Genomic DNA, 144179 nt, shown 5'->3' with positions numbered 1-144179 from the left:
CTGCCCTCAACATATACTCATAAAACTGAGAAGCAGTTTCATCTGAAATTCGTAACCCCTTTTCTGAGAGCATATGCCTCAGAATGGACAGGAACATACGCTTGCCCTTTGAGCCAGAAATCCCCATGATATTCTTGATTCCCTGCCCTTAACCACAAGCTTATCTGTGGCGGGTCTGCAGCACCCTGCGGCAGGATCCGATCCTTCCCTGATTGCCTTTTTGTGCTTACCTGTCTTTAAGTCCCTGTTCGGGCGCCACCTGCCACCGACCGGCCCGGGAGGTCAGAGCAAAGTCCGACTCAGGGTCCTTGGAAGATCTCAGGAGGGAAGGATTTGGCACGACAGACAACACAGACTCAGTGAGTTCTTATGCTGCTGCAAAACTTTACTGTTTCAGTAGTCAATTTATACAGTCAGAAAAAACCATTAAGAGGAATTTGTAAGAGTGCCAAGATAGGTGGCCACGTAGTACAGATAGTCATCAAACATAACTTCTAAGAAAAGACCATAAAAAGGTCAAAGGTTCAACTAAAAAAGGCTGATATTATCATAACAAGCGTGATCAATTAACCTTGCTTAACCCCTGATCAAGACCATAGCGGGACAAGTTCCAGATCGTTAGGCTCAGTATAGACATTTTTATGCTAATCTTGCCTTTGATTTTAAACGTTCTCAAAATGTTTTTTTCAGGCTTTATAACTTTTACAGACATCTGCCTCTGCTTTCCATTCCCTGTTCCTTTTACGCCATGTACTATCATAAGGTTCACTAACTGCATCAGCTACTTGGAACAGAATACGTTCCTATCCTGGGAAGATAAAGTAAAGCTAAATTTAGTGGTAAACTAGAATTATTTTGTAACTGATTACTTGAAAATATTATCAGAATTGTTACATATAGCATTTCTAAGAGTTGATTTAAGCCCAGTCTCAATGAATTGAATTTCCTCTATTGAGACATAATTTTTGGGAAAGCAGGGCTTTCAAAGATGCCCCCATTTCTTTTCAAGAAGTGTGTGCAATCGCTATGAGACAAAGCAGAAATTCAAAAGTGAAACCAAGCCATCCGAGTTACCCCAGCCATTTCCTCATCCCAGGAGGCCCGAGTCTTCGCCTAAACAAATGTCCAGGCTTCAGAGCCTTATCCATCCCCTTGGAGAACTTCATGCTCCTACAGGTTTCACCAAGCTTGTCACAGGGCTGTTGCAGCCTGCGCAGATGGCGAGACGGACGTGGCATATAACAACTTCCAGGCCAGCCAAGGCTACACTGTGAGATCCTGTTTCAGAAACAAACAAAAGATTCTCATTTTCAATTATCCTCAAGGATATTATAATGCAGTGCTGACATCTTCCAAACCTATTTGATTCAAGGTTTACTTTGTGGAGATGAGGGAGGGAGGGAGGGACTGGGAGGGAATGAGGGATCGGGACACGGCTGGGATACACAGTTAATAAAATGTAACTGATAAAAAAAATAAAAAAAAAAAAAAAACGGAAAACTTAGATTGACCATAAAAAAAAAAGAAATCTATAGAGCTAGGTATGTAATACTTCTTTATTTCTCACATTATTCCTCATATTTCTGTGTTACCTTAAAAAAATCTCAGAAATATATATGCATTTCTCTGTCCCTTCCCACTCTCCATGTTACATTCTTTAAAGCAACAGATTCCTAAAACAATTGGCATTTTTTCCTTGTACACTTGAATCTATCTTTCAATCAATGTGTGGTCTTAAATTAAAATGAGTCAGGCACTTCCTTTTGAAATCTCTTGATGATTCTCTACATCCTACAGAATAAAGTCTAAGCTTACAGATCCAACTTAGAATAACTGTTTACTCCATGCTTTTGACTTTCATACACTCTGCCCTAGACCTTTCTCTCATAGTTTAAGCTTGGCTACCGAGCTTAACTTTTCCAAGAAACAGCAGTGGTTCTCAACTGTAGGTTGAGGTCCATTGGGGGCGGGGTCAAATGACTCTTTCACAGGAGTTGCCTAAGACCATCAGAAAAACAAATGCTTACACTGCAATTCATAACAGTAGTAAAATTACAGTCATGAAGTAGCAACAAAAATAATTTTATGGTTGGAGTCACCAAAACATGAGGTCACAGCATTAGGAAGTATGAGGTTCAGCCTCAGTTAGTGGCTCCTATCTTCCACAATATCATTCTAAAATTTCCCCCACTACTTCATTTTATTTTCTTTGAACTCTGTGCAGTCAAAGATGGTATTTTAATTTTCTTTACGCCCAGAAACTAGCACCAAGTAAACATGGAGTATACAGGAAAGAATGAATGAGTTGAGTAGACAAGGCGACAAACTTAACAGAATTTTCTGCCCCATAACTAGCTAGTTTTTTCTGAGTATAATTATTAAGTTCCATCAAAGCAAATTTATCTCATTTTAGCAAAGAGATCCAAGGTAAAACTCAGTTCACTTCCAACTCATTTGATTTTTTGCTTTGATACAAGATCTTAGTATGAAAGACAGGCTGGTAAAATGAAACTCTGTGTCTTCAACCTCCCACACATCCTGAGATTACAGGAACTCACCTCCATGCCCATTATAAATTTCTTATTTTAAAGATCTCTTAAATTACCCTTATATAGTGTGTGTGTGTGTAAGTGTGTGCACAGTAAATGAGTTATCTTCCTCAATCACTATTAGTCTTGTTTTATGATCTCTCCTTGAATCTGGAACTGGCTGTTCTCTGGCTAAAATGACCCTAAGCCATACCTGGGCTCATCTGGACAACCAATCACCCCCCCCCACACACACACACACCAAGAGTTTCAGGTGCACACTGACACAAACTGCTTTCATGTGAGTGGTGGTGATCTGAACTCTTGTCCTCATGCTTGTAGAGAAAACACTTTACCCACTAAGCCACCTTCTTATCACCCCTATAATCCTCCTTTGTCTTTGTAAGCAAACATTTCTTAAGATATTTGATCAGACTTAACAGACATATTTTTAAGTCACTGAGATGGCTCAGTGAATAGGAGTACCACAATGACCTAAACTCCAGGCCATAGGACCCACAAGATGGAGAGAAAATAAGCATTTTAAGTTGTTCTCTGACCTCCACATGTATGTGCTTATAACACACAATAGCACATAAGCCTGCATGTACATTCCTAATTACATTAAAAATATAATAAGGAAACAGTACAACATTTTCCGGGAATTATATTTAGTAAGGGTTAAAGACTAGTAACTGCTGCGACTTGGGGAGATTGCTCTGCAAAAACACAACTTGACTCTCTCCCAGGACTTGAGTTTGGTTTTTGGCACCAACACCAGGTGGGTCACAATTGCTAGTAACTCCAGCTCCAGGGGATCCAATGCCCTCTTCTGGACACCAGGGCACATGCACTCAGGCATGCATACCCGACACCCACACATAAAAAGAATAAAGATGCTACAATTAAAAGGTGCACTTCACCATTTCATCACTTCTTCAGGCTCCCACGTTCCAATTCTCTGTCATCTGTTCAAAGCACTGCAAGGCAGGACTACCAAAGTGTCCCAAATTTTCTGAAGCATTACTGAATTTCAGTTACCTCTTCCCCTAATGAGAAATACCTTTGATGGCAACTGTCTTTCACTAAAGTGAAAATAAATCAACACAAATGAAATGAGTTATTACAAATAAAGCAGAAATCACAAAATTTGGAGACAGAAAAATTAGTTTTACTTTTGATTTTTTTTAATTTATTTATGTATAGAAGTGTTTTGCCTGCATGCATGTGGGTGCTAGAAATTAAATCCATGTCTTCTACAAGCTCAATAAGTGCCCTTACAGCTGAACCATCTCTTTAACCCCACAAAATTGTCAGCCCTGGCTGACTTACACAAGACTGTGAAAATCTAAACTTCAGGTGCTCCCACTTGCCAAATCTACTTGTGTCAGATCTGTTTGTGTCTCTTTAAAGAGTCCTGATAGTGTGTGTGTGCATGCTTGGACTCGAAAGAAAGAGAGAGTGGATCTGTAATTGAAGCATTTATGCTAACTGAACCCAATGTCATATTCATTAAATGATTCTTTAATATTCATCAAAAATAAAATAAAGTTATTATAATAAATTCTAAACATGTCACTTTAGAAATTAATCAACTGACAATTTTTTAAGAGGGCTAGTCTTGAGTGTTTCAATAATAGCTTGTTACATAAAATGCCTCAAAAATTTATCGTAAGACCAGCAAGGTGGCTCAATGGGTAAGGACACCTGCCAACAAGTCTGATGACCTGAATTAGATCCCTATAATTCACATGGAGGAAAGAGGGAATCCACTCCCACAAGTTGTCATCTGAGCTCCACAACTGTACCATGTCAAACTGACAGGAGCAAACACCCACACACATGTACACAGTTAAAAGAAAAAAAAAATAACATACACTATTCCACATATACCATAACTCTCCTGCAATTCAATCCATTTTTATCTAGGTATTTGTCATTTTTAACATGGAACCTTCCCATCTCTGAAGATACTGCTTCCAATTCCAATTCTAAATTGGATCAGCATTTCCAGTTTAGAAGAAAATTTTAAACACAGAATGTGTGCAGACCAAAATCAATATCATCATTTTTGGAAAACAAGTTTGATCAATCTTTTACAGTTTTGTAATACAGAAAAATGCAAAGAGTAATATTTCACGTTAAAAAAGCAATGCAGCACAAGGATACATCACATAAAACATCTACTCTTGCTTGTGAAATTTACCTTTTATTTATTAATCTACATTTCCTTTTTGCTCTTGAGTTAAAGTTGTCCAGTGCATTTGGTGTCCTTCAAAAGACAAACAAATAACCAAAAAAAAAAAAAAAAAAAAGAGCAACACCAGAAAAGACAGACTTTAAAATAGCAAGACTCCATGAAGGTTTAGAAGAGAGACACTGTCTTTTTAACATGGGGAAAGGAGAGACAAAGGAAATAAAAACTGGAGAAAAGAATGACAACCACTCTGTTCTTCCAAAACTAATGGTTCATGTTTATCAAACAAGAATGTTTCCAGAAAGTGAATATCAGTGTTACACAACAGAAAGTAAGAAAAAGGCCACAGGAAAACTGTGACATTCAAAGTCCAACCACGTAAGCATGCATTTGTCTCTGGCCTAGATGATTAATTTTACATAAAAGAAGTAAATACAACCAATCAAGGAATGTTACAATGCCACATTAGCCACAATCATGAGAGCTAAGCTCCCACAGAAATTTTCTTACTGACCATCCAGGTCAAATACCACAGCACTCAGAAGACTCTGATGCCCACTCTCCTAACAGAGCTAATACCACCAGTGACTGCTGGGATTCACAAAAGCTGGGATTCTTTGCTCACTAACCTCCCCTACACAATCTCTGCCTTTAAATGTAAAATGAAGTTCTGTCAAATCTAACAAAAGCATTCTGGCAGCCAAAACAGAAATGAACATATCATAGCACTTACTGTTCACACCAATTTAAAACCAAAATTAAGTAATAATCCACAAGGAAATCAACAAAATGTCCTAACTAAAGGGGAAAAAACCCTTTGGTATTTTGAAAATTTCAGACACTTATATAGAGGAATATAATGGAATATAAAGGAATATAATGTTCGAAATAGTAAGTACTTCTTTGGATCTATGACAACAAGAAGAAATGTAAGAAGGCCCATCTTTGGGTAGATTCTTAGATTCTTTACAACCAAATCATTCAGCAGATTTCTGTTGCCATACTCATTTAAACAGTAGCTGATTTTTCAAGGTTCTTCTCAAACCCCAGTTGTTCATTCTTTCTGAATCTTGCCACAGGTTTGTATACTCTACTTACATATCGCTAGGATCTGAAGACCCCCCCCCCTTCCTTTATAGCCAATCAAAAAGAGCCTGCTTAGAATGTAAACACTCCTCTGCTTTAGATTCAGAGCCACCGGGATGTGTATCAAAAATGATAGCACTGCATTGTTTTTTGACTGTTCCAAAAAAGTAAACATGATGAAGGCATTTAATCTTAGGTACAATTCAACCCTGCCCCTGTCATTTATAATTTTCTATACAACTGAATTGTTTAAAGCTTTGTTATAACCTCGGAAAAGTGAGGATGGGAAGGAGCAGAAGCCTAAGGTGGCTAAGTATGTTAGCTGAGGGGCAAAATATAAGCCAATTTTCTTCAAAAGGCTAATTGGTATCTTTGAAAACCCTTGTTTTCAACAAAACTTCATGTAACACCACCTGGAAACACAGGACATTTCCAATTTGGGATAGAGGAGGGGGCAGTTCTGCTCCCTGAAGAAAACAGGGAATACAGAGGTTCCCCTCTCACTCTCCCAGTTGCATTCAGTAAGATACAATGATGGCCAGCTTGGGTCCCTTCTCATTTTCTACTCCTACACAATCTCAGGCATAATTTGGGACAAATAACACACTGATTAGGCCTCTCTGTCCCTCCTGTGTATCTTGGGTCTTGATTAATTAGAAACTGTACCTCGGAATCCTGTCTAGCACCCACTACTGCATAAGAGGAGATAACCTCACCTTCGCTACCTGGAGAACAATGTAACCCAACTCTGGCCAGTAGATTTATCTCAGGGAAATAGGAAGGGGCAGTGTATCCCGTCATCCTGGATTCCCTCAAACCATCCCACTCTGGGCCTAAGAAGCCAAGCTCCTTCCCTAGCCCAGAGCCTCACCCAGCACTGTCTGATCTCTAAGTGAGACCTGGAATCCCATACCTCTGTAGTGCACCCTCAGGTTGTTCTGTGAGATGCCAATGTAGCTGAACTTGTCCTTCAGGCTCCAGGACCTGGGCAGTGAAGTCTTCTGCTCATCCATGGCCAGGTATAGGCTCTTCAAACGCTCTGTGACTCCTGCTCATAAAGAGGCCTCCAAACTCCTCGAGGTCTCCAAGGCTGGGACCTGAACACCTGCAGCTGATCCCGGAATGCCTGCAGCCCAGCCAGGGACATGGCCAGGCCAGGTGGAGCTCTGGCGGGGTTGGCCGCTGAGGCGGTGCACAGGGGCGGCATGGGTGGCGGCAGATGGGGCAGGATGGAGGCCACCTCAGTCCCTAAGCCTCCACAGGGTTTACCAGCCTGGGAGGAGTCGATGCTGGAGGCCATGGGCGCGGGCAGGGCGTCTCAGGAGCCAGAGGCCCCATTGTCAGCTGATGGCAGGGGCTGCTCAGACATCCCTGCAGCGACTCAGAGAGCGACTCCTCCATTAGTCACCGCTTCCTTCTGTGCTTCCCTGGGCGCTGTCACTGTGACGCCCAGAGGCGCTGTCACTGTGACGCCTAGTCTGCGCGCCCCGGAAGTCGGGGCGCAGCGGTTGAGGAGACCCGCTTTGGGTGGGCCAGGCTGCGCGAGGAACCCTCCGCCAGTCAGTGGCTGCCAGGTGACCCCGGATGGTGGGAAGGCAAGGGGCGCTGGCGGGCGGGCCTGGGTGAGGTGGGGGGAAAGAAGCAGAGAGCCTACGAGGGGCGCTCCTCTCCCGTCTGTTTCCGGCGGGCAGACAAGCTGTGGAGACGCTGCGCGGGGGGGGGGGGGAGGGGGGGCGCCAGCTGAGGGAGTGGCGACAGGTGCGCCTGCCTGCTGGCGGTTTGGCAGCTTCTCAGGTGCAGGCTCAGCCCTGCTTCTCCTAGAGCCATTCCCTCAGACTCAGCGAGCCTGCTTTGCACCCAGGGAGAGCAATTGAGCCCTGCTGGGCCACAGGGAGCTGAGCGAGGGGTTCCCCAGTGAGTCGATAAAGGACTGCAGGAAACCATTTCTGAAGAAGTCTCTCTCTTAAAACAGTTACTCTTTCGTTATTTAATTAATGAATGAGGAGTCCCTGTGAACTTCATGGAGGGAAAAGGACCCACTTTAGGAATACCAACCAAGACAGGCAGATGGTCAAAGGGCAGGAACAGGAAATGCTTGTGCATTCAAGAAGGGCTTCTGGAGATGTCTAAACATTTTAGGAGCGCATTAATTCTCATCATAGGCCTCTTTATTATTTAGAAAAAATTATGCCCATTTTTTAACATGGGAATCTTTACTTGCTGCATAGCAAACTCCCCCAAACTCAGTGACATAAGATTTATAATTAAACATATCTGTGGAGCAGGATTCTTCTGACTTTGTAACTTCTATTGCTAGAAAAACAAAACAAAATAAAAAAACAACACATGATTAAGGTGACTCGTGTAAAAGAACGCATTTACTTAGAGGCTTACTTATAGTTGTAAAGAGTTAGTCCATGATCACCAGGACAGGAAGCATGACAGCAGACAGTTAGACCTTGTGATGGAGAAGTAGCAGAGGAGCTCACAAATTGATCTGAAAGTTGCAGGCAGAGAGCCAGAGACCTAGAGAGAAAAAGAGAAAAAGAGACAGAGATTGGGGCTGGTGTGAGTTTTTGACACCTCAAAGCCCAACACCAGAGATATGCTTCCTCCAATATGGAACCTCCTAATCCTTTTCAAACAATTCCACTAACTGGAGACCAGTTAAGTATTCAAAGATACGAGCCTATGGGAGCCATTCTCATTCAAACCACCACACCTTCCCTGTGTCTTCTTCTGGAATGACCTTCTCTCGGGCATTCAAAGTGTATTGGCTGTGGCTGTGAGTCACCTTACCACTTGACTTAGGAAAGATCTGATGACAAGCTCACAGATATGGTCACTGGCGGGATTCCTTTCCCCAGGAATAATAAGGACACCACATCATTACTAGCTATTGGCCAGAAGTGGCCCTCAGAGTGGACCTCTTCAAAATGGCAGCAGATGTTACCAAAATGTGCAAATCAAGAAGACAACAGCACCAGAAGAAAACCCAGGATGAGGTGACACGTTGTCACTTTTGCCATAATGTCTATTAAAATGATCTGCTAATCCAGCTCACTTTCATGCAGAGAGACTTTGACAAGGCCATTTACAACTGCATTTGACATCTGTGAAAAGCTCTGGTTCCTTTGACTCCAGGAGACTGCGCTTGCTCCAACCTTATCACATTTCTAAACCAGAGGCTGACAAACCTCTTCTGCAATAAACTATGTACTTGGTATGTTAGGTCATGTGGGCCATATGTATCCATTGAAACTACTCATCTTCACCATTGTGGATGAAGTTAGTCACTGACAACATGTAAACAAATGGAGATGATTTTATGTCACCAATACTTTTTTTTTCCAAAAATATACAATAAGCTGGACACTACAAGATGTGGTTAGTGATACCTGCTCTATATAAGACCAGACCACTGGGAGTACATTCCCAGATGTCAAGAAGTTCAGTTTGTTACCCACAATATATATGGCACCCCTAACCTGGATGACCTGTGCCACACCTAAAGAGGTTTTGGATGCTTCTGCAGGTAGCCTGTGACAAATAAAAATAAATGCCCATAGTTGTCCCAGTGTAGTGAACTCCAGCAAGAAGAGGTCCAAGCTGGGGTTAGTTTTCAGTTTGTTTTTAATTAATCAACCTTTATACATATCGAATGCTCTGTTGGGTGCAGGAATAAGAAAGGAAGGGGAATTACAGGAAACATTGAAGTCAGTCAGGGCACCAGGTTGTGAGAAAGAAGGACTGAGAGCCAGCTGCTGCTCTTTAGAAACACATGCTTCTAGTTCAGGGGCAGATAGACCAAGGTCTGAAAAGGAAGGGTTCTGCATCTGAATCAACATGTTGTCTTGGACAGAACATAAAGGTTGCACTGCTGGTGATTGCCACACACAAAAGTAGAGTGTTCCTGAAATCTAGGGTTCGGGGCAGAAATGACCTACTGAATCACATGGGACAATACAAACAAACATACTACTTTATATCATGTTTTTTTGTTTGTTTTTTTTTGTTTGTTTTTTTTTTTTTTTTTTTTAGAAATGATTACAATGCAGTGTTCATGAAACAAAATCCATGTAGAAAACCCGTTATTTAAGAGGAAACTGCATGTTTCCTTCATTTGTTCTTGATGATTTTGGACAAAAAAAAAAAATCACAATTTTGGATGGGATAGTCTTCATTAATGATTTGACAAGTTAATACAGTGTCAACTTTCTTCTGAGTTCCCTTTTAACATTTTTTTTTCCTTCCAAACTCCTGTGGCCTTTCTTTTAATTGGCAAAAGTAACATCCTCTTTTCCACACTGATTTCTATGTCCCTCTTGTTGATAGCTGCTGACATGCAGAATGAATGATAATGGAACAACAACAGAAAACGTTCAGGAAAAACTCATCTTTTCCCTTAGTGTTTCTGGTTCAAAGGTCAAATTCAGGATGAAATTCTAGATAAGGTAGGCTGAATCAGAAAATCTCTGACTCATTGAAGGACACATGGAGAACTGAAGGTGCTATAGTTAAGTGGATGCTCCCTTGTGCAAGCAGCCAAAGGCATAGTTAGGAATGATGACTCAAGAAAGGGACAATAGGATCGAAAATTAGACAGTTTATGGAAACAGAGGAGAAAATGATAGTCCTTTAGGATGATGATAAATAGCTCTCTAAAGTGTCAAATATCATGGGGCTGCAACTTGCCTATGCACTGTGGATTGGCCCCAAAAGTGGCCTGCATGTTTTTCATCAACTCTTCAGAAACAATTGGATGAAACACACGTTGCTAGGTTACACACAGATTGGTCCACTAAAAATTGGACCCAAGGCCTGGTACATGTTCTACCCCTGGGCTACAATCACAGACCCCAGGGGGAAAATCTGTGCTTGAAGTAGCACTATTTGAAGTGATTTAGTGAACCTGCTTTAGAAATCACTTATTTAATTATGGCTAATAATGCTTGGTAACGTTTTAATATTTTTGGTTTGCTTCCTTTAAGCACCTTCAAACATCCACAAGGAGAAGTATGTCCACCAATCTGTGGGACTTTCTAAACCTTAGTATTTCAAAGATGTTAAAATATCTGTACCTTTCAAATGATAAAGCTCTTTCAAAAACTTCAGTCATTTTCCTTCTTCATCTACAAGTATCTAACTTAGAAACAGACATCAACTATTTAAAGGTCCACAGAACTTGCTGTTACTGGCTGCCAATAGTCCCTCAGGCACTCCCTTTACCATAGTACAAATGGAAACTCACTATAGGTAATATATTTTCCCTATAGGTAAAATTATAGGTGATAGTAACTATAGGTAAATTTGCTCCACACAGGCTTTGAGGTTCATGAGAAACCCAGGTCTCACTGATTCCTATGCCACCATACAACATTCACTCAATGTGAAGGTTGCAGTCTGACACAAAGTTACACTGGCATTGGGTGTCAAATGGCTGGCTAGTTGACTCAACAGCCAAGGACATGCTTCCATGTACTGTCCCATCCTCTGTGCTCATGGGACCCTTAGTGCTTGGCAAAATTATGTCAAGAACATGCTAAAGTTAGTGTGAATATAGGTGTTCCTAGTGTGAGCCTCTGTATTCACCCTAACATGTGATTACATGTGTGCAAGTACTGCCCTAATCAGATTTGGGGGTTTTGTAGTTTTTGGTTTCTTTTTTTGTTTCCTTTGTCTAGACAGAGTTTCTCTGTGTACTCCTGGCTCTCCAGGAACTTACTATGTAGACCAGGCTGGTCTCAAACTCAGAGAACCATCTGCCTCTCCCTCCTGAGTGCTGACATTAAAGGCATGTACCACTATCACCTGGCTAGTCTTTTTTGTCTTGTTTTGTTTGTTTATTTGTTTGTTTGTTTGTTTGATTTTTTAGGGGAGGGGAAAGGTATTGTGTTATATGCTTTTGTTTGAACCACCCTTCCGGTGTAGCCTGGTTTGAAACTTTGGTTTCCTCCTGCTTTCAACTCTCAACTGCTGGACTTACAGGACTGCCTACTTTCCTCATCTCTCTCTTTCTCTGATTGTGTGTATGGGATCGTGTGATTATGTGTGTATACGTGTGTGAGAATCTGCATGTGCTTGCATGTGACAGTCTGAAGGTGAGCCTCACCACCTTTAATTGAGGCTGGGTTGCTCACTGACCATGAAGTGCAGCTATTCCAAAATGTCTACTAAAGTGCTTGCTCAGCGCATCCCATATCTCTGGTTCCTGAGTAGTGGGATTAAATGTCGACACCAGGCCTGCCCAGCTTTTATGTGGGTTCTAAGAATGCAAACACTGCTCTTCATGCTTATACAGAGTCATCTCTCCACCCCACCTCTATTTTATTCTTCAATTATGTAAATACCTTTTTCTCTTAGTGTCATCATCATACACACACACACACACACACACACACACCCTTTGAAGTTTTTCCCCAAACAATGTTCATAGCCAATGCTGAGAACCTATGTCAAGGGGCCTGGTGGATGTGCTCATGCTACAGATCTTGAAAGAGAACAATCATTGGGGAAGGCAGAGGCAGGTGGATCTCTGAGTTTGAGGCCAGCCTGATCTACAAATTAAGTACAGGACAGCTAAGGCTACACAGAAAAACCCTGTCCCCCAACATCCTGCCCCCTGCCAGTGAAACACCTTCTCCAGCAAGGCCACACTTTCTAATTCTTCCCAAAACTGTTCCACTAATTTCAGAACAAGCATTCAAATACATGAGCCTGTTGGGGCTAGTCTCATTCAAGCCACCACACAGAGAAAGTAAGGTCATAGCAAGGTGATGCAGACAGAGACCTGACCATAGCTAATAAATGCTCTAGCCACCCAACACAGAGGAGGCAAAGAATAGTTTCTGTCTTTGGAGCTGGAGTGAGTATAGCTCTGTGACATCTTGATTGAAAGTTCAGCCTTTTTTACTATAGTAGTGAAGGCTTCTATTACAGTAATCTATTAATTCGGGCATAACCTATATACAGACAAGTACACCACATGTTGTGTAGGTTCAGGGAGAGGGTGCACAAAGTTGTGAGAACATTAAGTATACTATGTGTTGTGAAAGGCAAAGATAAATAGTAGGCATAGTTTCAACATCAGAATTGTAATGCTTTTAGCCCAGCAATGGTGGCACTCACCTTTAATCCCAGCATTCAGGAGGCAGAGGCTGGTGGATCTAGTCTACAGAGTGAGTTTCAGGACAGCCAGAGCTACACAGAGAAACCCTAACTTAAAAAAAGAAAAGAAGTGTAATGTAATGGTTTTAATTTAAATGTACTTTTTTAAAGACACAGAGCACAGTATGCTACATAAATTTTACAGCTTGATAAGGCAAATCAAGTTTTCTTACTAGTCTTCATAATATTCTTTCTTCTCTCTCTCTCTCCCTCCCTTCTTCACTCTCTTTCAGCTCTGCCACATTTCAGTAAAGAGATAGGTTATATAAGTATCTGGGTTAGTGGCAAAATTAAATTTCGGATTGAGATTTGAGCTGGGATGTCCTAAAAACAGAAGCCCAAAAGCCATAAATGATCTTTCCAGATGCCATTAGAAGATCACCAGGGATGTTGAATCTCATGCTGTTACATCTGAACCATTAGATGCCTCAAATCACACCTACCCACTTACAAACCCAACATCATCAGGAGCTCGTCTTGTGCTGCCAGGTGTTCCAGGCCAGCTTTCTAGAACACCAGAGTCTGCCACAGGGTGTCTGATAGAAGAGGTTGAGGGCGGTCTCCCAAATTCATTTGAAGGGAAAGGAAGCAGGAGAGTAAGGTGTGGGGAGGAGCGTGTCTAGGCCTTGATGAACACTCAGGAAGTCTGCCTCCAGCTTCCCCTAGGGAGATCATGAGCACATATAGATCATATAATTGTCTCTTCCCCCTGAGTAAGAGCTCAAATCCTTATAATCTGTACTACTTACTTATTATCTGCAAGCCATATCACTCACATGGTGGAACAACATTCTGCATGGGTGGCTAAGGAGCCACTGGCAACCAGCACTCCCAGAAGCCCTCAGGTGGGCACTGCTTAGAGCACTAAGACATTCAAAGTGGTACATGCCTCCTACTGAAAACATTTTTTAAATCGATGGGTAATAACTAATTTCATCTCAAAGAGTACATTGCTTAAGAAATATCTGAGTGAGAAATGAAAAGAGACACAAATATTACCGAACATACTTGGAATTTCATGATTCTTCCAACTCATATGAGGGACATACACACAGCAAATATGTTCACATTTTCATATGGGAATCAGCTTTTAAAATCCAGATTTAAAAAGGACCCCACGTCCATAAATATGTGTGATGGCTCATCTTGGCTCTCAACTTCACACACCTAACAAGAGGGAATCTCAACCGAGGAATTGCCATCAGGTTGGCCTGTGGGCATGTCTGTGGGGCATTTTTCTTCATTTCTAATTGATGTAGGGTGGCATAGTCCATTGTGGGCCTTTGGCATGTTCCTCAGGCTAGAGAACTTGGAACTATATAAGAAAGGTGATTGAACCTCAGCTGACGTGTGGACGAGTAAGCAGTGTTCTTCTGTGGTCTCTGCTTCAGTTCCTGCCTTCTGCATCCTCCTTTGACTTCCCTCAAGGCTGGACTATAACACAGAAGTGTAAGACAGATAACATTTTCATCCACCAACCACCTTTTGGTCATTTTATTTATTTACAGCAACAGAATGCAAACTCAGACAGCCAGGCTATGCCTGTACTCTTCACCCTGACCCTGCCATGTTTGGTTCTGAGGTCTCTATGCCTTGCTCAACTCAGCTCTGTCGGCGAAGTACCAGTTTGTCTGTGCCTCCGTGGCTTGTCTCACTCTGTACTGACTCAATAGGTACAAATCAAATGGACTTAATGTTTTGTGAGTATGCTGAACAAGTATTCAGCTTCTATTTGTTGTGGTACAAACAAGTGTACCACACTGTGGGGGAGAAAGTGCTCTCCTGTTTAATAACTGCTGAAGCTCTAGCAATGTGGCTAAGACATCTTCTCAAACAGAAATTGCAAAGGCAAATACCCCATACAACCACTATAGGAGAGTGAACAATGCCAGGTAGAGAATAATTAGCAAACTGATGGGCATGAAATTGCAATTCAGAGTGCTTATAAATACTTCACAGGACAACTAAAATACCTGTGTGAGGCAGGGTTTGTCAGTGGGTCACCAGTAGGTGGTCTGAAGGGTCTGAATTCCCAGAGCTGAAAGTGCCAACCGATTACAGATGTCCTGGATCTATCTCCTTTTTGCCTGAGTCTCCAAGGAGCCCAACACTGTTGTTGATTGTCTCTACCTACATTGGGTAAAACAAAGCACCAGATATGCCAGACATGTTACATAAATTAATGTGTGAATTATATGTCAATCAATCAGTAAATCTTATGAGATGGAGAATATATCTGCATTGTTAGTGTTTGTCTATCATACATGAAGCCCTTAGTTTGATTCCTAGTACTGCATAAATCAGGCATAGAGGTAAATGCCTGCTAGCCCACAACTGGTAGGTTGATTGCAGGAGTATCAGAACTCTGCATCATCTTCAGCTAAATAGCAAGTTTGAAGTCATCCTGAAATACATGAAACCCTGACAAAAAAAGCTGGGTGGTGGTGGTGCACAACATTAATCCCAGCACTCAGAAGGCAGAAGCAGTTACATCTGTGAATTCAAGGCTAGCCTGGTCTACATATTGAGTTGTTTACAGCCAAGGATGCACAGTGCATTTCCCAGCAATAAATGGTGGCTCACAACTGTCTATAACTTGTTTGAAGGATTTTGATGCTCTTTTCTGGCCTTAATGCAGGCAAAACACACATACTCATAAAACAACAACAACAAAAATAACAACACATATTTTTATGTTTTAAATATCTTTAAAATGTGTTCTCAACTTCCTGTTCCTGCTGCCATGCTTTCTGCTTGTGCCCATGCCTCTGCTCTGCCATCACAGACTCATAAACCTTAAGTTAGGTAAGGTAATACTGGAGCGCTAAACCCAAATAAACTCTTTCTTCTGTAAGTTAGTATGGCATCATGTTGTAGCACAATAGAAAAGTAATCAATATTGGCTCTCAAAAAATGACACGTTAAGGTAAGCTTTTACAATGGCTAACAATCACTGCTGTGCTTTCCCCACTTGTAACACAAGCAAGTGATTCCTAGATACTAGTACAATGGATTTGTGTAAATCTAGACTATTCCATAGATTGGAATAGAGAATTCTGGTCAGTTCAATATCCTGAAGTCCCAGAGGCTGTCTGGAATGTTGTGGGTTTTCTTTCCTATAGCAAATAAACTACCACAAAGTCTGAAATATGGTATACTCTAAATAAAATAGTTTCATCCTTTCTCCAAAAGCAGTTCTAAGGGTTTGCAATATATATATGTAGGTATTTTAAGGTTTTAATATATATTAATATATGTATGAAAAAAATATATATATATGCTGGGCAGTGGTGGCACATGCCTTTAATCTGGGAGGGAGATCTCTGCGTTAGAGGCCAGACATCCTGTATAGAGTGAGTTACAGGATAGCCAAGGCTACACAGAGAAATCCTGTTTGTTTGTTTGTTTGTTTGTTTGTTTTAAAGGGTGGTCAATTTGTTTTTTTTCAATGCAGTTTATTCAGGAACCTTGAACAATCATCTGACCCTGGGGAAAGCCAGCCCACAGCTTAAATAGCCTCTGGGTAGCCAACCCCAGCATGCCATGTGAGCAATGCAGATAGGTCAATGGATTTGTGTAAATCTAGACTATTCCATAGATTGGAATAGAGAATTCTGGTCAGTTCAATATCCTGAAGTCCCAGAGGCTGTCTGGAATGTTGTGGGTTTTCTTTCCTATAGCAAATAAAATACCACAAAGTCTGGAATATGGTATACTCTAAATAAAATAGTTTCATCCTTTCCCCAAAAGCAGTTCTAAGGGTTTGCAATATATATATGTAGGGTCCAAAGCGGCTGACCCTGTGTGCAGTGCTTAGCCTCTCATCCTGAGCATAACATTTTAGCTTTTTATGGTAGCCAACCATGCTTGGGAGACTGTCCTGCTTCAATGGCTGTAAAGGCCTGAATGGTCATGGCTGCATTATGCTGTTGTGAGACTCTAATCTTGCATATATACCACAGGCAAACCAAGGAGACCAACACCAGAAGGCCTGCTAATGCTCCCATGCCCGCCCATTCCTTCAGATGATTCATGGCTGCAGCAATCCATGATGATAATACTGTGGCTAGTCCTGCGTCCACTCTGGTAGAATTTACCGTGACAATGGCCACTCTCAGCTGCTCCATCTTAGTATCGAATTCTCCAGTCCAATTACCTAAAATATAGCTAGACAATTGTTTAGACAGATTTGCAGCACAGGGAAAATTCTCATGTTGTATGCTAGTGACTCAAAGTCCAGCATATTTTCATTGACAGCCAAGTTGAACAATTTGCCATAGGGTATCAATTTGCTCATGCACGAGGTCAATCCTCTGATTGAACACCATCAAGCCTCCTTTTAGTTGAGCATTAATTCCTTTTTGTACATCTAAGGCATGAGCTACATTGGCTAAAAGGTTGTTCAGGGTCTGAGCAGTCTGCACAGTATGACTACTGGCTAATGCCGCAGTGGTAGCTCCAACAGCCGCCAATGAGATGGCAGTAACAATGGTGGCTGTAATTCCAAGATCTCTTTTCTGTCTGAAGAGAGTCATAGCGTGAAGGGCATCAACGGGCACAGGCACCCAGCGAGGCATGTGAGTAACCACCTAGTAAATTTACTAGCATTCCAGCATTGGGCAAAAAAGCAAGTATCATTACCACAATTACTTGGCTCTATCTGGCTAATAATGAATAAAAATGGGGGATACAAGAAACAGGTATGGGCTTATAGGATATATTATGAGAAGCCTTAACCCCCTCGTTGGAACATCCTGCATCAGTTGTAGAACTAGCAGTGGTGGTGTCCAAGGTCTGAGTAGGTTCAGGAGACCATTGCCCCCAGGGGTGAGACGTGCTCTATGTAAATTGACTAACTCCATATTTTCCTCCACTTTTGAAAGTCATTTAAGGTTCTTAAATTGTTTTTTCCCTTTATTTTTAAAAATTTCATCAATTACACTTTATTCATTCTGCATCCCCCCATAAGCCCCTCCCTCCTCCCCTCCCAATCTCACCCTCCCTCCTCCCTCTGCATGCATGACACTCCCCAAGTCCACTGATAGGGGAGGTTCTTCTCTCGTTTCTGATCTTAGTCCATCAGTTCACATCAAAAGTGACTGCATTGTCCTCTACTATGGCCTGGTAAGGCTGCTCCCCCTCAGGAGGAGGTGACTAAAGAGCAGGCCAGTCAGTTCATGTCAGAGGCAGTCCCTCTTCACATTACTATGTAACCCAATTGGACTCTGAACTGCCCTGGGCTACATCTGTGCAGGGGTTCTGGGTTATCTCTATGAATAGTACTTGGTTGGAGTATGAGTCTCTGGGAAGTTCCCTGTGTTCAAATTTTCTTGTTCTGTTGCTCTCCTTATGGAGACCCTGTCCTCTCCAGCTCTTACTATTTCCCAGTTCTTACCTAAAATTCCATTCACTCTGCCCAACAGTTGCCCATCAGGCTCAGCATCTGCTTTGATAGTCTGTAGGGCAGAGGGTTTCAGAGGCCCTCTGTGGTAGGTTCCTAGGTTGTTTCCTGTTTTCTTCTTCTTCTGATGTCCATCCTCTTTGCCTTTCCAGATGGGGATTGGACATTTTAGTTAGGGTCCTCTCTCTTGATTAGTTTCTTTAGATGCACAGGTTTTGGTGGGTTTGTCCTATGTTGTATGTCTATATTAGTGAGTATATACCATGTGTGTCTTTTTTGTTCTGGGACAACTCATTCAGGATGATCTTTTCCAGATCCCACCATTTACCTGCAAATTTCATGATTTCTTTATTTTACATTGCTGAGTAATATTCCATTGTGTAGATGTACCACAATTTCTGCATCCATTCTTCAGTTGAGGGGCAACTGGGTTGTTTCCAGCTTCTGGCTATTACAAATAAAGCTGCTACAAACATGGTTGAGCAAATTTCCTTTTTGTGTGCTTGAGCATCTTTTGGATATATGCCTAGGAGTCGTATGGCTGGATCTTGGGGAAGCACTACTCCTAGTTGTCTGAGAAAACGCCAGATTGATTTCCAGAGTGGTTGTACAAGTTTACATTCCCACCAGTAGTGGAGAAGGGTTCCTTTTTCTCCACAACCTCACCAACATGTGTTATCACTTGAGTTTTGGATCTTGGCCATTCTCATGGGTGTAAGGTGAAATCTCAGGGTTGTTTTGATTTGCATTTCGCTAATGGCTAGTGAGGTTGAACATTTCTTTAAGTGCTTCTCTGCCATTCGGTATTCCTCTACAGAGAATTCTCTGTTTAGCACTGTTCTCCATTTTGTAAGTGGGTTACTTGGTTTGCTGCTTTTCAGCTTCTTTAGTTCTTTATATATACTGGATATGAGTCCTCTGTCAGATAAAGGGTTGGTGAAGATTCTTTCCCAATCTGTAGGCAGTCGCTTTTTTTTTGATGAAGAAGTCCTTTGCTTTGCAGAAGCTTTTCAGTTTCATGAGGTCCCATTTATTGACTGTTGCTCTTAGAGCCTGTGCTGTTGGTGTTCTGTTCAGGAAGTTTTCCCCTGTACCAATGAGTTCTAGGGTATTCCCCACTTTTTTTTCAAGCCGATTTAATGTGTCTGGTTTTATGTTGAGATCTTTGATCCACTTGGAGTTCAGTTTTGTGCAGGGTGATAAGTATGGATCTATTTTCATTTTTATACATGTAGACATCCAGTTGGACCGGCACCGTTTGTTGAAGATGCTATCTTTTTTCCATTGCATGGTTTTGGCGTCTTGTCAAATATCAGGTGTCCATAAGTGTGTGGGTTTATTTCTGGGTCCTCTGTTGGGTTCCATTGATCCAACATTCTGTTTCTATGCCAGTACCATGAAGTTTTTAAAACTGTTGCTCTATAGTACAACTTAAGATCAGGGATGGAGATACCTCCAGAAGATCTTTTATTGTAGAGGATTGTTTTAGCAATTCTGGGTTTCTTGTTATTCCATATGAAGTTGAGAATTTTTCTTTCCAGGACTGTAAAGAATTTTGGTGGTAATTTGATGGGCATTGCATTGAATCTGTAGATTGCTTTTGGTAAGATGGCCATTTTTGCTATGTTAATCCTGCCAAGCCAGGAACATGGGAGATCTTTCCATCTTCTCATATCTTCTTCTAGATCTTTCTTCAGAGATTTGAAATTTTTTTTCATACAAGTCTTTGACTTCCTTGGTTAGGGTTAATCCGAGGTACCTTATATCATTTGTGGCTATTGTGAAGGGTGTTGTTTCCCTAATTTTTTTCTCAGCCCTTTTGTCTTTTGTATGCAGGAGGGCTACTGATTTTTTTGAGTTAATTTTCTATGTGGCCACTTTGCTGAAGGTGTTTATTAGCTGTAGGAGTTCCCTGGTAGAGTTTTTGGGGTCACTCATGTATACTATCATATAATCTGCAAATAGTGATAATTTGACTTCTTCCTTTCCAATTTGTATCCCCTTGATCTCCTTCAACTGTCTTATTGCTCTAGCAAGGACCTCCAGAACTATGTTGAAGAGATATGGAGAGGGTGGGCAGCCTTGTCTTGTCCCTGATTTCAGTGGGATTGATTTAAGTTTCTCTCTGTTCAGTTTGATGTTGGCTATAGGTTTGCTGTATATTTCCTTTACTATGTTTAGATATGTGCCTTGTATCCCTGATCTCTCCAATACTTTAAACATGAATGGATGTTGGATTTTGTCAAAGGCTTTTTCAGCATCTAGGGAGATTATCATGTGTTTTTTTTTTCTTTCAATTTATTAATATGGTGTATCACATTGATGGATTTCCGTATATTGAACCACCGCTGCATACCTGGGATGAAGCCTACTTGGTCATGGTGGATGATATCTTTGATGTGTTCTTGTATTCGGTTTGCGAGTATTTTGTTGAGTATTTTTGCATCAATGTTCATACGGGAGATTGGCCTGAAGTTCTCTTTTTTGGTTGGGTCTTTGTGAGGTTTAGGTACCAAAGTGACTGTGGCTTCATTGAATGAGTTTGGTAATGTTGCTTCTGTTTCGATTTTGTGGAATAGTTTGAAGAGAATTGGAGTTAGCTCTTTTTTGAATTTCTGGTAGAATTCTGTGCTCAAACCATCAGGTCCTGGGCTTTTTTTGGATGGGAGACTTTCGATGACTGCTTCTATTTCCTTGGGGGATATAGGAGTATTTAATTGATTTACCTGGTCCTGATTTAGCTTTGGTAAGTGGAATCGATCAAGAAAATTGTCCATTTCATTTAAATTATTAAAATTTTGTTCCATATAGACTTTTGAAGTAAGTCCTAATGATTGCTTGGATTTCCTCAGTGTCTGTAGTTATGTCCCCAGTTTCATTTCTGATTTTGTTGATTTGGATGGTGTCTCGCTGCCTTTTAGTTAGCTTGGCTAAGGGTTTGTCGATCTTGTTGATTTTCTCAAAGAACCAGCATTTGGTTTCGTTGATTCTTTGAATTATTTTATTTGTTTCTAATTGATTGATTTCAGCCCTGAGTTTGATTATTTCCAGCCGTCTGCTCCTTCTTGGTGTGTCTGCTTCTTCTTTTTCTAGGGTTTTTAAGTGAGCCATTAAGTTGCTTGAATGCGCTGTCTCAAATTTCTTCTTGAAGGCACTTAGTGCTAGGAACTTTCCTCTTAGCACTGCTTTCATTGTGTCCCACAAGTTTGGGTATGTTGTGTCTTCATTTTCATTAAGTTCTAGGAAGATTTTAATTTTTTTCTTTATTTCTTCCCTGACCCACCTGTCAATTAGTAGCAAGTTGCTCAGTTTCCATGTATGTGTAGGCTTTTTCTTATTTCTGTTGTTACTGAGGTCCAGCTTTATTCCATGGTGATCAGACATGATACAAGGGATTATTTCAATCTTCCTGTATTTGTTGAGGCTTGCTTTGTGACCAACTATGTGGTCTGTTTTGGAGTAGGTTCCATGAGGTGCTGAGAAGAAGGTAAATTCTTTTGTGTTTGGGTGTAAGGTTCTGTAAATATCTGTTAGGTCCATTTGATTCATGACCTCTGTTAGAGATATTGTTTCTTTGTTTAATTTCTGTTTTGTTGACCTGTCCTTTGTTGAGAGTGGGGTGTTGAAGTCTCCCACTATTAGTGTGTGGGGGTCTATATGTGGTTTTAGTTTTATCAATGTTTCTTTCACAAATGTGGGTGCCCTTGTATTTCAGGCATAGATGTTCAGCATTGTGATGTCTTCTTGGTGGAATTTTCCCTTGATGAGTATGAAGTGTCCTTCCCCATCTCTTTTGATTAATTTTGGTTGAAAGACTATTTTATCAGATATTAGAATGGCTACTCCTGCTTGCTTCTTGCGTCCATTTGCTTGAAAAGCCGTCTTCCATCCCTTTACCCTCAGGTAATATCTATCTTTGTGACTTAGGTGTGTTTCTTGTATACAACAGATTGCTGGGTTTTGTTTATGCATCCATACTGTTAGTTTGTGTCTTTTTTTTTGGAGAATTAAGTCCATTGATATTGAGAGAGAGTAATGACTAGTGGCTGTTAGATCCTTTGAATTTGATGTTGGCTGTTGTCATATGGTTGTGTGCTTGGTTGCTTTTTGTTTTACTGTAGTGGGGCTATTTATTTCCTGTGTTTTCTTAAATGTAGCTAGCTTTCTTGGGTTGTATTTTCCCTTCAAGTGTCTTCTGTAATGCTGGATTTGTTTGTAGGTATTGTTGAAATTTGGTTTTGTCATTGAATATCTTGCTTTCTCCGTCTATGAGGACTGAGAGTTTTGCAGGGTATAGTAGCCTGGGCTGACATCTGTGTTCTCTTAGGGTCTGCATGATATCCGTCCAGGCCCTTCTGGCTTTCATAGTCTCTGTTGAAAAGTCAGGTGTGATTCTAATGGGTTTGCCATTATATGTTACTTGGCCTTTTTCTCTTGCAGCTTTTAGTATTTTTTCTTTGTTCTGTATACTTACAGTTTTGATTATTATGTGGTGGGAGGATTTTCTTTTCTGGTCTAATTTATTGGGTGTTCTGTAGGCCTCATGTATTCTAATTGGCCTCTCCTTTAGCTTGGGGAAATTTTCTTCAATGATTTTGTTGAAAATATTTTCTGGGCCTTGGTGCAGGGAATCTTCTTTTTCCTCTATTCCTATTATTCTTAGGTTTTGTCTTTTTATGTTGTCTTGAATTTCTTGGATGGTCTGTGTTAGGAATTTTTTAGATTTAACATTTTCTTTGACAGATACATCTATTTCTTCCATTGTATCTTCCACCCCTGAGATTCTTTCTTCCATTTCTTGTAGCCTATTGGTTATGCTAACCTCTGTAGTTCCTGCTTTCTTCCCTAACTTCTTTCTCTCCACAATTTCTTCCATTTGTGTTTTTTATTAATTTTTCCAATTCTATCTTCGGGTCTTGAGCTATTTTGTTGGTTTCCTTCCCCTGTCTGACTGTATTTTCATGGTTTTCCGTCAATTCCTTCAGCTGTTTGTTTGAACAATCGACTGTTTCTTTTATTTCATTCAGTGATTTAAGCATTTCCTCTTTAAAGGCCACATACCGTTTGGCTGCAGCTTCTTCTAATTCTTTTCGTATTTTATTTGTTTCCTCTGTTATCATCTTCTTGAGCATAGATGTTAGGTCGTTTCCTTGAATTTCATTTATGCTGGGGTGTCTAGGGCTATTTGCCCCTGGATAACTGGGTTCTGGAGATGCCATAATGCTCTGGCTTTTGTTGGTTGAACTTTTATGCTGTCCTCTACCCATTGGGCTATCTTAGTTGTTTGAATTTAGTTTCTGGTTGTTCCTGGACTGTTGTAGTGGAGGGAATCCCTTTGGCAGGAAGATGGTTTTTCCTCTAGGAAGCCTTCCCAGCTTTTTGGGTATAGTCCCTGGATGTCCGGTGTTTTTCAGGAGTTGCTACAGCTCACCTCAGGCATAGAGACCTGGGTGGTAACTATGGTCCTGATTAGTCAAGAGGGCTCTCCTCTCAATGGGAGAAGTCCTGGAGACAGCTGCCCTCCTTCTGTGTTTCTTGCTGTAAATTTAGTGATCAGCTGCTGTAACCTGTGTGTCCTGTGGTTTGGTCGGTTTTGTTAGGGATAACTGGTTGCCCCTTGGAGCAGTATCTGGGGGTTGATCTCAGGGTTCCCGGTCTTTTGTAGGTCTGAGGTTGTGGTTCTGTGCCCCAGAACCCAAGAGGTAATCTGTGGCAGGTGAGTACTGCTCTGGTGTCTTGGGGCACTCAGTTCTGTCTGTAAGGAGTAGTTGGTATGAAGCAGGCCTCTGAGCTGGTGGAGCGTGGGCTCACCTGCTAGTCTGCGGGAGCTGAGTTTCCAAACACTCTTTGCTCCCTGTTTGGGCCCAGATCTGTGATGGCTGGCCGTACTCACCTGTTTGTGATCTGTAGTCGGCTAGACTTTCCCTAGGTGACCCCAGCAGCACAGTTTCTTTCTTCTCTGTGGGGTCCTCTCTGGACAGGGGTTCCCAGTCCCTGTTGTACTGGGGTGCGCAGCTTGTCGGTACCGCTGAGCTGAGCGCAAACCTCTCCGAGCATGGCAGGAGCTCGGCTGCGATGGTGGCAGAGACCTTCTAGGGAAAGACTGGGTGACCTGGATCAGACCCGCAACCCTGCTTCCTTTTGGGGTCCCCCCGTGACTGAGACTCCCAGTATCAGGTATCCTTGTGCCCATGGATCAGCCTGGGAAAGTGACTGGGACACGCCCACGTGCGGCTCCAGCCTGGAGACCCAAAGCTTGCTTTACCCGGTATTTCTTCCAGGTTCTGGCTGGGTAGCCGGGAGTGGACCGGACCAATTCCTACACCGTGGGAGCCTCCCCTCACCTGGGAAACAGGATCGATGTAGTTTCAGGGCCCTGAGTTCAGTCTCCTGGTCTCTGCACAGAGAGTGCTGTCCTGCTTCTCAGACATGCTGTTCTCCCGGCGCTGCCATCTTGGCTCCCCTGAGAAATCCTGTTTTAAATAACCAGTATATATATATATATATATATATATATATATATATATATATAGAGAGAGAGAGAGAGAGAGAGAGAGAGAAATTGTATCAACTTCTTTATTTTTATTAATTACACTTTGTTCACTTTGTATACCCCCATAAGCCCCTCCCTCCTCCCCACACGATCCTACCCTCCCAACCCCTTTCTTCAGGCATGCTCCTCCCCAAGTCCACTGATGGGGGAGGTCCTCCTCTCCTTCCTTCTGATCTTAGTCTATCAGTTCTCATCAGGAGTGGCTGCATTGTCATATTCTGTGGCCTTGTAAGGCTGCTCCCCCCTCAGGGGGAGGTGATCAAAGAGCAGGCCAATCAGATTATGTCAGAGGCAATCCCTCTTCCCATTACTATGTAACCCACTTGGACACTAAACTGCCATGGGCTACATCTGTGCAGGGGTTCTAGGTTTTCTCCATCCATGGTACTTGTTTGGAGTATGAGTCTCTGGGAAGACCCTTGTGTTCAAATTTCTGGTTCTGTTGCTCTCCTTGTGGAGTTCCTGTTCTCTCCAGATCTTACTGTTTCCCACTTCTTACATAAGATTCCATGCACATTGCCCAACATTGGGCCATAAGTCTCAGCATCTGCTTTGATAGTGTGCAGGGCAGAGCCTTTCACAGGCCCTCTGTGGTGGGTTTCTAGCTTGTTTCCTGCTTTGTTCTTTTTCTGATGTCCTTCCTCTTCGCCTTTCGGGATGGGGATTGAGCATTTTAGTCAGGGTCCTCTCTCTTCATTAGTTTCTTTAGATGTACAGATTTCAGTAGGTTTGTCCTATATTACATATCTATATGAGTGAGTATATACCGTGTGGGTCTTTCTGCTTCTGGGACAGCTCACTCAGGATGATCCTTTCCAGGTCCCACCATTTACCTGCAAATTTCATGATTTTCTTATTTTTTTCTTGCTGAGTAATATTCCATTGTGTATATGTATGACAATTTCTGTGTCCATTCTTCAGTTGAGGGACATCTGGGTTGTTTCCAGCATCTGACGATTACAAATAAAGCTGCTACAAACATGGTTGAACAAATGTCCTAATTGTGTACTTGAGCCTCTTTTGGATGTGCCTAGGAGTGCTATGGCTGGATCTTGAGGAAGCACTATTCCTAGTTGTCTGAGAAAGTGCAAGATTGATTTCCAGTGTGGTTGTACAAGATTTTATCAACTTTTGAAAGTTTGAAACAGAGGTAGGAATTTAAAAAATTTTTGTTCAGTAGTGGGAGTCACAAATTTAAGAAACACTTCCTGGGCTCTGATGCCTTCTCCTTGCCTTGGTTTGGGTATGGCACAAGTATTATCCCAAAAGACCACATGTTGGAAGTCTGGTCTCATTGTGGTAGTATTAAAGAGAGGTGGAATGTTTAAGAGAGTCTTGTAAAAGGTCAATATGTCATTGTTTTATGCACTTAGGTGGGATTAAAGACTTTATCATGGAATCCTGGTACATCCCCTTGAGAATGGGCACTAGTCCAAAGAGAAAAACTGGCTTTCTTTATGTGCTCCTACTATACTGTCTATCATTTCCAAGTATAGCCAGAAAGCTACCCTAGAATTGAACAGAAAATCCAAGACCATGCACTTGGACTTCCAGGACCATGAGCTAAGTAAATGTATGTTCTTTAAATTTTCCCAGCCTCATTACCTTATTGCCTCATTGTCTTAGAGCAAAATGGACAAATACATCCCATATATAAATGTCTCTGTCATCTGATCTGGGCACTGACACACATTTTTTGGACCTGTATGTCCATATATGCCTCCCACCTTGTGGGGACTGGTCCCACATATCAGACCTTGCTTGAGGTGCAGGCCCCATCAAACCTTTTGGCTGTTGTACACTAAATCGCACTCTCTGGCCCTGCACAGAAGACATTTTCCTTGCACCCTCACGTGCTCTCACCCCTTCTAACATTTTCCAGCCAAGTAATTCAGTAAGAAAGTGAAGGGGTAGAAAGAAAAGTAACACATTTATTTTCAATGTTTTCATTTCTCTTCAGTAAGTACTACAATTCCCTTCTCTTCTCCTAGACATGACAGAGAGTATAAAACATTCCCTCAAGAGGGACTGCCTCTGACATAATCTGATTGGCCTGCTCTTTGATTACCTCCCCCTGAGAGGGGAGCAGCCTTACCAGGCCACAGTAGAGGACAATGCAGCCACTTTTGATGAGAACTGATAGACTAAGATCAGAAAGGAGAGGAGAACCTCCCCTATCAGTGGACTTGGGGAGTGGCATGCATACAGAAAGAGGAGGGAGGGTGGGATGGGAGGGAGGGGCTTATGGGGGGATACAAAATGTATAAAGTGTAACTGATAAAAAATTTTAAAAAATCCCTCAACAAATGGTGTTGGGTGTGAATGGCTACTCTATGAATTTATAGCTAACTGTCTAAACTTGAAGGACTAAGTCTAATATATGAAGTAAAAGGAAGGGATTGGGTATCCCCAGTCCTTGCTTTCTTTCTTCATACATTGATCAGGCTTTTCCATATTTAGTGTCATAAGCCCAATTTTCTCTTTATTTGCACTAAATTTCTTCAGAGATGCACTTCATCCATGTTCTGAGTCTCCTTCTTTGGAAGTCTCTTCACTGCCCAGCCAGCTCCAGGCTCCTCTTTTACAATCCAAACACCTTTACATCTACCTTGTAGATCTTGATTCCATATGACTTGGTATATTGTCATGGTTTGAATAGGTATGGCTCACATAGAATCCTGTGTGAGGAATTTTGGATGCTTAGCCTAAGGGGAGTGGCACTATTAAGAGGTGTGGTCCTGTTAGAGTAAGTGTGGTTTTGTTGGAGAAAGTGTGTCACTGTGTGGGTGGGCTTTGAGGTCTCCTGTGCTCAAGCTCAAACCAATTGTGGAGTCCAGATTCCTCCTTGCTGCTTGTGGATCAAAATGAAGAATGCTCAGCAACTTCTCCAGCACCATGTCTGCCTGCACACTGCCATGCTTCCCACCATTAAGATAAAGGGCTAAACCTCTGAAATTGTAAGCCAGCCCCAATCAAATATTCTCCTTTATAGGAGTTGCCATGCACATGGTATCTCTTCACAGCCATAAAACCCAAACTGAGACAGCATTGATCACTAACTTTCTCATGTGTACAAATTTTACCTTCTGAAATAGAAGTTCCTTGAAGATATGCTTCACAGTGATTTCCAAGATCTGTTGAGCAACAGACACCAGCCATTCTCTTGAATAGGAAGTGAGCATACTTCCAGAAGTGTGTCCACTAGACAGTTAATGTTTTTTTTTTCTTTTCTTGAGCTCACTATGTTGAGGGTAAACATAGAGAAAAAACGTTCAGTAACTGTGCAATTGAAGTCAAACTGCTGTGAATATCAACTATGATCTCTACAGAAGAACAGACCACAGATACATGAGTGATACATGACACCCATTACATTGGAATGTGTGCAAGCTTATATGGATAGCTTCATTTAGACTCCTGTGTTTCTGTCTCCTGTACATCATACTAACCTCTAACCCTAAATTAGAGAGTTTCACTGAACATGTATGTGCAATTACATTTATAAACTACAGAAAGATACCAAGTATGATGATGCACATCAGCAATCCCAGGACTTCAGATATAGAGTCAAGAGGATCAGGAGTTCAAGGCCAGCCTGTGCTTCATAGCAACTTCAATTTCTCCCTGAGAGACATTAGACCACATCTCAAAGAAGAAAAACAACTAAACAGAAGCTGGAGAGATAGCTCAGTGGTTAAAAACATGTATCACTCTGTGGGGCTCTCAAGTTCAGTTCTCACCACAAATACCAGGATGTTCACACTGTCAATAACACCAGCTCCAGGGTATCTGATGCTCCCTGCTGAACTCCACAGGTACATTCTCTAACAGGTGTACAAATGCTTATGCACACATACACACATACACATAATTAACAATAAGATATATCTTTTGAAATAAATAAATCTTAAAGTGAACCATAGAGATTTAGATGGTCTTTTGTTACAGGATTGCAGTTTGACAAAGGCATGCCACTTGCTGCAAAGGTAGAGGAAGACTAGCTTCCTCGTGTAAGCCTTATTGTACCACAGTGATGCTGTTTAAGAATGCTGCTCTTCAAAGAATGCAGCTTTGAGTTATTCAGTATGTGCAGTAGCATGTGCTTTGAGTGTTTGAGCTCCTTATAATAACTAATAAGAACTGTGTCAAATAACATAATCTCTAAGTAACAGAGGTTGGATATTTTTACAGGTTGCTTTCAGTTGTTCTTGATCTTGCTGTTATTTATTTTGAGACAGGACCTCATGCATGTAGTTGAAGCTGGCCTTAAACTGATCCTCTTACCTCATCAATGCTGGGATTACAGGTGTGAGCCACCATGCCACCTGAGATACCATATAGTAAGCAGGGTGGGCAAAGAGTGACCCTTAATAGGTAGACCCAAGTCACAGAAAGTATCAAATGTGGGGAATCTTGACTGTCAGACCAGTGTGTTTTCTTACAGTCCTATAGATATCATCTATTTTTCCCTCTCTTTGGTGTTCACAATCACAAATAAGATAGTAGCTTTGAGTTGCACCCTATATTCAGGTGCTTTAAAATCGCCCTGATGGGACATCCTCCAAATAGATCCATAGCCTAACAACATCACACAGTCAATCCCCACCCTCATTGCATCCATAACCTGCTGCCAGCATAACAGTTGTGGCTCCACTCAGCTGAGCTCTGTTCCTTTAAGGATGGAAGCAGGGAGGAACGCATGCAGGTCGACAGCACAACATGCGAGCTGTGAACATGATCCTGAGCTCTAGCATGCACAGTGGGGTGATGAGAAAATGTACACAGTGCTCTTTCCTTCTAGCAAAAAACAAGAGGAGACAAAAGATACCTCATATAGAGAAGAGGGGAAGGGAATTTTTAAATCCTATCTTTGAAGCCATTTTTAGGGAATTTTACCCTATCAAATATAAAGGTTGTTGTTGTTGTTTCTTAAATAGATCATCTGAGTCCTGTTCTATAAACAATTGAACACAGGTGTGTACATATCCAGGCACTTGTCTGGTTAGTTTCCCAGGGAATGGCAAACCTCTATCCTTACTTTCATTTTTTGGGTTGAGGCTTTGCTGTGCTTGGTCCTGAGTTCTCTTGTTCCCTTGAAGTACTCAAAGGAAAGTACTCTGGTGCCAGCACAGGGTAGGCCTATAGAGAGAACCGTTTGTGCAGGTTCTCCTGGTCTATTGTTTGCTTGCCACCACCCTATGAAAAGTATAAAACCCAGGGATGAGGTGGCCCACCGTGGTCAACAAGGCTGGAGGGCTGCGACTGTAGCTCAGGGTGGTGGTGCACTTGCTCACATACATGTTTATGCGAGACCCTGGGTTCAACCCCAGCACTGCAGAAAAAGAGATTGGACAACCGCAGGCAGGATCAGTCAAATGCACATTTGGTTAAATTTTTTTTTTTTTTGGCTGCAAACTGAGTAAGAAATGAGTGTGTCTCTGTGTATGTGTACATGCACTTGCTACCTTTGCGTGTATGGAGGTCAGAAGACAACCAGATTGAAAAAAAAAAAAAAAAAAACAGTAGTAGAAGGCGGGGCAAGATGACAGCGTCGGGACGACTCTCATTCTGACCAGCAGCACAGAAGGATCAGCACAGTGACCAGCAATCAGAACTCGTGGCCATAAAACACAAGTGATTGTATTTTCCAGGTGAGAGGATACCTCACCGTGGGGGATTCATTCAGCTTTAACTCATCCTTCTAAACTGCGGAAAATATCCCGGTTCCACCAGGTGCTTGGTGTCCAGTTGAAAGCCACACACCAGCGTTCTCTGGTCACTGTTCCAGACTGAACTGTGGGCACCACAACATCAAAGACTGGAATTTCCAGTCGAGAGATAACTCCACAGTGCAGGAAACGATTGGGACTGACCTTAGGTCACCCAGACATCCTCTGGAAAAGACTTGGGTTCTGAGGGCACCCCAGGAGCCATCCCAGAGTCGGAGCAGCGAACTCAGGCACCAGCACAGAGCTCTGCCTGTGCACCTGATTTGCTGCCTCAGATAGAACTGTGGGTCCCAGGGCACCAGAGACTGAGTTTCACTGTCTGGCCCAGAGCCAGATGGTTTCAGCACCGAATTCTATCAGATCTTCAAAGAAGAGCTAACACCAATACTCGTCAAACTATTCCACAAGATAGAAACAGAAGGAACACTACCAAACTCATTCTAAGAAACCACGGTCACCTTGGTACCTAAACCTCACAAAGACCCAACAAAGAAAGATAATTTCAGGCCAATCTCCCTCATGAACATTGATGCAAAAATACTCAACAAAATACTTGCAAACGGAATCCAAGAACATATCAAAGACATCATCCACTACGACCAAGTAGACTTCATCACAGGCATGCAGGGGTGGTTCAATATACGGAAATCCATCAATGTGATACACCACATAAACAAACCGAAGAAAAAAAAAACCACATGATCATCTCCTTAGATGCTGAAAAGGCATTTGACAAAATCCAATCATCCATTCATCCATTCATGTTTAAAGTATTGGAGAGATCAGGGATACAAGGCACATACCTGAACATAGTAAAGGCAATATACAGCAAGCCTATAGCCAACATCAAACTCAATGGAGAGAAACTTAAATCATTCCCACTGATATCAGGGACAAGGCAAGGCTGTCCTTTCTCTCCATATGTTTTCAACATCATTCTTTAAGTCCTAGATAGAGCAATAAGACAAGGAGATCAAGGGGATACAAATTGGAAAGGAAGAAGTCAAAGTATCACTATTTGCAGATGATATGATAGTATACGTGAATGACCCCAAAAACTCTACCAGGGAACACTTACAGCTGATTAACACCTTCAGCCAAGGGGCTGGATACAAAATTAACTCAAAAAAATCTGTAGCCTTCCTGTATACAAAGGAAAAAAGGGTTGAGAAAGAAATTAGGGAAACAACACCCTTCACAATAGCCACAAAGGACATAAAGTACTTTGGTGTGAATCTAACCAAGCAAGTCAAAGACATGTATGAAAAAAAATTTCCAGTCTCTGAAGAAAGAATCAGAAGATATCAGAAGATCGAAAGATCTCCCATGCTCATGGCTTAGCAGGATTAACATAGTAAAAATGGCCATCTTACCAAAAGCAATCTACAGATTCAATGCAATTCCCATCAAATTACCAACACAATTCTTTACAGACCTTGAAAGAAAATTCTCACCTTCATATGGATCAACAAGAAACCCAGAATTGCTAAAACAATTCTCTACAGTAAAAGATCTTCAGGAGATATCTCCATCCCTGATCTCAAGCTGTACTATAGAGCAAAAATACTAAAAACTGCATGGTACTGGCATAGAAACAGACTGGTGTATCAATAGAATCGAATAGAAGACCCTGACATAAATCCACACACTTATGGACACCTGATTTTTGACAAAGATGCTAAATCCATTCATTGGAAAAAACACAGCATCTTCAGCAAATGGTGCTGGTCTAATTGGAAGCCTACATGTAGAAAAATGCAAATAGATCCATACTAATCACCCTGCACAAAACTAAAGTCCAAGTGGATCTAAGACCTCAACATAAAACTAGACACACTAAACCACTTAGAAGAAAAAGTGTGGAATATCCTTGAACTCATTGGCACAGGAGACAACTTCCTGAACAGAACACCAACAGCACAGGTTCTAAGAGCAACAATCAATAAATGGGACCTCATGAAACTGAAAGGCTTCTGTAAAGCAAAGGATAAATGTCCTCAGAACAAAACGACAGTCTACAGATCGGGAAAAGATCTTCACCAACCCTATATCTGCCAGAGGGCTAATATCCAGTATATATGAAGAACTAAAGAAGTTAATCATTAAAAAAATCAAGTAATCCAATTATAAAATGGGGCACAGAGCTAAACAGAGAATTCTCTGCAGAGGAATATCGAATGACAGAGAAACACTTAAAGAAATGCTCAAGCTCATTGGCCATCAGGGAAATGCAAATCAAAACGACCCTAAGATTTCACCTTACACCCATCTTGGCTAAGATCAAAAACTCAAGAGACAACACATACTGGAGAGTTTGTGGAGAAAGGGGAACCCTCCTCCACTGCTGGTGGGAATGTAAACTTGTACAACCACTCCGGAAATCAATTTGGCGATTTCTCAGACAACTAGGAATAGCGCTTCCTCAAGATCCAGCTATACCACTCCTAGGCATATATCCAAAAGATTCTCAAGTACACAATAAGGACATTTGCTCAACCATGTTTGTAGCAGCCTTATTTGTAATAGCCAGAAGTTGGAAACAGCCCAGATGCCCCTCTGTGGAGGAATGGATGCACAAATTGTGGTATATCTACACAATGGAATATTACACAGCAATAAAAAACAAGGAAATCATGAAGTTTGCAGTAAATGGTGGGATCTGGAAAAGATCATCCTGGGTGAGCTATCCCAGAAGCACAGGGATGCGGATGCACACGGTATATACTCACTCATATAGATATATTATATAGGATAAACCTACTAAAATCTGTACACCTAAAGAAACTAGTCAAGAGGAAGGACTCTTGCTAAAATGCTCAATTCCTATCCAGGAAGTCAAAGAGGCTGGACACCAGAAGAAGGAGAAAAGAGGGAACAAGTCAGGAGCCTGACACAGAGGACCTCTGAAAAGCTCTGCCCTGCAGATTATCAATGTAGATACTGAAACTATGGGCAACCTTTGGGCAGAGTGCAGGGAATCTTAGGAAAGAAGTGGGAAACAGTAAGATCTGGAGAGAACAGGAACTCCATAAGGAGAGCAACAGAACCAAAAAATCTGAGCACAGGGGTGTTTCCTGAGACTGCTATTCCAACCAAGGACTATGCATGGAGATAACCTAAGACCCCTGCACAGATGTAACCCATGGCAGTTCAGTATCCAAGTGGGTTCCATTGTGATAGGAACGGGGACTGTCTCTGATATGAACTGATTGGCCTGCTCTTTAATTACCTCCCCCTGAGGGGGAAGCAGCATTACCAGGCCACAGAAGAGGACAAGGCAGCCACTCCTGATGAGACCTAATTTACTAGGATCAGAAGGAAAGAAAAGAAGTCCTCCCCTATCAGTGGACTTGGGGAGGGGCATGCATGCAGAGGGTGGAGGAAGGGAGGGATTGGGATGGGAAGAGGGAGGGAATCACGGGGGGGAGGTGATACAAAGTGAGTAAAGTGTAATTAATAAAGTAAAATAAAATAAAATAAGAAATTTCAATTTGTTAAACTTTCAATAAAAATAGAAGATTATTGTAAAAAAAAACAATAAATTATAGAAATCAGACCCAAGAAGATCTGTTATTAAATTAGATGTAGACCAGATTTTCTATTAACCTTTTCATTCATTTTTGTTATATTTGGGAATTGGCCTTAAAGTCCAGGCATATTAGGCCAAAATTAGGTTGATAGTCTGTGTTATCCTGAATTTGAATTCTATCAAAATTTTTATTTTGTAGCTCCCACCAAAAACTTACTTGATATTGCCTTCTTTAGGACAATCAAACCTTGGTGAGTTGAATTCCACTCTAAATTGTCTTAGACTCATTTGGAATGTGGTGGCATCTGAGAAGAAACTATTTAGCAAACAAATTTCCAAGCTACCCCATAGTCCACAGCTTCATTGTTGGTCCCCAGAGAATCATATATTTGAATGCCTAGGGAGTGGCACTATTAGACTATTAGGAGGTGTGGCCTTGTTGGAGGGAGTGTGTCCCTGGGGGTGAGCTTTGAGGTCTCAGATGCTCAAGCTATGCCCAGTGTTTTTCTTTATGCTGTGTTTGGATTCAGATGTAGATCTCTCAGCTCCTTCTCCAACACCATGTCTGCATGCATGCTCTCATGTCTCCCACCATGATGATAATGGAATAAACCTCTGAATTGTAAACCAGCCCCAATTAAGCACTCTCCTTTATGAGAGTTGCAGTGGTCATGGTGTCCCTCCACCCAGCAATAGAAACCCTGACTAAGACAACATGTTAAAAAAAATAGTCAGACACTTGACAACCTAAACAAAACCAGATCTTTTTTCATTCTAAGGATTTTAATACATGTTTGTTCCCTATTCTAAGCGAGACACCAACATTTATTAAGAACCTGACAGTGCCTCTTCAGAGTCAATCTGGAAGTACTTAACTAATTGGAATCTAGTTTAGTGTGCTGGAATGAATTTCGTAGAAATAATTCTATAATTCATGTGCTTTTCAAAGTGTTATACATTCTAGCCCACTCCTGAGCTGAATTAATTAAGTTTCATGTTTTAAAATCAAACATTAGATCCTACTATATAGTTATTAAAATGTTAGTTAAACCCATAACTAAGAGAGTTTCTCTGACTCCTTTTCTGCCTCAGTCACTCCATCTGTATAATGGGTATGTTAAGCAGGTACAGATAGCATCAACACTTACGGTTGGAAATCTTACACATCTAGGACTGGGGAGATATCTCATACTTGTTGTGTAATATGAGGGCCTGAGTTTAGTTCTGACTCACTCACCTGTAACCTTTGGGCTCCTACCTGGAAGGTTCCAGGCTGGGTAAGCATCAAAGATGGTGAGGATCAACTCTGACCTCCAAATTTTGTGTACTGCTACCACCCCCACACATATACCTCCCACACCCACACCCAAACAAAAGAACTCTGTGCATTTGAGGACACCATCCACAAATGTTGTCAGTAGGCTCCTCTTCTGCACAGAGAGTTTTGGCCCTAATTAAATGAGCTGTCATGAGCAGGTCAGGCGAACACATGCCTGGAACAGAAGAAGTACTGTTGATATGTTTAATAACTTTAATGGATAAGGTCTTGACCTGAGGGAGTACTGTCCTCACATAAATTTTACAATAAATGACAAGATGAATGAAATTGAGCCTAGCATGTTGGTGTCTATTTGTAGTCCCAGCACGTAGAAGGCTAAGACAGGAGGATTACAAATTAAAGAAGAGCCTGGCCTCCATAATAAGATTCCATGTAAACAAGGAAAATGAATTTGAAGAGTATGATAGAAGTGCCCCATTTCCCATGAGAATGAATGGATTTGGTAAATAATGATTATAATCACATTCTTCCTTTAGAAAAGCTACAAAGGAGACTAATACAAAGACAGAGGTAATCCAGCTTAATGCTAGAAAAAGAAATGTGACTCCCTAGACAGGCAGGGAAGTGAGGCAAGATTAGGCTCTGGCTACAGAAGTTTACCTGTGTGGTGACAACACCCAGCTGTAGTGAGGGCAGAAGGAGGAAAGGCTCACAAAGCTCAAGCCTCACTGCTGGCACTGTGCAGTTCTGCTCACAAGATGGGTGCTGCTTCTTGATCCTATTACCACTGTTTCACCACACAGAAAACCAAACACTGCTCTCCCTCTCCCCTTTCCTGTGGGTCTGCGTCCTTCTGGAGGACCCTCACCCAGTTGCCATTCTGTCTGTCAAAGGTTATCTCTGCCATAGACTTAATTCACACTATTTATTCTAAATTCTTAACTTGACCTATTCTGAGACTTGGCTATCCTGAGACAAAGGCTAGAGGAAAGACCAAGGGAGATGGGAACCCAGACAAACTGGTCATTTTGTAATCATTACCATTCACAATAATTTGCATTTGTGCCTGTCTCTTGGGAGGAGCAAAACTGGAAAATCTTTTTCTCATTATATGTTTTTACTATACAAGTTCACTCCCAGACAGAAAATAGAACAAAACTAAATCTAAAAAAACTCAGGGGACTTGTGTATATATTTGTGTATGTGTGTGTATATGTATGTATGCATGTGTGAGTATGTATGTAAATAAGTATGTGTATGTGTGTATGTGTGTATGTGTGTATTGTGTGTATGCATATTTGTGCCTGAATGTAGGTGTATAAGTGTGTGAATGAGTTTTTATGCACCATAAGAAAGAACTGAAGACCCTCAACCTTTTCTACTCCAGAGAGAATCATGCCCAAAATATTAAAAACAATGACGAAATCAAATAAGTGTTTAAGTGTAGGCAGAAAAAATGCATTGTCAACCATATACAAATTGAAGTGACATTGTAACAGTTGTCACATTTGCAAACAATTTTTAAGGATCTTTTCCTCATAGCCCTAAGGTATACACAAGGCCTGAGGACTGAGTAACTGTAGATGAAGACAGGCATCCTATTTCATTTCTAAACAACACCAGGAAGTCCATTCAGAACTATTTCCACCACTAATTAATGTTTATGTTGGAACATGCATGTATCTTGGTACACTTAATGGGATGTGAGGTTGGCACAAGGTGGCTGAGGGGAGGGCCAAATATAGTCTTAGAAAACTTTTGCTTATCACTGTGTGAGTCCTTGAATCAATAAGGGATCCAGACACAGGGCCACAACACCTGACTGAGAGGAGTTCAGAATGGAGAGTGAATGTTTAGAGGTAAAGTGTCCTTCACATGCTCATGTTTGAACACTAGGTCCCCATTTGGTGTCACTATAATGGGAGGCTGTGAAACCTTTGGAGAGTAGGCCCTTCCTGGAGGAGATGAATCTATAGGGTGGGGTGCAGTTGAGATGCATAATCTATGTTTCCTTGTCTACTGAGAGGTAAACATGTAGCTACCTCATGATCCCACTGCCATGGAGTTGCCATTCTTTCTCAGCCATAGCATATGATGATGATGGCTGGGAAACGGTGAACCTGCATTTCAGCCAGAATCCCTGGGTGCCTCATACCCAGAGTGCTGAGATGTGGTCACTGCCTGCTTGTTCTCCCAGTCAAAACATTCCTCCAAATCAGGGGTTGCTCTTAGATACTACAATCTTGTGAGTAATTTTTTCAGGCTACTTGAGACTAAGATTAGATGAAAAAGGCCCAAAATGCCTTATGAGACAAGCAGGGAGATATCAAGGGCCCATGTTTTTTGGGAAAATATTGCTCCTCCACCTGTCTCTTTACATGGAGACCCCTCAGAGCCTTCCATGCTCTTCAGGTCTCATTGTTCACTGCTTCTTGGAAAACCTAGCTAAATGTCCAAAATGACTGAGGGTTTTGTTGTCGTTGTTGTTTTGTTTTTTCAAAATTTTTTTTTTGGATGTAGAAATTCTGTGGTGTTCGACCCCCACTACTTCGGGATTGTGCACTTTGGGAGGATAAGCGTGGTGATGTATAATTTTGTCCCTTAAAGAGGCAGTCAATTAGGAAATACATAGATGTAGGAGTATGTGTGGACAATTGAAAAACATTTTTGTTGTGAATATTCTGGAACTATCCCATTAACTTTTAACAGAACTGTAAGAGGGAATCAAACCTCATGCACTCTACTGAGGCAGGAGCATTGCCATGGGTTGCCAGTCCAGCCAGAGCTACATTGCAAGACCCTGTCTTGAAACCAGAGCAGGGCTAAAAGCCATTGATGCTTAGAGGAAACGGCCTGTCAGTCCTGTTTCTTCCCTTGCAGGTGGGGCTGGAAATCCCCCAAACAGGATGCTGCTCCAGAAAGGGTCCTGGCTGCTCTAAACCTTATTTTTTCCCACAGGCCCTTAGCTTCTCCCCACAGGTGTCTTGTATTCTGCCATAATATGAAACCTGCAAGAGAGATTAAGTAGATCAAGCTAGGCAGTACTCTTCATTTCCGTTAGGATCATGTAGCCTGTGAATGTTTAATTTTGAGGGAAACACGCACCCTGCTCTTTGAGAAGCTGGGGCTGAATGCAATCTGAGGGGGCAGCAGGTTGTTGCTCTTTGCCAGTGCTACACTTGTGAGGAGAGGGAAATTGAGTAGTAGTGTTATTTTTTCGTTGCTTTTCCATGGGGCCATTTTTTAAAACGATGAAGACAATTTTAGCCTTGATGAAATAAAGTTTTGGGGGGAGTTTTTAAAGGAAGAGATAATAATAGATTACTGTCTCAAAATTGTTCAAGGTCAAGCTCCCATTGCTTTTCTTTTTTTCTGGTTTGGAAATTAAGTCATCCACTGGCTTCAGATTTTGCTCTATCTGCTAAAGTAAGTACTCTCACCTCATTTTGGGTATTGAATCTTTTAGTGATATAGATTAATCAAAATGTCAGCATTGACTAACACATACAATCTTAGGGAGTCTCTCCTTGATCTAACCCTATGTTAGGACAGCTGTCCCAGGAAAATCTGAAAGCAAGAGAAATTCATTATCCATGTTTAATGCTTTTGGTAGCTCATGAATATTTATGAATAGGGTATGATGCTAGATTCAATAGATACCTGAATACAATAACATCACTTTTGTGCTGCGTATTTTAATTTCTACAACATAAAGAGCATTATTATAGTAGAAGGTCTTCAGTCTTTATCTTTGCACAGTTCATTTGTAAGCTTCAGCACTTATTCAGCACTCTAGGTTTTTGTGAGATGCCATTCCTTGTGTATCCCAGGCTCAAGAGTTGCTTGTATCCTCAGAGTGCTTGAATTTAAGTATTCAGCTGGCTCAGCTTGATTTCTCTCTCTCTCTCTCTCTCTCTCTCTCTCTCTCTCTCTCTCAGACTCTCCACAGCCCCCTGGCTCTCCCTGAATTCCCTCCATAGCCCATGCTAGATTCAAAATCAGAGATCTTCTTCCTGAGTGAGGTATCCCAGAAGCAGAAAGACACACACAGTATATACCCACTTAGAGGTGGATACTAGACTTATAAGATAGGACAAACATACTAAAATCTGCACACCTAAAGAAGAAGAGGTTCTGGGATAAGATGATCTATCCTCACTTAGAAAGACAAATGGGATGGACATGGGAAGTAGGATAAAACAAGAAACAGGACACCAGCCTACCATAGAGGCCCTCTGAAAGACTCTACCTAGCAGTGTATCAAAGCAGATGCTGAGACTCAAAACCAAACCTCAGGCAGAGTGCAGGGAATCATGAACAAAGCGGGAGTTAGTAAGACATGTAGAGGATGGGATCGCCCCACGGACCAAATATATCTGGGCACAGGGCCCTTTCTGAGACTGATTCTCCAAACAAGGACCATGCATGGATGTAACCTAGAACCCCTGATCAGACTTAGCCCATGGCAGATCAGCATCCAAGTAGGTTACCCTAGTAAGGGGAACAGGGATTGTCTCTGACGTGAACTCAGTTATAGGCTCTTTGACCCACCCCCTTTGAGGTAGGAGCAGCCTTGCTAGGCCACAGAGGAGGGCAATGCAGCCAGTCCTGATGAGACCTGATAAACTAGGATCAGATGGAAGGGTGGGAGGACCTTCCCTATCAGTGGACTTAGAGAGGAGCATGTTATGGAGATGAGGGAGGGAGAATGAGATTGTGAGGAAATAAGGGAAGGGGCTACAGATGCGATACAAAGTAAATGACCCATAATTAATATAAAAATAAACATTATAAAATAAAAAAAAATCAGAGATCTTCCTGTCTTTGCCTCCCAAGTGCTGGGATTAAAGTCATGGGCTCTCCTAGCACCTGTAAACTGTTAATAACAAATTGAGATATCAGATGGTAGATAATTTACACTAGTCAGAAATTTACACAGACAGAGGCAGGCAGATCTCTGAATTTGAGACCACCCTGGTCTACAAAATGAATTCCAGTACAGACAGGGCTACCATACATTCTAAGAGAAACCCTGCCTCAAGGAAAAAGAAAATAGCCCACATAATCATAGAATGAGATCCGATGTCCTACTGTGGCACCCAAAATGTTGTTGCTAGCCTCAACCCACCTCTTCAGGTTTTATTCTTAGAACTCAGTAACAGAATAGCTTGCTCAGCATTCCATATGCATTTTGTTCCCTGGTTCTTCTCACTAGCTGAATCCCATGGACTTTTCCCCTGTTTAAGATTCTGTCTCTTTACCTTCATTGCTTATCTCCAGAGTCCAGTCAAAGTTCTCCCCAGCTTTATAAGACATATTTCAAACATGTAGGTTCCTGGAGAATATTTCAGTCTCTTTGAACTACAGAAGTATTATAGCTCTTAAGCAACAGGAGAAGATTTGCTCTGTTTTATTTTATTTTTTCGTGTGTGTGTGTACATATACTTGCATACATGCACGTATAAACACATATCAGAGAGAGTGCTGGAGTCAGAGGACAACTTCTTCTCCTTCCATGTACTTTTTATTTTTAAAGATTTATTTATTTATTTATTTATGATGTATACAAAATTCTATCTGCATGTACACCTGTACACCAGTAGAGGGCACCTGCACACCTTAAGATCTCATTCTAGATGGTCCTGAGCCCCCATGTGGGTGCTGGGATTTGAACTCAGGAATTTAACCTCTGAGTTCTGTCTGCAGCCCCTCTATCATCCATTTCAGGGATCCATCTTTGTAGTCATGTTAATGTGGCAGGCACTGTTGTCCCCTGAGCCATTTTGTCTGCCCCGTTTTTTTTCTTTTTTTCTTTTTCTTTTTTTTTTTTTTTTTTTGACAGTATTACCGTGTAGACTAGGAAAGTCACTAACTTGTTTTGTAATCCAGGTTGACATCAAACTTTTGATCTTCTTTCCTTCTTTCACTTCAGTGCTAGGATTATAAATGTTGACAGTCACATTCAGTATGATATTTGCCTTATTTATCTATTTATATATTCAGTGCAATATATATGGATATTTTGCCTTAAGGTAGGTCTGTCCACCACATGCAAGTCTGGCAACCACAGAGGTAGGAAAGGGTCTTAGCTTCTCTGGGACTGTAAATAGAATTTTAAGCCACTGAATGCTGGGAATTAAACCTGGGTCCTCTGGAAGAGCATTAAGCATGGAGCACTCTCCAGGCCAATATTGGCTTCTGTGTTATTTTGTTTGTTTGTTTGTTTTTAGAGACTATTTCTCCATGTAGCCCTGGTGATTCTGGGCTCTATTTGTAGACCATGCTGGCCTTGACCTCACAGAGATCCACCTGTCACTGCCTGCCACAGTGCTGGGATTCAAGGCATGCACCACTATGCCTGGCAGTTTCAAGTTATTTTAATCTTCCCCCTATGTCAAATCGGTGGGCTTGAACCCTATCAGAGAATTGGACAATCCTCATTGTGGAGCCAGTAAGAGGACCCAGGCCTAGGAAGAATATGAATGTCCTCTATAGAAAAAATGCCCCCCTGGTCTTTATTATTTTAGAGATGAGGTCTCATTATGCAGTCCTCGCCAACTCAGAATTCACGGTGTATACCTCAGAGTTAGAGATTGGCTATCCTCTGCCCCTCAAAAGACTCTAGGTGTGTACCACTATGCCCTTTCTAGGAAGAACACCATAAAAAGGTATGCTTACATGTACGTGTGTGCCTGTGTGCTTATATGTCATGTGTGTACTGGTGTATATGGTGGCCAGAAAATGGTGTTGAATCCCATGAAACTGGAGTTTCAGGTTGCTGTGAGCTGCTCAGCTGTGGCTGAGAACAGACCTCAAGTTGTCTGCAAGAACAGCAAGTGTTTCTCATCACTGAATTTTCTCTATTAATGGGCTTTCCATTCAAAACAAGAGTGTTAGAAGCTTCAGACTCAGCAGCCTGAGAGTGGTTAATGGATGATTTTTTTCCAACTCTCCTTACTCCAAGAACTTCTTAAATCTGCCTCTTGTTCATCTTCATCTTATAGACAGAGCAACCAAATCTCTGAGAAGCTAAAGCTAAAAGTTCTCAGAGCTAGTCGGGATATTTTGTTGTTGGACCAGGTGCTATGGTGCCCTTGGTATCCTAATCTTGAGGCCAAGACCAAGGTTAGGCGCCTGCTATGGAGAACAAGGGATGGCCATATTCAGGGAACTCTAGTTTGCCTTGGAGACAAGTCATGATAGCTTAGGGCAAAAGATACTGTCTTAGGAATTTAAGGGATGCTCGGGGGCTCTGGGGCAAAAATGGGCCACTATGTGCTGAGACTTGAAGCAAAGAGGCAGGCAAGGAAACAAATACCATGCCTTTGACCTTCCCTAAGTGTGTGTGAAGGGATAAGTGCTGCCAGCTCAACAGAAAGGGTTGCTCAGGTGAGGAAACTGAGGTCGTCGGGTGCCCTTGCCTGCCACGTTGCTGGGAGCAGAAGCTCCACCACAGCGAAACCTGAGAATGGTGCGCATGCGTCAATTCTTTCATCACAATCACGTGTCCCAGGCATTCTGCTCGGTGCTTTCTATGATGGTGCCAGGCAACTGCTCTCTCAGATGGCAGCCCTCTTTTGATCCATACCCAGTGGGAAGCGCCAGGACCTGGACCAAGAAGTCAGTGTAGGGCTGCTACTGCTGTGGGGTTCAGCCACCTGTGCTGCCTGCCAGGGTGGTGGGCTGAAACCTGGAGGGTCGGGGGCCCCAGTTCCCTTGGTGGGGGGCCTTGGGAATCCACTGCATGGGGCGGGCCAGTTAGTGACAAGATTCAGGCAGAGAGACCTGCCCGACACCCATGGTGGGGGGTTGGGTGGGGCTGCAGGAGCAGGGTTGTAGCAGGTTTCCATAGGGCAGGGTCAGGACTCTGGCTGAGCATCCATCTCGGGTGGACCTCCGAGAGCCCTGTGCCCTGGGACTGGCCAGTGGGATAGAGGTGAACCGGCATTTCAGTGCATATCCCTGGGTGCCTCAGATGCAGAGTGCTGAGATGTGCTCACCACCTGCTTGTTCTCCCAGCTCAAACCTTCCTCCAAATCAGTCATAGGCCTAAGTCGCTCTCACACACCACAGCGTTGTGAGTCATTTTTGCTGGAAGCCTGAGACTAAGGTTTGACAAAACAGGCCTACAGTGCTTTCTGAGCCAAGCAAGGTGGTATTCAGGACCCTGTGTTCTTGGTAGAGCTATGATGCTCCTCCCGTCTCTTTCCACGGAGACCCCTCTGATCCTTCTTTGCTCTTCTGGACTCTCTGTTTACTGCTTCTCGTAAAACCTTGTCAAATGTCCACTATGGCTGCTGTTTTGTTTATTGTTATAGTGGTTTTTTTTTTTTTCTTTTCTTTTTTTTTCAGTCTTTTTTTTTTTTTGGGGGGGGTGTAAGTTCTTTGGTGTTCGACCACGACTTCTTCTGGAGAGTGTGGTTTAGGAGGATAAGGGTGCTGATGATTAATTTTGTCCCCTAAAGCGACAGTCTGTTAAGAGATAGATGCAGGAGTATGTTAGGACTATTAAAAAACCCTTTTTATTGTGAATAGTATTGAACTATCCCATTAAATTTTATCAGAACTGCACCTGGGTATGGGAGCTCATGCACTCTACTGAGGCAGGAGGATTGCCATGGGTTGGCAGTCCAGCCAGAGCTACCCAGCAAGACCCTGTCTTGAAAGAAAAGCGGTGCTAACAGCTGTTGCTTCTTGGAGAAAACAACCTGTCAGCCCTGTTTCTTATGTTGCAGGTGGGGCTGGAAATCCCCCAAACAGGATGCAGCTCCAGAAAGGGTCCTGGCTGCTCTAAACCATACTTTTCCCCAGGGGCCCTTAGCTTCTCCCCACAGGTGTCTTGTTTTCGGTTGCCATATGAAACCTGCAAGAGAGATTAAGGAGGTCGACCAAGGCAGTACTCTTCATTTCTGTTAGGATCCTGTTGCCTGTGAATGTTTAATTTTGAGAGAAACCCACACCCTGCTCTGGAGACAGATACCTTTGAGAAGCTGGGGCTGAATGCAGTCCGAGGGGGCAGCAGGTTGTTGCTCTTTGCCAGTACTACACTTGTGAGGAGAGAGAAATTGAGTAGTAGTGTTATTTTTTCATTGCCTTTCCATAGGGCCAATTTTTTTTAATGATGAAGACAATTTTAGCCTTGATGAAATAAAGTTTTTTGGGAGTTTTTAAAGGAAGAGATAATAATAGATTAGTGTCTCAAAATTGTTCTAGGTCAAGCTCCCATTGCTTTTCTTCTTTTCTTGTTTGGAAATTAAATCATCCACTGGCTTCAGATTTTGCTATATCTGCTAAAGTAAGTACTCTCACCTCATTTTGGGTATTGAATCTGTTAGTGATATAGATTAATCAAAATGTCAGCATTGACTAACACATACAATCTTAGGGAGTCTCTCCTTGATCTAACCCTATGTTAGGACAGCTGTTCCAGGAAATTCTGAAAGCAAGAGAAATTCATTATCCATGTTTAATGCTTTTGGTAGCTCATGAATATTTATGAATAGGGTATGATGCTTGATTCAATAGTTACTTCAGTTTTGCTGGGTATTTTAATTGCTACATCACAAAGAGCATTATTAAAACAGTAGGTCTTTTGTCCTTTCTTTGTATAATTCATTTGTAAACTTCAGCACTAATGGTTCTTTGAGATGCCATTTCTTGTGTAACCCACACTGAAGAGTATCCAAGGACATACAGTGAAACCCTGCCTCAAAAAAAATCAAATCAAAACAAAACAATACAAAAACAAGATCAATCAAACAAAAACAACTGTGGAGTAGCCTTAATTCAGAAATGATAAGAATATATCAAATAACAGATTTATAAATTCTTAGTGAGCTTTGCCTATTAATGTAGTTTATTTTAAATTTTGCCATCATACAAATATCTTCAGTTTAAAAAGTCCATTTTGCAAAAGTATGTATAGGAATTGTTGAATATTAATATTTATTATTGATTTATGTTTTAGTTAGCCCGTGGTTATTCCTAAATCAGGAACACCAAAACATATCACCACACAGAGTCTAGGATTTATTTAATTAACCTAGAGCACAATGCTAGGCAATGATTACTCCATTCTAAACCTCCAAACCCACATAGTTTCCTACCATTCAGATTTTACTCATTATACTTTCTTTTAGTCATATGTTAAGTTCTGTTCATCTCTCCATGTGGTTCCAAGTTCTCTCCTACTGACCACTGCTCCTAAACTTTGTCTTCTTTCCTCTCCCCTCTGGATCAGGATGTTCCACCCTATTCTACCCTTGCGCTGCAATGGCTCGTTGTTTTATTGACAACATAGAGAACAAATGGTGGCATGTTTACACAAACTTGAGACAGGTGATGCTAAGTATCACTATACATTGTCTGGATTGAAATCAGATACTGGGGTAGAGAAACCAGCATTTGAATAAACAAGGGGAACTTGTATACATTCCAAAAGAAGATTATTCCAACAAGAAATGTTAAAAATTAAATGCAGATTTAGATCTGATAAAATTATGATCATTTTTCTCATGTGCTTCAAATCCAGAGGAACTGAAAACTATGGCCTTAAGTTTCTCTAGTTTGGGAACCAGAGAGATGAGGCAGTAGTTCTTGCAGAGGATTTGGATTTGATTTTCAGCATCCACAGGGCAACCTTACAATAGCCTATAATAACTGCAGTTCCAAGGGATCCAACAAGTTCTTCTGCCCTTTGGGCAGCAGGTACACAGGTGTTATACATACACACTGACACTCATTCACTCACATACAAAGAAAATCTTTATAAAATCTTGAAAGAAAAAACAGGGCCATTGTCCATACTCAGATTGCTCAGATTTTTAATTCTTTTTTTCTTGAAAACTTTTGGGGTTTTTTTAGACAAGAAATTTCTGTGTAGCCCTGGTTTTTCTGAAACTTACTCTGTAGAACAGTTGTCCTCTAACTCACAGAGATCTGCCTGCCTCTGCCTCCCCAGTGCTGGTAATAAAAGCTTGTGCCACCACTGCCTGGCTAGATTCTGAACTCTTATTTTTTTAATTTTTTTATTTAACTTTTATTAATTACACTTTATTCATTTTTTATCCCCCATAAGCCCCTCCCTCCTCCCATTCCGACCCCATCCTCTCTCCCCTTTCTGCATGCATGCCCCTTCCCAAGTCCACTGATAGGGGAGGTCCTCCTCTTCTTCTCTCTGATCTTAGTCTATCAGTTCTCATCGGAAGTGCCTGCATTGTCATCTTTTGTGGCCTGGTAAGACTGCTCCTCCCTCAGGGGGAGGTGATCAAAGAGCAGGCCAGTCAGTTCATGTCAGAGGAAGTCCCTTTTTCCAATATTATGTAACCCACTTGGACACTGAACTGCCACAGGCTACATCTGTGCAGGGGTTCTAGGTTATCTCCATGAATAGTCCTTGGTTGAAGTATGAGTCTCTGGGAAGTTCTCTGTGTTCAAATTTTCTTGTTCTGTTGCTCTCCTTTTGGAGTTCTGTCCTCTCCAGCTCTTAATATTTCCCACTTCTTACATAAAATTCCATTTACTCTGCCTGAGTGTTGGCCATCAGGCTCAGCATCTGCTTTCACAGTCTGCATGGCAGAGGCTTTCAGAGGCCCTCTGTGGCAGGTTCCTGGGTTGTTTCCTGTTTTATTCTTCTGGATTTCAGAAGCCCTCTGTAGCAGGTTACTAGGTTGTTTCCTGTTTTCTTCTTCTTCTGATGTCCATCCTCTTTGCCTTTCAGGATGGGGATTTAGCGTTTTAGTTTGGGTCCTCTCTTTTGCTTAGTTTCTTTAGATGTACAAATTTTAGTGGGTTTGTCCTATGTTGCATGTCTATATGAGTGAGTATATACTGTGTATGTCCTTTGCTTCTAGGACAGCTCACTCAGGATGATCCTTTCCAGGTCCCACCATTTACCTGCAAATTTCATGATTTCCTTATTTTTCATTGCTGAGTAATACTCCATTGTATAGATGTACCACAATTTCTGCATCCATTCTTCAGTTGAGGGGCATCTGGGCTGTTTCCAGCTTCTGGCTATTACAAATAAAGCTGCTATAAACATGGTTGAACAAATGTCTTTTTTGTGTACTTAAGCCTCTTTTAGATATATGCCTAGGAGTGGTATGGATGGATCTTGAGGAAGTGCTAATCCTAGTTGTCTGAGAAAGCGCCAGATTGATTTCCAGAGTGGTTGTACAAGTTTACATTCCCACCAGCAGTGGAGGAGGGTTTCCCTTTCTCCACAACCTCTTCAGCGTGTGTTGTCTCTTGAGTTTTTGATCTTGGCCATTCTGATGGGTGTAAGGTGAAATCTCAGGGTTGTTTTGATTTGCATTTCCCTAATGCCTAATGAGGTTGAGCATTTCTTTAAGTGCTTCTCTGCCATTAGATATTCCTCTACAGTGAGTTCTCTGTTTAGCTCTGTTCTCCATTCTTTCAGTGGATTACTTGGTTTGCTGCTTTTCAGCCTCTTTAGTTCTTTATATATACTGGATATGAGACCTCTGTCAGATAAAGAGTTGGTGAAGATTCTTTCCCATTCTGTAGGCAGTCGTTTTGTTTTGATGACGGTGTCCTTTGCTTTACAGAAGGTTTTCAGTTTCATGAGGTCCCACTTATTGGTTGTTGCTCTTAGAGCCTGTGCTGTTGGTGTTCTGTTCAGGAAGTTTTCTCCTGTACCAAGGTGTTCTAGGATATTCCCCACTTTTTTTTCTACCCGATTAAATGCGTCTGGTTTTATGTTGAGGTCTTTGATCCACTTGGACTTCAGTTTTGTGCAGGGTGATAAGTATGGATCTATTTTCACTGTTCTACATGTACACATCCATTTGGACCAGTACCATTTGTTGAAGATGCTATCTTTTTTGCATTGTATGGTTTTGGCGTCTAAGTCAAAGATCAGGTGTCCATAAGTGTGTCTGTTTAATTCTGGGCCCTCTGTTTGGTTTCATTGATCCACCATTCTATTTCTATGCCAGTACCATGAAGTTTTTAAAACTGTTGCTCTATAGTACAACTTAAGATCAGGGATGGCGATACTTCCAGAAGATCTTTTATTGTAGAGGATTGTTTTAGCAATTCTGGGTTTCTTGTTATTCCATATGAAGTTGAGAATTTTTCTTTCCAGGTCTGTAACAAATTGTGTTCATAATTTGATGGGAATTGCATTGAATCTGTAGATTGCTTTTGGTAAGATGGCCATTTTTACTTTGCTAATCCTACCAAGCCATGAGCATAGGAGATCTTTCTATCTTCTGATATCTTCTTTTATTTCTTTCTTCAGAGACTTGAAATTTTTTTTCATACAAGTCTTTGACTTCCTTGATTAGGGTTACTCCAAGGTACTTTATGTCATTTGTGGCTATTGTGAAGGGTATTGTTTCCCTAATTTCTATCTCAGCCCTTTTGTCTTTTGTATACAGGAGGACTACTGATTTTTTGTTGAGTTGATTTTGTATCCAACCACTTTGCTGAAGGTGTTTATCATGTGTAATAGTTCCCTGGTAGAGTTTTTGGGGTCACTCACGTCTACTGTCATATCATCTAAAAATAGTGATAATTTGACTTCTTCCTTTCCAATTTGTATCCCCTTGATCTCCTTCAACTGTCTTATTGCTCTAGCAAGGACTTCCAGAACTATGTTGAAGAGATATGGAGAGAGTGGGCAGCCTTGTCTTGTCCCTGATTTCAGTGGGATTGATTTAAGTTTCTCTCCGTTCAGATTGATGTTGGCTATAGGCTTGCTGTATATTGCCTTTACTATGTTTAGATATGTGCCTTGTATCCCTGATCTCTCCAATACTTTAAACATGAATGGATGTTGGATTTTGTCAAAGGCTTTTTCAGCATCTAGGGAGATTATCATGTGGTTTTTTCTTTCTGTTCGTTAATATGGTGTATCACATTGATGGATTTCCGTATATTGTACCACCCCTGCATACCTGGGGTGAAGCCTACTTGGTCACGTTGGATGATATCTTGCATTTCTACTCGTATTTGGTTTGCGAGTATTTTGTTGAGTGTGTTTGTGTCAATGTTCATAAGGGAGATTGGCCTGAAATTCTCCTTTTTTGTTGGGTCTTCGTGAGGTTTAGGTACCAAGGTGACTGTGGCTTCATAGAATGAGTTTGGTAATGTTCCTTCTGTTTCTATTTTGTGGAATAGTTTGAAGAGAACTGGAGTTAGCTCTTCTTTGAAGCTTTGGTAGAATTCTTCACCGAAACCATCTGTTCCTGGGCTTTTTTTGGATGGGAGACATTCAATGACTGCTTCTATTTCCTTGGGGTATATAAGACTATTTAATTGATTAACCTGGTCCTGATTCAGCTTGGGTAAGTGGAATCGATCAAGAAAATTGTCCATTTCATTTAGATTTTCAAATTTTGTGGCATATAGACTTTTGAAATAAGTCATAATGATTGTTTGGATTTCCTCATTGTCTGTGGTTATGTCCCCAGTTTCATTTCTGATTTTGTTTATTTGGGTGGTGTCTCTCTGCCTTTTAGTTAGCTTGGCTAAAGGATTGTCTATCTTGTTGATCTTCTCAAAGAACCAGCATTTGGTTTCATTGATTTTTTGAATTGTTTTATTTGTTTCTAATTGATTTATTTCAGCCCTGAGTTTGATTATTCCTAGCCATGTACTCCTTTTTGGTGTGTCTGCTTCTTCTTTTTCTAGGGTTTTTAAGTGAGTCATTAAGTTGTTTCAATGAGCTGTCTCGAATTTCTTCTTGAAGGCACTTAGTGCTATGAACTTTCCTCTTAGCAGTGCTTTCATTGTGTCCCACAGGTTTAGGTATGTTGTGTCTTTGTTTACATTGAGTTCTAGGATGACTTTAATTTATTTCTTTATTTCGTCCCTGACACAGCTGTCATTTAGTAGCAAATTGTTCAGTTTCCATGTGTGTGTAGGCTTTCTGTTATTTCTGTTGTTGTTGAGGTCCAGCTTTTTTCCATGTTGATCAGAGAGGATACAAGGGATTATTTCAATCTTCTTGTATCTGTTGAGGTTTGCTTTGTGACCCACTATATGGTCTATTTTGGAGAAGGTTCCATGAGGGTATGTTTGGGTGTAAGGTTCTGTAAATGTCTATTAGGTCCATTTGATTCATGACCTTTGTTAGAGATATTGTTTCTTTGTTTAATTTCTGTTTAGTTGTCCTGTCCTTTGTTGAGAGTGGGGTGTTGAAATCTCCCACTATTAGTGTGCGGGGATCTATGTGTGGTTTAAGTTTTATCACTGGGGTGTGCAGCTCATCTGTCCTGGTGAGCTAGGTGCACAGCCACTCTCCAAGCAGTGGCAGGAGATCAGTTATGATGGGGGCGGGTACCTGTGGTCTGCAAGACTCCTTCCAGGGAAAGACTGGGTGATCTGTGATCAGTCTCACAACTTTCCTTCCCCATGGGCATTTTCTTTTGACTGGGACTTCCAGTCTCTGGCAACCTTGTGCTCACCGATCAGCCTGGGAAAGTGATCAGGACATGCAGGCCTGTGGCACCCGCCCAGAGACCCAATGCCCGAGGTCCCAGGGATCTATTCAGGATTCTGGCTGGGAGGCCTGAGAGTGGACCCAACTGATTCCCACGCCCTGGGAGCCTCCCCTCACCTGGGAAACTTTAGTTTTAGGGCCCAGAGTTCAGTCTCCTGGTCGCTGCACGGAGAGTGCTTTCCTGCTTCTCAGACACAGTGCTCTCCCGGCGCTGCCATCTTGCCTCCCCCTCACACACCCCCCGCCCCTGATTCTGAACTTTTAATACAACCAAGTAGTAGTGTGAATAGTCTTTTGGCTAGCTGCAGATATTTTGCATATTGAATTAATTGTAATGGTAAATGATTTGTTACTTCTTCAGTTACCTGAAATAATGAGAACAGAATTTAAATTTCATCTAAGTGCCCTATTTTTTTTAATTGTTTAAGACTTTCAAGTGAAAACCTCATCTGTCCTATGATTTTCTAGTTTCTCATGTAGGTCATCGTAGAACTCCGTTAGATGCAGCATCTGTTAGAGCCACACATCCAATACTAGTAGCCTGTGGGATTTATTATTTTGAAGTAGAAATTGTCAGTAAGGAAAGAAATGGGTAATTGTAAATTTTGGTTGCCATAACCATTTTTTATTCCTGAATAATTATATTTGAAATGTTTCATCAATATGTATGATATAATTTGAAAGGTGTAATCTTGAAATCTTGGTTTTGTAAAAATGGAAGGTAATTATTACAGTACAACAGACTGGTTCTGTTAAGTCATGGTTGTAATAGTCTTTCTGGCAGGGTCATTAGTAAAACTGAGAGCTGAGGTTTAAGCAATAGAGTGGCTCATTTTTTTTTTTTTTTCTGAATTCTGCTGAGAAGCTGGATCTTCTAAAACTTGCCAAGCCAAGCTGGTGCGTGGCTTATAAGTATCTGAAAGGGCTTAGGGTTCACAATCTGAGGTATTACTTGGAAGGTGGATTGCTTCTAAGTTCTTGAGTCAGAGCTTCCTAGGAGGTTAGTGTGTGGTATGGAAGCTTCAGAATGAAAACTCTGGTTGACTGTGGAACCACATTTCATTTATTACTTAGTCTTAGAATTGATGTATTGTGATATGTATGTGCATCAGAATCACTTATGCGCCTATTAAAGTTAGTTTAGGACCTCAACCAAAATATTCTCAGTCAGAATTTTCTGTGGTAAAGCTTTTGTAATGGTGTAGGTATCTTGAGAAAGACCCATGAAGAATTTTGGTGCATATCCCTAGTTAAGAATTAATTCTCTAAAGTCATATTGTTTTCTGATACTTCATTGGAATTTTAGAGTCATTAAAAAAAAACAAAGGATTATATGTACAGCTACCAAAATATTGCATTCTTCAGGTAAGTTAATCTGCCTATAACTTCGCTTTTTGTAGAATGGCATATACATGAAATCACAATATGTAGCCTCATAATTCTGCCAGAATCTGCTCTGCATAATCCAAAATGAATTAAAGATTCGTCCTTGTGACTCAATATTTTAGAGAATAGATTCGTTTCTATTGCTGTGGGTATGAATGATCAAACCAGTATGATGGCCCACTCCCGAAATGAAAATTAGGGTTCCACAATTACAAATGTAATCATTAGCAACATCTATAAGTACATTTTTTTTATAAATGTAAGGCTTCATTTCCTTTGGGTAAATGTCAAGGAACAAGACTGCCAAATTGTAGGTAAAAGTACTTTTAACTCTAAAAGGAACTGTGAGATCGTTTTTTGCAAAGCAGCTAGAGTGATTTGCCTTTGTGCCCACATTGTGTTACTGTTCCTCTTGATTTGCCTCTTTGTGGCATTGTCAGGGTTTTTGCTTTTTTATTTCTATTTTTTTCACCTCCTTAAAAAGTATTTTGGTGAAATACACAAACTTCTGTGATATTTTTATGCATAATACCATTATTACTTTGTCTTTATTCTTCCTGCTCTCATGTTGTTTTGTTGTTTTCATTTTTTAAATTGTTTTAATGATTTCTGGGTTTTCTAAATGGCTTATTATTAATTCTCATCTTCCCTTCATCTATAAGGTATTTTTTTTTCTCTCCCCGATTGCACATGTGGGCTTAAGTTTCTTGTTCTTTGTACATGGTTGCTCTTTCCTTTTCCCCTAGAGTTAGCTTCCAGTCCTCACTTCCTCTTTGTCAGTCAAACTAATCAGATTTTAAGTCTTAGATATGGGGTATATTTATGTCACTGCCTCTTCCTCAATATAACATGTCTCCTTTACATTTTGATCAGGCGTATACCCTTGTAATTGGTGCATATATCGTTGTAATTGCCTGCAAACTACTGACTTTAAGGTAGGGAATATTTCTAAGCTAGTATTCAAGTGAGTGAAGAGAAGAATGGTTTTCTGTGTCTACTTCTGCCATTTCTAAAATGGGACATAAACAGAATTATATTACCTTCTAAGTAGCCTCTTAATTGTAGCATTTTCAACTAAGCTTAATGCATTTTAGATGCAAACTTGCAGCAGCATACAGGAGAGCAGATCCCTTTTTTGGTGATGGCATGAATGAGCAAACTACTTAAGTTACTTCTCTGCAGTTTTCATGGAGAGATGTGTGCCCATCTGTGCCCATCTGTTATTTCACTTTAAATAGACTTTTCTTTAGATAATGTTTATTTAAGAATGGGACAGGTAAAATTTGGTTTGAGGATCCTAATTTCCACATAAACTGACAAAAGTTTAGTGTGGTTACCTCTTTGGACAGTAAAAAAGAGTGGAAGGATCTTGTGTTAAAAGTGTTGCATGTAAAAATGCTGCCCTTATTCTGCCCTGTGTATGCTCTAGTTCTGCTGAGGAAAATTAGGAAAATGACTAATGGTGGCTATTTTTTTTCTGTGTAGAAAATAAGGCTTAAAGGGAATTTGTTTTACTACATGAAAGAATATGTTTAATTTTCTGAGTTACTTTTTCTTTTAAACTGAGCATAATTTTTATGTATATTCATAAAAGAGCAAAATTTGTAAGGACTAGTTAGATGTCATTTTTTTTTAGTTTAAAAATAAGTTGTACACATTTCTTAACAAAAAAACTAAGTTGTATTCTGTAATGACTATATTTTAGGAGATATATTAAGGGGTAGGTCTTTGTGTTTTTATGATTGATCAGTGACTGGTGAGAAATTTCTGAACATGACTTTATCTTATGAATTTAATTTCATCACACTTATTTCACTTAAGTTTTCAGTCATGCATGCTAAGAGATACAGAGGTAGTACAGAAAATGTTAATTGAAAATGTGACAGATAATAACATTTTATTTGAAAAATTTTAGTTATAATTTATGCATATGATGTTTTTAACTCTCCAAAGAAAATATTTATACCACTGTTTGAAGTGGTTATGGAAAAATTTGCAAATTTTTCTGTTTGTATTCTATTCTACAATTTTTCTGCTGGCTGGTACTAATATACTATCAAAGTGTTCCTTTTTTGCTTATTGACTTTAAAGCCTTTTTTTTCTATTTGATGTTTTTTCAAGTCAGGGTTTCTCTGTGTATCCCTGGAACTCACTCTGCAGACCAGGTCAGCCTCAAACTCAGAGATCTGCCTCATATGCTGGGATTAAAGGCATGTGCTTGGCTTTAAAAACAATTTTTTTAATGAAGAGTAGAAAATAAAATTTAGAGCTAGCTTTGAGAAGATTCAAAAATATAGAAGGACTGGAGAGATGTCTCAGCAGATAAGAGTGTATACTGTCCTTGTAGAGGACCCTATTAAAATCCCAGCACCCATGTCAGACATCTCACAACTGCCTTGTAACTCCAAGTCCATGGGTTTCAGCACCCTCTTCTGGCCTTCTCAGGCATTGACTCAAGTGAACAAACTCACATTCAAGCATTCATATACACTGATTTCAGAAACAAAATTGGAAGGGCACCTTCAAGTTTCAGTTGGTTGTCATCAAATAATGAAGGCCCACAGAAGGTCATCTGTGCAAAGATAGTAATATAGCTAAATAGCATGGCTATCAGCTTAATGTGTTTGATGGATACATTGTAGGATTAGAAGTTTGGTGAGTCTAAGCAGCATTACATTTTTCATGGTTGTCTTATCTACACATCCCAGTGGGCTTTCTAACAAGCAGTAGAAACTCTGGAAATGTATCCAGGTTAGTATTCAAAAAGTGGAGTGGGGTAGGACAGAGACCATTCATTATGCAAAAAAATAACTCTAAATTAAAACAATCTTTATTGAATGAGTATTGAGATCATATATGGGGGTACTGAAGAGTAGTTCTGGCTCAAGGAAGCAGATGTATCAACAGAATACTATGTGCTAGTCCTTTAAGATTAGTAAGAATTTGAGACACTTTGTTGGAGAAAAATACTCCAGAAGATGGTAAATGACTAAGACATTCTCAGGAAGAGAATGAACCCCTGTGCTCTTTGGCAGAGGCATTATGGCTTAGTGTTACTGGGGACTGACATGGAAACTGCCAGAAATAAGAGTGGACTTAGATCTGAGAGAACCTTGATGGTAGTTGTAAACTCTATAGGTAACAAACAGCAAACTCTTGTTATTTTTAAAAAGAAAGTGAGAGGCCATCCATATTCAGCAATTCCAGCTGGTGATAGGGAAAGAGTAGCATGTGTGTGTAATGGCATTGTGCAAGGAACTAGAAGAGTGTGGCTTAGGAGAAGATTGTGATAGTATTCATGTGCTGATGGCCTGTTATGCATCACAAACTAGAGAAGAATTAAGGCTTGACAAGGAGGAACACAAGGCTGTAGACTTTGCTGAAATAGGATCTCTACTATTTAGAAACTTATAGGAAAGAGAAGAGATAAATATAATAAATAATCTAGTATAAAATAGTAGTAATGCAAATGAACAAACTGAAGTGCAAAGAAGAGGTGGTGACCATCTGTTGGAAGGCTGTGGTGATCAGGGCAGAATAGCTAACACTTAACAGTGCAAAATAGGAAACAGGTAAACATTGTTCTCTGACTTCCCTGTCCTTCAGCCTCATTCACACACAGCTATAGATAAGGTACTCATGAATTTGAAATATGTGTGGTGGTGATACCTTTGCCTTGAAGAGAGGCAGAGACTGAAGGAGTTCAAGGCTATACTTCCTCTACATAGTGTCACTGCCAGCTAGCCAGAGTACTATTGTAAAACTCTGCCTCAAAAAAAAGTAAAACCATGTATTTGTTGTTTCAGCAGTTTATATATACTTGGTGCTTGTCTGCACTCAGTTGGCAAGGTGAGAAGGCTGTCTTATGTGCTTGATACAGAATGAAATTTCAGTAAATTGGAAGAACAGACTCAGTTGAGATTACTGGTGAAGGAATGGATTGTTTGAGTTCTGGCTGTGCAAGGAAGGAATAAGATCTATAAGATGAAAGACTCAGGCCAAATGAGAGATTTGTGTATTGTTAGTTTTAGTAAGGTTTAAGAAGTGGTGTGTGTGGGGAGGTTTCAAGTGGATTTTCTAAAGTTGCAAAGGGTAAATGACATGATGAAAGATGACTGAAGAGAAGCAAAACTTCCTGGGAGGGTTTGTGTGTGTGAACTATATATCTGGTGTGTACAAAAATAAAAAAATATCCTTGGCAAATACATTACCTGAGGTCACATTGACAAGAGTAAACTTTTCTTCAGTCCACTGCTAGAACTGTGAGCACTACAGAATTTGGATGAGTAAATTGTAAGCTACAGGCTTTGGGTACTTCACAGCATGTTTTTAAAAAAGATTTTTTTCTTCCATTTATGAACTCACAGAGATTGTTACAGCATGCACAAAACCTGCAAAAGTTAGTGTTTGAAAAATTCAAGCCCACAGAAGTAGATTTGGATACACAATTCAACTCCAAACTAAGAAAATGTTTTCAATTGATGCCTCCTGGGAAATGGGGAAAAACAGTTTTCATCAGTAGAGTGAAAATCAGTTTAAATCAGTCACACTCCAAGGCAGGTTGCATCTTCAAGTGTACTTGGGTAGCATGAAAAGTACTCTATGGTGTTTTGTTTTATTTTTAGAGATGCCCCGGCCAGCAGGGGTTAAAACAGGTTTCTAATGAAGGGTGAAATGAATGGGGTGGGAACAAGAAACTGGAAGAATGGAGACCAAGACAGTTTGTCTGATCAAGGCCTCATTTATTTGAAAATTTTACAGAGTTTTATAGGGAGAAGGATAGTTTATTACTGCAGAAGATAGCAAAAGTAGTTTATGGTTTGAGATACTGCACCTGTACGATACTGTAAGTATGTTTCCTAAAGATATCTCAAGGATGCTCCAAGCTAATGAGCAGATGTTCTCATGTAAATCTATCACCCATGACCTTATGTCATAGTGCAGCTGTTGGTAACTTTCCACTAATTGGCTTTGGCTCCACTAAATGGCTTTGGCTTCACTAGTTGGCTTTGGCTTATGGCAAAGAGAGAGAATATGAAGTTGGGTGGGTACAGGAAAGAATCTGGGGTGAGTTTGGGGAGGGAAATATATATGATCAAATATGAAATTATTATAAATTAATAAAAATTTTTGTTGAATTTAGTTTGTAGGGTGTGTGCATGCACGTGCATTTTTGCCATGTCCTCTGTGTGGAGAAAGTCCTAGATCTTGAGGGAGTTTGTTCTTTCCATCACATGGGTCCTAGAGATTGAATATATACAGTCAGTTTTGTGGCCAGTGCTTTGGTAGTCCACATTTTAAATTGGCCATCCAGCCCTTTTCACTGTAAAACCTTTATCTTATAAAATATCAAATTTATTTATAGGAATATATGTGTGTTCATCTATGTGGGCACACATCTACCACTTGATATGTATAGATACCATAAGACAGCCTACAGGGGCAGACTCTCTTCGTTTACAATGGGACCTACTGGTTGAGAAGTCATTAGGCCTATCAAGAACCATTAACCACACACTAGCCTGTTGGTATGATACTCTTTTGTAAAAAATTGAACTAACCAAGATGAAACATCAAAATTACAGGAAAAATTTCAACAATGGCTAAAGAAATTTCAGTCTTCAAAAGTGAAAATTCAACCATTTCAGTCAATACTTAAACCTCCACAGAAAATGTCAACGATTGTAGAGGGCATTTCGACAATTACAACAGAGACTTCAAACATCACAGGCAACATTTAGTCACCTCACAGGAAAGTTCAAACATCACAGGCGATAATTCAACCTACATAGATGAAATTTCAAACTTCGAGGAAAACCTTCAAACATCACAATGGAAACTTCAACCATCTCAGGTGAAATTTCATCCACCTCAAGGAAACGTCAACTATCGAGGGTGAATATTTAAACTTTCTACGAAATACGCCACCATCATTTTGAGGAAAACCTTCAGCCATCAAAATGGGAACTTCAACCACCGAGTGTGAAATTTCAGCCACCTCAAAGAAATTTCAACTATCAAGGGTGCAAATTTTAAATTTCTGAGAAAACAGTTAACAATGCTAGGTAAAATTTCACATATTACATGGGAAATTTCAGTGATGGCACAGGAAAGTTCAGTCTTTGCAAGTGAAAATTCAACCATCTCAGGCAAAACTTCAACCTTCATAGGAAAAAGGTCAACCATTGTAGTTGACATTTTAACCATCGAAAGAGAGACTGCAAAAATAACAGGCAAGATATAGTCACCTCAAAGGAAAGTTCCGCCATCACAGCAGAAACTACCAGGTGAAATTTCAACATTTGCTGGAGAATCGTCAGCCATCACAATGGAAACTTCAACCACTGCAGGTGAAATTTCATCCACCTCAAAGGAAACTTCAACTATTGAGGGTGAATATTTAAACTTTCTAGGACATAGGCCAACCATCCTTCATTCAAACTCAACCATTACCAGGGAAGTTTCAGCGATGGCACAGGAAAGTTCAGTCTTTGCAGGTGAAAATTCACCACTTTCAGGAGAAACTTCAACCTTCACAGGAAAACCTGAAACCACTGCTTCTGACATGAGAACATTGCAAGGGAGACTTCAAACATCACATGGGACATTTCAGTCACATCACAGGAAAATCCAAACATCACAGGTAAAAAGCGAGCCAAGCCAGGTGACATTTCAAACATTGTAGGAAAAACTTCAAACATCACAATGGAAACGTGAACCATCGCAGGTGAAGTTTCAGGCACCTCAAAAGAAGGACAACTATGGAAGGTGTAATTTTAAACTTTGGAGGAAAAAATAATCAACCATAACAGGTAAAACATCAACCATTACTGGCAGAAATTCTGCAATGGCTCAGGAAAGTTCAGTCTTTACAGGCAAAAATTAAACAATCTCAGGTTAAATTTCAACCTTTACAGAAAAAAATTCAACCATCGTAGGTGACATTTCAACCATCACAAGAGAGATTTCAAATATCTCAAGCGACATTTCAGGCAACTCCCAGGAAAGTTCAACCATCCCAGGAGATAATCCAGCCTACATAGGTGAAATTTCAAACTTTTGAGGAAAACCTTCAGCCATCAAAATGGAAACTTCAACCACCGAGTGTGAAATTTCAGCCACCTCAAAGAAATTTCAACTATCAAGGTGCAAATTTTTAATTTCTGAGAAAACAGTTAACAATGCTAGGTAAAACTTCACATATTACATGGGAAATTTCAGTGATGGCACAGGAAAGTTCAGTCTTTGCAGGTGAAAATTCAACCATCTCAGGCAAAACGTCAACCTTCATAGGAAAAAGGTCAACCATTGTAGTTGACATTTTGACCATCGAAAGAGAGACTGCAAAAATAACAGGCAAGATATAATCACCTCAAAGGAAAGTTCCGCCATCACAGCAGAAACTACCAGGTGAAAATTCAACATTTGCTGGAGAATCGTCAGCCATCACAATGGAAACTTCAACCACTGCAGGTGAAATTTCGTCCACAACAAAGGAAACTTCAACTATTGAGGGTGAATATTTAAACTTTCTAGGAAATATGCCAACCATCCTTCATTCAAACTCAACCATTACCAGGGAAGTTTCAGCGATGGCACAGGAAAGTTCAGTCTTTGCAGGTGAAAATTCACCACTTTCAGGAGAAACTTCAACCTTCACAGGAAAACCTGAAACCACTGCTTCTGACATGAGAACATTGCAAGGGAGACTTCAAACATCACATGGGACATTTCAGTCACATCACAAGAAAATCCAAACATCACAGGTAAAAAGCGAGCCAAGCCAGGAGACATTTCAAACATTGTAGGAAAAACTTCAAACATCACAATGGAAACGTGAACCATCGCAGGTGAAGTTTCAGGCACCTCAAAAGATGGACAACTATGGAAGGTGTAATTTTAAACTTTGGAGGAAAAAAATCAACCATAACAGGTAAAACATCAACCATTACTGGCAGAATTGCAGCAAAGGCTCAGGAAAGTTCAGTCTTTACAGGCAAAAATTATACAATCTCAGGTTAAATTTCAACCTTTACAGAAAAAAATTCAACCATCGTAGGTGACATTTCAACCATCACAAGAGAGATTTCAAATATCTCAAGCGACATTTCAGGCAACTCCCAGGAAAATTCAACCATCCCAGGAGATAATCCAGCCTACATAGGTGAAATTTCAAACTTTTGAGGAAAACCTTCAGCCATCAAACTTCAACCACCGAGTGTGAAATTTCAGCCACCTCAAGAAAATGTCAACTATCAAGGGTGCAAATTTTAAATTTCTGAGAAAACAGTTAACAATGCTAGGTAAAACTTCAAATATTACATGGGAAATTTCAGTGATGGCACAGGAAAGTTCAGTCTTTGCAGGTGAAAATTCAACCATCTCAGGCAAAACTTCAACCTTCATAGGAAAAAGGTCAACCGTTGTAGTTGACATTTTAACCATCGAAAGAGAGACTGCAAAAATAACAGGCAAGATATAGTCACCTCAAAGGAAAGTTCCGCCATCACAGCAGAAACTACCAGGTGAAATTTCAACATTTGCTGGAGAATCGTCAGCCATCACAATGGAAACTTCAACCACTGCAGGTGAAATTTCATCCACCTCAAAGGAAACTTCAACTATTGAGGGTGAATATTTAAACTTTCTATGAAATAGGCCAACAATCCTTCATTCAAACTCAACCATTACCAGGGAAGTTTCAGCGATGGCACAGGAAAGTTCAGTCTTTGCAGGTGAAAATTCACCACTTTCAGGAGAAACTTCAACCTTCACAGGAAAACCTGAAACCACTGCTTCTGACATGAGAACATTGCAAGGGAGACGTCAAACATCCAATGGGACATTTCAGTCACATCACAGGAAAATCCAAACATCACAGGTAAAAAGCGAGCCAAGCCAGGTGACATTTCAAACATTGTAGGAAAAACTTCAAACATCACAATGGAAACTTGAACGATCGCAGGTGAAGTTTCAGGCACCTCAAAAGAAGGACAACTATGGAAGGTGTAATTTTAAACTTGGGAGGAATAAAATCAACCATAACAGGTAAAACATCAACCATTACTGGCAGAATTTCAGCAATGGCTCAGGAAAGTTCAGTCTTTACAGGCAAACATTCAACAATCTCAGGTTAAATTTCAACCTTTACAGAAAAAAACTCAACCATCGTAGGTGACATTTCAACCTTCACAAGAGAGATTTCAAATATCTCAAGGGACATTTCAGGCAACTCCCAGGAAAGTTCAACCATCCCAGGAGATAATCCAGCCTACATAGGTGAAATTTCAAACTTTTGAGGAAAACCTTCAGCCATCAAAATGGAAACTTCAACCACCGAGTGTGAAATTTCAGCCACCTCAAAGAAATTTCAACTATCAAGGGTGGAAATTTTAAATTTCTGAGAAAACAGTTAACAATGCTAGGTAAAACTTCAAGTATTACATGAGAAATTTCAGTGATGGCACAGGAAAGTTCATTCTTTGCAGGTGAAAATTCAACCATCTCAGGCAAAACGTCAACCTACATAGGAAAAAGGTCAACCATTGTAGTTGACATTTTAACCATCGAAAGAGAGACTGCAAAAATAACAGGCAAGATATAGTCACCTCAAAGGAAAGTTCTGCCATCACAGCAGAAACTACCAGGTGAAATTTCAACATTTGCTGGAGAATCGTCAGCCATCACAATGGAAAGTTCAACCACTGCAGGTGAAATTTCATCCACCTCAAAGGAAACTTCAACTATTGAGGGTGAATATTTAAACTTTCTAGGAAATACGCCAACCATCCTTCTTTCAAAATCAACCATTGCCAGGGAAGTTTCAGCGATGGCACAGGAAAGTTCAGTCTTTGCACGTGAAAATTCACCACTTTCAGGAGAATCTTCAACCTTCACAGGAAAACCTGAAACCACTGCTTCTGACATGAGAACATTGCAAGGGAGACTTCAAACATCACATGGGACATTTCAGTCACATCACAGGAAAATCCAAACATCACAGGTAAATAGCGAGCCAAGCCAGGTGACATTTCAAACATTGTAGGAAAAACTTCAAACATCACAATGGAAACTTGAACCATCGCAGGTGAAATTTCAGGCACCTCAAAGAAGGACAACTATGGAAGGTGTAATTTTAAACTTGGGAGGAAAAAAAATCAACCATAACAGGTAAAACATCAACCATTACTGGCAGAATTTCAGCAATGGCTCAGGAAAGTTCAGTCTTTACAGGCAAAAAGTCAACAATCTCAGGTTAAATTTCAACCTTTACAGAAAAATATTTAACCATCGTAGGTGACATTTCAACCATCACAAGAGTGATTTCAAATATCTCAAGCGACATTTCAGGCAACTCCCAGGAAAGTTCAACCATCACAGGAGCTAATCCAGCCTACATAGGTGAAATTTGAAACTTTTGAGGAAAACCTTCAGCCATCAAAATGGAAACTTCAACCACCGAGTGTGAAATTTCAGCACCTCAAAGAAATTTAAACTATCAAGGGTGCAAATTTTAAATTTCTGAGAAAACAGTTAACAATGCTAGGTAAAACTTCAAATATTACAAGGGAAATTTCAGTGATGGCACAGGAAAGTTCAGTCTTTGCAGGTGAAAATTCAACCATCTCAGGCAAAACTTCAACCTTCATAGGATAAAGGTCAACCATTGTAGTTGACATTTTAACCTTAAAGAGAGACTGCAAAAATAACAGGCAAGATATAGTCACCTCAAAGGAAAGTTCCGCCATCACAGCAGAAACTACCAGGTGAAATTTCAACATTTGCTGGAGAATCGTCAGCCATCACAATGGAAACTTAACCACTGCAGGTGAAATTTCACCACCTCAAAGGAAACTTCAACCATTGAGGGTGAGTATTTAAACTTTCTAGGAAATGCGCCAACCATCCTTCATTCAAACTCAACCATTACCAGGGAAGTTTCAGCGATGGCACAGGAAAGTTCAGTCTTTGCAGGTGAAAATTCACCACTTTCAGGAGAAACTTCAACCTTCACAGGAAAACCTGAAACCACTGCTTCTGACATGAGAACATTGCAAGGGAGACTTCAAACATCACATGGGACATTTCAGTCACATCACAGGAAAATCCAAACATCACAGGTAAATAGCGAGCCAAGCCAGGTGACATTTCAAACATTGTAGGAAAAACTTCAAACATCACAATGGAAACTTGAACGATCGCAGGTGAAGTTTCAGGCACCTCAAAAGAAGGACAACTATGGAAGGTGTAATTTTAAACTTGGGAGGAAAAAAATCAACCATAACAGGTAAAACATCAACCATTACTGGCAGAATTTCAGCAATGGCTCAGGAAAGTTCAGTCTTTACAGGCAAACATTCAACAATCTCAGGTTAAATTTCAACCTTTACTGAAAAAAACTCAACCATCGTAGGTGACATTTCAACCTTCACAAGAGAGATTTCAAATATCTCAAGGGACATTTCAGGCAACTCCCAGGAAAGTTCAACCATCCCAGGAGATAATCCAGCCTACATAGGTGAAATTTCAAACTTTTGAGGAAAACCTTCAGCCATCAAAATGGAAACTTCAACCACCGAATGTGAAATTTCAGCCACCTCAAAGAAATTTCAACTATCAAGGGTGGAAATTTTAAATTTCTGAGAAAACAGTTAACAATGCTAGGTAAAACTTCAAGTATTACATGAGAAATTTCAGTGATGGCACAGGAAAGTTCATTCTTTGCAGGTGAAAATTCAACCATCGCAGGCAAAACTTCAACCTTCATAGGAAAAAGGTCAACCGTTGTAGTTGACATTTTAACCATCGAAAGAGAGACTGCAAAAATAACAGGCAAGATATAGTCACCTCAAAGGAAAGTTCCGCCATCACAGCAGAAACTACCAGGTGAAATTTCAACATTTGCTGGAGAATGGTCAGCCATCACAATGGAAACTTCAACCACTGCAGGCGAAATTTCATCCACCTCAAAGGAAACTTCAACTATTGAGGGTGAATATTTAAACTTTCTAGGAAATAGGCCAACCATCCTTCATTCAAACTCAACCATTACCAGGGAAGTTTCAGCGATGGCACAGGAAAGTTCAGTCTTTGCAGGTGAAAATTCACCACTATCAGGAGAAACTTCAACCTTCACAGGAAAACCTGAAACCACTGCTTCTGACATGAGAACATTGCAAGGGAGACTTCAAACATCACATGGGACATTTCAGTCACATCACAGAAAAATCCAAACATCACAGGTAAATAGCGAGCCAAGCCAGGTGACATTTCAAACATTGTAGGAAAAACTTCAAACATCACAATGGAAACTTGAACCATGGCAGGTGAAGTTTCAGGCACCTCAAAATGAGGACAACTATGGAAGGTGTAATTTTAAACTTGGGAGGAAAAAAATCAACCATAACAGGTAAAACATTAAGCATTACTGGCAGAATTTCAGCAATGGCTCAGGAAAGTTCAGTCTTTACAGGCAAAAATTCAACAATCTCAGGTTAAATTTCAACCTTTAAGAAAAAAATTCAACCATCGTAGGTGACATTTCAACCATCACAAGAGAGATTTCAAATATCTCAAGCGACATTTCAGGCAACTCCCAGGAAAGTTCAACCATCCCAGGAGCTAATCCAGCCTACATAGGTGAAATTTCAAACTTTTGAGGAAAACCTTCAGCCATCAAAATGGAAACTTCAACCACCGAGTGTGAAATTTCAGCCACCTCAAAGAAATTTCAACTATCAAGGGTGCAAATTTTAAATTTCTGAGAAAACAGTTAACAATGCTAGGTAAAACTTCAAGTATTACAAGGGAAATTTCAGTGATGGCACAGGAAAGTTCAGTCTTTGCAGGTGAAAATTCAACCATCTCAGGCAAAACGTCAACCTACATAGGAAGAAGGTCAACCATTGTAGTTGACATTTTAACCTTGGAAAGAGAGACTGCAAAAATAACAGGCAAGATATAGTCACCTCAAAGGAAAGTTCCGCCATCACAGCAGAAACTACCAGGTGAAATTTCAACATTTGCTGGAGAATCGTCCGCCATCACAATGGAAACTTAACCACTGCAGGTGAAATTTCACCACCTCAAATGAAACATCAACCATTGAGGGTGAATATTTAAACTTTCTAGGAAATGCGCCAACCATCCTTCATTCAAACTCAACCATTACAAGGGAAGTTTCAGCGATGGCACAGGAAAGTTCAGTCTTTGCAGGTGAAAATTCACCACTTTCAGGAGAAACTTCAACCTTCACAGGAAAACCTGAAACCACTGCTTCTGACATGAGAACATTGCAAGGGAGACTTCAAACATCACATGGGACCTTTCAGTCACATCACAGGAAAATCCAAACATCACAGGTAAAAAGCGAGGCAAGCCAGGTGACATTTCAAACATTGTAGGAAAAACTTCAAACATCACAATGGAAACTTGAACCATCGCAGGTGAAGTTTCAGGCACCTCAAAAGAAGGACAACTATGGAAGGTGTAATTTTAAACTTTGGAGGAAAAAAAATCAACCATAACAGGTAAAACATCAACCATTACTGGCAGAATTTCAGCAATGGCTCAGGAAAGTTCAGTCTTTACAGGCAAAAATTCAACAATCTCAGGTTAAATTTCAACCTTTACAGAAAAAAATTCAACCATCGTAGATGACATTTCAACCATCACAAGAGAGATTTCAAATATCTCAAGCGACATTTCAGGCAACTCCCAGGAAAGTTCAACCATCCCAGGAGATAATCCAGCCTACATAGGTGAAATTTCAAACTTTTGAGGAAAACCTTCAGCCATCAAAATGGAAACTTCAACCACCGAGTGTGAAATTTCAGCCACCTCAAAGAAATTTCAACTATCTAGGGTGCAAATTTTAAATTTCTGAGAAAACAGTTAACAATGCTAGGTAAAACTTCAAGTATTACAAGGGAAATTTCAGTGATGGCACAGGAAAGTTCAGTCTTTGCAGGTGAAAATTCAACCATCTCAGGCAAAACGTCAACCTACATAGGAAAAAGGTCAACCATTGTAGTTGACATTTTAACCATCGAAAGAGAGACTGCAAAAATAACAGGCAAGATATAGTCACCTCAAAGGAAAGTTCTGCCATCACAGCAGAAACTACCAGGTGAAATTTCAACGTTTGCTGGAGAATCGTCAGCCATCACAATGGAAAGTTCAACCACTGCAGGTGAAATTTCATCCACCTCAAAGGAAACTTCAACTATTGAGGGTGAATATTTAAACTTTCTAGGAAATACGCCAACCATCCTTCTTTCAAAATCAACCATTGCCAGGGAAGTTTCAGCGATGGCACAGGAAAGTTCAGTCTTTGCAGGTGAAAATTTACCACTTTCAGGAGAAACTTCAACCTTCACAGGAAAACCTGAAACCACTGCTTCTGACATGAGGACATTGCAAGGGAGACTTCAAACATCACATGGGACATTTCAGTCACATCACAGGAAAATCCAAACATCACAGGTAAAAAGCGAGCCAAGCCAGGTGACATTTCAAACATTGTAGGAAAAACTTCAAACATCACAATGGAAACTTGAACCATTGCAGGTGAAGTTTCAGGCACTTCAAAAGAAGGACAACTATGGAAAGTGTAATTTTAAACTTTGGAGGAAAAAAAAATCAACCATAACAGGTAAAACATCAACCATTACTGGCAGAATCTCAGCAATGGCTCAGGAAAGTTCAGTCTTTACAGGCAAAAATTCAACAATCTCAGGTTAAATTTCAACCTTTAAAGAAAAAAATTCAACCATCGTAGGTGACATTTCAACCATCAAAAGAGAGATTTCAAATATCTCAAGCGACATTTCAGGCAACTCCCAGGAAAGTTCAACCATCCCAGGAGATAATCCAGCCTACATAGGTGAAATTTCAAACTTTTGAGAAAAACCTTCAGCCATCAAAATGGAAACTTCAACCACCGAGTGTGAAATTTCAGCCACCTCAAAGAAATTTCAACTATTAAGGTGGCAAATTGTAATTTCTGAGAAAACAGTTAACAATGCTAGGTAAAACTTCAAATATTCCAAGGGAAATTTCAGTGATGGCACAGGAAAGTTCAGTCTTTGCAGGTGAAAATTCAACCATCTCAGGCAAAACGTCAACCATCATAGGAAAAAGGTCAACCATTGTAGTTGACATTTTAACCATCGAAAGAGAGACTGCAAAAATAACAGGCAAGATATAGTCACCTCAAAGGAAAGTTCCGCCATCACAGCAGAAACTACCAGGTGAAATTTCAACATTTGCTGGAGAATCGTCAGCCATCACAATGGAAACTTCAACCACTGCAGGCGAAATTTCATCCACCTCAAAGGAAACTTCAACTATTGAGGGTGAATATTTAAACTTTCTAGGAAATACGCCAACCATCCTTCATTCAAACTCAACCATTACCAGGGAAGTTTCAGCGATGGCACAGGAAAGGTCAGTCTTTGCAGGTGAAAATTCACCACTTTTAGGAGAAACTTCAACCTTCACAGGAAAACCTGAAACCACTGCTTCTGATATGAGAACATTGCAAGGGAGACTTCAAACATCACATGGGACATTTCAGTCACATCACAGGAAAATCCAAACATCACAGGTAAAAAGCGAGGCAAGCCAGGTGACATTTCAAACATTGTAGGAAAAACTTCAAACATCACAATGGAAACGTGAACCATCGCAGGTGAAGTTTCAGGCACCTCAAAAGAAGGACAACTATGGAAGGTGTAATTTTAAACTTGGGAGGAAAAAAATCAACCATAACAGGTAAAACATCAACCATTACTGGCAGAATTTCAGCAATGGCTCAGGAAAGTTCAGTCTTTACAGGCAAACATTCACCAATCTCAGGTTAAATTTCAACCTTTACAGAAAAAAATTCAACCCTCGTAGGTGACATTTCAACCATCACAAGAGAGATTTCCAATATCTCAAGCAACATTTCAGGCAACTCCCAGGAAAGTTCAACCATCCCGGGAGATAATCCAGCCTACATAGGTGAAATTTCAAACTTTTGAGGAAAACCTTCAGCCATCAAAATGGAAACTTCAACCACCGAGTGTGAAATTTCAGCCACCTCAAAGAAATTTCAACTATCAAGGGTGCAAATTGTAAATTTCTGAGCAAACAGTTAACAATGCTAGGTAAAACTTCAAATATTACAAGGGAAATTTCAGTGATGGCACAGGAAAGTTCAGTCTTTGCAGGTGAAAATTCAACCATCTCAGGCAAAACGTCAACCTTCATAGGAAAAAGGTCAACCATTGTAGTTGACATTTTAACCATCAAAAGAGAGACTGCAAAAATAACAGGCAAGATATAGTCACCTCAACGGAAAGTTCCGCCATCACAGCGGATACTACCAGGTGAAATTTCAACATTTGCTGGAGAATCATCAGCCATCACAATGGAAACTTCAACCACTGCAGGTGAAATTTCATCCACCTCAAAGGAAACTTCAACTATTGAGGGTGAATATTTAAATGGTCTAGGAAATACGCCAACCATCCTTCATTCAAATTCAACCATTACCAGGGAAGTTTCAGCGATGGCACAGGAAAGTTCAGTCTTTGCAGGTGAAAATTCACCACTTTCAGGAGAAACTTCAACCTTCACAGGAAAACCTGAAACCACTGCTTCTGACATGAGAACATTGTAAGGGAGACTTCAAACATCACATGGGACCTTTCAGTCACATCACAGGAAAATCCAAACATCACAGGTAAATAGCGAGCCAAGCCAGGTGACATTTCAAACATTGTAGGAAAAACTTCAAAGATCACAAAGGAAACTTGAACCATCGCAGGTGAAGTTTCAGGCACCTCAAAAGAAGGACAACTATGGAAGGTGTAATTTTAAACTTTGGAGGAAAAAAATCAACCATAACAGGTAAAACATCAACCATTACTGGCAGAATTTCAGCAATGGCTCAGGAAAGTTCAGTCTTTACAGGCAAAAATTCAACAATCTCAGGTTAAATTTCAACCTTTACAGAAAAAAATTCAACCATCGTAGGTGACATTTCAACCATCACAAGAGAGATTTCAAATATCTCAAGCGACATTTCAGGCAACTCCCAGGAAAGTTCAACCATCCCAGGAGATAATCCAGCCTACATAGGTGAAATTTCAAACTTTTGAGGAAAACCTTCAGCCATCAAAATGGAAACTTCAACCACCGAGTGTGAAATTTCAGCCACCTCAAAGAAATTTCAACTATCAAAGTTTCAAATTTTAAATTTCTGAGAAAACAGTTAACAATGCTAGGTAAAACTTCAAATATTACAAGGGAAATTTCAGTGATGGCACAGGAAAGTTCAGTCTTCGCAGGTGAAAATTCAACCATCTCAGGCAAAACGTCAACCTTCATAGGAAAAAGGTCAACCATTGTAGTTGACATTTTAACCTTGGAAAGAGAGACTGCAAAAATAACAGGCAAGATATAGTCACCTCAAAGGAAAGTTCCACCATCACAGCAGAAACTACCAGGTGAAATTTCAACATTTGCTGGAGAATCGTCAGCCATCACAATGGAAACTTAACCACTGCAGGTGAAATTTCACCACCTCAGAGGAAACTTCAACTATTGAGGGTGAGTATTTAAACTTTCTAGGAAATACGCCAACCATCCTTCTTTCAAACTCAACCATTACCAGGGAAGTTTCAGCGATGGCACAGGAAAGTTCAGTCTTTGCAGGTGAAAATTCACCACTTTCAGGAGAAACTTCAACCTTCACAGGAAAACCTGAAACCACTGCTTCTGACATGAGAACATTGCAAGGGAGACTTCAAACATCACATGGGACCTTTCAGTCACATCACAGGAAAATCCAAACATCACAGGTAAATAGCGAGCCAACCCAGGTGACATTTCAAACATTGTAGGAAAAACTTCAAACATCACAATGGAAACTTGAACCATCGCAGGTGAAATTTCAGGCACTTCAAAGAAGGACAACTATGGAAGGTGTAATTTTAAACTTGGGAGGAAAAAAAAAATCAACCATAACAGGTAAAACATCAACCATTACTGGCAGAATATCAGCAATGGCTCAGGAAAGTTCAGTCTTTACAGGCAAAAAGTCAACAATCTCAGGTTAAATTTCAACCTTTACAGAAAAAAATTCAACCATCAGAGGTGACATTTCAACCATCACAAGAGAGATTTCAAATATCTCAAGCGACATTTCAGGCAACTCCTAGGAAAGTTCAACCATCCCAGGAGATAATCCAGCCTACATAGGTGAAATTTCAAACTTTTGAGGAAAACCTTCAGCCATCAAAATGGAAACTTCAACCACCGAATGTGAAATTTCAGCCACCTCAAAGAAATTTCAACTATCAAGGCTGCAAATTTTAAATTTCTGAGAAAACAGTTAACAATGCTAGGTAAAACTTCAAGTATTACAAGGGAAATTTCAGTGATGGCACAGGAAAGTTCAGTCTTTGCAGGTGAAAATTCAACCATCTCAGGCAAAACGTCAACCTACATAGGAAGAAGGTCAACCATTGCAGTTGACATTTTAACCTTGGAAAGAGAGACTGCAAAAATAACAGGCAAGATATAGTCACCTCAAAGGAAAGTTCCGCCATCAAAGCAGAAACTACCAGGTGAAATTTCAACATTTGCTGGAGAATCGTCAGCCATCACAATGGAAACTTAACCACTGCAGGTGAAATTTCACCACCTCAAATGAAACATCAACCATTGAGGGTGAATATATAAACTTTCTAGGAAATGTGCCAACCATCCTTCATTCAAACTCAACCATTACAAGGGAAGTTTCAGCGATGGCACAGGAAAGTTCAGTCTTTGCAGGTGAAAATTCACCACTTTCAGGAGAAAGTTCAACCTTCACAGGAAAACCTGAAACCACTGCTTCTGACATGAGAACATTGTAAGGGAGACTTCAAACATCACATGGGACCTTTCAGTCACATCACAGGAAAATCCAAACATCACAGGTAAATAGCGAGCCAAGCCAGGTGACATTTCAAACATTGTAGGAAAAACTTCAAAGATCACAAAGGAAACTTGAACCATCGCAGGTGAAGTTTCAGGCACCTCAAAAGAAGGACAACTATGGAAGGTGTAATTTTAAACTTTGGAGGAAAAAATCAACCATAACAGGTAAAACATCAACCATTACTAGCAGAATTTCAGCAATGGCTCAGGAAAGTTCAGTCTTTACAGGCAAAAATTCAACAATCTCAGGTTAAATTTCAACCTTTACAGAAAAAAATTCAACCATCGTAGGTGACATTTCAACCATCACAAGAGAGATTTCAAATATCTCAAGCGACATTTCAGGCAACTCCCAGGAAAGTTCAACCATCCCAGGAGATAATCCAGCCTACATAGGTGAAATTTCAAACTTTTGAGGAAAACCTTCAGCCATCAAAATGGAAACTTCAACCACCGAGTGTGAAATTTCAGCCACCTCAAAGAAATTTCAACTATCAAAGTTTCAAATTTTAAATTTCTGAGAAAACAGTTAACAATGCTAGGTAAAACTTCAAATATTCCAAGGGAAATTTCAGTGATGGCACAGGAAAGTTCAGTCTTTGCAGGTGAAAATTCAACCATCTCAGGCAAAACGTCAACCTTCATAGGAAAAAGGTCAACCATTGTAGTTGACATTTTAACCATCGAAAGAGAGACTGCAAAAATAACAGGCAAGATATAGTCACCTCAAAGGAAAGTTCCGCCATCACAGCAGAAACTACAAGGTGAAATTTCAACATTTGCTGGAGAATGGTCAGCCATCACAATGGAAACTTCAACCACTGCAGGTGAAATTTCACCAACTCAAATGAAACTTCAACTATTGAGGGTGAATATTTAAACTTTCTAGGAAATACGCCAACCATCCTTTATTCAAACTCAACCATTACCAGGGAAGTTTCAGCGATGGCACAGGAAAGTTCAGTCTTTGCAGGTGAAAATTCACCACTTTCAGGAGAAACTTCAACCTTCACAGGAAAACTGAAACCACTGCTTCTGACATGAGAACATTGCAAGGGAGACTTCAAACATCACATGGGACATTTCAGTCACATCACAGGAAAATCCAAACATCACAGGTAAATAGCGAGCCAAGCCAGGTGACATTTCAAGCATTGTAGGAAAAACTTCAAACATCACAATGGAAAGTTGAACCATCGCAGGTGAAATTTCAGGCACCTCAAAAGAAGGACAACTATGGAAGGTGTAATTTTAACCTTTGGAGGAAAAAAATCAACGATAACAGGTAAAACATCAACCATTACTGACAGAATTTCAGCAATGGCTCAGGAAAGTTCAGTCTTTACAGGCAAAAAGTCAACAATCTCAGGTTAAATTTCAACCTTTAAAGAAAAAAATTTAACCATCGTAGGTGACATTTCAACCATCACAAGAGTGATTTCAAATATCTCAAGCGACATTTCAGGCAACTCCCAGGAAAGTTCAACCATCCCAGGAGCTAATCCAGCCTACATAGGTGAAATTTCAAACTTTTGAGGAAAACCTTCAGCCATCAAAATGGAAACTTCAACCACCGATTGTGAAATTTCAGCACCTCAAAGAAATTTAAACTATCAAGGGTGCAAATTTTAAATTTCTGAGAAAACAGTTAACAATGCTAGGTAAAACTTCAAATATTACAAGGGAAATTTCAGTGATGGCACAGAAAAGTTCAGTCTTTGCAGGTGAAAATTCAACCATCTCAGGCAAAACTTCAACCTTCATAGGATAAAGGTCAACCATTGTAGTTGACATTTTAACCTTGGAAAGAGAGACTGCAAAAATAACAGGCAAGATATAGTCACCTCAAAGGAAAGTTCCGCCATCACAGCAGAAACTACCAGGTGAAATTTCAACATTTGCTGGAGAATCATCAGCCATCACAATGGAAACTTAACCACTGCAGGTGAAATTTCACCACCTCAAAGGAAACTTCAACCATTGAGGGTGAGTATTTAAACTTTCTAGGAAATGCGCCAACCATCCTTCATTCAAACTCAACCATTACCAGGGAAGTTTCAGCGATGGCACAGGAAAGTTCAGTCTTTGCAGGTGAAAATTCACCACTTTCAGGAGAAACTTCAACCTTCACAGGAAAACCTGAAACCACTGCTTCTGACATGAGAACATTGCAAGGGAGATTTCAAACATCACATGGGACATTTCAGTCACATCACAGGAAAATCCAAACATCACAGGTAAAAAGCGAGGCAAGCCAGGTGACATTTCAAAAATTGTAGGAAAAACTTCAAACATCACAATGGAAACTTGAACCATCGCAGGTGAAGTTTCAGGCACCTCAAAAGAAGGACAACTATGGAAGGTGTAATTTTAAACTTTGGTGGAAAAAAAATCAACCATAAAAGGTAAAACATCAACCATTACTGGCAGAATTTCAGCAATGGCTCTGGAAAGTTCAGTCTTTACAGGCAAAAATTCAACAATCTCAGGTTAAATTTCAACCTTTACAGAAAAAAATTCAACCATCATAGGTGACATTTCAACCATCACAAGAGAGATTTCAAATATCTCAAGCGACATTTCAGGCAACTCCCAGGAAAGTTCAACCATCCCAGGAGATAATCCAGCCTACATAGGTGAAATTTCAAACTTTTGAGGAAAACCTTCAGCCATCAAAATGGAAACTTCAACCACCGAGTGTGAAATTTCAGCCACCTCAAAGAAATTTCAACTATCTAGGGTGCAAATTTTAAATTTCTGAGAAAACTGTTAACAATGCTAGGTAAAACTTCAAGTATTACAAGGGAAATTTCAGTGATGGCACAGGAAAGTTCAGTCTTTGCAGGTGAAAATTCAACGATCTCAGGCAAAACATCAAACTACATAGGAAAAAGGTCAACCATTGTAGTTGACATTTTAACCTTGGAAAGAGAGACTGCAAAAATAACAGGCAAGATATAGTCACCTCAAAGGAAAGTTCCGCCATCACAGCAGAAACTACCAGGTGAAATTTCAACATTTGCTGGAGAATCATCAGCCATCACAATGGAAACTTAACCACTGCAGGTGAAATTTCACCACCTCAAAGGAAACTTCAACCATTGAGGGTGAGTATTTAAACTTTCTAGGAAATGCGCCAACCATCCTTCATTCAAACTCAACCATTACCAGGGAAGTTTCAGCGATGGCACAGGAAAGTTCAGTCTTTGCAGGTGAAAATTCACCACTTTCAGGAGAAACTTCAACCTTCACAGGAAAACCTGAAACCACTGCTTCTGACATGAGAACATTGCAAGGGAGACTTCAAACATCACATGGGACATTTCAGTCACATCACAGGAAAATCCAAACATCACAGGTAAAAAGCGAGGCAAGCCAGGTGACATTTCAAAAATTGTAGGAAAAACTTCAAACATCACAATGGAAACTTGAACCATCGCAGGTGAAGTTTCAGGCACCTCAAAAGAAGGACAACTATGGAAGGTGTAATTTTAAACTTTGGAGGAAAAAAAATCAACCATAACAGGTAACACATCAACCATTACTGGCAGAATTTCAGCAATGGCTCTGGAAAGTTCAGTCTTTACAGGCAAAAATTCAACAATCTCAGGTTAAATTTCAACCTTTACAGAAAAAAATTCAACCATCGTAGGTGACATTTCAACCATCACAAGAGAGATTTCTAATATCTCAAGCGACATTTCAGGCAACTCCCAGGAAAGTTCAACCATCCCAGGAGATAATCCAGCCTACATAGGTGAAATTTCAAACTTTTGAGGAAAACCTTCAGCCATCAAAATGGAAACTTCAACCACCGAGTGTGAAATTTCAGCCACCTCAAAGAAATTTCAACTATCAAGGGTGCAAATTTTAAATTTCTGAGAAAACAGTTAACAATGCTAGGTAAAACTTCAAATATTACAAGGGAAATTTCAGTGATGGCACAGGAAAGTTCAGTCTTTGCAGGTGAAAATTCAACCATCTCAGGCAAAACTTCAACCTTCATAGGATAAAGGTCAACCATTGTAGTTGACATTTTAACCTTGGAAAGAGAGACTGCAAAAATAACAGGCAAGATATAGTCACCTCAAAGGAAAGTTCCGCCATCACAGCAGAAACTACCAGGTGAAATTTCAACATTTGCTGGAGAATCATCAGCCATCACAATGGAAACTTAACCACTGCAGGTGAAATTTCACCACCTCAAAGGAAACTTCAACCATTGAGGGTGAGTATTTAAACTTTCTAGGAAATGCGCCAACCATCCTTCATTCAAACTCAACCATTACCAGGGAAGTTTCAGCGATGGCACAGGAAAGTTCAGTCTTTGCAGGTGAAAATTCACCACTTTCAGGAGAAACTTCAACCTTCACAGGAAAACCTGAAACCACTGCTTCTGACATGAGAACATTGCAAGGGAGACTTCAAACATCACATGGGACCTTTCAGTCACATCACAGGAAAATCCAAACATCACAGGTAAAAAGCGAGGCAAGCCAGGTGACATTTCAAAAATTGTAGGAAAAACTTCAAACATCACAATGGAAACTTGAACCATCGCAGGTGAAGTTTCAGGCACCTCAAAAGAAGGACAACTATGGAAGGTGTAATTTTAAACTTTGGAGGAAAAAAAATCAACCATAACAGGTAAAAAACATCAACCATTACTGGCAGAATTTCAGCAATGGCTCTGGAAAGTTCAGTCTTTACAGGCAAAAATTCAACAATCTCAGGTTAAATTTCAACCTTTACAGAAAAAAATTCAACCATCGTAGGTGACATTTCAACCATCACAAGAGAGATTTCTAATATCTCAAGCAACATTTCAGGCAACTCCCAGGAAAGTTCAACCATCCCAGGAGATAATCCAGCCTACATAGGTGAAATTTCAAACTTTTGAGGAAAACCTTCAGCCATCAAAATGGAAACTTCAACCACCGAGTGTGAAATTTCAGCCACCTCAAAGAAATTTCAACTATCTAGGGTGCAAATTTTAAATTTCTGAGAAAACTGTTAACAATGCTAGGTAAAACTTCAAGTATTACAAGGGAAATTTCCGTGATGGCACAGGAAATTTCAGTCTTTGCAGGTGAAAATTCAACCATCTCATGCAAAACTTCAACCTTCATAGGAAAAAGGTCAACCATTGTAGTTGACATTTTAACCATCGAAAGAGAGACTGCAAAAATAACAGGCAAGATATAGTCACCTCAAAGGAAAGTTCCGCCATCACAGCAGAAACTACCAGGTGAAATTTCAACATTTGCTGGAGAATCGTCAGCCATCACAATGGAAACTTAACCACTGCAGGTGAAATTTCACCACCTCAAAGGAAACTTCAACTATTGAGGGTGAATATTTAAACTTTCTAGGAAATACGCCAACCATCCTTCATTCAAACTCAACCATTACCAGGGAAGTTTCAGCGATGGCACAGGAAAGTTCAGTCTTTGCAGGTAAAAATTCACCACTTTCAGGAGAAACTTCAGCCTTCACAGGAAAACCTGAAACCACTGCTTCAGACATGAGAACATTGCAAGGGAGACTTCAAACATCACATGGGACATTTCAGTCACATCACAGGAAAATCCAAACATCACAGGTAAATAGCGAGCCAAGCCAGGTGACATTTCAAACATTGTAGGAAAAACTTCAAACATCACAATGGAAACTTGAACCATCGCAGGTGAAGTTTCAGGCACCTCAAAAGAAGGACAACTATGGAAGGTGTAATTTTAAACTTTGGAGGAAAAAAAATCAACCATAACAGGTAAAACATCAACCATTACTGGCAGAATTTCAGCAATGGCTCAGGAAAGTTCAGTCTTTACAGGCAAAAATTCAACAATCTCAGGTTAAATTTCAACCTTTACAGAAAAAAATTCAACCATCGTAGGTGACATTTCAACCATCACAAGAGAGATTTCAAATATCTCAAGCAACATTTCAGGCAACTCTCAGGAAAGTTCAACCAACCCGGGAGATAATCCAGCCTACATAGGTGAAATTTCAAACTTTTGAGGAAAACCTTCAGCCATCAAAATGGAAACTTCAACCACCGAGTGTGAAATTTCAGCCACCTCAAAGAAATTTCAACTATCAAGGGTGCAAATTTTAAATTTCTGAGAAAACACTTAACAATGCTAGGTAAAACTTCAAATATTACAAGGGAAATTTCAGTGATGGCACAGGAAAGTTCAGTCTTTGCAGGTGAAAATTCAACCATCTCAGGCAAAATTTCAACCTTCATAGGAAAAAGGTCAACCATTGTAGTTGACATTTTAACCATCAAAAGAGAGACTGCAAAAATATCAAGCAAGATATAGTCACCTCAAAGGAAAGTTCCGCCATCACAGCAGAAACTACCAGGTGAAATTTCAACATTTGCTGGAGAATCGTCAGCCATCACAATGGAAACTTCAACCACTGCAGGTGAAATTTCATCCACCTCAAAGGAAACTTCAACTATTGAGGGTGAATATTTAAACTTTCTAGGAAATACGCCAACCATCCTTCATTCAAACTCAATCATTACCAGGGAAGTTTCAGCGATGGCACAGGAAAGTTCAGTCTTTGCAGGTTTAAATTCACCACTTTCAGGAGAAACTTCAACCTTCACAGGAAAACCTGAAACCACTGCTTCTGACATGAGAACATTGCAAGGGAGACTTCAAACATCACATGGGACATTTCAGTCACATCACAGGAAAATCCAAACTTCACAGGTAAAAAGCTAGCCAAGCCAGATGACATTTCAAACATTGTAGGAAAAACTTCAAACATCACAATGGAAACTTGAACTATCACAGGTGAAGTTTCAGGCACCTCAAAAGGAGAACAACTATGGAAGGTGTAATTTTAAACTTTGGAGGGAGAAAAATCAACCATAACAGGTGAAACATCAACCATTACTGGCAGAATTTCAGCAATGGCTCAGGAAAGTTCAGTCTTTACAGGCGAAAATTCAACAATCTCAGGTTAAATTTCAACCTTTACACAAAAAAAGTCAACCATCGTAGGTGACATTTCAACCATCACAAGAGAGATTTCAAATATCTCAAGCGACATTTCAAGCAACTCCCAGGAAAGTTCAACCATCCAAGGAGATAATCCAGCCTACATAGGTGAAATTTCAAACTTTTGAGGAAAACCTTCAGCCATCAAAATGAAAACTTCAATCACCGGGTGTGAAAATTCAGCCACCTCAAAGAAATTTCAACTATCAAGGGTGCAAATTTTAAATTTCTGAGAAAACAGTTAACAATGCTAGGTAAAACTTCAAATATTACAAGGGAAATTTCCGTGATGGCACAGGAAATTTCAGTCTTTGCAGGTGAAAATTCAACCATCTCATGCAAAACTTCAACCTTCATAGGAAAAAGGTCAACCATTGTAGTTGACATTTTAACCATCGAAAGAGAGACTGCAAAAATAACAGGCAAGATATAGTCACCTCAAAGGAAAGTTCCGCCAGCACAGCAGAAACTACCAGGTGAAATTTCAACATTTGCTGGAGAATCGTCAGCCATCACAATGGAAACTTCAACCACTGCAGGTGAGAGTTCATCCACATCAAAGGAAACTTCAACTATTGAGGGTGAATATTTAAACTTTCTAGGAAATACGCCAACCATCCTTCATTCAAACTCAACCATTACCAGGGAAGTTTCAGCGATGGCACAGGAAAGTTCAGTTTTTGCAGGTGAAAATTCACCACTTTCAGGAGAAACTTCAACCTTCACAGGAAAACCTGAAACCACTGCTTCTGACATGAGAACATTGCAAGGGAGACTTCAAACATCACATGGGACATTTCAGTCACATCACAGGAAAATCCAAACATCACAGGTAAAAAGCTAGCCAAGCCAGGTGACATTTCAAACATTGTAGGAAAAACTTCAAACATCACAATGGAAACTTGAACTATCACAGGTGAAGTTTCAGGCACCTCAAAAGGAGAACAACTATGGAAGGTGTAATTTTAAACTTTGGAGGGAGAAAAATCAACCATAACAGGTGAAACATCAACCATTACTGGCAGAATTTCAGCAATGGCTCAGGAAAGTTCAGTCTTTACAGGCGAAAATTCAACAATCTCAGGTTAAATTTCAACCTTTACACAAAAAAAGTCAACCATCGTAGGTGACATTTCAACCATCACAAGAGAGATTTCAAATATCTCAGGCGACATTTCAGGCAACTCCCAGGAAAGTTCAACCATCCCAGGCGATAATCCAGCCTACATAGGTTAATTTCAAACTTTTCCTGCAAACCTTCAGCCATCAAAATGGAAACTTCAACCACCGAGTGTGAAATTTCAGCCACCTCAAAGAAATTTCAACTATCAAGGGTGCAAATTTTAAATTTCTGAGAAAACACTTAACAATGCTAGGTAAAACTTCAAATATTACAAGGGAAATTTCAGTGATGGCACAGGAAAGTTCAGTTTGCAGGTGAAAATTCAACCATCTCAGGCAAAATTTCAACCTTCATAGGAAAAAGGTCAACCATTGTAGTTGACATTTTAACCATCGAAAGAGAGACTGCAAAAATAACAAGCAAGATATAGTCACCTCAAAGGAAAGTTCCGCCATCACAGCAGAAACTACCAGGTGAAATTTCAACATTTGCTGGAGAATCGTCAGCCATCACAATGGAAACTTCAACCACCGCAGGTGAAGTTTCATCCACCTCAAAGGAAGGACACCTATGGAAGGTTTAATTTCAAACTTTTCAGGAAAAAAGTCAACCGTCCCAGGTCAATCATCAACCATTACAGGGGAAATTTCAGCAATGGATCTGGAAAATTCATTCTTGCCCGGCAAATCTTCAACCTTCACAGGAAAACAGTCAACCATGGCAGGTAACATTTTCACCATCTCAACAGAGACTTCAAACATCACAGGTGACAATTAGTCACCCACCGCACAGGAAAGTTCAACCATCCCTGGAGATCATTCAGCCTACCCAGGTGAAGTTTCCACAATTGCTGGTAAAACTTCATCCATCACAATGGAAACATCTACCATCAACCAAGTGCAATTTGTGCCACCTCAAAGGAAACTTCAACTATCGAGGGTGCAATTTTTACCATTACAAGAAAAATGTCAACAAACCTAGGGGAAACTTCAACCATTACCGGGGAATTTTCAGAGCGATGGCACAGGAAAGTTCTGTGTATGCAGCTGAAAATTCAACAACCTCAGATCAAATTTCAACCTTTACACAACAAAGGACAACCATCGCATGTGACATTTCAAACATCTCAGGCTACATTTCAGTCAACTCGCAAGAAAGTCAAACATCACAGGCGATAACTCAGCCTACATAGATGAAATTTCAATCTTCGAGGAAAAATTTCAACCATCACAATGGAAACTTCAACCACTGCATGTGAAATTTCATCCACCTCAAAGGAAACTTCAACTATCGAGGGTGAATATTTAAACTTTCGAGGAAATACTCCAACCATCCTTCATTCATACTCAACCATTACCAGGGAAGTTTCAGCGATGGCACAGGAAAGTTCAGTCTTTGCAGGTGAAAATTCACCACTTTCAGGAGAAACTTCAACCTTCACAGGAAAACCTGAAACCACTGCTTCTGACATGAGAACATTGCAAGGGAGACTTCAAACATTACATGCGACATTTCAGTCACATCACAGGAAAATCCAAACATCACAGGTAATAAGCGAGCCAAGCCAGGTGACATGTCAAACATTGTAGGAAAAACTTCAAACATCACAATGGAAACTTGAACCATCGCAGGTGAAGTTTCAGGCACCTCAAAAGAAGGACAACTATGGAAGGTGTAATTTTAAACTTTGGAGGAAAAAAATCAACTATAAGAGGTAAAACTTCAACCATTACTGGCAGAATTTCAGCAATGGCTCAGGAAAGTTCAGTCTTTACAGGCGAAAATTCAACAACCTCAGTTTAAATTTCAACCTTTACACAAAAAAAGTCAACCATCGTGGTGACATTTCAACCATCACAAGAAAGATTTCAAATATCTCAAGCAACATTTCAGGCAACTCCCTGGAATGTTCAACCATCCCATGCGATAATCCAGGCTACATAGGTGAAATTTCAAACTTTTGCAGAAAACCTTCAGCCATCAAAATGGAAATTTCAACCACTGAGTGAAAAATTTCAGCCACCTCAAAGAAATTTTAACTATCAAGGGTGCATATTTTAAATTTCTGAGAAAACAGTCAACAATGCTAGGTAAAACTTCAAAATTACATGGGAAAATTCAGTGATGGCACAGGAAAATTCAGTCTTTGCAGGTGAAAATTCAACCATCTCAGGCAAAACTTCAACCTTCATAGGGAAAAGGTCAACCATTGTAGTTGACATTTTAACCATCGAAAGAGAGACTTCAAAAATAAAAGGCAAGATATAGTCACCTCAAAGAAAGTTCCGCTATCACAGCAGAAACTATCAGGTCAAATTTCAACATTTGCTGGAGAATCGTCAGCCATGACAATGGAAACTTCAACCACCGCAGGTGAAGTTTCAGCCACCTGAAAGGAAGGACAACTATGGAAGGTGTAATTTCGAACTTTGCAGGAAAACGTCAACCATCCCAGGTCAAACATCAACCATTACAGCTGAAATATCAGCAATGGATCAGGAAAATTCATTCTTGGCTTGCGAATCTTCAACCTGTTGGTTGAGGGACTAAGGAAGGAAGAGGAATTACAGGCAATATTGAAGTCAGTCAGGGCACCAGTTTGTGGTAAAGAAGCACTGGGAGCCCGCTGCTGCTCTTTAGAAACACATGCTTCTATTTCAGGGGCAGATAGACCAAGGTCTGAAAAGGACGGGTTCTGCATCTGAATCAGCATGTTGTCTTGGACAGAATACAAAGGTGGCACTGCTGATGATTGCCACACACCAAATTAGAGTGTTCCTGAAGTTTATAAGTCAGGGAAAAATGGCCTACTGAGTCACATGGGACAATACAAACGTAGTACTTTATATCATGATTTTTTTTTTTAAGAAACGATTACAATGCAGTGTTCATGAAACAAAACCCATGTGGAAAACCAGTTATTTAAGAGGAAACTGTATGTTTCATTCATCTGTTCTTGATGATTTTGGACAAAAAAAATCACAATTTTGGATGGGATAGTCTTCATTAATAATTATTTGATCAGTTAATACAGTCTCAACTTTCTTCTGAGTTCCCATTAATATTTTTTTCCTTCCAAAATAATATGGCCTTTCTCTTAATTGTCAAAAGTATCATGATCTTTTACACACTGATTTCTATGTCCATCTTGTTGATAGCTGCCGACATGCACAATGAATTATAATGGAACAACATCAGACAATGTTCAGGAAAAACTCATCTTCTCCCTTAGTGCTTCTGGATCAAAGGTCAAGTTCAGGGTGAAATTCTAGATTCTGGAAAGCTGAACCAGAAAATCTCTGAGACTCATTGAAGGACACCTGCCAGACCTGAAGGTGCTATAGTTAAGTGGATGCTCCCTTGTGCAAGGAGCCAAAGGCATAGTTAGGAATGATGACTCAGGAAAGGGACCATAGGAGCCAAAAATAGACACTGTAGGGAAACAGAGGAGAAAATGATAGTCCTTTAGGACAATGATAAATAGCTCTCTTAACTATCAAATATCATGGGGCTGTAACTTGCCTACACACTGTGGATTGGCCCCAAAAGTGGCCTGCATGTTTCTCATCAACTCTTCAGAAACAATTGAATGAAACACACAATGCTAGGTTGCACACAGATTGGTCCACTAAAAATTGGACCCATGGCCTGGTATATGTTCTACCACTGGGCTACAATCATAGACTCCAGGGGGATAATCTGTGCTTGAAGTAGCACTATTTGAAGTGATTTAGTGATCCTGTTTTTGAAATAATTTATTTAATTATGGCTAATTATGCTTGGTAAGCTTTCAATATTTTTGGTTTGTTTCCTTTAAGCACCTTCAAAAAACCACAAGGAGAAGTAAGTCCACCAATCTGTGGGACTTGCTAAACCTTAGTATTTCAAAAATGTTAAAATATCTGTACCTTTCAAATAATAAAGCTCTTTCAAAAACTTCAGTCATTTTCCTTCTTCAGCTACAAGTATCTAACTTAGAAACAGACATCAACTATTTAAAGGTCCACAGCACTTGCTGTTACTGGCTGCCAATAGTTCCTCACATACACCCTTTACCATAGTATAAATGGAAACTCACTATAGGTAATATATTTTACCTAGGTAAAATTATAGGTGATAGTAACTATAGGTAAAATTGCTCCACACAGGGCTTTGAGGTTCATGAGAAACCCAGGTCCCACTGAGTCCTATGCCACCATACAACATTCACTCAATGTGAAGGGTGCAGTCTGGCACAAAGTCACACTGGCATTGGGTGTCAAATGGCTGGCTAGATGCCTCAACAGCCAAGGACATGCTTCCAGGTACTGTCCCATCCTCTGTACTCATGGGATCCTTAGTGCTTGGCAAAATTATGTCAAGAACATCCCGAAGTTAGTGTGAATATAGGTGTTCCTAGTGTGAGTCCCTGTATTCACCCTATCATATGAGTACATGTGTGCAAGTACTGCCCTGATCAGATTTTGGGGTTTTGTAGTTTTTGGCTTGTTTTTTGTTTCCTTTGTCTAGACAGAGTTTCTCTGTGTACTCCTGCCTCTCCCTTCTGAGTGCTGGCATTAAAGGCATGCACCACTACCCCCTGGCTAGTCTTTTTTGTCTTGTTTTGTTTGTTTGGGTTTTTTTTTCCGGAAGAGGGGAAAAGTGTTGTGTTATATGCTTTTGTTTGAACCACCCTTCCGGTGTAGCCTGGATTGAAACTTTGGTTTCCTCCTGCCTTCAACTCTCAAGTGCTGGACTTACAGGAGTGGCAACTTTCCTCATCTCTCTCTTTCTCTAATTGTGTGTATGGGATCATGTGAGTATGTGTGTATACACGTGTGAGAATCTGTATGTGCTTGCATGTGACAGTCTGAAGGTGAGCCTCATCACCTTTAATTGAGGCAAGGTTGCTCACTGACCATGAAGAGCAGCTATTCCAAATTGTCTACTAAAAAGCTTGCTCAGCGCATCCCATACCTCTGCTTCCTGAGTAGTGGGATTAAACGTCAACACCAAGCCTGCCCAGCTTTTATGTGGGTTCTAGGAATGCAAACAATGTTCTTCAAGCTTATACTGAGTCACCTCTCCACCCCACCTCTATTTTATTCTTCAATTATGTAAATACCTTTTTCTCTTAGTGTCATCATCATACACACACACACACACACACACACACACACCCTTTGAAGTGTCTCCCCAAAAGATGTTCATAGCCAATGCTGAGAACCTACGTCAAAGAGCCTGGTGGATGTGCTCATGTTACAGATCTTGAAAGAGGACAATCACTGGGGAAGGCAGAGGCAGGTGGATCTCTGAGATTGAGGCCAGCCTGGTCTACAAATTAAGTTCAGGACAGCCAAGGCTACACATAAAAACCTTGTCTCAAGAAAAAACGGAAGGAAGGTAGGAAGGAAGGAAGGAAGGAAGGGAGGGAGGGAGGGAGGGAGGGAGGAAGGAAGGAAGGAAGGAAGGAAGGAAGGAAGGAAGGAAGGAAAAGGATAATACTGGATTGTCCTGGGGACTCTAAATCCCATGGCAGGTGTTGTTGTAACTGAGGCAGAAGGAAATCTGAGACAGAAAATAGAAGATATACGTTGTCCTAGTCACTGTTTTCTTGCTGCAGCAAAACTCCATGACCAGGCAACCTGTAAAAGAAAGCATTTAATGTGAGTTCACAGTTCCAGAGGATTAGACCATCATGGTAGGGACCATGGCAGCAAGCAGGCACACATGACCCTGAAGCAGTAGTTGAGGGTTTACATCTAATCCATAATCAGGAAACACAGAGGGCTAACTGAGAATGACATTAGCTTTTGAAGCCCTAAATCCCCCCCCCCCCAACTCCCTGACCCCTGCCAGTGAAACACCTTCTCCAGCAAGGCCACAACTCCTAATACTTCCCAAAACAGTTCCACGAATTTCAGAACAAGCATTCAAATACATGAGCCTGTGGGGGCCAGTCTCATTCAAACCACGATTTACACAGAGAAAAAAAAGGTCATAGCAAGGTGATGCAGACAGAGACCTGACCATAGCTAATAAATGCTCTAGCCACCCAACCCAGAGGAGGCAAAGAATAGTTTCTGTCTTTGGAGCTGGAGTGAGTATAACTCTGTGACATCTTGATTGAAAGTTCAGCCTTTTTTACTATGGTAGTGAAGGCTTCTATTACAGTAATCTATTAATTCGGGCATAAAAAACAGTATACAGACAAGTACACCACAAGTGTAGGTTCAGGGAGAGGGTGCACAAAGTTGTGAGAACATTAAGTATACTATGTGTTGTGAAAGGCAAAGATAAATAGTAGGCATATTTTCAATATCAGAATTGCAATGCTTTTAGCCCAGCAATGGTGGCACTCACCTTTAATCCCAGCATTCAGGAGGCAGGGGCATCTGGATCTAGTCTACAGAGTGAGTTTCAGGACAGCCAGAGTTACACAGAGAAACCCCAACTTAAAAAAAGAAAAGAAGTGTAATGTAATGGTTTTAATTTAAATGTATTTTTTTAAAGACACGGAGCACAGTGTGCTACATAAATTCTAAAGCTTGATAAGGCAAATCTAGTTTTCTTACTTGTCTTCATATTCTTTCTTCTTCTTCTTCTCTCTCTCTCTCCCTCCATTCTTCACTCTCTTTAAGCTCTGCCACATTTCAGTAAAGACAAAGGTATATAAATATCTGTGTTAGTGGCAACATTAATTTTCGGATTGAGCTTTGAGCTGGGATGTCCTAACAACAGAAGCCTAAAAGCCATAAATGATCTTTCTAGATGCAATTAGAAGGTCACGGTGGCTGCTGAAGCTAATGCTGTTACATCTGAACCATTAGATGCCTCCCGTCACATCTACCCACTTACAAACCCAATATCATCAGGATCTCATCTTGTGCTCCCAGGTGTTCCAGGCCAGCTTTCTAGGACACCAGAGTCTGCCACAGGGTGTCTGATAGACGAGGTTGAGGGCGGTCTCCCAAATTCATCTGAAGGGAAAGGAAGCAGAGAGTGAGGTGTGGGGAGGAGTGTTGCTAGGCCTTGATGAACACTCGGGAAGTCTGCCTCCAGCCTCCCCTAGGGAGATCATAGGCACATACACATCACATAATTGTCCCTTCCCCCTGAGTAAGAGCCCAAACCCTTATAACCTATACTACTTACTTGTTAGCTGCAAGCCATATCACTCCCACAGTGGAACAAAATTCTTCATGGGTGGCTAAGGAACCACTGGCAACCAGCACTCCCAGAAGCCCTCAGGTGGTCACTGCTCAGAGCACCAAGACCTTCAAAGGGATACCTGCCTCCTGCTGAAAACCTTTTTTAAATATGTCCACGTTTTTATCTGGGAACCAGCTTTTAAAATCCATATTTAAAAAGGACCCCAGTCCATAACTATGTGTGATGGCTCATCTTGGCTCTCAAATTCACACACCTAAGAAGAGGGAATCTCAACTGAGGAATTGTCATCAGGTTGGCCTGTGGGCATGTCTATGGGGCATTTTTCTTGATTTCTAGTTGATGTAGGATGGCATAGTCCACTGTGAGCCTTTGGCATGTTCCTCAGGCTAGGAAACTTGGAACTGTATAAGAAAGGTGATTGAACCTCAGCTGAAGTGTGGAACAGTAAGCAGTGTTCTTCTGTGGTCTCTGGTTCAGTTCCTGCCTTCTGCATCCTCCTTTGACTTCCCTCAAGGCTGGACTATAACACAGAAGTGTAAGCCAGATAACCCTTTCTTCCCCAACCAACTTTTGGTCATTTTATTTATTCACAGCAACAGAAAGCAAACTCAGAAAACCAGGATCTGCCTGTACTCTTCACCCTTACCCTGCCATGTTTGGTTCTGAGTTCTCTATGCCTTGCTCAACATAATTTTGTTGGCCAAGTACCGGTTTGTCTGTGCCTACAAGACTTGTCTCACTCTGTACTGACTCAATAGGTACAAATCAAATGGACTTAATGTTTCCTGAGTATGCTGAACAAGTATTCAGCTTCTTTTTTTTTGTGGTACAAACAAGTGACTCTTTGCTTTGGGGGAGAAAGTGCTCTCCTGTTTAATAACTGCTGAAGCTCTAGCAATGTGGCTAAGGCATCTTCTTGAACAGAAATTGAAAAGGCAAATACCCTAGACCACCATTGTAGGAGAGTGAACAATGCCAGGTATAGAATAATAACAAACTGATGGGCATGAAATCGCAAATCAGAGTGTTATAAATATTTCACAGGACAACTAAAACATCTGTGTGAGGCAGGCCTTGCCAGTGGGTCACCAGTAGGTGGTCTGAAGGTTCTGAATTTCCAGAGCTGAAAGTGCCAACCAATTTCAGATGTCCTGGATCTATCTCCTGTTTGCCTGGGTCACCAAGGAGCCCAACACTTTTGTTGCTTGTCTCTACCTACCTTGGGTAAAACAAAGCACCAGATATGCCAGACATGTTATATAAATTAATGTGTGAATTATATGTCAATCAATCAGTAAATCTTATGAGATGGAGAATGTAGCTGCATTTTTAGTGTTTGTCTAACATTCATGAAGCCCTTAGTTTGAATCCTAGTACTGCATAAATCAGGCATAGTGGTAAATGCCTGCTAGCCCAAAACTGGTAGGTTGATTGCAGGAGTATCAGAACTCTACATCATCTTCAGCTAAATAGCAAGTTTGAAGTCATCCTGAAATACATGAAACCCTGACAAAAAAGCTGGGTGGTGGTGGTGTACACCATTGATCCCAGCACTCAGAAGACAGAAGCAGTTACATCTGTGAGTTCAAGGCTAGCCTGGTCTACATATTGAGTTGTTTACAGCCAAGGATACACAGTGCATTTTCCAGCAATACATGATGACTCACAACTGTCTATAACTTGTTTGAAGGATTTTGATGCTCTTTTCTAGCCTTAATGCAGGCAAAACACACATAATCGTAAAACAACAACAAAAATAACAGAAGAGGGGCAAGATGGCGGAGCAGGGAGGACTCTCTTTCTGAGCAGCAGCACAGCAGGATCAGCACAGTGACCAGCAATCAGAACTCTCGGCCATAAAACACAGTCATTGTGTTTCCCAGGTGAGAGGATACCCCACGGTGGGGGATTCAATCAGCTTTTAACTCACCCGGCTAAACCGCAGAAGAGATCCCGGTTCCACCAGACGCTTGGCTGCTGGCCGCCAGCCCCAGCCCCAGCCCAGAGCCACAAGCCAGTGTCTCTGGTCACGGTCCCAGACTGAACCGTGGGCACCACACTACCAGAGACTGGAATTTTCAGTCTAGAGATAACCCCAGGGTACAGGAAACGATTGGGACCGGCCTTAGGTCACCCAGACATCCCCTGGAAAAGACTCGGGCAGGTTCCATGGGAACCCCAGGAGCCAGCCCGGAGCCAGAGCCGGGGACCCAGGTTCCGGCACAGAGCCCTGCCTGCCTGCATGCCTGATTTGCCGCCAGACATAGAAACAGCGGGTCTGATCTCAGAGCACTCAGCTCACCCCCAACCTGAAAAGGTCCCCGGAAAATTACCCAGCTTAGGGAGCCACTCAGGCTCCCAAAAGCCGCAAAGGCAGACACAGGCAGTTTCTGCGCACCAGACAGCTGGCAGAGACTGAGCCTCCATCACACAGCTGTGCTCCAGGCACAGGCAATTTCTGCGGCAAGCCAGCTGGCGGACACTGAGCAGTGTGCACCAGGGCAAAAAAAGACACTAGGAGTCCGTGTCTCCAGAGAATCCACGGGGAAGGAAGGAAACCTTACTGATCTAAATCACCCAATCCTTCCCTAGAAAAAGTCTAGCAGTCTAGTGGGGCCGAGGCACCAGCACTCAGCTGTGCTCCAGACACAAGCACAAACACTTGAAGTGAGCCTGATGTCCAACTGGGTCACAGCAGCTGATCATTAAATTTGCAACAAGAAACCCAGAAAAAGGGCAGCTGCCCTCAGGACTTCCCTGGGTGAGAGGAGAACCCTCTCGACTAACAAAGACCACAGTTACCACTCAGGTATATATCCCTGAGGTGAGCAACTCCTGAAAAAACACCAGCCATCCAGGGACTATACCCAAAAAGCTGAGAAGACATCCTTCAGGAAAAACCAGCTTTCTGCAAAGGGGATTCTCTCCACCACAGGATCCCCAGGAACCACCAGAAAATAACCCGAAACACCTAAGATAACACAATGGGTAGAGGCCAGCGTAAAAGCTCAAGCAACAAAAGACAGAGCAATATGGCATCTCCAGAACCCAGTTACCCAGGGGCAAGTAGCCCTGGACACCCCACCATAACTGAAATCCAAGAAGATGACCTAAGAAGTATGATCATGAAGATGATAACAGAGGAAACAAATAAGATTCATAAAGACATAGAGGAAGATAAACTCAAACAGAATATTGCCATCCGTAAAGAAATAGAGGAAGCTGCAGCCAGTTTATGGCCTTTAGAAAGGAAATGCTTAAAACACTGAATGAAATGATAGAAACAGAGTTGAAGGAACTAAAAGAAAAACAGGAAAGTACAATCAGACAGGTAAAGGAAGTAAACAAAACAACTCAAGACCTGAAGATAGAATTGGAAAAATTAAAGAAAACACAAATGGAAGAAATAATGGAAAGGAAGAATCTAGGGAAGAAAACAGGAACTACAGAGGTAAGCAAAACCAACAGACTACAAGAGATGGAAGAAAGAATCTCAGGTGTAGAAGATACAGTGGAAGAAATTGATGTATCTGTCAAAGAAAATGTTAAATCCGAAAAATTCCTGACACAGACCGTCCAAGAAATGCAAGACAATATGAAAAGACAAAACCTAAGAATAATAGGTATAGAGGAAAAAGAAGACTCCCTTCTCCAAGGCCCAGAAAATATTTTCAACAAAATCATTGAAGAAAATTTCCCCAAGCTAAAGGAGAGGCCAATCAGAATACATGAGGCCTACAGAACACCCAACAAATTTGACCAGAAAAGAAAATCCTCCCGCCACATAATAATCAAAACAGTAAGTATACAGAACAAAGAAAAATTACTAAAAGCTGCAAGGGAAAAAGGCCAAGTAACATATAATGGCAAACCCATTAGAATCACACCTGACTTTTCAACAGAGACTATGAAAGCCAGAAGGGCCTGGACGGATATCATGCAGACCCTAAGAGAACACAGATATCAGCGCAGGCTACTATACCCAGCAAAACTCTCAGTCCTCATAGATGGAGAAAACAAGATATTCAATGACAAAAACAAATTTCAACAATACCTACAAACAAATCCAGCATTACAGAAGACACTGGAAGGGAAAATACAACCCAAGAAAGCTAGCTACATTCAAGAAAACACAGGAAATAAATAACCTCACTTCAGTAAAACAAAAAGCAACCAAGCACACAACCTGATGACCACAGCCAACATCAAAATCAAGACATCTAACAGCCACTGGTCATTAATCTCTCTCAACATCAATGGACTCAACTATCCAATAAAAAGACACAGATTAACAGAATGGATACGTAAACAAAACCCAGGAATCTGTTGCATACAAGAAACACACCTAAGACACAAAGATAGACATTACCTGAGGGTAAAGGGTTGGAAGACAACTTTCCAAGCAAACGGACCCAAGAAACAAGCAGGAGTAGCCATTCTAATATCTGATAAAATAGACTTTCAACCAAAATTAATCAAAAGAGATGGGGAAGGACACTTCATACTCATCAAGGGAAAATTCCACCAGGAAGACATCACAATCCTGAACATCTATGCCCCAAATACAAGGGCACCCACATTTGTGAAAGAAACATTGATAAAATTTAAAGCACATATAGATCCACACACATTAATAGTGGGAGACTTCGACACCCCACTCTCAACAAAGGACAGGCCAACCAAACAGAAATTAAACAAAGAAACAATGTCTCTGACAGAGGTCATGAATCAAATGGACCTAACAGACATTTACAGAACTTTACACCCAAACACAAAAGAATTTACCTTCTTCTCAGCACCTCATGGAACCTTCTCCAAAATAGACCATATAGTGGGTCACAAAGCAAGCCTCAACAGATACAAGAAGATTGAAATAATCCCTTGTATCTTATCTGATCACCATGGAATAAAGCTGGACCTCAACAATAACAGAAATAGCAAAACGCCTACACACACATGGAAACTGAACAGCTTGTTACTAAATGACAGCTGGGTCAGGGAAGAAATAAAGAAAGAAATTAAAGTCTTTCTAGAAATCAATGAAAATGAAGACACAACATACCCAAACTTGTGGGACACAATGAAAGCAGTGCTAAGAGGAAAGTTCATAGCACTAAGTGCCTTCAAGAAGAAATTCGAGACAGCTCATTCAAGCACCCTAATGGCTCACTTAAAAACCTTAGAAAAAGAAGAAGCAGACACACCAAGAAGGAGTAGATGGCTGGAAATAAACTCAGGGCTGAAATCAATCAATTGTAAACAAATAAAACAATTCAAAGAATCAATGAAACCAAGAGCTGGTTCTTTGAGAAAATCAACAAGATCGACAAACCCTTAGCCAGGCTAACTAAAAGGCAGAGAGACACCACCCAAATCAACAAAATCAGAAATGAAAAGGGGGATATAACTACAGACACTGAGGAAATCCTAACAATCATTAGGACTTACTTCAAAAGTCTATATGCCACAAAATTTGAAAATCTAAATGAAATGGACAATTTTCTTGATCGATTTGACTTACCAAAGCTGAACCAGGACCAGGTAAATCAACTAAATAGACCTATATCCCCCAAAGAAATAGAAGCGGTCATCAAAAGTCTCCCATCCAAAAAAAGCCCAGGACCAGATGGCTTCAGCGCAGAATTCTACCAGACCTTCAAAGAAGAGCTAACACCAATTCTCTTCAAACTATTCCACAAAATAGAAACAGAAGGAATATTACCAAATTCTTTCTATGAAGCCACAGTCACCTTGGTACCTAAACCTCACAAAGACTCAACAAAGAAAGAGAATTTCCGGCCAATCTCCCTTATGAACATTGATAGAAAAATGCTTAATAAAAAATACTTGCAAACCGAATCCAAGAACATATCAAAGATATTATCCACTATGACCAAGTAGGCTTCATCCCAGGTATGCAGGGGTGGTTCAATATACGGAAATCCATCAATGTGATCCACCATATTAACAAACTGAAAGAAAAAAACCTCATGATAATCTCCCTAGATGCTGAAAAAGCCTTCGACAAAATCCAACATCCATTCATGTTCAAAGTATTAGAGAGATCAGGGATACAAGGCACATATCTAAACATAGTAAAGGCAATATACAGCAAGCCTATAGCCAACATCAAACTGAACGGAGGGAAACTTAAAGCAATCCCACTAAAATCAGGGACAAGACAAGGCTGCCCACTCTCTCCATATCTCTTCAACATAGTGCTGGAAGTCCTTGCTAGAGCAATAAGACAGTTGAAGGAGATCAAGGGGATACAAATTGGAAAGGAAGAAGTCAAATTATCACTATTTGCAGATGATATGATAGTATACGTGAGTGACCCCAAAAACTCTACCAGGGAACTCCTACAGCTGATAAACACCTTTAGCAAAGTGGCAGGATACAAAATCAACTCAAAATAATCAGTAGCCCTCCTGTATACAAAAGACAAAAGGGCTGAGAAAGAAATTAAGGAAACAACACCCTTCACAATAGCCACAAATGACATAAGGTACCTCGGAGTAACCCTAACCAAGGAAGTCAAAGACTTGTATAAAAAAAAATTCAAATCTCTGAAGAAAGAATTAGAAGAAGATATGAGAAGATGGAAAGATCTCCCATGCTCATGGCTTGGTAGGATTAACATAGTAAAAATGGCCATCTTACCAAAAGCAATCTACAGATTCAATGCAATGCCCATCAAATTACCAACACAATTCTTTACAGACCTGGAAAGAAAAATTCTCAACTTCATATGGAATAACAAGAAACCCAGAATTGCTAAAACAATCCTCTACAATAAAAGATCTTCCAGAGGTATCTCCATCCCTGATCTTAAGTTGTACTATAGAGCAACAGTTTTAAAAACTGCATGGTGCTGGCATAGAAACAGAATGGTGGATCAATGGAACCGAACAGAAGACCCAGAAATACACCCACACACTTATGGACACCTGATCATTGACAAAGACTCCAAAACCATACAATGGAAAAAAGATAGCATCTTCAACAAATGGTGTTGGTCTAACTGGATGTCTACATGTAGAAAAATGAAAATAGATCCATACTTGTCACCCTGCACAAAACTGAAGTCCAAGTGGATCAAAGACCTCAACATAAAACCAGAAACATTAAATCGGCTTGAAAAAAAAAAGTGCGAAATACCCTAGAACTCATTGGTACAGGGGAAAACTTCCTGAACAGAACACCAAAAGCACAGGCTCTAAGAGCAACAACCAATAAATGGGACCTCATGAAACTGAAAAGCTTCTGTAAAGCAAAGGACACCGTCATCAAAACAAAGCAACCACCTACAGATTGGGAAAGAATCTTCACCAACCCTTTATCTGACAGAGAACTCATATCCAGTATATATAAAGAACTAAAGAAGCTGAAAAGCAGCAAACCAAGTAATCCACTTAAAAATGGGGAACAGAGCTAAACAGAATTCTCTGTAGAGGAATACCGAATGGCAGAGAAGCATTTAAAGAAACGCTCAACCTCACTAGCCATTAGGGAAATGCAAATCAAAAAAACCCTGAGATTTCACCTTACACCCATCAGAATGGCCAAGATCAAAAACTCAAGTGACAACACATGCTGGAGAGGTTGTGGAGAAAGGGGAACCCTTCTCCACTGCTGGTGGGAATGTAAACTTGTACAACCACTCTGGAAATCAATCTGGCGCTTTCTCAGACAAATAGGAATAGTGCTTCCTCAAGATCCAGCCATACCACTACTGGGCATATATCCAAAAGAGGCTCAAGTACACAAAAAGGACATTTGCTCAACCATGTTTGTAGCAGCTTTATTTGTAATAGCCAGAAGCTGGAAACAACCCAGATGCCCCTCAACTGAAGAATGGATGCAGAAATTGTGGTACATCTACACAATGGAATATTACTCAGCAATGAAAAATAAGGAAATCATGAAATTCGCAGGTAAATGGTGGGATCTGGAAAGGATCATCCTGAGTGAGTTGTCCCAGAAGCAAAAAGACACACATGGTATATACTCACTCATATAGACATACAACATAGGACAAACCCACTAAAACCTGTGCATCTAAAGAAACTAAGCAAGAGAGAGGACCCTAACTAAAATGTCCAATCCCCATCCGGAAAGGCAAAGAGGATGGACATCAGAAGAAGAAGAAAACAGGAAACAACCTAGGAACCTACCACAGAGGGCCTCTGAAAGCCTCTGCCCTTCAGACTATCAAAGCAGATGCTGAGCCTGATGGGCAACTGTTGGGCAGAGTGAATGGAATTTTAGGTAAGAACTGGGAAATAGTAAGAGCTGCAGAGGACAGGGTCTCCACAAGGAGAGCAACAGAACAGGAAAATTTGAACACAGGGAACTTCCCAGAGACTCATACTCCAACCAAGGACTATTCATGGAGATAACCCAGAACCCCTGCACAGATGTAGCCCAGGGCAGTTCAGAGTCCAATTGGGTTACATAGTAATGTGAACAGGGACTGCCTCTGACATAATCTGATTGGCCTACTCTTTGATCACCTACCTCTGGGGGGAGCAGCCTTACCAGGCCATAGTAGAGGACAATACAGCCACTTTTGATGTGAACTGACAGACTAAGATCAGAAAGGAGAGGAGAACCTCCCCTATTAGTAGACTTGGGGAGTGGCATGCAAGCATAGGGAGGAGGGAGGGTGGGATTGGGAGGGGAGAAGGGAGGGGCTTATGGGGGGATGCAGAATGAATAAAGTGTAATTGATGAAAAATTTTAAAAAAAGGGAAAAAAATAATTTAAGAACCTTAAATGACTTTCAAAATTGGAGGAAAACATGGAGTTAGTCAATTGGCATAGAGCACGTCTTGCCCCTGGGGGCAATGGTCTCCTGAACCTACTCAGACCTCGGCCACCACCACTGCTAGTTCTAGAACTGACGCAGGATGTTCCAACGAGGGGTTAAGGCTTCTCATAATAGTTCCTATAAGCCCACACCTGTTTGTCTATATCCCCCATTTTTATTCATTATTAGCCAGATAGAGCCAAGTAATTGTGGTAATGATACTTGCTTTTTTGCCCAATGCTGGAATGCTAGTAAATTTAGGTATGCCCTGGTTACTCGCATGCCTCACTGGGTGCCTGTGCACATTGATGCCCCTCACGCTATCACTCTCTTCAGACAGAAAAGGGATCTTGGAACTACAGCCACCATTGTTACTACCATCTCATTGGCGGCTGTTGGAGCTACCACCAGGGCATTAGCCATGAGTCATACTGGGCAGACTGCTCAGACCCTGAATAATCATTTAGCCAATGTAGCTCATGCCTTAGTTGTACATAAAGGAATTAATGCTCAACTAAAAGGAAGCTTGATGGTGTTCAATCAGAGGATTGACCTCTTGCAGGAGCAAATTGATACCCTATGGCAAATCGCTCAACCTGGCTGTCAATGAAAGTATGCTGGACTTTGTGTCACTAGCATACAACATGAGAATTTTTCCTGTGCTGCAAATCTGTCTAAACAATTGTCGAGCTATATTTTAGGTAATTGGACTGGAGAATTCGATACTACAATGGAGCAGCTGAGAGTGGCCATTGTCACGGTAAATTCTACCAGAGTGGATGCAGCACTAGCCACAGGATTATCATCATGGATTGCTGCAGCCATGAATCATCTGAAGGAATGGGTGGGCATGGGAGCGTTAGCAGGCCTTCTGGTGTTGGTCTCTTTGGTTTGCCTGTGGTATATATGCAAGATTAGAGTCTCACAACAGTGTGATGCAGCCATGATCAATCAGGCCTTTACAGCCATTGAAGCAGGACATTCTCCCCAAGCATGGTTGGATACCATAAAAAGCTAAAATGATACACTCAGGATGCGAGGCTAAGCACTGCACTCAGGGTCAGCCGCTTTGGACCCAGAGAAGAGCATGTCTGATTGCATGTGGGTTAATGCCCCAGGTCCCGCCTCTGAGAAAAAGGTATCGGACGGGTCTGATGCTCTTTCGGTGGATGACACCTAAATGAACATTGGTACAAAGTCCCAATTTATTTCTAATATCAGAGATCAGACCTCTACTCTTGCCTGATGCATCTAAAACAAAAAGGGGGAACTGTAGAGAGCTGCGGAATGCTATGCCTTAAAGATGGAGCTGGTTTCCGCCTTCCACCTTCCCGATGGTGAGTGCTCTCTGTCACGAACAATTCCACATTTGTCTAAGGTTGAGGATGTGGCTTGCTTCCATGTATGTGGACCTATCTGCATTGCCCATGTGGCACGCCTGGGTTGGCTACTCAGAGGCTATTTAAGCTGTGGGCTGGCTTTCCCCAGGGTCAGATGATTGTTCAAGGTTCCTGAATAAACTACATTGAAAAAAAAATAACAACACATTTTTTTTGAAATTTTTTATTTTATTTTTTTTATTAATTACACTTTATTCATTTTGTATCCCCCCATAAGCCCTTCCCTCCTCTCCTCCTGTTCCCACCCTCCCTCCCCTTTCTGCATGCATGCCACTCCCCAATTCCACTGATAGGGGAGTTTCTCCTCTCCTTTCTGATCTTAGTCTATCAGTTCACATCAAAAGTGGCTGCATTGTCCTCTACTGTGGCCTGGTAAGGCTGCTCCCCCCACAGGGGGAGGTGATCAAAGAGCAGGCCAATCAGATTATGTCAGAGGCAGTCCCTCTTCCCATTACTATGTAACCCACTTGGACACTGAACTGCCATGGGCTACATCTGTGCACGGGTTCTAGGTTATCTCCATGAATAGTCCTTGGTTGGAGTATGAGTCTCTGGGAAGTACCCTGTGTTCAAATTTCCTTGTTCTGTTGCTCTCCTTGTGGAGACCCTGTCCTCTCCAGCTCTTACTATTTCCCAGTTCTTACATAAAATTCCATTCACTCTGCCCAACAGTTGACCATCAGGCTCAGCATCTGCTTTGATAGTCTGTAGGGCAGAGGCTTTCAGTGGCCCTCTGTGGTAGGTTCCTAGTTTGTTTCCTGTTTTCTTCTTCTGGCTTTCAGAAGCCCTCTGTAGCAGGTTCCTAGGTTGTTTCCTGTTTTCTTCTTCTTCTGATGTTCATCCTCTTTGCCTTTCAGGATGAGGATTGACCATATTTGTTAGGGTCCTCCCTTTTGCTTAGTTTCTTTTTTTTTTTTTTGAAATGTATTCTTTTTTAATTCTGAAGGGTCCAAGTTCAAAGAGAGGTCTTGACAGAGTAGTGCTACCTCTGCAGGTCCTTGTGGAGGGTCCTTTCTGCTTCCCCCCAGCTTCTGTTGGCTACCAGGATTCCTTGGTTTGTGCTTCCATTGCTCTAATCCTATGCTTTTCTAATGACATTCTCCTCTTCCACTCGTCTCAGATCTCCCACCGTCTCTATAAGGACACTTGACATTTAATTTAGGATTTACCCAGATTAACCCCAAATTATTTTTTTAATTTTTCATCAATTACACTTTATTCATTCTGCATCCCCCCATAAGCCCCTCCCTCCTCCCTTCCCAATCCCACCCTCCCTCCTCCCTATGCTTGCATGCCACTCCCCAAGTCCACTGATAAGGGAGGTTCTGCTCTCCTTTCTGATCTTAGTCCGTCAGTTCACATGAAAAGTGGCTGCATTGTCCTCTACTATGGCCTGGTAAGGCTGCTCCCCCCCAGGGGGAGGTGATCAAAGAGCAGGCCAATCAGATTATGTCAGAGGCAGTCCCTCTTCACATTACTATGTAACCCAATTGGACTCTGAACTGCCCTGGGCTACATCTGTGCACGGGTTCTGGGTTATCTCCATGAATAGTCCTTGGTTGGAGTATGAGTCTCTGGGAAGTTCCCTGTGTTCAGATTTTCTTGTTCTGTTGCTCTCATTGTGGAGACCCTGTCCTCTCCAGCTCTTACAATTTCCCAGTTCTTAGCTAAAATTCCATTCACTCTGCGCAACAGTTGCCCATCAGGCTCAGCATCTGCTTTGATAGTCTGAAGGGCAGAGGCTTTCAGAGGCCCTCTGTGGTAGGTTCCTAGGTTGTTTTCTGTTTTCTTCTTCTTATGATGCCAATCCTCTTTGCCTTTCTGGATGGGGATTGGACATTTTAGTTAGGGTCCTCTCTCTTGCTTAGTTTCTTTAGATGCACAGGTTTTAGTGGGTTTGTCCTATGTTGTATTTCTATATGAGTGAGTATATACCATGTGTGTCTTATTGAATTTTGGGACAACTCACTCAAGATCATTCTTTCCAGGTCCCACCATTTACCTGCAAATTTCATGATTTCCTTATTTTTCATTGCTGAGTAACACTCCATTGCATAGATGTACCACAGTTTCTACATCCATTCTTCAGTTGAGGGGCATCTGGGCTGTTTCCAGCTTCTGGCTATTACAAATAAAGCTGCTACAAACATAGTTGAGCAAATGTCCTTTTTGTGTACTTGAGCCTCTTTTGGATATATGCCCAGGAGTGGTATGGCTGGATCTTGGGGAAGTGCTATTCCTAGTTGTCTGAGAAATCGCCAGATTGATTTCCAGAGTGGTTGTACAAGTTTACATTCCCACTAGCAGTGGAGAAGGGTACCCCTTTCTCCACAACCTCTCCAGCATGTTTGTGATCTTGGCCATTCTCATGGGTGTAAGGTGAAATCTCAGGGTTGTTTTGATTTGCATTTCCCTAATGGGTAATGAGGTTCAACATTTCTTTAAGTGTTTCTCTGCCATTCAATATTCCTATCCAGAGAATTCTCTGTTTAGCTCTGTTCCCCATTTTTTAAGTGGATTACTTGGTTTGCTGCTTTTCAGCTTCTTTAGTTCTTTATATAAACTGGATATGAGTCCTCTGTCAGATAAAGGTTTGGTGAAGATTCTTTCCCAATCTGTAGGCAGTCGCTTTGTTTTGATGACGGTGTCCTTTGCTTTGCAGAAGCTTTTCAGTTTCATGAGGTCCCATTTATTGATTATTGCTCTTAGAGCCTGAACAACACATTTTTTATGTTTTTAATGTCTTTGAAAACATTACAAGCCTGGAGGCATAACACTTGCCTTGTACATGTGAGATCCTGAGCTTTCTGTATGGTGATTTGAATGAGAAATGCCCACAAAATCTTGGTCTCCTGTTGATGACTCTGGCTGAGGAGGTTTGGGAGGAAGTATATTTCTAGGAGTGGGTGTTGAGTGCTTAAGGCCTCACTCTACTTCCCAGGTCACTCTTTTTGCTTCATGCTTGAGGTTCAGGAAATGAGTTCTCAACTTCCTGTTCCTGCTGCCATGCTTTCTGCTTGGGCCCATGCCTATGCTCTGCCATCGCAGACTCATAAACCTTAAGTTAGGTAAGGTTAAACTGGATCGCTAAACCCAAATAAACTCTTTCTTCCATAAGTTAGTATGGCATCATGTTTTAGCAGAATAGAAAAGTAATTAATATTGGCTCTCAAAAAATGGCATGTGTTAGGCAGGCTTGTATCATGGCTAACAATCACTGCTGTGCTTTCTCCACTTGGAACACAAACAAGTGATTCCTAGATACTTGTACAATGGATTTGTGTAAAGCTAGAATATTCCATAGATTGGAATAGAGAATTCTGGTCGGTTCAATATCCTGAAATCCCAAAGGCTGTCTGGAATGTTGCGGGTTTTCTTTCCTATAGAAAATAAACTATCACAAAGTCTGGAATATGGTATACTCTAAATAAAATAGTTTCATCCTTTCTCCAAAAGCAGTTCTAAATATTTGCAATATACATATATGTAGGTATATTAAGGTTTTAATATATATTAATATATATGTATGAAAAAAAAAAAATATATATATATATATATATATATATATATGCTGGGCAGTGGTGGCACACACACACACACACACACATATATATATATATATATGCTGGGCAGTGGTGGCACATGCCTTTAATCTGGGAAGCAGAGGCAGGCAGATCTCTGAGTTAGAGGCCAGACTCCTGTATAGATTTCCATAATATACTGTTTTTTTTTTACTATAATCTTCTATTTTTGTTGAAAGTTTAACAAATTGAAATTTCTTTTTTATTTTTTATTTTATTTTTCTTTATTAATTACACTTTACTCACTTTTCATCCCTTCCACCCCAGTGGTTCCCTCCCTCCTCCCATCCCAATCCCTCCTTTCCTCCACCCTCTGCATGCATGCCCCTCCCCAAGTGCACTGATAGGGGAGGGCTTCTTTTCCTTCCTTCTGATCCTAGTCAATTAGGTCTCATCAGGAGTGGCTGTTTTGTCATCTTCTGTGGCCTGGTAATGCTGCATCCCCCTCAGGGGGAGGTAATTAAAGAGCAGGCCAATCAGTTCATGTCAGAGACAGTCCCTATTCCTATCACAATGGAACCTACTTGGATACTGAACTGCCATGGGCTACATCTATGCAGGGGTCTTAGGTTATCTCCATGCATAGTCTTTGGGTTGGAATAGCAGTCTCAGGAAACACCCCTCTACTCAGATTTTTTGTTTCTGATGCTCTCCTTATGGAGTTCCTGTCTTCTCCAGATCTTACTGTTTCCCACTTCTTTCCTAAGATTTCCTGCACTCTGCCCAAAGGTTGCCCATAAGTCTCCGTATCTACATTGATAGTCTGCAGGACAGAGCTTTTCAGAGGTCCTCTGTGTCAGGCTCCTGACTTGTTCCCTCTTTTCTCCTTCTTCTGGTGTCCAGCCTCTTTGACTTCCTGGATAGGAATTGAGCATTTTAGCAAGAGTCCTCCCTCTTGATTAGTTTCTTTAGGTGTACAGATTTTAGTAGATTGTCCTATATTATATGTCTATATGAGTGAGTATATACCATGTGCATCCCTGTGCTTCTGGGATAGCTCACTCAGGATGATCTTTTCCATATCCCACCATTTACCTGCAAATTTCATGATGTCCTTGTTTTTTTATTGCTGAGTAATATTCCATTGTGTAGATATACCACAATTTGTGACTCCATTCCTCGACTGAGGGGCATCTGGGCTGTTTCCAGCTTCTTGCTATTACAAGTAAGGCTGCTACAAACATAGTTGAGCAAATGTCCTTATTGTGTACTTGAGAATATTTTGGATATATGCCTAGGAGTGGTATAGCTGGATCTTGAGGAAGCGCTATTCTTAGTTGTCTGAGAAAGCGCCAGATTGCTTTCTAGAGTGGTTGTACAAGTTTACATTCCCACCAGCAGTGGAAAAGGGTTCCCCTTTCTCCACAACCTCTCCAGCATGTGTTGTCTCTTGAGTTTTTTATCTTAGCCATTCTGATGGCTGTAAGGTTAAATCATAAGGTCGTTTTGATTTGCATTTCCCTGATGGCTAATGAGGTTGAGCATTTCTTTAAGTGTTTCTCTGCCATTCGATATTCCTCTACAGAGAATTCTCTGTTTAGCTCTGTACCCCATTTTTTAATGGGATTACTTGATTTTTTGATGTTTAACTTCTTTAGTTCTTCATATATACTGGATATTAGCCCTTTGTCAGATAAACTGTTGGTGAAGAACTTTTTCCAATCTGTAGACTGTCGTTTTGTTCTGAGGACAGTATCCTTTGCTTTACAGAAGCTTTTCAGTTTCATGAGGTCCCATTTATTGATTGTTGCTCTTAGAACCTGTGCTGTTTGTGTTCTGTTCAGGAAGTTGTCTCCTGTGCCAATGAGTTCAAGGATATTCCCCACTTTATCTTCTAAGTGGTTTTGTGTGTCTATTTTTATGTTGAGGTCGTTGATTCACTTGGACTTTAGTTTTGTGCAGGGTGATAAGTATGGATCAATTTGCATTTTTCGACATGTAGGCTTCCAGTTAGACCAGCACCATTTGTTGGAGATGCTGTCTTTTTTCCATTTAATGGATTTGGCATCTTTGTCAAAAATCAGGTGTCCATAAGTGTGTGGACTTATGTCAGGGTCTTCTACTCGATCCCATTGATCCACCAGTCTGTTTATATGCCAGTACCATGCAGTTTTTAGTATTGTTGCTCTATAGTACAGCTTTAGATCAGGGATGGAGATACCTACTGAAGATCTTTTACTGTAGAGAATTGTTTTAGCAATTCTGGGTTTCTTGTTGTTCTATATGAAGGTGAGAATTTTCTTTCAAGGTCTGTAAAGAATTGTGTTGGTAATTTGATGGGAATTGCATTGAATCTGTAGATTGCTTTTGGTAAGATGGCCATTTTTACTATGTTAATCCTGCCAAGCCATGAGCATGGGAGATCTTTCCATCTTCTGATATCTTCTGATTCTTTCTTCAGAGACTGGAAATTTTTTTTCATACAAGTCTTTGACTTGCTTGGTTAGGTTCACACCAAGGTACTTTATGTACTTTGTGGTTATTGTGAAGGGTGTTGTTTCCCTAATTTCTTTCTCGGCCCTTTTGTCCTTTGTATACAGGAAGGCTACTGATTTTTTTTTTTTGAGTTAATTTTGTATCCAACCACTTTGCTGAAGGTGTTAATCAGCTGTAGGTGTTCCCTGGTAGAGTTTTTGGGGTCACTCAGGTATACTATCATATCATCTGCAAATAGTGATACTTTGACTTCTTCCTTTCCAATTTGTATCCACTTGATCTTCTTCAATTGTCTTATTGCTCTAGCTAGGACTTCAAGAACAATGTTGAAAAGATATGGAGAGAGTGGACAGCCTTGCCTTGACACTGATTTCAGTGGGAACGATTTAAGTTTCTCCCATTGAGTTTGATGTTGGCTATAGGCTTGCTGTATATCACCTTTACTATGTTCAGGTACATGCCTTGTATCCCTGTACTCTCCAATACTTTAAACATGGATTTTGTCAAATGCTTTTTCAGCATCTAAGGAGATGATCATGTGGTTTTTCTTCTTCAGTTTGTTTATGTGGTGGATCACATTGATAGATTTCCGTATACTGAACCACCCTTGCATGCCTGGGATGAAGCCTACTTGGTCGTAGGGGATGAAGTCTTTGATGTGTTCTTGGATTCGTTTTGCAAGTATTTTGTTGAGTATTTTTGCATCAATGTTCATGAGGGAGATTGGCCTGAAATTCTCTTTCTTTGTTGGGTCCTTGTGAGGTTTAGGTCCCAAGGTGACTGTGGCTTCATAGAATAAGTTTGGTAGTGTTCCTTCTGTTTCTATCTTGTGGAATATTTAAAGAGTATTGGTGTTAGCTCTTCTTTGATGACCTGGTAGAATTCGGTGCTGAAACCATCTGGCCCTGGGCTTTTTTCGCATGGTAGACTTTTGATGACAGCTTCTATTTCCTTAGTGGATATAGATCTATTTAATTGGTTTACCTGGTCCTGATTCAGCTTTGGCATGTAGAATCAGTCAAGAAAATTGTCCATTTCATTTAGATTTTCAAATTTTGTGGCATATAGACTTTGGAACTAAGACCTAATCATTGTTTGGATTTCTTCACTGTCTGTGGTTATGTCCCCCTTTTCATTCCGGATTTTGTTGATTTGGATAGTTTCTCTCTGCCTTTTAGTTAGTTAGGCTAAGTGTTTCTCTATCTTGTTGATTTTCTCAAAGAACAAGCTCTTGGTTTCATTGATTCTTTGAATTGTTTTATTTGTTTCTAATTTATTGAAGTCAGCCCTGAGTTTGATTATTTCCAGCCATCTATTCCACTTTGGTGTGTCTGCTTCTTTTTTTTTTTCTAGGGCTCTTAAATGAGCCATTAAGTTGCTTGCATGAGATGTTTCGAATTTCTTTGCAAAGGCAATTAGTGCTATGAACTTGCCTCTTAGCACTGATTTCATAGTGTCCCACAAGTTTGAGTATGTTGTGACTTCATTTTCATTGAATTCTAGGAAGTCTTTAATTTCTTTCTTTATTTCTTCTCTGACCTAGCTGTCATTTAGAAGCAAGTTGTTCAATTTCCATGTGTGTGTAGGCCTTTTGCTATTTTTGTCATTGAGGTCCAGTTTTAGTCCATGGAGTTCAGATAGGATACAAGGGATTATTTCAATCTTCTTGTATCTCTTTAGGCTTGCTTTGTGACCCACTATATGGTCTATAGGTGCTGAGAAGAAGGTAAATTCTTTTGAGTTTGGGTGAAAGGTTCTGTAGATGTCGGTGAAGTCCATTTGATTCATGACCTCTGTCAGAGTTACTGTTTCTTTGTCTAATTTCTGTTTTGTTGATCTGTCCTTTGTTGAGAGTGGGGTGTTGAAGTCCCCCACTATTAATGTGTGGGGAGTCTATGTGTGGTTTAAGTTTTATTAAAGTTTCTTTTCCAAATGTGGGTTTCCTTGCATTTGTGGCATAGATGTTCAGGATTGTGATATCTTCCTGGTGGATTTTTCCCTTGATGAGTATGAAGTGTCCTCTATCTCTTTTGATTGATTTTAGTTGAAAATCTACTTTATTTGATATTAGGATGGCTACTCCTGCTTGCTTCTTGGGTCCATTTGCTTGGAAAACCGTCTTCCAGCCCTTTACTCTCAGGTAACCTCTATCTTTGTGATTTAATTTTGTTTCTTTTATACAACAGATTGTTGGGTCTTGTTTACGCATCCATTCTGTTAGTCTGTGTCTTTTTATTGGAGAATTGAGTCCATTGATGTTGAGGGAGATTAATGACCAGTGGCTGTTAGATCCTTTGATATTGATGTTGGCCATGGTAGTGTGTTTGTGTGTTTGGCTACTTTTGTTTTGCTGTAGTGAGGTTATTTATTTCCCATTATTTCTTGAAAGTAGTTAGTATTCTTGGGTTGTATTTTTCCTTCTAGTATCTTCTGTAACGCTAGATTTGTGTGTAGGTATTGTTGAAATTTGTTTTTGTCGTTGAATATCTTGTTTTCTCCGTCTATGAGGGCTGAGAGTTTTGCTGGGTACAGTAGCCTAGGCTGACATCTGTGTTCTCTTAGGGTCTGCATGATATCCATCCAGGCCCTTCTGGCTTTCATAGTTTCTGTTGAGAAATCAGGTGTGATTCTAATGGGTTTGCCATTATATGTTACTTGGCCTTTTTCCCTTGCAGCTTTTAGTACTTTTTCTTTGTTCTGTATACTTACTGTTTTGACTATTATGTGATGGGAGGATTTTCTTTTCTGGTCTAATTTATTAGGTCTTCTGTAGGCCTATTTTATTCTTATAGGCTTCCCCTTTAAGTTGGGGAAATTTTCTTCAATGATTTTGTTGAAAATATTTTGTTGGCCTTGGAGGAGGGAATCTTCTTTTTCCTTTATTCCCATTATTCTTAGGTTTTGTCTTTTTATGTTGTCCTGGATTTCTTGGATGGTTTGTGTCAGGAAATTTTTATATTTATTATTTTCTTTGACGGATACATTGATTTCTTCCATTGTATCTTCCACACCTGAGATTCTTTCTTCCATCTCTTGTAGCCTGTTGGTTATGCTTACCTCTGTTGTTACTGTTTTCTTTCCTAGGTTCTCCCTCTCCGTGATTTCCTCTGTTTGTGTTTTCTTTAATTCTTCCAATTCTACCTTCAGATCTTGAACTGTTTTGTTGATTTCTTTCACCTGTCTGACTGTATTTTCCTGTTTTTCCTTCAATCCCTTCAGCTGTTTGTTGGAACGTTCCACTGTTTCTTTTATTTCTTTTAGTGACACAGACTGTTTGGCTGCATCTTCTTGTATTTCTTTACAGATGACCATAATCTGTTTTATTATATCTTCCCCTAATTCTTTATGCATTTTATTTACTTCCTCCATTAACCTCTTCATTAGCATAGATGTAAGGTCATCTTCTTGAATTTCACTTATGTTAGGGTGTCCAGAGCTACTTGCCCCTGGATAACTGGGTTCTGGGGATGCCATGTTATTTTGCCTTTTGTTGGTTGTGCTTTTTCACCTGCCTCTACACATCTCTCTGTCTCAGGTGTTGTCTGTTAATTTGTGGTGCCTGCTGAGTCCTGGGGAGGGGAGAATCCACTTGGCGGGGTTCTGAAATTCTCCTCTGTTTTTTGGGTATGGTCAACTCAATAGTGTTGCTTCTCAGGAATTGTCACAGTTCACTTCAGGTGTATGGACCTGTTTGGTAACTGTGGTATTCAGAAAGGCTCTCCTCTCATCAGGAGAGGTCCTGGTGATGGCTGTCCTGCTGCTGGGTTTCTTGCTCTGAATTTAGTGAGCAGCAGCTGTTACTCTTAAATTGTAATTTTTGGGTGCAGCACTCTTGAAGGACCCACAGTTTTGTCAGTCTAGCTAGGGATAACTGGTTGATCCTTGGCACAGTATCTGAGGGCTGCTGTAATGGCTTTCTGGCTTTTGTAGGTCTGAGGATGCAGCTGTGTGCCCCAGTGGCTTGTTGGTACTCAGTAATGGTGGGTGAGCACAGCACTCCGGCCTGCAGTAGAAAGCTAGTGCCTAGAGTCTGTGTGAATCCAGAAAGTCTTTTGTTGCTGGGTGTCCTGAGCGTTAGACCTGATGATCTCCCAGCTGTGGGGTTTCCTCCTGACATTGACACCCAGTCTTTGCTTTGGGGACCGCCGTTCTGTCTGCGATGGCGAATAGAACCTGCAGGCACAGATGCCTGTGGCTCTGCCTTTCTGGCCTTTGGGAGCATGGGTGTCTGCCTAAACTGGGGAATTTTTCCCAAGACCTTTTTGGGATTGTGATATCAGCTGAGTGCTCTGAGATCAGACCAGCCGTTTCCCTCCCTGTGGGTTTGCACCCAACATTGATACCCAGTCTCTGGTGCCCTGGGGCACACAGTTCTATCTGAGGCAGCAAATCAGGTGCACAAGCAGGGCTCTGTGCTGGCGCCTGGGTCCCTGGCTCTGACTCTGGGCTGGCTCCTGGTGCGTCCCCGGAACCCAAGACTTTTCCAGGGGATGTCTGGGTGACCTAAGGTCAGTCCCAATCTTTTCCTGCACCATGGGGTTATCTCTCGACTGGAAATTCCAGTCTGTGATGTTGTGGTGTCCACAGTTCAGTCTGGGACAGTGACCAGAGCATGCTGGCATGTGGCTCTGGGCTGGCGACCAAGTGCCTGGTGGAACAGGGATCTCTTCCGCGGTTTAGCAGGGTGAGTTAAAGCTAATTGAATCTCCCAGTGGGGTATCCTCTCACCTGGGAAACACAGTCACTTGTGTTTTATGGCTGCGAGTTCTGATTGCTGGTCACTATGCCGATCCTAATGTGCTGCTGGTCAGAATGAGAGTTGTCCCAATGCCATCATCTTGCCCCACCTCCTACTACTGTAATTTTTTTTAATCTGGTTGTCTTCTGACCTCCATATATGCAAATGTAGCAAGTGCATGTCCACATACACAGAGACACACTCATTTCTTACTCAGTTTGCAGACAAAAAAGAAAAAACAACTTTTAACCACATCTGCGTTTGACTGATCCTGCCTGCTGTTGTCCAATCTCTTTTTCTGCAGTGCTGGGGTTGAACCCTGGGTCTCCCATAAACATGCATATGAGCAAGTGCACCACCACCCTGAGCTACAGCCGCAGCCCTCCAGCCTTGTTTACAGTGGTGGGCCACCCTCATCCCTGGGTTTTATACTTTTCATAGGGTGGTGGCAAGCAAACAATACACCAGGAGAACCTGCACAAACTCTTCTCTCTATAGGCCTACCCTGTGCTGGCACCAGAGTACTTTCCTTTGATTACTTCAAGGGAACAAGAAAACTTAGGACCAAGCAAAGCAAAGACTCAAACCAGAAAATACAAGTAAGTATAGAGGTTTGCCATTCCCTGGGAAACTAACCAGACAAGTGCCTGGATGTGTACACACCTGTGTTCAATTGTTTATAGAACTGGACTCAGATGATCTATTTAAGAAACAACAACAACAACCTTTATATTTGATAGGGTAAAATTCCCTAAAATGGCTTCAAAGATAGGATTTAAAAATTCCCTTCCCCTCTTCTCTATATGAGGTATCTTTTGTCTCCTCTTGTTTTTGCTAGAAGGAAAGAGCACTGTGTACATTTTCTCATCACCCCGCTGTGCATGCTTGAGCTCAGGATCATGTTCACAGCTCACATGTTGTGCTGGCGGCCTGCATGCATTCCTCCCTGCTTCCATCCTTGAAGGAACAGATCTCAGCAGACTGGAGCCACAACTGTTATGCTGGCAGCGGGTGATGGTTGCAATGAGGGTGGGGATTGACTGTGTGATGTTGTTAAGCTATGGATCTATTTGGAGGATGTCTGATCAGGGCGATTAGAAAACACCTGAATATAGTGTGCGACTCAAAGCTACTATCTTAGTTGTGATTGTGAACACCAAGGAGAGGGAAAAATAGATGATATCTATAGGACTGTAAGAAAACACACTGATCTGACGGTCAAGATTCCTCACATTTGATGCTTTCTATGACTTGGGTCACCCTATTTAATACTTCGCCCACCGTAGTTACTATATAGTCTCTCAGGTGGCATGGTGGCTCACACCTGTACTCCCAGCATTGATGAGGTAAGAGGATCAGTTTAAAGCTTCAAAGATATGCATGAGGTCCTGTCTCAAAATAAATAACAACAAGATCAAGAACAACTGAAAGCAACCTGTGTAAATATTCAACCTCTGTTAATTAGAGATTTTGCTATTAACACACATCTGATTTGTTATTATAAGTAGCTCAAACACTCAAAGCACATGCTGCTGCACACACTGAATAACTCAAAGCTGCTGTGAGGAGCAGCATTCTTAAACAGCATCACTGTGGTACAATAGGGCTTACATGAGGAAGTTGTTCCTCACCTACTTTTTCAGCAAGTGGCATAACCTTGTCAAACTCCATTCTTCATTTTGATCCTGTAGCAGAAGCCCATCTAAACCTCTATGGTTCTCTTTAAGATTTATTTATTTTAAAAGATATATCTTATTGCTAATTATGTGTATGTGTATATGTGTGCATAAGCATTTGTGCACCTGTTAGTGCATGTGTCTGTGGAGTTCAGTAGTGAGCATCAGATACCCTGGAGCTGCTGTTATTGACAGTGTGAACATCCTGGTATGTGTGGTAGGAACTGAACTTGAGAGCCCCACAAGAGTGATACCTTTTTTAACCACTGAGCTATCTCTCCAGCTTCTGTTTAGTTGTTTTTCTTCTTTGAGATGTGGTCTAATGTCTCTCAGGGAGAAATTAAAGTTACTATGAAACACAGGCTGGCCTTGAACTCCTGATCCTCTTGACTCCAAATCTGAAGTCCTGGGATTCTTGATGTGCATCATCGTACTTGGTATCTTTCTGCAGTTTATAAATGTAATTGCACATACATGTTCAGTGAAACTCTCTAATTTAGGGTTAGTAGTTAGTATGATGTACAGGAGACAGAAACACCGGAGTCTAAATGAAGCTATCCATCTAAGCTTGCACACATTCCATTGTAATGGGGGTCATGTATCACTCATGTATCTGTGGTCTGTTGTTCAGCAGAGATCACAGTTGATATTCACAGCAGTTTGACTTCAACTGCACATCTACTGAAAGTTTTTTCTCTTATGTTTACCCTCAACATAGTGAGCTCAACAAAAGAAAAAAAAAAAACATTAACTGTCTAGTGGACACCCTTCTAGAAGTATACTCACTTCCTGTCCAAGAGAATGGCTGCTGTCTGACACTCAACAGATGTTCGAAGTCACTGGGTAGCATATCTTCAAGGAACTTCTTTTTCAGAAGGTAAAATTTGTACACATGAGAAAGTTAGTGATCAATGCTTTCTCAGTTTGGGTTTTATTATTGTGAAGAGACACCATGTGCATGGCAATTCTTATATAGGAAAACATTTAATTGGGACTGGCTTACAATTTCAGAGGTTTAGCCCATTGTCTTCATGGTGGGAAGCATGGCAGTGTGCAGGCAGACGTGGTGCTGGAGAAGTTGCTGAACATTCTTCATTTTGATCCACAAGCAGCAAAGTGATCCACAAGCAGCAAAGAGGAGACTGGACTCCACACTGGGTTTGAGCTTGAGCACAGTAGACCTCAAAGCCCACCCTCACAGTGACACACTTCCTCCAACAAAACCACACTTACTCTAACAGGGCCACCCCTCCTAATAGTGCCAATCCCCTTAGGCCAAGCATTCAAACACAGGAATCTATGTGAGCCATATCTATTCAATTCACCACAAATACCAAATCATATGGAATCAAGAGCTACAAGTGTTTGTATTGTAAAAGAGGAGCCTGGAGCTGGCTGGGCAGTGAAGAGACTTCCACAGAAGGAGTCTCATAACATGATTCATGGATGAAGTGCATCTCTGAATAAATTTAGTACAAATAAAGAGAAAACTGGGCTTATGGTACTAAATATGAAAAAGCCTGATCAATGTATGAAGAAAGAAAGCAAGGACTGGGGAGACCCATCCCTTTGCTTTTACTTCATATATTAGACTTCATCCTTCAACTCCAGAGAGTTAGCTATAAATTCATAGAGTAGCCATTCATGCTCCACACCATTTGTTGAGGGAATGTTTTATACTTTCTGTCATGTCTAGGGGAAGAGAAGGGAATTGTAGTACTTACTGAAGAGAAATGAAAACATTGAAAAGAAATGTGTTACTTTTCTTTCTACCCCTTCACTTTCTTACTGAATTACTTGGCTGGAAAGTGTTAGAAGGAGTGAGAGCATGTGAGGGTGTGAGGAAAGTGTCTTCTGTGCAGGGCCAGAGAGTGTGATTTAGTGTACTACAGCTAAAAGGTTAGATGGGGCCTGCACATCAAGCAAGGTCTGACATGTGGGACCACTTCCCACAAGGTGGGAGGCATATATGCACATACAGGTCCAAAAAATGTGTGTCAGTGCCCAGATCAGATGACAGAGACATTTATATATGGGATGTATTTGTCCATTTTGCTCTAAGACAATGAGGCAATAAGGCAATGAGGCTGGGATAATTTAAAGAACATACATTTACTTAGCTCATGGTCCTGGAAGTCCAAGTGCATGGTCTTGGATTTTCTGTTCAATTCTAGGGTAGCTTTCTGGCTATACCTAAAAATGGTATAGTAGGAGCACATATAGAAAGCCAGTTTTTCTCTTTGGACTAGAGCCCACTCTCAAGGGAATGAACCAGGATTCCATGATAATATCTTTAATCCTTCCTAAGGGCATGACACAATGACATATTGACCTTTTACAAGACTCCCATCTCTTAAACATTCTACCTCTCTTTAAAACGACCACATTGAGACCAGACTTCCAACATGTGGTCCTTTGTGCCATATCCAAACCAAGGCAAGGAAAAGGCATCAGAACCTAGGAAGTGTTTCTTAGGTCTGTGACTCCCACCACTGAAAAACAACAATTTTTTAAATTTCTACCTCTGTTTCAAATTTTCAAAAGTTGATAAAATCTTCTACAACCACCCTGGAAATCAATCTGGCGCTTTCTCAGATAACAAGGATTAGTGCTTCCTCAAGATCCAGCCATACCACTCCTAGGCACATCCAAAAGAGGCTCAAGTACACAATAAGGACATTTGTTTAACAATGTTTGTTGCAGCTTTATTTGTAATAGCCAGATGCTGGAAACAACACAGATGCCCCTCAACTGAAGAATGGACGCAGAAATTGTCATACATCTACACAATGGAATATTACTCAGCAACAAAAAAATATGGAAATCATGAAATTTGCATGTAAATGGTAGGACCTGGAAAGGATCATCCTAAATGAGCTGTCCCAGATGTAGAAAGACACACACGTATATACTTACTCATATAGACATGTAATATAGAATAAACCTACTAATATCTGTACATCTAAAGGAACTAATCAAGAGAGAGGACCCTGACTAAAATGCTCAATCCCCATCACAAGAGGCAAAGAGGAAGGACATCAGAAGAAGAAGAAAACAGGAAACAAGCTAGAAACCCGCCACAGAGGGCCTGTGAAAGGCTCTGCCTCCAAACTATCAAAGCAGATGCTGAGACTTATGGCCAATTGTTCGGCAATGTGCATGGAATCTTATGTAAGAAGTGGGAAACAGTAAGATCTGGAGAGGACAGGAACTTGACAAGGAGAGCAACAGAACCAGAAATTTGAACACAGGGGTCTTCCCAGAGACTCATATTTTAACCAAGTAACATGCATGGAGATAACCTAGAACCCCTGCACAGATGTAGCCCATGGCAGTTTAGTGTCCAAGTGGGTTACATAGTAATGGGAGGAGGGACTGCCTCTGACATAATCTGATTGGCCTGCTCTTCGATCACCTCCACCAGAGGGGAGAGCAGCCTTTCCAGGCCACAGAAAATGACAATGCAGCCACTCCTGATGAGATCTCATAGACTAAGATCAGAAGGAAAAAGAGGAGGACCTCCCCTATCAAAGTACTTGGGGAGGGGCATTCGTGAAGAAGGGGGTTGGAGGGGGGATCTGGAGGGGAGGAGGGAGGGCCTTATGGGGAGATACAAAGTGAATAAAGTGTAATTAATTAAAGTAAAAAATTTGATACAATCTCTCTCTCTCTCTCTCTTTATAAATATACTGTTTTTTTAAAACAAGATTTCTCTGTGTAGTCTTGGCTATCCTGTAACTCACTCTGTACAGGAGTCTAGCCTCTAACTCAGAGATCTGCCTGCCTCTGCCTCCCAAATTAAAGGCATGTGCCACCACTGCCCAGCATATGTATTTTTTCATACATATATATTAATATATATTAAAACCTTTAATATACATATATATATATATATATATATATATATATATATATATATATATGTTTGCAAACATTTAGAACTGCTTTTGGAGAAAGGATGAAACTATTTTATTTAGAGTATACCATATTCCAGACTTTGTGATTGTTTATTTGCTATAGGAAAGAAAACCCGCAACATTCCAGACAGCCTCTGGGATTTCAGGATATTGAACTGACCAGAATTCTCTATTCCAATCTATGGAATATTCTAGCTTTACACAAATCCATTGTACAAGTATCTAGGAATCACTTGTTTGTGTTACAAGTGGGGAAAGCACAGCAGTGATTGTTAGCCATGATAAAAGCCTGCCTAACACATGCCATTTTTTGAGAGCCATTATTAATTACTTTTCTATTCTGCTACAACATGATGCCATACTAACTTATGGAAGAAAGAGTTTATTTGGGTTTAGCGCTCCAGTTTAACCTTATCTAACTTAAGGATTATGAGTCTGCAATGGCAGAGCAGAGGCATGGGCACAAGCAGAAAGCATGGCAGCAGGAACAGGAAGTTGAGAACACACTTCCTGAACCACAAGCATGAAGCAAAAGGAGTAACCTGGGAAGTAGAGTGAGGCCTTAAGCACTCAACACCCACTCCTAGAAATATACTTCCTCCCAAACCTCCTCAACCAGAGTCAACAACCGGAGACCAAGACTTTGGGGGCATTTCTCATTCAAATCTCCATACAGAAAGCTCAGGATCTCACATGTATAAGGCAAGTGTTATACCTCCAGCCTTGTAATCTTTTTAAAGACATTTAAAACATAAAAAATGTGTTGTTATTTTTGTTGTTTTGACATAATTTTGCCAAGCACTGAGGATCCCATGAGCACAGAGGATGGGACAGTACATGGAAGCATGTCCTTGGTTGTTGAGGCATCTAGCAGCCATTAGACACCCAATGCCAGTGTGACTTTGTGCCAGACTGCACCCTTCACATTGAGTGAATGTTGTATGGTGGCATAGGACTCAGTGGGACCTGGGTTTCTCATGAACCTCAAAGCCATGTGTGGAGCAAATTTATCTATAGTTACTATCACCTATAATTTTGCCTATAGGTAAAATGTATTACCTATAGTGAGTTTCCATTTGTACTATGGTAAAGGGTGTATGTGAGGGACTATTGGCAGCCAGTAACAGCAAGTGCTGTGGACCTTTAAATAGTTGATGTCTGTTTCTAAGTTAGATACTTGTAGCTGAAGAAGGAAAATGACTGAAGTTTTTGAAAGAGCTTTATCATTTGAAAGGTACAGATATTTTAACATCTTTGAAATACTAAGGTTTAGCAAGTCCCACAGATTGGAGGATATACTTCTCCTTGTGGTTTTTTGAAGGTGCTTAAAGGAAACAAGCTAAAAATATTAAAAGCTTACCAAGCATACTTAGCCATAATTAAATAAATGATTTCTAAAGCAGGTTCACTAAATCACTTCAAATAGTGCTACTTCAAGCACAGATTATCCCCCTGGCATCTGTTATTGTAGCCCAGTGGTAGAACATGTACCAGGCCTTGGGTCCAATTTTTAGTGGACCAATCTGTGTGCAACCTAGCAATGTGTGTTTCTTCCAATTGTTTCTGAAGAGTTGATGAAAAACATGCAGGCCACTTTTGGGGCCAATCCACAGTGTGTAGGCAAGTTACAGCCCCATGATATTTGACACTTTAGAGAGCTATTTATCATTGTCCTAAAGGACTATCATTTTCTCCTCTGTTTCCATAAACTGTCTATTTTTGGCACCTATGGTCCCTTTCCTGAGTCATCATTCCTAACTATGCCTTTGGCTGCTTGCACAAGGGAGCATCCACTTAACTATAGCACCTTCAGGTATGGCAGGTGCCTTTCCCTGAGTCTCAGAGATTTTCTGGTTCAGCCTTCCTTATCTAGAAGTTCACCCTGAACTTGACCTTTGATCCAGAAGCACTAAGGGAGAAGATCAGTTTTTCTTGAACGTTTTCTGTTGTTCTGTTTTCTGTTGTTCCACATGAGTTTTGTTTCATGAACATTGCATTGTAATCATTTCTAAAAGAAAAAATCATGATATAAAGTTGTACATTTGTATTGTCCCATGTGACTCAGTAGGCCATTTCTGCCCTGAACCCTGGACTTCATGAACACTCTAATTTGGTGTGTGGCAAACACCAGGAGTGCCACCTTTGTGTTCTGTCCAAGACAACATGTTGATTCAGATGCAGAACCCTTCCTTTACAGACCTTGGTCTATCTGCCCCTGCATGAGAAGCATGTGTTTCTAAAGAGCAGCAGCTGGCTCTCAGTCCTTCTATCTCACAACCTGGTGCCCTGACTGATTTCAATATTGCCTGTAATTCCTCTTCCTTCCTTATTCCCTCACCCAACAGAGCATTCTATATGCATAAAGGTTGATGAATTAAAAACAAACTGAAAACTAACCCCAGCTTGAACCTCTTCTTGCTGGAGTTCACTACCCTGGGATAACTATGGCATTTATTTTTATTTGTCACAGGCTAGCTGCAGAAGTATCCAAAACCTGTTTGGGTGTGGCACAAGGGTAGAGGTGCCATATATATTGTGGGTAAGAAACTGAACTTCTTGATATCTGGGAATGTACTCCCAGTGGTCTGGTCTTATATAGAGCAGGTATCACTAACCACATCTTGTAGTGTCCAGCTTATTGTATATTTTAGGAAAAACTGTATTATTGACATAAAATCACATCCATTTGTTTACACATTTTCAGTGACTAACTCCATCTACAATGGTGAAGAAGAGTAGTTTCAATGGATACATATGGCCCACATGACCTAACATACCAAGTACATAGTTTATTGCAGAAGAGGTTTGTCAGCCTCTGGTTTAGAAACTTGATGTAATAAGGTTGGAGCAAGTGCAGTCTCCTGGAATCAAAGGAACCTGAACTTGTCACAGATGTCAAATGCTGTTGTAAATGGCCTTGTCAAAGTCTCTCTGCATGAAAGTAAGCTGAATTAGCAGTTTACTTTTAATAGACATTATGGCAAAAGTGACAATGTGTCACCTCATCTTGGGTTTTCTTCTGGTGCTGTTGTCTTCTTGATTTGCACACCTTGGTAAAAATCTGCTGCCATTTTGAAGAGGTCCACTCTGAGGGCCACTTCTGGCCAATAGCTAGTAATGATGTGGTGTCCTTATTATTCCTGGGTAAAGGAATCCTGCCAGTGACCATATCTCTGAGCTCCTCATCAGATCCTTCCTAAATCAAGTGGTAAGGTGACTCACAGCCACAGACAACACACTTTGAATATCTGAGATGAGGTCATTCAAGCAGGAGGCACAGGGAAGGTGTGGTGGTTTGAATGAGAATGGCTCCCATAAGCTCCTATCTTTGAATACTTAACTGGTCTCCAGTTAGTGGAATTGTTTGAAAAGGATTAGGAGGTTTCGTATTGGAGGAAGCATAGATCTGGTGTTGGGCTTTGAGATGTCAAAAACTTACACCAGCCCCAATCTCTGTCTCTATTTCTCTTTCTCTCTTTTGCTCTCTAGGTCTCTGGCTCTCTTCCGGCAATTTCAGATCAATTTGTGAGCTCTCTGCTACTTCTCCATTACAAAGCCTAACTGTCTGCTGTCATACTTCCTGTGCTAGTGATCTTGGACTGTTTAAAACTGTGAGTAAGCCTATATAATAAATGAGTTCTTTTATAAGTCACCTTAGTCATGTTTTTTTTGTTTTGTTTTGTTTTTGTTTTTTCCTAGTAATAGAACAATTACTAAGTCAGAAGAAACCTGCTCCACAGATATGTTTAATAATAAATCTTATGTCACTGAGTTTGGGTGTTTTTGCTATGCAGCAAGGAAAGAGTCCCATGTTAAAAAAATGGGCATAATTTTTTGCTACCTAACAAAGAGGCCTATAATGAGAATTAATGCGCTCATAAAATGTTTAGACATCTCCAGAAGCCCTTCCTAAATGCACAAGCATTTCCCGTTCCTGCCCTTTGACCACCTCCAGTCTTGGTTGGTATTCCTAAAGTGGCTCCTTTTCCCCCCATGAAGTTCGCAGGGACTCCTCATTCATTAATTAAATAACAAAATAGTAACTGTTTTAAGAGAGAGACTTCTCCTTCAGAAATGGTTTCCTGCAGTCCTTTATGCACCCACTAGGGAATCCCTGGCTAAGCTCCCTGTGGCCCAGCAGGGCTCAATATTTCTCCCTGGGTGCAAAGCAGGCTCTCTGAGTCTGTGGGAATGGCTCAAGGAGAGAAGCAGGGCTGAGCCTGCACCTGAGAATCTGCCAAACAGCCAGCAGGCAGGCGCACCTGGCACCACCCCCTCAACTGGCGCCACCCCCGCGCAGGGTCTCCACAGCTTGCCTGCCCACCGGAAACAGACGGGAGAGCAGCGCCCCTCGCAGGCTCTCTGCTTCTTTCCCCACCTCACCCAGGCCCGCCCGCCAGCGCCCCTTGCCGTCCCACCACTCCGGGTCACCTGGCCGCCAGCGCCTGGCGGAGGCTTCCTCGCGCCCCCCGGCCCACCCAGAGAGGATTTCTTTAACCGCTGCGCTCCGACTTCCGGGGCGCGCAGACTAGGCGTCACAGTGACAGCGCCTCTGGGCGTCACAGTGACAGCGACCAGGGAAGCACAGGAGGAAGCTGTGACTACTGGAGGAGCAGCTCTCTTGAGTCGCTGCAGGGATGTCTGAGCAGCCTCTGCCATCAGGAAACAATGGGGCTTCTGGCTCTGGAGATGCCCTGCTCGCGCCCATGGACAGCAGCATCGATTCCTCCCAGGCTGGCTCACCCGGCGGAGGCTTAGGGACTGAGGTGGCCTCCATGCCGCCCCAGGCCACGGTCTCAGTGGCCAACCCCGCCAGCGCTCCACCTGGCCTGGCCCTGTCCCTGCCTGGCCACAGGCATTCCGGGATCAGCTGCAGGTGTTCAGGTCCCAGCCCTGGAGACTTCGAGTAGTGCGGCAGCCTTTTTCTGAGCAGGAGCCACAGAGCGTTTGAAGAGCCTATACCCGGCGGTGGACGAACAGAAAACTCCACTGCCCAGGTCCTGGAGCCTGAAGGACAAGTTCAGCTACATTGGCATCTCACAAAACAACCTGCAGATGTACTAAAAAGGTATGGGATTCCAGGTCTCACTTAGAGATCAAACAGTGCTGGGTGAGGCTCTGGGCTAGGGAAGGAGCTGGGCTTCCTTGGCCCGGGGGGGTGGGGTGGGGCGAGGGATGCTTTGAGGGAATCCAGAATGACGGGACACACTGCCCCTTCCTATTTCCCTGAGATAAATCTACTGGCCAGAGATGGGTTACATTGTTCTCCAGGTAGAGAGGGTCAGGTTATCTCCTCTTATGCAGTGGGGGTACGAGACAGGATTCCGAAGTACAGTTTCTAATTAAGCAAGAGCCTACATACACAGGAGGGACAGAGAGGCCTAATCAGTGGTTACTTGTCCAAAATTATGCCCGAGATTGTGTAGGGGTACAAAACGAGAAGGGACCCAAGCTGGACATCTTTGTACCTTACTGAATGCAACTGGGAGAGTGAGAGGGGAACCTCAGGATTCCCTGTTATTTCAGGGAGCAGAGCTGCCCCCTCCTCTATCCCAAATTGGAAATGCCCTGTGTTTCCAGGTGGTGTTACATGAAGTTTTGTTGAAAACAAGAGTTTTTAAAGATACCAATTAGCCTTTTGAAGAAAATTGGCTTATATTTTGCACCTGCAGCTAGCATACTTAGCCACCTTAGGCTTCTGCTCCTTCCCATCCCCACTTTTCCGAGGTTAAAACAGAGCTTTAAACAATTCAGTTGTATAGAAAATTATAAATGACAGCGGCAGGGTTGAATTGTACCTAAGATTAATTGCCTGCATCAAGTTTACTTGTGTGGAACAGGCAAAAAACAGTGCAGTGATATCAGTTTGGATACACATCCCCGAGGCTCTAAATCTAAAGCAGAGGAGTGTTTACATTCTAAGCAGGCTCCTTTTGATTGGCTCTAAAGGAAGTGGGGAGGGTCTTCAGATCCTAGTGATATGTATGTAGAGTATACAAACCTGTGGCAAGATTAGGAAAGAATTAACAACTGGGGTTTGAGAAGAACCTTGAAAAATCAGCTACTGTTTAAATGAGTATGGCAACAGAAATCTGCTGAATGATTTGGTTGTAAAGAATCTACACAATGATGTGTATTGTTACATTTCTTCTTGTTGTCATAGATCCAAAGACGTACTTACTATTTCGAACATTATATTCCTTTATCTAAGTGGCTGAAATTTTCAAAATACCAAAGGGTTTAGTTTCCCTTTAGTTAGGGCATTTTGTTGATTTCCTTGTGGATTATTACTTAATTTTGTTTTTAAATTGGTGTGAACAGTAAGTGCTATGCTATGTTCACTTCTGTTTTGGCTGCCAGAATGCTTTTGTTAGATTTGACAGAACTTCATTTCACATTTAAAAGCAGAGACTGTGTAGGGAAGGTTAATGAGCAAAGAATCCCAACTTTCATGAATCCCAGCAGTCACTGATGGTATTAGCTCTGTTAGGAGACAGGGTCTCAGTGTCTTCTGAGGGCTGTGGGAGTTGAGCTGGATGGTCAGTAAGAAAATTTCTGTGGTAGCTTAACTCATGATTGTGGCTAATTTCTCATTGTAACATTCCTTGATTGGTTGCATTTACTTCTTTTATGTAAAATTAGTCATCTAGGCCAGAAACAAATGCATGCTTATGTGGTTGGGGTTTGAATGTCACAGTTTTCCTGTGGCCTTTTTCTTACTTTCTGTTGTGTAACACTGATATTCACTTTCTGGAAATATTCTAGTTTGATAAACATGAACCATTACTTTTGGAAGAACAGAGTGGTTGCCATCCTTTTCTCCATTTTTTATCTCCTTTGTCTCTCCTTTCCCCATGTTACAAAGACAGTGTCTCTCTTCTAAACCTTCATGGAGTCTTACTATTTTAAAGTCTGTGTCTTTCTGGTATTACTTTTTTTTTTGGTTATTTGTTTGTCTTTTGAGGGACATCAAATGCACTGGACAACTTGAACTCAAGAGCAAAAAGGAATTGTTGTAGATTAATAAAATGTAAAATTCACAAGCAAGAGTAGATGTTTTATGTGATGTATCCTTGTGCTGCATTGCTTTTTTAACGTGAAATATTACTCTTTGCTTTTTTCTGTATTACAAAATTATAAAAGATTGATCAAACTTGTTCTCCAAAAATGATAATCTTGATTTTAGTCTGCACGCATTCTGTGTTTAAAATTTTATTCTAAATTGGAAATGCTGATCCAATTTAGAATTGGAATTGGAAACAGTATCTTCAGAGATGGGTAGGTACCGTTAAAAATGACAGATACCTAGATAAAAATGGATTGAATTGCAGGAATGTTATGGTATATATGGAATAGTGTATGTCATTTTTTTTTAACTGTGTACATGTGTGTGGGTGTTTGCTCCTATCAGTTTGACATGAAACCATTGTGGAGCTCAGATGACAATTTGTGGGAGTGAATTCCCTCTTTCCTCCATGTGAACTCTAGGGATCTAATTCAGGTCATCAAACTTGTTGGCAGGTGTCCTTACCCATTGAGCCACCTTGCTGGTCTTATGATAAAATTTTGAGGCATTTTAGGTAACAAGCTATTATTGAAACACTCAAGACTGGCCCTCTTGTTTAAAAAAATTGTCAGTTGATTAATTTCTAAAGTGACAGGTTTAGAATTGACTATAATAACTTTATTTTATTTTTGATGAATATTAAAGAATCATTTAATGAATATGACATTGGGTTCAGTTAGTATAAATGCTTCAATAACAGATCCACTCTCTCTTTCAGATGAGTGCAAGCATGCACACACACACTATCAGGACTCTTTAAAGAGACACAAACATATCTGACACAAGTAGATTTGGCAAGTGGGAGCACCTGAAGGTTAGATTTTTACAGTCTTGTGTAAGTCAGCCAGGACTGACAATTTTGTGGGGTTAAAGAGATGATTCAGCTGTAAGGGCACTTATTGAGCTTGTAGAGGACATGGGTTTAATTTCTAGCACCCACATGGTGGTTAAACTATCCATAACTACAGTTCCAAGGAATCTGATGCCCTCTTCTGATCTCTTTGGCCACCAGGAACACGTATATGCATGCAGACAAAACGCTTCTATACATAAATAAATTTAAAAATATCAAAACTAAAACTAATTTTTCTACCTCCAAATTTTGTGATCTCTGCTTTATGTGTAATAACTCATTTCATTTGTGTTGATTTATTTTCACTTTCGTGAAAGACAGTTGCCATCAAAGCTATTTCTCATTAGGGGAAGAGGTAACTGAAATTCAGTAATGCTTCAGAAAATTTGGGACACTTTCGTAGTCCTGCCTTGGAGTGCTTCAGACAGATGACAGAGAATTGGAACTTGAGAGCCTGAAGAAGTGATGAAATGGTGAAGTGCACCTTTTGATTGTAACATCTTTATTCTTTTTATGTGTGGGTGTTTTGTATGCATGCCTGAGTGTATGTGCCCTGGTGTCCAGAAGAGGGCATTGGATCCCCTGGAGCTGGAGTTACAAGCAATTGTGGCCCAACTGGTGTCTGTGCCAAGAACCAAACTCAGGTCCCGGGAGAGCTTCAAGTTGTGTTTTTGCAGAGCAATCTCCCCAAGTCACAGCAGTTACTAGTCTTTAACCCTTACTAAATATAATTCCCGGAAAATGTTGTACTGTTTTCCTTATTATATTTTTAATGTAATAAGGAATGTACATGCAGGCTTATGTGTTATTGTGTGTTATGGGCACATACATGTGGAGGTCAGAGGACAACTTCAAATGCTGATTCTCTTTCCATCTTGTGGGTTCTGTGGCCTGGAGTCATTGTGGTACTCCTATTCACTGAGCCATCTCACTGACTTAAAAATATAATTGTTAAGTCTGATCAAATATCTTCAGAAATGTTTGCTTACAAAGAAAAAGGAGGATTATAGGGGTGCTAAGAAGGTGGCTTAGTGGGTAACGTGTTTTCTCTACAAACGTGAAGACCAGAGTTCAGATCACCACCACTCACATAAAAGCAGTTTGTGTCAGTGTGCGCCTGCAACTCTTGGTGTGATGGGTTGGCCAAATGAGCATAGGTATGGCTTAGGGACTTTTCAACCAGAGAACAGCCAGTTCCAGGTTCAGGGAGAGATCATAAAACAAGACTAAAAAGTGATTGAGGAAGATAACTAGTTCATTCTGCACACACTTATACACACACACTATATAAGGGTAATTTAAGAGATATTTAAAAACAAGAAATTCATAATGGGCATGGGGGTGAGTACCTGTAATTTCAGGATGTGTGAGAGGTTGAAGACATAGAGTTTTATTTTGCCAGCCTGTCTTTCATACTAAGATCTTGTATCAAAGCAAAAATTCAAATGAATTAGAAGTGAACTGAGTTTTCCCCTGGATCTCTTTGCTAAAATTTTGATAAATTTGCTTTGATGGAACATAATAATTATACTCAGAAAAAACTAGCTAGGTATTGGGCAGAAAATTCTCTTAAGTTCATCTGCCTAGTCTACTCAACTCATTCATTCTTTCATGTAAACTCCATGTTTACTTGGTGCAAGTTTCTGGGTTTAAAGAGGATTAAAATACTGTCTTTTACTGTACAGAGTTCAAAGAAAATAAAATGAACTAGTGGTGGAATTTTTAGAATGATATTGTGGAAGATAGGAGCCTCTAACTCAGGCTAACCCTCATACTTCCTAATGCTGTGACCTCATGTTGTGGTGACTCCAACCATAAAATTATTCTTGTTGCTACTTCATAACTGTAATTTTACTACTGTTATGAATTTCAGTGTAAGCATCTGTTTTCTGATGGTCTTAGGAGACTCCTGTGAAAGAGTCATTTGACCCCGCCCCCAATGAACCTCAACCTACAGTTTGGAATCACTGCTGTTTCTTGGAAAAGTTAAGCTAGGTAGCCAAGCTTAAAAGATGAGAGTAAGGTCTAGGGCAGAGTGTATGAAAGTCAAAAGCATGGAGTAAACAGTTTTTCTAAGTGTTTGGATCTGTAAGCTTCAGAAACGTAAGCCCACATGTGCAATCAGGGAGAGAAAAAAATACCTTATAGATGAAGGGAAGATGAGAATTATAACAAGCCATTTGGAAAACCCAGACATCATTACAACAATTAAAAAAAAAAGAAGAGAACTACAGAAAAAACAACATGAGAGCAGGAAGAATAAGGACAAAGTAATAATGGTATTGTGCATAAAAATATCACAGAAGTTTGTGTACTTCACCAAAATAATTTTTAAAGAGCTAAAAAAATAGAAATAAAAAAGGAAAATCCCTGACAACACAACAAAGAGGCAGATCAAGAAGAACAGTCACACACTATGGGCACAAAGGCAAATCACTCTAGCTGCTTTGCAAAAATGATCTCACAGTTCCTTTCAGAGTTAAAAATACTTTTACCTACAATTTGGCAGTCTTGTTCCTTCACATATACCCAAATGAAATGAAAACTTACATTTACAAAAGAAAATGCACTTATAGATGTTGCTAATGATTATATTTGTAATTGTGGAAACCTACCTTTCATTTGGGGAGTGGGCCAGCATATTGGTTTGATCATTCATACCTGCAGCAATAGAAATGAGTCTATTCTCTAAAATATTGATTCACAAGGATGAATCTTTAATTCATTTTGGATTATGTAGAGCAGATTCTGGCAGAATTATGAGACTACATATTATGATTTCATGTATATGCCATTCTAAAAAAAGCAAAGTTATAGGGATAAAACACATCAGTGGTTGCCAGGTTAGAGATTGGAATGAACCATCTACCAAGGGACAGAGGGATGGAATATTTTGTACACTAGGTATAGTGGTTAGGACTGCACATATTTGTAAAAATTCACAGAACTCTATACCAAAAAGGGTTCAATTTTACTATATGCAAAATACATACAATGTTAAACATCAAAGGAAAAGAAGGATGAGAAATCATGGATACAAACATATGAGAATGAAAAATTACACAGGATGGTCACGTCATAAATTACTCTGGTAAAAAGTTTCATATTTTAGCCCCAAAGCATCTTTTCCAAATGATTTTAAGGGAGAGACAGACCCAAGTCAGCTCTATCTGAGAAATACACTGTTAAGAGTTACAAACAGAGAGCACCTGGAAGGCAATTATCAACCACCTTGGGACTCCAGAGATAAATTACCAAGACCCAACTAAGGGACAGGCAGTGGAGACACCAAGAAAAAGATAAAGATTAGAAATCCTCAAGTTTCTACCATCATTAAAAAAAAAAAAAAAAAACAAACAAAAAAAACATTCCAAACAGGCTATATTCAATGGTTGTGGAAGACTCAATTGCAAACATCTTCGTAGATCTGTCTGACTGGAGCTCAAGGGAATTAATGAGACATAAAATTAGATATAAGGCTCAGGGTATTTGTAGCCATGAAAACACGAGGTTGAAATCCTTCATAGAAGGAACACATAGAATGAAAGCTATAGAGAAACCTAGGAATCATCATGAGCAGTGCCAGCATTGTGGAGCAGAATAAATAGGAGTTTCTTATGTACCTAAAAGGTTAGGCTTTCTCTTGGGAATCTCTAGTTTTATGTTTATTTTTATCACCTTGGCAAAACAGTTAAGAAGTGTTGGGAATAGCCCAAACTTTCCCCTTCTACTTTTGACACTACTGGCAGAGTATATCCCGAAAAGAGAACAATGATGTATTGGACAATTGCTTTGGTTAATTAAACACAGAAAATTCAACAAGAGGGATTCAAATGCAGGTTAACTTACCTTAAGAGTGCAATATTTTGGTAGCTGTACAAATGATCCTATGTTTTTTTTTTTAAATGACACTAATATTCCAATGAAGTATCAGAAAATATTATGAATTTAGAGAATTAATTCTTAACTAGGGATATGCACCAAAATTCTTCATGGATCTTTCTCAAGATGCCTACACCATTACAAAAGCTTTACCATAGAAAATTCTGATTGAGAATATTTTGGTTAAGGTCCAAAACTAACTGTAATAGTCCCATAAGTGATTCTGATGCACATCCATATCACAGCACATCAATTCTAAGACTAAATAATAAACGAAATTTGGTTCCACAATCAACCAGAGTTTTCATTCTGAAGTTTCCATACCACACACTAACCTCCTAGGAAGCTCTGACTCAAGAACTTAGAAGCAATCCACCTTCCAAGTTATACCTCAGATTGTGAACCCTAAGCCCTTTCAAATACTTATAAGCCACGCACCAGCTTTGGCTTGGCAAGTTTTAGAAGATCCAGCTTCTCAGCAGAATTCAGAAAAAAAATGAGCCACTCTATTGCTTAAACCTCAGCTCTCAGTTTTACTAATGACCCTGCCAGAAAGACTATTAAACCATGACTTAACAGAACCAATCTGTTGTACTGTAATATTTACAGTCGATTTTTCCAAAACCAAGATTTCAAGATTATACCTTTCAAATTATGTCATACGTATTGATGAAACATTTCAAATATAATTATCCAGGAATAAAAAATGGTTATGGCAACCAAAATTTACAATTACCCATTTCTTCCCTTACTGCCAATTTCTACTTCAAAATAATAAATCCCACAGGATGCTAGTATCAGATGCATGGCTTGAACAGATGCTGCATCTAAGATGCTGCATGTACCATGACCTACATGTGAAACTAGAAAATCAAAGGACAAATGAGGTTTTCACGTGAAAGTCTTAAACAATTAAAAAAATAGGGCACTTAGATGGAATTTAAATTCAGTTCTCATTATTTCAGGTAACTGAAGAAGTAACAAATCATTTACCATTACAATTAGTTCAACATGGAAAATAGCTGCAGCTAGCCAAAAGACTCTTCACACTATTACTTGGATGTATTAAGAGTTCAGAATCTAGCCAGGTGGTGGTGGCACAAGCCTTTAATTCCAGCACAGGGGAGGCAGAGGCAGGCGGATCTCTGTGAGTTAGAAGACAACCTGGTCTACAGAGTAAGTTTCAGAAAAACCAGGGAGGGCTACACAGAAATATCTTGTCTAAAAACCCCAAACATTTTCAAGATAAAAAGAATTAAGAATCTAAGCAATCTGCCTGTGGTATATATGCAAGATTAGAGTCTCACAACAGTATGATGCAGCCATGACCATTCAGGCCTTTACAGCCATTGAAGCAGAACATTCTCCCCAAGCATGGTTGGATACCATAAAAAGCTAAAATGATACACTCAGGATGCGAGGCTAAGCACTGCACTCAGGGTCAGCCGCTTTCGACCCAGAGAAGAGCATGTCTGATTGCATGCGGGTTGATGCCCCAGGTCCCGCCTCTGAGAAAAAGGTATCGGACGGGTCTGATGCTCTTTGGGTGGATGACACCTAAATGAACATCGGTACAAAGTCCCAATTTATTTCTAATATCAGAGATCAGACCTCTACTCTTGCCTGATGCGTCTAAAACAAAAAGGGGGAACTGTGGAGAGCTGCGGAATGCTATGCCTTAAAGATGGAGCTGGTTTCCGCCTTCCACCTTCCCGATGGTGAATGCTCTCTGTCACGAACAACTCCACATTTGGCTAAGGCCGAGGATCTGGCTTGCTTCCATGTATGTGGACCTATCTGCATTGCCCACGTGGCACGCCTGGGTTGGCTACCCAGAGGCTATTTAAGCTGTGGGCTGGCTTTCCCCAGGGTCCGAGGATTGTTCAAGGTTCCTGAATAAACTGCATTAAAAAAAAAAAATAAGAATCTGAGCAATCTGAGTATGGACAATGGCCCTGCTTTTTCTTTCAAGATTTTAAAAAGATTTTCTTTATGTGTGAGTGAATGAGTGTCAGCATGTATGTATACCACCTGTGTACCTGCTGCCCAAAGGCCAGAAGAACCTGTTAGATCCCTTGGAACTGCAGTTATTACAGGCTATTGTGAGGTTGCTGCGTGGATACTGGAAATCAAATCCAAATCCTCTGCAAGAACTACTGCCTCATCTCTCTGGTTCCCAAACTAGAGAAACTTAAGGCTATAATCTTCAGTTATTCTGGATTTGAAGCACCTGAGAAAATGATCATAATTTTATCAGAGCTATATCTGCATTTAATTTTTAACATTCCTTATTGGTATAATGTTCTTTTGGGATGTATACAGGTTCCCCTTGTTCATTCAAATGCTCTACCCCACTATCTGGTTTCAATCCAGACAATGAATTGTCATGTTTAGCATCACCTGTCTCAAGTTTGTATAAACATGCCACCATTTGTTCTCTAAGAATCAAGAGCTGTTAGTACCGCTTTTCTTTTGAGACAGGGCCTTACTATATAGCTCTGGCTGGACTGGCAACACATGGCAATCCTCCTGCCTCAGTAGAGTGCATGAGCTCCCATACCCAGGTGCAGTTGTGTTTTTGGAGAAGCACTAAACAGCGAGTCCAGAAGAGCACAGAAGGCTCAGAGGGGTCTCCGTGGAAAGACAGAGGAGGAGGATCATCCCCCTACCAATAACACAGGGTCCTGAATACCGCCCTGCTTGACTCAGAAGGCATTGTAGGCCTGTTTCCTCAAACCTTTGTCTCAGGCATCCAGAAAAAATGACTCACAACGCTGTGGTGCATGAGAGCGACTTAGACCTATGACTGATTTGGAGCAAGGTTTAGGCTGGGAGAACAAGCAGGCAGTGAGCACATCTCAGGACTCTGCATCTGAGGCACCCAGGGATTCGGACTGAAAGGCAGGTTCACTTCTACCCCACTGCCCAATCCCAGGACACAGGGCTCTTGGACCTCCACCCGAGATGGATGCTCAGCCAGAGTCCTGACCCTGCCCTATGGAAGCCTGCTACAACCCTGCTCCTGCAGCCCCACCACCCACCATGGGTGTCGGGCAGGTCTCTCTGCCTGAATCTTGTCACTCAGTGGCCCGCCCCAGGTAGTGGATTCCCAAGCCCCCCTCCCCCAAGGGAACTGGGGCCCCCGACCCTCCAGGTTTCGGCCCACCGACCTGGTAGGCAGCACAGGTGGCTGAGCCCCACAGCAGTAGCAGCCCTACACTGACCAAGCTTGGTCCAGGTCCTGGCGCTGCCCACTGGGCATGGATCAACAAGAGGGCTGCCAGCCGATGGAGCAGTTGCCTGGCACAATCATAGAAAGCACCAAGCAGAATGCCTGGGACACGTGACTGTGGCAAAAGAATTGACGCATGCGCGCCATTCTCAGGTTTCCCTGTGGTGGAGCTTCTGCTCCCATCAACTTGGCAGGCTAGAGCGCCCGACAACCTCAGTTTCCTCACCTGAGCAACCCTTTCTGTTGAGCTGGCAGCACTTATCCCCTCACACACACTTAGGGAAGGGCAAAGGTATGGTATTTGTTTCCTTGCCTGCCTCTGTGCTTTAAGTCTCAGCACATAGTGGCCCCTTTTTGCCCCAGAGCCCCCGAATATCCCTTAAATTCCTAAGACAGTATCTTTTGCCCTATGCTATCATGACTTGTCTCCAAGGCAAACTAGAGTTCCCTGAATATGGCCATCCCTTGTTCTCCATAGCAGGCCCCTAAGCTTGGGCTGGGCCTCAAGATTAGAATACCAAGGGCACCACAGCACCTGGTCCAACAACAAAATATCCCGACTAGCTCTGAGAATTTTGAGCTTTAGTTTCTCAGAGATTTGGTTGCACTGTCTATAAGATGAAGATGAACAAGAGGCAGATTTAAGAAGCACTTGGATTAAGCAGAGTTTCTCAGGAAAAATCATCCATAAGCCACTCTCAGGCTGCTGAGTCTGAAACTTCTAACACTCTTGTTTTGAATGAAAAGCCCATTAAGAGAGAAAATTCAGTGATGAGGAACACTTGCTGTTCTTGCAGACAACTTGAAGTCTGTTCTCAGCCACAGCTGAGCAGCTCACAGCAACCTGAAACTAGTTTCCTGGGATTCAACACCATTTTCTGGCCACCATATACACCAGCACACACGTGACATATATGCACACAGACACACGTGTATATGTAAGCATACTTTTTTCCAGCGTTCTTCCTGGAAAGGAAGTAGTACACACCTCCAGTCTCTTGAGGGGCAGAGGATAGCCAAGCTGACGAGGACTGGTCTCTAAAATAATAAAGACCAGAGAGGCCTTTTTTTTCCATAGAAGATGTTCATGTTCTTCCTAGGCCTGAGTCCTCTTACTGGCTCCACAATGGAGACTGTCCAATTCTCTGATAGGGTTCAAGACCCCCGATTTGAAATAGGGGGGATATTAAAATGACTTGAAACTGCCAAGTATCTTGGTGCATGCCTCTAATCCCAGCACTCTGGCAGGCAGTGACAGGTGGATCTCTGTGAGGTCAAGGCCAGCCTGGTCTACAAATTGAGCCCAGAATCACCAGGGCTACATGGAGAACCAGTCTCTAACATTAAACAAACAAACAAACAAACAAAATAACACAGAAGCCACTATTAGTCTGGAGAGTGCTCCATGCTTAATGCTCTTCCAGAGGACCCAGGTTTAATTCCCAGCATTCAATGGCTTACAATTTTATCTACAGTCCCAGAGAAGCTAAGACCCTTTCCTGCCTCTTTGGTTGCCAGACTTGCATGTGGTGGACAGAGCTACCTTGAGGCAAAATATCCATATATATTACACTGAATATACAAATAGATAAACAAGGCAAATATCAAACTGACTACAGCTGTCAACATTTATAATCCTAGCACTGAAGTGAAAGAGGGAAAGAAGATCAAAAGTTTGATGTCAACCTTGATTACAAAACAAGTTGGTGACTATCCTAGGCTATGCAGAAATAGTGTCAAAAACAAAACAGGGCAGACAAAATGGTTCCTGGGATAAGAGTGCTTGCCACACTAACATGACTACAAAGGTGGATCCCTAGAATGGATGGTAGAGGGGCTGCAGACAGGACACAGAGGTTAAATTCCTGAGTTCAAATCCCAGCACCCACATGGGGGCTCATGACCATCTAGTATGAGGTCTTCTGGTGTGCAGGTGTCCTCTACTGGTGTACAGGTGTACATGCAGATAGAATATTGTATACACCATAAATAAATAAATACATGAATGAATAAGTAAATAAATAAATAAATCTTTAAAAAGAAAAAATACATGGAGGGAGAGGAAGTTGTCCCCTGACTCCAGCACTCTCTCTGATATGTGTTTATATGTGCATGTATGCAAGTATTTGTACACACACACCAGAAAAAATATAAAACAGAGTAAATCTCCTGTTGCTTAAGGGCTATAATACTTTTGCAGTTCAAACAGACTGAAATATTCTCCAGGAACCTACATGTTTGAAATATGTCTTATAAAGCTGGGGAGAACTTTGACTGGACTCTGGAGATAAGCAATGAAGGTAGAGGGACAGAATCTTAAACAGGGGAAAAGGCCATGGGATTCAGCTAGTTAGAAGAACCAGGGAGAAAATGCACATGAAATACTGAGCAAGCTATTCTGTTACTGAGTTCTAAAAATAAAACCTGAAGAGGTGGGTTGAGGCTAGCAAAAACATTTCGGGCACCATAGTAGGACATCATTGTACTATGAAAGCACAATGTTGCTATTCTCTAGTCTGAATAGGATTATAACATCACAATGGTACTCTTTTCTAATCATTATGGCATTAGGACATCTCAATAGCACTATCAGGATATCACAAAGGTATTGGGACATCACAATGCTATTATTGGGACATCACAAGTGTATTATGACATGACAATGGTAAAAGTAGGACATCACGATCAATTGTGACAGCATGATTTTGTGTTTGTGACAATACTAGAGAATTATGACATTACCATTGACTTGAGACATCACAATGGTACTATTAGTACATCACAGTGCTAGTATTGTGACATCAAAAGGGTGTTATGACATAACAATGGTACTAGTATGACATCACAATCCCATCGTGACATGAAAATCATTCGAATTTGACTTCACTAGAGAATTATGATATTACATTTTAATTGTGACATCACAATGGTAGTATTGTGGTATCACAAAGATACTATGACCTGACAATGGTACTATGCTGTAAACACAATGGCATTATGACTTCACTATGGTACAATTCGGACATCACAAGACATGTTGACTTCACAAAGCTACTATTGTGACATCACTAGGCTATTATGAAATCACAATGATACTAGTAGGACATCACAATCATTTTGTGACATCACAATTGTACTATGACATCACAATGGTACCATTCTCTAGTCACAATGGCATTCTGATATGAGAAAGGTACTAGTGGGATATCACAAAGATATTGTGACATCACCATGCTACTATTATGATATAGCAAGGGAGAGGGAGGAAGCGGGAGGGAGGAAAAGAGATGTAGAGAGACAGAGTGTATGAGGGAGTGTGAGGAATAGTAAGAAGAAAGGTAGAGAGAGGAACAAAGAGAAAGAGATAGAAGAAGAGAGCTAAAGAAATGGAGAGAGGGAAGGAGAAGAGATAGAGTGTGGGAGAAAGAATTGGATTGTGAGGGAGAGAGGAAGAGGGAGAGAGGAAATGAGGGAGAGAGAGTGGCTGAGATAGAGGGAGAGAGGGATCAAGAGGCCCAGAGAGAGGGAGAGAACAGCAGGTAGAGAATGAGAGGGGAGGAGATGGAGAGGGGAGAGAGGAAGAGAGAGAGGGGGGAGAGATAAGTAAAGAAAGAGTGAGAGATGGAGAGAGAAAGGGAGAGAGGGAGCTAGAGAGAGGGAGAAAGCCGGAGAGAGGGAAAGAGAGGTAGAGAGAGGAAATGTATGAGGAAGAGTGAGGGATAGATAAGAAGAGAGAGAGGAACAAAGAGGGAGAGACAGAAGGAGAAAGGGAGAGAAATGGAGAGAAAGAGAGAAGAAAGTATGGGAGAAAGAAATGGATTGAGAGGGAGTGTGAAGGAGAGAGGGAGATAGAGGCAGAAGGAGGAACAGAGAGGGGGAGCCACAGGAAGAGGTGGACAAAGGAAGAGAAGGATAGAGGGAGAGAGGGAGGGAGGGATGGAAAAGGAGAGAGTGGAAGAGAGAGACACAGGGAGTGAGACAGGGGAGAGGCAGTGGCAGAGAGACACACTGAGAGAGGGAGAGAAAGGGAGAGGGAGAGAGAGAAGTAGAGAGAGGAGAGGAATAGGGAGGGAGAAGGTTGGAGAAAGGGAAGAGGGGGAGAGAGGAAGAGAGAGGTGGAGAGAGGAAGCAAGAGAGAGAGTGGGAGAGAGAAGCAGAGAGATAGGTAGAGAAATACTGAGACGGATGGAGAAAGAGGGATAGAGAGAGGGAGAGTGAGCGATATGGAGGACAAGAGAGGGACAGGCGGAGAGACAGGGAGAGGATTGGAGAGAGGAATAGAGGGGGTGAGAGGAAGAGAGAGGGAGAGAGCAAGAGATAGAGGTAGAGAGGGTGTGAGAGAGGGTGAGGGTGGGACAGAAGGAAAGACAGGGGTGAGAGAGGGTGAGTGGTGGACAAAGGGAGAGAAAGGAAAGAGAGAGTGGGAGGAAGGAAGAGAGAGCCATAAGAAGACACACAGGAAGAGAGACACGGGAATAGAGGGAGCTAGGGAGAGAGGAATAGAGGGAGAAAAGGAGGGAGTGAGGAGAGAGGGGAGAGAGAGAAGGAGAGATGGACAGAGGGAAAGAGAGGATGAATAGGAAGGAGAAAGAGGGAGAGATTAGAGGGAGAGAGAGGAGGAGAGTTGGAGAGAAGAAAGAAATAGAGATACAGAGAGATAGTGGGCAGAAGACACACAGGAAGAGAGAGTCGGGAATACAGGGAGCTAGGGAGGGAGGAATAGAGGGAGAGGGGTGGAGAGAAGGAGGGATGGACAGAGGGAAAAGAGGGATGATAGGAGGGAGAAAGATGGAGAAAGAGAGAGAAAAAGTGAGGGAGAGAGGAGGAGAGAGGGAGAGAAGGGAGAAATAGAGAGTCAGAGAGAGATAAGAAGAGGAAAAGAGGGACACAGAGAGGAAGGGAGACAGAAAGGGAGTGCAGGAGAGATAGAGGGAGGGTGCAGGAGAAAGGGAGAGAGAGGGAGAAGGAGGAACATAGAGGAAAAGGCACAGGAAGAGAAGGACAGAGGAAGAGAGGAATAGAGGGAGAGAGAGAGGGATGGAAAAGGAGATAGTGGAAGAGAGGGAGGGAGAATTAGTCAGAGGGAGAGAGGTACAGAGAGAGAGGGAGTGGGAGAGACACACTGAGACAGAGGGAGAGAAAGGGAGAGGGAGAGAGAGGGAGACAGAGGGTGAGAGTGAGCAAGAGAGAGGGAGAGAAACAGAAAGAGAGGTATAAGGAGAGAGAGGGTTGGAGAGAGGGAGAGAGAGGAAGAGAGAGGGGAGAGGTAGAGAGACAGAGAAAGAGTGAGGGAGTGAGGGAGACAGAGGGAGAGAAGGACAGGAAGGGAGAGGGATAGAGAGAGGGAGAGTAACAGATAGGGAGGAACAGAGAAGAAGAAAGAGAGGAACAGAGAGAGTTGGAGAGAGGGATAGAGAGGGGGTGCTGCGAGGAAGAGAGAGGAAGAGTGGGAGAGAGGTAGAGAGAAGTAGAGAGGGAGTGAGAGAGAGGGTGAGGGTGGGACAGAGGGAAAAAGAGGGGGAGAGCAAGAGCTTGAGGTTGGGACAGAGGGAGACGGGGAGAGAGAGAGGAGGTAGATAAGGGGAGAAAGGGGGAAGAGAGAGAGGAAGAGAGGACCATACAGGAGAAAGTGGGCAGAAGACACACAGGAAGAGAGACACAGGAATAGAGGGAGCTAGGGAGAGAGGAATAGAGGGAGAAAAGGAGGGAGTGAGGAGAGAGGGGAGAGAGAGAAGGAGAGATGGACAGAGGGAAAGAGAGGATGAATAGGAAGGAGAAAGAGGGAGAGATTAGAGGGAGAGAGAGGAGGAGAGTTGGAGAGAAGAAAGAAATAGAGATACAGAGAGATATAGGGAAAGAGGAAGAGAGGGACAGAGAGGGAGGGAGAAAGAAAGGGTGTGAGAGGGAGATAGAGAGGGAGAGAGTAGGAGAGAGAGGGAGAAAGAGGGAGAGAGGATGAAAGAGGAACAGAGAGGGAGAGAGACAGGAAGAGAAGGACAGACGGAGAGAGTAATAGTGAGAGAGAGAAAGAGGGAGGGATGGAAAAGGAGAGAGTGGAAGAGAGAGTGAGAGAGAGAGGGAGATAGAGAAAGACCAAGAGAGGGAGACAGAGGGGGAGACAGGGAGAGAGAGGGAGAGTAAGAGAGTTGAGGAGAAGAAAAGAGAGGGATAGAGGGAAAGATAAGGAGAGGGAGAGAAGGAGCTAGGGAAAGTGAGGGGGAGAGAGGGAGAGAGGAAGCATGGGGAAGAGAGGGAGAAAGAAAGAGAGGGAGACAGAGATAGGGAGAGAGGGATAGAGAGGGAATGCAGGAGAGAGTGGTTGAGATAGAGGGAGAGAGGAGCAAGAGGTGGAGAGACAGGGATAGAGCAGCAGGGAGGGAAAGAGACACAGAGAGGAAGAGAGAGGGAGAGAGAAAGATAGAAAGAGTTAGAAAGAGAGAGGGAGAGGGGGAGAGATAAGTAGAGAAAGAGTGTGAGAGAGAGAGAGGTAGAGAGACAGAGAAAGTGGGAACTAGGGAAAGAGAGGGAGTGTATGAGGGAGAGTGAGGGATAGGTAAGAAGAGAGGGAGAGATAGAATGAGAGTGGGAGAGAAATGCAGAGAGCAAGAGAGAAGAGAGAGAGTGTGGGAGAAAGAAATGGAGTGAGAGGGAGAGTGAAGATAGAGGAAGAGAGAGAAAGGCAGAAGGAGGAACAGAGAGGGAGAGACACAGGAAGAGGCAAACAGAGGATGAAAAGAATAGAGGGAGAGAGAGAAGGAGGGATGGAAAAGGAGAGAGTGGAAGAGAGAGGGAGAGATAGTCAAAGGGAGGGAGCCAGGGGGAGAGGCAGTGGCAGAGAGACACACTGAGAGAGGGAGAGAAAGGGAGAGGGAAAGAGAGAAGTACAGAGAGGAGAGAAGAATAGGGAGGGAGAGAGTTGGAGGGAGGGAAAGAGAGGGGTGTGAGGAAGAGAGAGGGAGAGTGGGAGAGAGGTAGAGATAGAGGTAGAGAGGGAGTAAAAGAGAGGGTGAGGTTGGGACAGAGGGAGAGAGAGAAAGGGTGAAGGTGGGCCTGAGGAAGCTAGAGGGGGAGAGAGACAGGGAGGGAGAGGAAGAGAGAGGAAGAGAAAGCCATAAAAGAGAAAGTGGGCAGAAGACACACAGGAAGAGAGACACAGGAATGGAGGGAGCTTATGGAGAGAGGAATACAGGGAGGGAGGGAGGGAGAGAAGAAGAGAGAGAAAGAGAGTGATAATAGGAGGGAGAAAGAGGGAGAGAGTGAGGGAGAGTGAGGGAGAGGAAGAAAGAGGGAGAGAAGGGAGAAATAGAGAGACAGAGAGAGAAAGTGAGCTATAGAGAGAGGGAGGGAGAAAGAAAGGGAGAGAGTGAAAGAGAGAGAGAAGGAGGAACATAGAGGGAGAGAAAGGGATGGATGGAAAAGGAGAGAGTAGAAGAGAGGGAGGGAGAGCTAGTTAGAGGGAGAGAGGCACAGAGAGAGTGGGAGAAAGACACACTGAGACAGAGGGGAAAAAGGGAGAGAGAGGGAGACAGGAAGAGAGCAGAAGAGAGATGGAGAAAGAGGGTGAGACAGAGGAAGAGAGAGGAAGTGTGTGAGAGAGAGAGAAGGAGAGAGAGGCATAGGAAGGGAGAGTGAGAGTGTTGAGGAGAGGGAAAGAGGGATAGAGGGAGAGATAGGTAGAGGGAGAGAAATAGAGAGGGAGCTAGAGAGGGAGAGAGTGCTAGGGAGGGAAAGGGAGAGAGGAAGAGAGGAAGCACGAGGGAGAGAGAAGGAGAAAGATAGAGAGAGGGAGAGATATAGGTACAGAAATTGGAAGAGAGGGAGGGAGAGTGAGGGATAGGGAGGAAGAGATATGGAGAGAGAGAGGAAGAGAGGAATAAATAGGGAGAGATAGAAGGAGAGAGGGAGGGAGAAGGATAGAAGTTGAGGGAGAAAGAAATGGAGAGAGAGGAAGAGAGGGAGAGAGGAAGAGGAGAGAGTGAGACGGAGAGAGAAAAGAGAGGGAGAGAGTTTCAGATAGAGGCAGAGAGATAGTGAGGGAATGAGAGAAAGGGAGAGAGCTGGAGGGCAGGAAAGAGAGGGAGAGAGAGATAGATGGAGAGAGGAAGAGTGAGGGATAGAGGAAGAGAGAAGGAGAGAGGAGAGAGGAAGAGAGAGGCAGACAAAGTTATGGATATAGAGGGAGAGAGGGAAGGAGAGGGAATGAGGGAGAGAGTGGTTGAGATGGAGAGAGGGAGCAAGGGAGAGAGACAGAGACAGAGAGAGAGGGAGAGAGCATTAGGGAGGGAAAGAAATGGAAAGAGGTGGAGAGAGAGGGAAAGGAAGAGTGAGGGTGAGAGGGAGAGTGAAGGAGAGAGGACGAGAGAGGGAGAGGGGGTCGAGAGAGAGGGAGCCAGGGAGAGAGATAGAGAGGAAGGGAGACACACAGTGAGAGAGACATAGGGAGGGAGAAGGAGAGAGGGAGAGAGGAAGGGAGAGAGGGAGGATGAGATGTAGACAGATTGAGGGAGAAAGAAATGGAGTGAGAGGGAGTGAGAAGAAGAGAGGGGGAGAGAGGGAGAGAGAGGGGAAGAGAGAGTGAGATAGAGGGAGAAAGACAGAGAGGGAGAGAGAGAGAGAAAGAGTGACAGAGGAAGGGAAAAAGAGGGAGGAAGAGGGAGAGTTAGAGTAAGAGAAAGACATAAAGGAGAAAGTGTGCAGAAGACACACAGGATGAGAGACACAGGAATAGAGGGAGCTAGGGAGAGGAATAGAGAGAGAGGGAGGGAGGGAGCAGAGAGGGGTAGAGAGAAGGGGAGAAGAACAGAGGGAAAGAGAGGCAGGATAGGAGCAAGAAAGAGGGAGGGAGAGAGAGAGTGGGAGAGAGAAGGGAGAAATAGAGAGACAGAGGGAGAGAGGAAGAGAGGGACAGAGAGAGGGAGGGAGAAATAAATGGAGTAAGGGGGAGAGAGTAGGAGAGACGGGGAGAGAGAGGGAGAAGTAGGAACATAGAGGGAGAGACACAGGAAGAGAAGGACAGAGTGAGAGATGAATAGAGGGAGAGAGAGGGAGGGATGGAAATAGACAGGGTGGAAGAGAGGGAGGGGGACCTATTCAGAGGGAGAGATGCACAGGAAGAGAGGGAGTGGGAGAAAGACACACACTGAGAAAGAGGGAGAGAAAGGGAGAGGGCGAGAGGGGGAGACAGGAAGAGAGCAGAAGAGAGATAGAGAGGGGGAAGAAAGACAGAGAGAGGGAGAGACAGAAGGAGGGAGAGAGAGAGGAAGAGTGAGAGAGAGAAAGAGAGAAGGAGAGAGAGAGGAATAGGGAGGGAGAGGGAGTGTTGAGGAGAGGGAAAGAGAGGGATTGAGGGAGAAATAGTGCAAGAGAGAGGTAGAGAAGGAGCTAGAAAGAGGGAGAGAGAGGGAGAGAGGGAAAGAGGGGGAGAGGAAGTGTGAGGGAAAGGGAGGGAGAAGGAGAGAGGAAGAGATGGAGAGAGATAGGTAGAGAAAGTGGGAGAGGGAAAGGGAGAGTGAGGGATAGGGAGGAAGAGATATGGAGAGAGAGAGGAAGAGAGGAACAAATAGGTAGGGATAGAAGTAGGGAGGGAGAGAAATTAAGAGAGAGAGAGAGGGAAAGAGAGAGGGAGAGATGTTGAGGGAGAAAGAAATTGAGAGGGAGAGAGATAGGGAGAGAGAAAGAGAGGAGAGAGACAGAGAGAGGGAAACAGGGCAAGAGAGCTAGAGAGAGAGAAGGAGGGGCGAGAGGGAAAGAGAGGGAGAGAGGGTGGTTGAGATAGGGGAAAGAGGTAATGAGGGATCTAGAGAGAGAGAGCTGGAGCACATGAAAGAGAGGGAGAGAGGGGGACAGACTCAGAGGGAGATGGAGAGAGGAAGAGTGAGGGAGAGGGAGAGAGAAGGAGAGAGGAGAGAATGAGAAAAATGGAGAGATAGGGAGAGAGAAAGAGAGAAGGGGACAGAGAGAGTGAGGGAGAGAGAGGGAAATGGAGAGAGGGAAAGAGAGGGAGTGAGGGAGAGAGTGGATGAGATAGAGGGAGAGAGGAGGCTAGGGAGAGTGAGAGAGAAGCATGGAGGGAAAGAGAGGCAGAGAGATGGAAAGGAAGAGTGAGGTTGAGAGGGAGAGAGAAGGAGAGAGAGAGAGGCAGGAATACATTAAGTAGAGAAAGAGTGAGAGGGATCGAGAGATGGAGAAAGAGAGGGAGAGAGAAAGATGCAGACAGAGGGAGAGAGAAGGAGATAGAGGGAGACAGAGGGAGAAAGAGAGAAGAAGAGAGAGCCATAAAGGAGAAAGTGGGTGAGAGACATACAGGAACAGAGACACAGGAATAGAGGAATCCAGGGAGAGAGGAATAGAGAGAGTGAGAGAGGGAGGGAGAAAAAGGGAGAGAGAGGTTGGGAGATGGTTGGAGAGAGAGAGGAGGACAGAGGGAGAGAGAAAGGGAGAGTGAAGAGATGTGGATAGTAGGAGAGAGATAGAGAGAGAGGATAGATGTACAAAGAGGGCATGAGGGGAGAGATATGGAGAGAGGGATGAAGGAGTCTGGTTAATGGAGTTTTGCCTCCTGGCCTTGGCAGACATGTTTCTCACTTAAAGTTCAGTTTCTCAGAGACTGACCTTGGCAACTTTTCTAGCGGGTGTTCTTTTCATGACAACTAGATAACAAACTCTGTGCAGCCCTTGGGACCAGACAGTAAACTTTGTGTAACCTTGAGTGAATCCTTGGATGCTTTGCCAAGATGAGCTGTTACCATGAGAAAATTGCTTGTGATCCTTTGCTTTATAAGTGCTGCTTGTATGTTTGGTAAAAGGCACCTTGATCAGAAACCTTGACTTGGTGTCTTCCTTGTGTTGTCTGTCTCCCCACCCCACCCCCACAGCTCTCACTCAGGCAGTATTCAGGTGTTGCTGCAGGCAGTAACAGAGGGAGAGTGGGAAAGAGAGAGGGAGAGAAAGGGAGACACAGGGTGAGAGTGAGTGAGAGGGAGAGAAAGAGAGAGAGGAATAGGGAGGGAGAGATTTGGAGAGAGGGAGAGAGAGGAAGAGAGATGGAGAGAGAGATGGAGAGAAAGAGTGAGAGAGGGAGGTAGACAGAGGGAGAGAAGGAGAGGAAGGGAGAGGGATAGAGAGGGAGAGTGAGGGATAGGGAGGAACAGAGAGGAAGAGAGAGGGGGACAGAGGGAGAGGGAGAGAATTGGAGAGAGGGAAAGAGGGGGTGCTGCAAGGAAGAGAAAGGAAGAGTGGGAGAGATAGAGAGAAGTAGAGAGGGAGTGAGAGAGAGGGTGAGGGTGGGACAGAGGGAGACAGGGGAGAGAGAGAGGAGGCAGATAAGGGGAGAAAGGGAGAAAGGGAGAAAGAGAGAGAGAGGAAGAGAGAACCATAAAGGAGAAAGTGGGCAGAAGACACACAGGAAGAGAGACACAGGAATAGAGGGAGCTAGGGAAAGAGAAATAGAGGGACAGAGGGAAAGAGAGGGACAATAGGAGGGAGAAAGAGGGAGAGAAAGAGAGAGGGAGAGTGAGGGAGAGAGAGTAAGAGAGAGGGAGAGAAGGATGAAAGAGAGAGACAGGGAGAGAGGAACTGTGGTACAGAGAGAGGGAGGGAGAAAGAAAGATAGAGAGTAGGAGATAGGGAGAAGGAGAAACAGAGAGGGAGAAAAACAGGAAGAGAAGGACAGAGGGAGAGAGGAATAAAGGGAGAGAGAGGGGGAGAGATGGACAAGAAGAGAGTGGAAGAGAGAGAGGGAGAGAGAGAGACTCACAGTGAGAGAGACATAAGGAGAGAGAGAAAGAGAGAGAGAGACTCACAGTGAGAGAGACATAAGGAGAGAGAGAAAGAGAGAGAGGGAGAAAGATGGAGAGAGAGAGGCAGACAGGAGAGAGTGAAAGAGAGAGAGGGAGAGAGAGACTCACAGAGAGAGAGACACAGGAGAGGGAGAGAAAAAGAGAGGGAGAGAAAGATGGAGAGAGAGGGGAGAGGGAGAAAGAGAGAGGTAGACAGAGGGAGAGACAGAAGGTGAGAGGGAGAGAGGAGAGAAATTGAGAGATGGAGAGGGAGAGGGAGAGGAAAAGAGAGGGAGACACAGAAGGAAATAGAGGGAGACAGAGCCATAGAAGGAGAAAGCAGGAGGGAGACATACATGAAGAGAGACAAAGGAGCAGAGTGAGCCAGGGAGGGAGGAATAGAGTGAGCCATGGAGAGAGGAATAGCGGGAGAGAGGGGGGGGAGGGAGGGAGGGAGAAGGAGAGAGGGACAGAGGGAAAGAGACAGAGAATGAGAAAGACAGAGGGAGAGAGGGAGGGAGATGGTGGGAGAGGAAAGATTAGGGAGGAGGGATTTGGGAGGAGGAATAAGGGTGGAGGAATGATGGAGCAGTGATGAGAAAGGAGGGTTCAGGGAGAAGGGAGTAAGGAGGAAAGATAATGGCTGTATGAGAAGAGATGAGGGAGGAGTGATTTGGGAGGAGGGATAAGGCTGGAATAATGAGGGAGGAGGGTTGAGGGAGGAGGGATGTAGGAGGTGAGATGAGGGCGGAAGGATGTGGGAGGTGAGATGAGGGAGGTGAGATGAGGGAGGAGGGATGAGGTCAGATGGTAATTATGACATTACGATTGAATTGTGACATCACAATGGTACAATTGTGACATCTCCATGGTACTATTGTGACATCACACTTGTATTAGGACATCACAGTGATACTATTCTCTAGGCCCAATGGCAACATGACATCACAATGGTACTATTAGGATATCACAAAGATATTGTGAAGTAAAAAAAGCTACTATTATAAAATCGATAGTGTACTATGACAATGGTACTAGTATGATATCACAAAGACAATAATATCACAAATTACAATGCTACTATTGTGACATGGCAAGGGTATTATAATATCTCAATGGTGCTAGTAGAACATCACAATCATATTGTGATATCACAATTGTTTGCTTGTGGCATCACTAGAGAATTATGATATTACAATTGAATTGTGACATCACAATGGTACTATTGTGAAATACAATTGTGTTATGACATCACAATCCTATTCTTCTCTAGTGACAATGGCATTATTACATTCCAATGGTAATATTAGGATATCAAAACTACATTGTGACATCACAATGCTACTATTGTTACCTCACAAGGAAATTATGACATCACAACTCTACAAGCAGGGCGTTAAAATCCTATCATGAAATCACAACTCTACTAGTGGAGTATCACAATTGTATTGTGACATCACAATGTTACTACTAGGATACCACAATTGTACTAGTAGGACACCAGAACGGTACTAGCAGGGAATTATGACATTACATTTGACTTGTGACATGACAATGGTAGTCTTGTGACATCACAATTGTAATATAACATCACAATGTTACAATTCTCTAGTCAAAATGGAATTCTGATATGAGAAATGTACTATTGGGATATCACAAAGACATTGAGACATCACAATGCGACTATTATGACATATCAAAGGCATTATGGCATCACAATGGTACTACTAGGATATCACAATTGTATTGTGACATCACATCACAATTGTTCGATTTTGACATGACTAGAGATTTATTACATTAAAATTGAATTGTGACATCACAATGCACTATTTTGACATCAGTAGGGAATTATGACATCACAACTGTACTAGTAGGACCTCACAATAATATTGTGATATCAAAATGGTAATAGTACAGCATCACAATCTTATTGTGATATCACAGTGGATGTATTTTGAAATCCTAAAAGAATTATGACACTACAATCTGATTGTGAAATCACAATGGTACTATTGTGACATCACAATTGCACTATGACATAAAAATAGTACTATTCTCCAGTCACAATGGCATAATGCCATCACAATGGTAATATTAGGATATCACAAAGACATTGTGATATCACAATACTACTATTGTGAAATCATAAGGGAATTATGACATCAGAATTTTAATACCAAAACAGCCCAATGATAATTTGATATAACAACGTTACTTTTGGGATATTATAATCGTATTGTGGCATCACGATATTACTAGTAGGATATCACAATAATATTTTGACATCACAATGTTACGAGTAATATGTCACAATCATATTGTAACATCAAAATAGTTCAATTGTGATATCAGTAGGGAATTAGGACATTACAATTGAATTATGATATCACAATGGTAAAATTGTGAAATCACAATGGTACTATTCTCTAGTCAGAGTAGGAATGCTACTATTGCGACATCACAAGATATTATTACATAAGAATGGTACTAGTAGGACATCACAATCATATTGTGACATCACAATGGTTCGATTCTTACATCACTCTAGAACTATAACATTATAATTTAATTGTGACATCACAATCGTAGACTTATGACATCACAATTGTACTATGACATCACAATGGTACTGTTCTCTAGTCACAATGGTAATATTGGCATATCACAAAGATATAGTGACGTCACCATGCTACTGTTATGACATAGATGGTGTATTATGACATCTCAAAGATACTAGTAGGATATTACAATTGTATTGTGACATCACAAAGGTTCGATTGGGACATCAGAAGTGAATTATGCCATCACAACTATACTAGTAGGACATCAAAATAATAACGTGAAAATGACAACGTTACCAGTAAGACATCACAATCATGTTGTGACATCACAATGGTTTTAGGAGGACATCACAATCTCATTGTGACATCACACTGGTTTCATTGTGACATCCCTAGAGAATTATAACACTACAATTGAATGGTTACATCACAATAGTACTATTGTGACATCACAATTGTATTATGGTATCACAATATACAATTGTATAGTCATAATGGCATTATGACATCACAGTGGTACTATCAGGATAGCACAAAGGTATTGGGACATCACAATGCTACTATTGGGACATCACCAGGGTATTATGACGTAACAATGGTACAAGTAGGGCATCACAATCTATTGTGACAGCACAATTTTGTGTTTGTGAACTCTGACATTACCATTGACTTGAGACATCACAATGGTACTATTATGACATCACAATCCTAGTATTGTGACATCAGAAGGGTGTCATGACATAACAATGGTACTAGTATGACATCACAATCCCATCATGACATGAAAATGGTTCGATTTTGACATCACTATTACATTTTAATTGTGACATCATAACTGTAGTATTGAGGTATCACAAATGTGCTATGACATCACAAAGGTACTATGAGGTAATCACAATGGCATTATGACATCACAGTGGTACAATTCAGACATCACAAGACATTGTGACTTCACAAAGCTACTATGGTGACATCACAAGGGTATTATTACATCACAATGGTACTAGTAGGACATCACAATCATGTTGTGACAACACAATGGTTCGATTGTGACTTCACTAGAAAATTATGAAATTACAATTTAATTGTTACATCACAATTGTAATAGCATCACATCAAAACTGTACTATGACATCACAATGGAACACTTCTCTAGTTACTATGGCATTATGACATAACAGTGATCCTATTAGGATATCAGAAGGATATTGTGACCTCACATTTCTACTATTGTGACATCACTAGTGTATCATGACATAACAATGGTACTAGTGGGACATCACGTTTGTATTGTGACATGATAATTGTGTGATCATGACATCCCTAGAGAATTATGAGATTACAATCTTATTGTGACATCCCAATGGTACTATTGTGACATTACATTTTAATTGTGACGTCACAACGGTATTATGATATCACAAATGTACTATGACATCACAATGGTATTATGATGTAATCACAATGGCATTATGACTTCACAATGTTACAATTCTGACATCACAAAGACATTGTGACTTCACAAAGCTACTATCATAGGGTGACATCACAATGGTACGATTGTGATTGTGACATCCCTAGAGAATTATGACATTACAATCATATTGTGACATCACAATGGTTCGATTGTGACAACAATTGAGAATTATGACACTATA

Source organism: Meriones unguiculatus, chromosome X, assembly GCF_030254825.1.
Source record: "Meriones unguiculatus strain TT.TT164.6M chromosome X, Bangor_MerUng_6.1, whole genome shotgun sequence".
NCBI classification, from domain to species: Eukaryota; Metazoa; Chordata; class Mammalia; order Rodentia; family Muridae; genus Meriones; species Meriones unguiculatus.
This window is presented reverse-complemented; position numbering follows the sequence as displayed.